Raw genomic sequence first — 140,833 nt, 5'->3', positions numbered from 1 at the left:
GAACAGAGGCAGTCACAACGCACCTGTGTGACATGAATATATCCATGTATCCTTGCAAGTAAGCATTTATTCACATACCCACACACCTGTGTATCTATGTACCCACACAACATGCATCTGCCCACATGTATCCTATGCTATGCATGTACATATCCATACAGTCTATTCACACACAGAAATCCATGCACCACTCACACATGACCTTCTGAAGCATGCATGTATCTATATACATATAACTATGTACCATCCATATACCACACATATAACTATGTACCATCCATATACCACACATATATCCATGTATTCACATACCAGGTGTATTATATGAAAAAGTTTCCATAAGATTATTCTTGGGGGGCCCGGAGAGATAGCACAGCAGTGTTTACCTGGCAAGCAGCCGATCCAGGACCAAAGGTGGTTGGTTCGAATCCTGGTATCCCATATGGTCCCCCGTGCCTGCCAGGGGCTAATTCTGAGCAGACAGCCAGGAGTAACCCCTGAGCACCGCCGGGTGTGGCCCAAAATAACCAAAAAAAAAAAAAAAGATTATTCTTGGAATTGTATATAGAAGTATTTCCTTAGGATTGTTCTGTGACTATTGCCCCACCTAGCCCTTCCAGGTGGGGGTGCTGTGGAGTTGGCAATAAATAGCTTGATGGACAGGGGAGAGGGGGCCTTTGGCGAAAGCTGCAGGATGCAAGAGGATTCTCTCGCTCTCTTTGCCCAATCTTTTACACCCTATCCTTCTTGTCTGTGTGGATTATTATTTGCTGTGAATAAATACTACCAAGGTCTCCCCCCGAAAGGGGACAAGGGGATGGGAAGTAATTTCTCATCGGAAACAGGATTGTGCACAAAAACAAACAAATAAACCAACAGATGAAGGGCTGAGCTTCTCCTGCCAGGGTTGTGTCCCTGCTCTGTCTCATCCCCCAGTGGGCCCACAGGACCTCCGACCTTTCCTGCAAGTGGCAGTCCCTGGACAACCGCTATCTTTCCTGCCTCCCTGACCCCTGCTTCTTCCTTTGAATGTGAAGAGCTTGCGAGGGTCTTTTGGGGCAGGTCAGGCCTGGGACGGGGCCACCAGGGCTGTTGCCAGGCTTAGGGGTCCCCTGAGTGGCCCCCACATTCCCATCGGCAAATCTGTCTGTGGGGGACAGGTTGGCGATTCCCACAACAGTGCTCATCTGGGATAGGCCTCGGTGGCCTGTTTGGAAAAGCTGGCTCCAGAATTGGGGTCATCTTCTTTCACGTGCTTATTTTTTAGGGTCCCTTTGAAGCCTGAGATTACCCCAGCAAGGCTCAGGGGTCATGTAGGCCCCATAGCTTCGGGGTCTGGGGAGACCATCTTGGGGGGCTGTGTGGTTTTGGGGACCACACATCGTTTCAGACCCCTACAGAGAACAAGGAGGCCCCAAAGCATCAGCCAGATCCTGGGCGGAGCAGCAGGGCTCTGTCCTCTGGCCGGGCCCTGAGCGCCTGCCGGATCGATTTGAGGTCGGGAAGACACACAACAGGATAAGCGGATCCACAAGTCGGTCTGGGGTGAAGACACGGCAGAGGATGAGAGAAGGCGGCTCTAGAAATAGCTCTGTCCCTCAGTCCAGCATACTGAGCAGGAGGTGGGGGGAGAATAGGGGTGGAGCAAGAGACGCACCCCCCCCCCATCCATGCAGGCTTCGCCTTTGGGCCTCTGTGGCTTCTTCTGTCCTCTGAGAGTGTCTCTGGGGTGCTCTGGGGCGCTCCGACCTCCTCTGCTCCCTTTTGAGTCTCTTCAGGGCTGTCTGGGTGCAGCTCTAGAACCTGGAAGCTTGTTTGTCTCTCTTCTCTCATCTCTCTGTCTCTCCATCTTTCAGGGAGTTTCTATTGGAGCACGTACTTGGGTTATTTTATGTTGTTCGTTTGTTTTGGAATGAGGCCCAGTGGTGCTCAGGGCAGACTCCTGGCTCTGAGCTTGGGCCTCACTCCTGGCTCTGTGTTTTGGGCCGACTCCTAGCTCTGTGCTTGGGGCTGACTCCCGGCTCTGTGCTCAGGATTTACTCCTGGCTCTGTGCTTGGGGATCACTCCCGGCTCTGCACTCAGGGACCATACCGGGTGCCAGGGATCAAAGCCAGGCTGGGCATGTGCCAGGCACACGCTGTCTTATGGCTTGAGCCCTAGTTCCTAAGTTTTTGCTGCTGAGTTCCTCCTGCCCTCTCTGGTCCGTCTTTGGGGAGCTCTGCTGCTGGCCCAACTTCCCTCTGGCTCCAGAGCTCTCTCCCTCAGAATCCTCCGGAAGAACAGGCCCGACGCGTAGTTGGTCGAGCGCCTATCTGTTCTCTATTTCCGTCACCCTCGTCTCTCTGTCCCCCCACTGCCTTCTCAAAGGGCTGCAGGCATGGCATCTTCTCAGGTTCAGTGGATCATCACGGCACCATCCTCCTCCTCCCCATCCTCACCATCACCTTCTTCACTACCATCCTCATCCACCCATCACCACTACCTTCGTCATTCTCCACCACCATCATCTTCATCAGCATCACGTCAGGGTGTGGCTACCCCAAAAATGACTACCTGGTCCTACGGAAGCAGCAACCAAGACCTAGTTCAGCGCCAGCACCAGCCCTGGTGCGGGTCCTGCATGGGCCTCAGCTGGCCTGGTAAAGGGGTGCATCAGCCGCAGTGGGTCTTCAGGAAGTTGAAGGGGGCAGCTGGAATTCGAACCACCGTCCTTCTGCATGTAAGGCAAATGCCCTATCTCCATGCTATCTCTCTGGCCCTTATCTGATGCTTTGAACTGGAGCAGCACCCCCAGACTTAAGCGTGTGGTCTTCCAGACCCTCCTCACTGCTGGTGCTCACAGTGCAAGGGCTCTCATTGAATGTTGGAACTTGGTTCTGTAAAGTTTAAAAAAAAAAAAACATGCTTATGGGGCCGGGTGGTGGCGCTAAAGGTAAGGTGCCTGCCTTGCCTGCGCTAGCCTTGGACGGACCGCGGTTTAATCCCCCGGTGTCCCATATGGTCCCCTAAGCCAGGAGCAACTTCTGAGCATATAGCCAGGAGTAACCCCTGAGCATTACCGGGTGTGGCTCAAAAACCAAAAAAAAAAAAACCAAAACAAAAACATGCTTATGTGTGCCTGGGCGGGGCAGGGTGGTACTGACCGGAGCGAGGTGGTACAGGCTGGTGTGAGGTGGTGCAGGCTAGAGCAGACCTGGCAGACACCATTTAACTTGGTGCTACTTCCAAACCCACCGGCCACTGCTCTCGCCCCTGTGCCGGGTGGGAGATCAGAAATACTCAGCTCTGGGCCTGGAGAGATAACACAGCGGTGTTTGCCTTGCAAGCAGCCGATCCAGGACCAAAGGTGGTTGGTTCGAATCCCGGTGTCCCATATGGTCCCCCGTGCCTGCCAGGAGCTATTTCTGAGCAGACAGCCAGGAGTAGCCCCTGAGCACCGCCGGGTGTGGCCCAAAAACCAAAAAAAAAAAAAAGAAATACTCAGCTCTAATAACAGAGCGGTAGGTGTTTGCCTTGCACGAGGCCAACACAGGACTGACCTCAGTTTGATTCCCAGCATCCCATATTGTTCCCAGAGCTTGCCAGGAATAATTTCTGAGCACAGAGCCAGGAGTAAGCCCTGAGCACCACCGGGTGAAAACAAAAACAAACAAAAATAAAATAAAAAAATACTCAGCTCTGAGAACAGCCTCCATCTGGCCTCCATGCTCAGGAAGCCTTGAGGCCGCTGGACTATTCCCCACCCCAGCCACAAGCGTGAGTTCAGAGGGACTCACAGGGTTCTAGGAACCCGAGTGTCTGTTACGCTCTGAGGTGCTGAGTTCTAATGGCCAGTCCTGGGGCATCTGTGCTCTCTTCGCAGACCTGTTGCTGGTAGGAACACCGAAAATGCAGCCCCTGTCCTCAGAGCTCCCTGGCAGGAAGTAGCCTCGCTAGGTGGCTCTCGGTGGTGGCCTTTGGCCGGGCAGGTGGTGGCTTGACACGAGCGACTTCGGGGCAGATGTGTAATGAGGTAATCTGCCAACAGACACCTTGTCTCTCCCAGCACTTGGGGCCCCTTGTGGTGCTGAGACTCCCAGATGAACTCAGGAAAGCAGCCCAGAGAACAGAGAAGAAGAGGCAGCTGGCCCTGCACTCCACCCTAAGGTCTTCCCCAAGACGCTGGACCTGGAGCGACAGAATCGCAGGACAGGTGCTGCCTTGTACAGGGCCCGCCCGGGCTCAACCCCTGGCAACCACTATGGTCTCCTGAATACTGCCAGGAGTGCAGAGCCAGGGGTGAGCCCCAAGCCAAGTGTGGCTCCCAAGTCCCCAAATTAATAATAGCAGCAACAACAACAATAACAACAAACATAAAGCCTTGAAGTCTGCATGCAGCTCTGAACTCTGACTGCCCAGGGGGCCTCAGAAGCCCTGGAATTCGGTTTTCATGGACTCCCGCTCACCCTCTTCTTTCTGGCCTTCAGAACCAGCAGGGACACCCCTCAAAGGCAGGGGCACAGCTGCCCCCCTGTGGCAGCTGGTGGATCTGCTGCGTGTGCCTCTGAGTCCAGCCCCCTTCCATGCAGCCCAGGAGTGTCCTGCTCAGGGTGTCCTCCTGCACCCCCTTTTCCCTTCGTGGCTGCTCTGGGTCCTCACTCAGCTGTGCTCTGTGACACACGTGGACTTGGGGTCTGGCCGAGGACTCTTAAAGACACCCCAGCCCGAGTGAGGGGCCTCTCCTCTGCCCACCACATCCCCACTGTCCAGGAACGGGTTGTGGCCAATGACCAAGCAGGACCTCAAGGGACTGTCCCTGCCCCGAGCCTGGACATGGACCCATATGCCCCCTCGTTCAACTCCAGGGTCACCGGCAACCAGATTGGTGAAAATTGGCAAAGGAACCTCCATCATTCGTGGATGGAGGGGACACTGGGCTGACTGCCTATTCCAAAACCTGGGCACCTCGGGTGTGGCTGGACCTGTTTCTGCAAGAGGCATGCGCCTACTTCACCCTGTAGTTTTCCAACAACCCCCATTGCTATGTGGCACCGGGAAGCCTCTGTCCCTCTCTGGGCAGCGGTCACATCCCAGTGGTCACCAGTGTCCAGGCCCTGCACCCCAGCTCCACGTACCCTTTTGAGGATCTAATAAAGCTCTGGAAGTCTGCATTATTGTACGCCCTAGCCACGAGAAGCTTGGAGAGCAACTGCGAGTTTGGGGAAACTGGACGCAGGAGGGCAGGTCTGGTCAGTGGTCAGCGACTTCAGGCGCATTTCCCCGCCATGCCCAGCAGGTGGCGCGCGCCCCCATGTCTGTCCATGCAATGCTGAGGTTGGGGCGTCTCTACCCCTCCAGGGATTTGGGGATTTGTGTTTGTGGGATTTCCCTCCACCCCAAGTTCCAGAGGGAGAACCTGGACTTTTGTTTCTCCCTCTAGATCCGACTCTGGGCCATCTTCCCACGCAGGCGCCTTTTTCTTGGGGACCCAGTTTGGGGATGTTTGGACAGAGTAGAATTAGGATGAGTAAAATGAGGAGGAGGACGAGGGGCCCTCACGGGACTGCTTTATTTATTTATTTATTTATTTATTATTATTATTATTATTATTATTATTATTATTATTATTATTATTATTATTATTATTATTAACTATCATTGTTTGTTTGGGGCTATGTTAGGATATGCGTAGGGGTTCCTCCTGGCTCTGTGCTCAGGAATCACTCCTGGCGGGTTTCCGGAACTCTATGAGATGCCGGGGTTTGAACCTGGGTCAGCCGTGTGCAAGGCAAATGCCCTCCCCGCTGTGCCTGTGCTTTTGCTCCAGTCTCATGTTTTAGTTTTAAAATATTGAATAGATGTAAGAAGGAGAGAAGTCAAATTTCTGAGAGGTGATGGGTGAAGGAAGGAAGGAAGAAAGGAAGGAGGGAAGAAATGAGGAAGGAAAGAGGAAAGAAGGACGGAGGGAAGGAAAGAGGGACGGGGGAAAAGGAGAAAGACACACAAGCACAACAAAGGACAAAAATACAAATTATTTCTCTGTTTCTTCCCAGACCCACATTTCGATCCCCTGTGGTCCTGCTTTCTAGAACATTTTCCCAAGACCTTGGTCCTGACCTGGGTGTTAGTGCTAGTGTGTGTGTGTGTGTGTGTATAGGGCTCTGAAGGCCTGAGGTGCTGCCTCTGTGGGGGACAGCTCTCACCCGGAAAGCCCCCAAACATGACATGTGGAGTCTCTGTGCTTGTGAGGGTCAGTCCCTGAGTGGCTGGGGGGGGCTGGTGCTCGGGGTCCTCCCAACACTCTTCAGTCCACACTCCAGACAGGTCGGGTGCGAGGACTCAGGGGTCCCCCTTAGAGCTGAGACCTGAGACAGCGGGTGAGTTTCAAGCCACAGGCAGTGATAAAGTGGAGTGTCCACCCCGGCTGTCCAGCCCAGGGCCAGCATCTCTGGCTTGGTGGCCAGCCACAGCCCAGGGTCTGGTAGGCAAATGGGCACCAACCCACTGGCCCTGCCACCCTCACACCTCAGGAGCCTCTAAATCAGCCTGAAGGCATCCTTCTCCGCTGCCCTGCCTCCCCCATTAAAAGAATGGGGGACGATGATAAATGCCCCCACGGAACCACCTGCCATGAAGGGGTGTTAAATTACACGCAATTTCCATGTTTTCCCGTTAGGAAATTACGGCGTCAGAGCTTTCAAATTAGCCAAAGATGCTTCTAATTGAATCTATTTCCCGTACAGTCTCCTCTGCAGATGGACCCGTGGACTGTGGGGGTGATGGTGGGGGGATGACGACTCAGGCCCATTCAAAGTGCCAGAGCGATAGATCAGTGGGAAAGGCATTTGCCTTGCACACAGCCGACCTGGGTTCGATACCTGGTATCCCATATGTTCCCCCGAGGCTACCAGGAGTGATTTCTGAGCACAGAGCCAGGAGGAACCCCTGAGCGCTGCTGGATGTGGCTCATAAATCCACAATAATAATAGTAACAAAATAAAACAGGAAGAAGCAGGTAAGGTGGACTTGGAGTTTCTGGCAGGTGTGTTGGCAGAAAATGTGTGTGTGCGCCCAAGGGGTGCCCCTGAGCAGGCAGGGTATGGACTAGGGGTACTTGGGAAGAAGGGATGTAAGGGGCCCCCAGTGCCTGCCCTTCCTTCTTGTGGCATTTGGCCCACATGTGAACAGCCACATCAGGGCAGGGGTGTATTGGGGGACTTGGGGCCCTGGAGCCTTTGTCAGGATCCAGAGACAGAGTGTCCCACTGTAGGAGGGAGGAGATAGTCAACAAGTCCTGAAAATATGGCACAGACACTGGAAAAGACCAGCGTTGGGTCTGGGGGTGAGGGTGGGGCTGAGGTTCAATCTGAGATAGTCACTGAACACAGCAAATCCTCATGGGACTCCAAGCAAGGGCATTGTGGGTGGAGACAGAAGGAACTTGAAGGCTGGCAGGACCTGGAGGCCAAGGAGGGGGTTCGGGCACTTTCATGGCAGGTGAGGGGCAGTGCCCCAGTTCTCAGCTTATTTTTGGGCCACTCCTGGTGGAACTCAGGGGTTATTCCTGGCTTTGTGCTCATCCCTGGCAGGCTCGGTGAACCCTATGGGATGCTGGGATCGAACCTGGGTTGAACTTGTGCAAGGGAAACTCTGTCCGCTGTGCTCTCTCTGCCTGTTGCTCTCCAACTGTGGCCAGGAAATCGTGTGCTCTGTGGGGAAAAGTTTCCGGGGAGAAACAAGGCATAAATGGGCTGCCTGAGGGAGACCCTGGGCTAGTTCCCCCCTGTGGATCCCCCCCACCACCACCATGGAACCATGGTGGGCAGCTCCCCAGCACAGTGCCTCAGAAAATGCTCCATAGGGGCCAGAGCAATAGCACAGCAGAAGGGCATTTGCCTTGCATGCTGCTGATCTGGGTTCTATCCCCAACATCCCACAGGGTCCCCCAAGCCTGCCAGGAGTGGTTTCTGAGCACGGAATAGGAGGAGCCCTTAGGCGACAGGTATGGACCACCCACCCCCCAAAGAAAATGCTCCATAAAATTGGGATGAACAGACTGATGGAAGGGTGGATGGATGGATGAAGGGGCTGGGCAGGATCCCCAACCCCACCTCCCCCCACAAAGAGCGAGTGGCCCTTCCTGCCCCTCTCAGGGGATTCTGGGGGCAGACAGGCCTCCTAAGGTGACCAGATTTCAGGTCACCCTAAGTGAGCCCTAAGTGGGGTCTGAGGAGACAAGATTGGGGGGGGTGGGGCTGAATCAGCTCCAGGCTCAAGGAGAGGACAAAGAGTGACCGGAGGGGCCCTCAGAAGGGCAGCTGCAAAGGTGGGGTGTGGGGCATGACGGGTGGGGGCTCAGCAGGGAGGGACCTCTGCTTGCACCACCCTGAGCTGGAAGAGGCTCAGGGAGGGGAGGGGGCGTTTCTCGGGGGTGGGGGAACCTGTCCTGGGCGGGGCTCTGGCTCCAGCTCCTGCTCTGTTCCGCCCCTTCCCCTTGGGCCCCTGAGTGAAAAGGCCCTTTGTCCGCTGCCTGCTGGGCTTCCTCTGGGCCGGTGAGGTCATCCCAGGGCCAGGCTGACAATGGGGGTGGGGTCTTCTCTGATGGGGGGACAGGAGCCTGCAAGGATGTTTCCGTTGCAAGTGCCCTGGGGGGGTCTCAGCTGATCACAGCTACAGGGGGGCCTTGGGAGCCATCACAGAACCTTCAAACTCCCTCCTCCTCCTCCCTCCCTCCCTTTCCCTTCCCTTCCCTTCCTCCCTCCCTCCCTCCCTCCCTCCCTCCCTCCCTCCCTCCCTCCCTCCCTCCCTCCCTCCCTCCCTCTCTCTCTCTCTCTCTCTCTCTCTCTTTCTTTCTTTCTTTCTTTCTTTCTTTCTTTCTTTCTTTCTTTCTTTCTTTCTTTCTTTCTTTCTTTCTTTCTTTCTTTCTTTCTTTCTTTCTTTCTATTTCCTCCCTCCCTCCTTCCTTCTTTCCCCCTCCCTCCCTCCCTCCCTCCCTCCCTCCTTTCCTTCCTTCCTTCCTTCCTTCCTTCCTTCCTTCCTTCCTTCCTTCCTTCCTTCCTTCCTTCCTTCCTTCCTTCCTTCCTTCCTTCCTTCCTTCCTTCCTTCCTTCCTTCCTTCCTTCCTTCCTTCCTTCCCTGTCCCTGTGCCCAACCAGGACCCAACTGTGATCAACAGATGCTGGTTCCAGGGGCCGGAGAGATAGCATGGAGGTAGGGCGTTTGCCTTTCATGCAGAAGGTCATCGGTTCAAATTCTGGCATCACATATGGTCCCCTATGCCTGCCAGGAGCAATTTTTGAGCCAGGAATAACCCCTGAGCACTGCCGGGTGTGACCCCCCCCAAAAAAACTCTCAAAAAAAAGAACAGATGCTGGTTCCCAGGGAGCCAACACAGGGGTGTGTAGGTGACACACAGACATACACAGGACAGACGGACGAGTGTTGAGTCTGAAGAGAAGAATCTTGTTGGACAGGAGATCGCGTGGATCACAGAGATCAGAGAGAGAGAGAGAGAGAGAGAGAGAGAGAGAGAGAGAGAAAGAGAGAGAGAGAGAGAACAGCACAACAAGGGTGTGTGCATCAGGGCAGGCTTCTTAGAGGTAGCGGCTGGTCATCCAGTCAAGGAAGGCCTCTCACAACGTGGGCTCCTAGCGGGTACATGGCTGTGACATATGGGGGGGGCAGAGACAGTGCTCATGGGTGTGGGATGGAACATAGGCTCACGGGGCAGTGCCCAGCTTGGTTTTCAGGGGGCAGCCTGAAAGCTTACTTGAGTCCAGGGAAGGCTGGGAACAGAGGGACCCCTGGGGTCAGGCTTGGCTGGGAGCAGGGGACCTTCAGTCTGGAAAGGGTGGCCCTCCCACCCTGCCCATCTTCTGCTCCTGGGCCTCCCACGCTGAATTCACCCCCACCATACACACAGGCTGGGCTCTGGCTGTGGGAGGCCTTGGGGGCCCCTGGGGAGGAGAATCAGAGGAGCCTGAGGCTGCATCCGAGCCTCTGTTTGCAAAACAAACACCCACTTCCTGCACCCGCCAGAGCTGTGGGGGGTCCGCTGTGCAGCATCCCTGGGCAGCATGTGGGGGCACTTGGACCTCAAAGGGGCCTGGGCAGGTGCTTGGAAGGATGAGGGACAGGTGAGCGCGGGCCTGCGGGCAGGTGCCTGGTGTCCACAAACTGGCCTCAGGGGCATGTTTCTGCTCCCATGGGCTTGGGACCCAGACACGGGGTGGGAAGGGGGAGTCTGGAGAGGGAGGAGGGGAACAGTGGGATGCCACTGGGTCTGCAAAATTCACTGGAAGGACCCCAGGATCCCGGGCACAGCAGTGGCCCTGCTGGCCTGGCCAAGGGGGTCAGGGAAACTGGGGCCTTCTGGGGAGCCTGGTTGAGAAGGGCAAAAAGTGGGGGACAGGCGGTGGGAGCTACATGTGAGGCTGGAAGTGGGGTGCTGGCCAGGGCAGAGAGGGGCTCCAGAAGGTCCCTGAGTTCAGGTTCATGGAAGCTCAGGGGGGCACGGAGCATGACCATCTCCAAGGGGAGGGCAGAGGTCCCGTGGGAGTGGCTGGATCATGGTGAGACCTGGCCCAGATCCTGTCCCAGCTTGGCCCGGAGTGACCTACAGAGGGAAGCTGCCTATGAGGGTCCCGGTGGTGGGCACAGTGGGTCCAGTGGATCTCTGAGAGCCGAGCTGACTCTCTGCAGCGGCCACTCAGCAGAGCCCAGTAGAGAGGATGGGCTGTGTGCTGGCCGCAGGAAGAGTTCTGTAAGTGAATCGGTGATATTTGTGTGGGTGGGGTGTGAGAGGTGATTGGTGATGTCTGTGCTGGGTGCGAGGGGGTGACTGGTGATTCCCATGGGGAGAACATAGGGAGCACAAGTGGGAAAGTCCAGTCTGCTCCTGCTCGCACTCCCTAGGGTCCAGAGACTGGACTGAATGGGACCTTGGAGACATGGACAGAGGAGGCGGGGATCAGAGACATGCTAGAGCAATTCTGGGCCCTGCTAGCTATCTGTCTGTTGACTGCTGACATCTACTGCCTGGGGTGAAGTCTGGGGGGACCTTTGTCTTCCCTTGGAAGCCTCCCTTCTCTGGGGGTGAAGACTGTGCCCCAGTCTGGAATGGGGGTTGCAGCATGGTTTGCTGGGCTGCAGGGCAAAGCTGGGTGGGTCCTGGTCTCAGGATCTGCCTACTGCTCCTCCTACCTTTCAAGGAGCAGAAACCAAGGCTATGCGTGGGTTTGGGGTCTGTGGCTCGTTCATGCCTCACCCCCCCATCCAGCTGGACTTTGCCTTCTCAGAACCCTGGACAGCTCCAGATGCCCTGTGGGCTCTGCAGGAGAGAACCCCAGTCCAGAGCAACCTGGAGGGGGGAAAAAGGGGCCTGGGAGGGCAGGACCGGGGACGGGAGAGGAAGGACTTGAATCCCACCTGAGCCAGACCTGGGACAGGTCTTAGGGCAGCCTCAGTTTCCTTGTCTGTCTTGTCTGTCAAGTGGGGCTTCCTGCGTGCCCTTTGGAGGGAAGCTCCGCTCTTGCTGAGGACCTACCCAGCAGGCAGGGGTGTGAGGATTTTGGTGGAAAGTTCTGGAAAGATGAACAGCTCAGGCAGAGGTGGAGACCAGGCCACAGGGTGCAGAGCAGGCAGGGAGGTCCCCCCACTGCCCCCTCTCGCCCTCTGGACCCCACTCCTGGGAGGGGTGTCCAGGTATCCTCTGGCCAGTCCCCGTGCAGAAGTCTTAGGCTGCTTCCCGAGTGAACCATCAGGAGAGTCAGAGTCGGAGTCATGGTGGAGAGGCAGGGGAGACCCCAGCCGCAGACCCTGCTTCGGGAGTGGATGCCAGTGGAGTCCTAGGAACTCTGGCTTGCAATGAGGTCTCCTGGGGGAGAGGGGCTGGGGCCCCCTTGGGGTACCTGGGCTGGCAGGACTCGGAGGCAGAAGTGGGAAAGACTGGACCAACTTCTTCCTGTGGTGGCTGGTGGGAGGAGTTCTTGGATACCCCCAGGCACGGACCTCTTTGCCCCTGGAACCTCTGGTTCAGCTGCCGGGGGAAGTCCCTGGCACCTTTCCGTGCCTGGCATGTTGGAGCCAGTGAAGGGCTCCTGGCAGGCCTCAGAGCCAGCCCGAGGGGGGCCTGGTCCCTGGAGCAGGGTGGGGGACACACACAAAGATGCAGGACGGGTCCCGAGGCCAGACCTGCCCACACCCACCCAGGGTCTTGATGGTCAGAGGAAAGCTGGAGATGGTACAAAGGTCCCTCCAAAAGAAGAAACAAACTGCAAAGGGGGGGCAGTCTAGCTGGGGAGCTTGGTCCTTCCTGCAGATGACCACAGTGTTCCCACTGGGGGGCCTGGAGCGATCCCCAGTCCCCCCTGTCATGTCCAGCAGCTCCCAAGGCAGACTAAGGGGCCACAGCCCACGGTGTGTAGGGCTCACCCCTTGCTCTGTGCTCACTCCTGTGATCTTAGGGGCCCATATGTCGGGGATGGAACACGAGACAGCTGACGGCAGGACTGGGTCTGCTGGATCATTGCAGGCAGCTCTCCTCTTCATCTTCCTCCTCTCTCCTTTCCCTCCTTCCTCCTTGCCTTCTCCCCCTCCTCTCCTCGCCCCTGCAGTTGCCCTCTCCCCAGACCTGCCTTTCGGGTGCCATTACGCACCGCAGGTACCTCTTCGTGGTGGGGTGCAGGACACTGTCTCCATCTGCTCAGCGCAGCGGGTCCTTGGGGGGAACGGTGCCAAATGTGGGTGTGTGCAGGAGCCTGACCTTGGGGCTCAGTGCTGAGGGAACACACCCTCATCCAGTCCCTTTAAGGGGTGAGTCCCCGGGACACCCTGCGTCCTGGCCTGACCAGAGCTGGGTGGCTTGTGGCCATAAGAGCCTTCTGGACCTGGCAGTCTGGGGTCACCCGAAAGCTCCCCAGAGGTGGGGAGGTCAGGCTCCAACCAGGGACTTGGAGCTGACCAGCCCTGCAGCAGTACCCGAGGGACCTAGAGATGGGGACACAGCGGGGCCTGGACAGGGCTTTCTGGGGTCCCCCATGAGGTGCGTCCCTGCAGCTCCGACCAGAGCCATAAGAAGAGCCTTCTGGACCTGGCAGTCTGGGGTCACCCGAAAGCTCCCCAGAGGTGGAGAGGTCAGGCTCCAACCAGGGACTTGGAGCTGACCAGCCCTGCAGCAGTACCCCAGGGACCTAGAGATGGGGACACAGCGGGGCCTGGACAGGGCCTTGTGGGGTCCCCCATGAGGTGCGCCCCTGCAGCTCCGACCAGAGCTGGGTGGCTTGTGGCTATAAGAAGAGCCTTCTGGAACTGGCAGTCTGGGGTCACCCGAAAGCTCCCCAGAGGTGTGTGTGTAGGGGGTCAAGCGCCCACCAGGGACTCGGAGCTGCCCACCCCAGGGACCCAGAGCCGGGACGCAGAGGGGCCCGAGCAGGGCTTTGCGGGGAGTCCCCGATGGGGTGCGCCCCTGCAGCTCCGGGGGAAGGAGCGGCGCGCGCGGCCGGCTAGGTGGGCGCGCCCTTCCCCGCGCGCGGCCGGGATTTGGGGGGCGCGGAGGGGCGTGTCGGGGCGGCCTGGGGCCTCGGCCTGGCCGGCCGGCCGCTGCCCGGCTGCGGGGGGCCGCCGATCCCGGGGCGTGCGTGCGGGCGGGATGCGCGCGTGGGGCCCGGGCGTGCGGCGCGGCCTGGCGCGGGCGGGCGGCGGCGGCTCGGCGCTGGGCGCGGGCGCGGGCGGGGGCGCCGGGGAGCCCCCCGCCCCCCGAAGGAGGAGTCTGGCTCCCACTTCTTGCCTCGGACGCGCGGAGAGGCGGCCGCGGCGGGAGGAACCCCCGCCCGGCTCGAGCCGGGCCGCTGCGTCCTCGGGGCCGCGGGAGACGCGCGCGGGGCCAGGTAGGGCCTTGGGGCGCGGGGCGCGGGGCGCGGGGCGCGGGGGCGCGGGACACGCGCGCGGGACCCTCTCGGGGCGCGGGGGGCCGCCCGCAGAGCCGGGCCGGGCCGGGGGCGCCCGCAAAGTTACTTCGGCCGCTCGTGCAGGGCGCCAAAGGTCCGGCCGTGCGCCCCGCGCGCCCTGGGCGCAGCGCGGTGGGCGCGGGGCGCGGGGACCACCGGCCTGGCCGCCGGGTTAAGACCGGGCCAAGGGTCAGCGAAACTTTTCCGCGGCCGGCACAGCGCTGGGGACGCCTCGAGGGGTCGGGTTGGGGGCGCCGGGGCAGGTAGGGTAGGGGCAGAGACCCCCAGGCCGGGGATGTGTGTGCGCCTGGCCTGACGCGGTCCCCGGGGTCCGGACACCCGCGGGGAGTCCCTCCACCCCCCCGACATTGTCCTAAACTTCGTCCGTCCCTCCTGAGGTCCATTCCTCCGTCCCTCCCTCCTGCCCGGCTCATTCTTCACATATTTATGTCTGTCTCCTCATCCAGCCAGGTGGGGCCCAGCCTCGGGGGCAGAATTGCAAGGAATGCCCCGTGCGGAGGGGTCCCCCACCTCTGGATGCTCATTGTGGGGGGTCCACAGGGCCGCTCCTAGAGAGTCCCGGTGAGCAGAGAGATGGCAAGGTCCCGACCTCCTCACCAAATCCAGCCCCTGCTGTCCTAACCCTGCTCTCCTTCCCTCTGCTCCTTCCTCCCAGACCACTCAAGAGCCCGGCCTGGGAGGCCCCTGGGTTGGGACCAGAGTGTCCCCCCACCTCCCTGCCCTTCCCAGCCGTCCCCTCCAACCAGCCCCATTTCCAAGCCCTCTATTGAAAAGCTGAGAGCTTGTTAAGTGGAAGCCAATTATGAAATTAAACCTGGAACAAAAGTGGCCTCCTGAATGCTGAATGGTGGTGGGCCAGGACAAGGGATGGGGGGCAGTGAGGGGCAGATAGTGGGGGACAGTGGGGGAGTCAGGCCCAGGCGGTCACTCTGTGAGTTCCCTGACAGGCCTTTGCCCCCAAAAAAAAAAAAAAATTACTGCCGGAACTTCATGAATAGTGTTTAATGTGGCACCTTGGCAAAAATGCCGTGTGTGTGTGTGTGTGTGTGTGTGTGTGTGTGTGTGTGTGTGTGTGTGAGAGAGAGAGAGAGAGAGAGAGAGAGAGAGAGAGAGAGAGAGAGAGAGAGAGAGAGAGAGAGGAGGAGGAGGGAGAGGCCCCCTCCTCTCTCTGCTCTTGCACCCAGGGTGCATATAAGGAACTGGGGAGTATTTGGCTGGATCAAGCCAGGTTTTGGGGGGCAGCCCTGATTATATGGACAGACGTGGCTACTGAGGGGAGGCGAGTTCAGGGGCCCAGCCAGTGGGAGCCTGGCTTTTCCAGGCCTTTCCCCACACTGACTTCTTGCAAATTGCTTTCCCAAGTGGCAGCCCCACCACACTTGTCAAATCTTGTTTCATTTTTTTCTTTTCTAAATCAAATGGGTTTCGGCTTCTCAAAAATACGGTTCTGTCTGTCGGCTGGAGATCAGTGGCTGGACACCCGTTCTTTGGCCAAGGATGAGTTGGGAGTCCAGGGAGGGAGGTTAGATTGGGGATCCGGGAAAGGGCCCCACTGTAGAACCCCACCCTATAGAAATGGAGAGGTCAGTCCTAGGAATCGAAGGGAGCCACTAGGGTTGGTGTGCGGCTGCCAGATCATGATGTGGGGCCTGGATAGCCTCCCGCATGTGGGCTGCCGCTCCCAGATATAAGTGAATATGGGGCGCTGCTTTTAGATTCATGTACCCCCCCACCCGAGGATAGACAAGTTTAGGTTAAAGATTAGGGTTCTAAGTGGGGGTTCCTTTCTGCCCTTCCAGTTCAGGAAAAACCCTGCTTTTAGAAATGACTCCCTCGCCATCAGATTTTCAGATGATCTGCGACCATCAGACTTCTACTCTAAGGAAAGTGATTTCGGCTCATTTATTCTCCCCCCTCCAGAACTAGCCATTGGGTCCTCTAGTTGGACCCCTGATGTACCATCTCTGGTTTCTGCCCCATTTGAGGCTGGGAATGGGATTGGATGGATGGGAAGCACTTGAGGAGAAAAGCCACTTTCCGGGTGGAGTCTGGGCTCTCAGACGGCAGAAAATCCTTCCTCAAGTGCAGTTGTCTTTTAATATATCCAAAAAAAAAAGAAAAAGAAAAAAGATTTTATTTCACATACATGCAAGCACACACACACACACACACACACACACACACACACACAATCAAGAGCCTGGCTACAGGGGAAGTTTGGCCGTGCCAAGACGTGGCACTGGTGAATCTGGACACAAATCCCTGCCAGCCGGTGACTTCATGTCTTTCAACTTGCAGCACGGTGGCAGCTCTGGGCGGAATTTCTGCCGTATCCCTGAACTGTCTGTCACAGTCTTTCAGGCGACAATGGGATATGACTCCCCCACCCCCACCCACAGCCCCTCCCTCACCAGTAAGGGAAAAGGGGTGTTGGCAAAGCCTCCCCCCACCTCCCCACCCATCCTTCATCGGTGGGCATGCCCGCCCCACCCGTAGTGGGAACCTTTGTCGGCACCTCTGGAGCTAGGGGGCCCCCCACACCCCCTGGCACCATGCTCGGATGGCAGGAACTGTTTTGTAGATGAGGCAGGTGGCAGGTGGTCTGTCTGCTCCCTCCTGTTCATGTGTCTTAGCTGCTTGGACATGCCAGACAATCAGGGGGTGGGAGAGGAGTTTGGGGTTTGGGGAGGGACAGTGAGGTGTGTGTTGATGTGGCTGGGGTGTGCTCTGAGGTCTGTCCCAGGAGCTGGAATGTGCCCCTGGCATAAGACACCAGTTTGATCCCCTGCCCGGATGGCCTTGAATTCATCTCACTTGCGTCTAAAGAAACTGGGAAAGGTAGAGGCCAGAGTGATAGGATCAGGGTGCAGATGTCGCTTGCCTGGGCATCACCTGTAGTTCCTGAGCCCTGCTAGAAGTGAGCTCCAAGCCTAGAGCCAGGGCTGAGCCCTGAGCCCAAGGGAAAGTAGAGAGGAAGAGACTCCATTCATTCACCGTGGGAAGGACAGTGCGATCACCCCTGGGTGGTCATTACCCGGTGGCCAGTCTCCCCCAAAGCAGAGAGTTACTGCCGGGGACCCCATCAAGCCCAGGACCCCACAGTCCCAACCTTCGTTCCTTTCGGCTTCCCCATGGCCCGGACCACAGCCCCCTGCTCATGAACAAGGAACAGCAGGTGGAAATGTGGGGATGCCGGCTTCTCACTCTTTGGGGTATCTCTTTTCTTGCTTTTTCTGGGGCATCCCCTTTGTGGGGAACCAATTTTGAGCCACTGGCGTGTCTTAGCAGGGTCGGCCTGTGCCTGTGAGGTGGCTGGTCCGCTCCGACTGTGACCACAGTGGACACTCTCCTTTCTCCGCCTCCCTGACCGCACCCCTCATTTGGGTCCTTCTGTCTGTCTTTCCATCCCTCCTGGAAGAGGAGCTGGGGAGAACTCTGAGCCTTTCCCGGGCTGCCTTCATCTCTTGAAGCTCCTGTTGCCAAGTCCAGTGGCCCCCCGCGGCCCCTTATGCCTTGTCCCCTTCTCTGGCCTGTCCCCACAGCACCGAAGACAGTACCACAGAGGCTGCCAGAGAAAAGGGGCCACTTTGGCACGCTGCCTCCCCACATCTCACCACCAAGTGCTCAGGGCCTGGCTGTGCTGGCAGAAAACAAACCTCGTGCTCCATCCCTGCCCGAGACTGCCAGCACAAAAAGGGGGTGCAAGGGGGCCTCTTGCTTTTGCAACTTGGCTCTTTAAGGACACCTCGGTTAACGGTTCAGAAGTCCCGGGTTTCCTTCCAGGTTTCTGCCAGCACCCTGGTTCCTGCAGGATTTTTTTTTTTTTTTTATTTTGCACGCGTGCGGGCTAAATAGACTTAAGACAGATCATAAAAACATACAATCAAATGGTAAAGCCCCAGTCTCAGCCTTCAGCCTCGAATCACTGTCGTGCCGATTTGATTATGCGTCAGTGACATCTGTTCCAGAGATTTCCCCGAGAACTGTAAACGCTCGCAAACGCTCTTGGAACGCCTGGGCTCTGAGCCGCCCGCCTCCCGCACCCGTGCTGTGTGCGGGCCCCGGCTCGGTTCCACGCGGTTTAGCCGCTTTGCTGTGTGTCTCTCTGGGCTGCGGTTTGCGGCTTTTCCACAGTCTCTTTCCCTTCCTTTTGTGCACAGTGAAAACGATGGTGGGAGGTTTGAGAGAGATCTGGGGGAGCCTTCCCAATTCAACCCTGCAGCTGCCAGAGCACTTGATTTAAAAAAAAAATAATAATAATAAAAAGAAAAAAAAAACAAACGAGGACATGGGAGTTTGCAGCAGGAAATAATCAGTCCCTTTCCCTGTTATTTATGAGGCTTCCCGTGTGCTCGATGGTGCTAGAAAGCTCCAGGAATTGGAATAATGGATGGAGCTGAGCTTGGGGCTTACCACAAACCTACTTCTCAGCCCCAGCCCGGGCTCTGTGCTCCGGGATCTCACGGCAGCGATGTGGAGCTGAGGGATATTCTGCATCCGAAGGCTTGAGGGTGCCCGTGTCCCTGGGAAGGTTTAAGTGAGTAGCTATTTGTGGGAGATGGGACAGGGGGTCGGCACCGCTCCGAAATGATAATTGGAAAATGAACCGGCAGTGCCCACGGTTGAGGGAGGGTGTGCGGCGTGGAATTAGAAAGTGTAATTTAAAAATCATGTCGTCGTAATTCAAAATGGGCCCCGCTAAAAGGTTTTTAAGTGGTAGCTGACGCTGAAGCAGCCGTGGTGGATTTCTGTGCAAGGAAGAGCCTCGAGTGTGAGTGGTGGGCTCTGGACTTGCTGTGCTGAAGGGGTCTGACCACTGGTGACCAATAATCCCTCAATAACCCTCACAATTCCCTCAATATTATTTTAATATTCCCTCAACATTCCCTCACAATTCCCTCAATAATCCTCAATATTCTTCAATATTTCCTCACAATTTCCTCAATTATCCCGAATATTCCTTCAATAGTCCCTCAATGAACCCTTAATATTTCTTCAATATTCTCCCAACATTCCCTCAGTCTTCCCTCAACATTTCCACAACATTCCCTCATCATTCCCTCTTTCCTCTCTCAGACACGCAGTCTGTGGAGTCTGCGGTGTGAAGCGTCTGTGAGGAGGCGGCGGGACTCGGCGCCAGTCCCTGTTTCTGTCCTCCCGCTTCTGTCCCTCGGTGTTGGCTCCTCTGGGCTCCGTCTGATCGGGCCGGATCAGTGGCATCTTTTCAGGCCTGTGACAAATGGGGTTAGGGGTGGGCCAGGGCACCTGAGCAAAGTGGCGTTCGAGCTCCCAGCTTGTCGAGAACTGCCCCCCAAGGCCCCCACTTCACCCCACCTTGGTCCTCCATCTCAGTGTGATGAGCAAGAGTGAGGGTGCCAGCCTAATGCCATCTCCACACGCTGACCTGGGCTCCCCTTCTCCCTTCATGCTCAGACCAAGCAGCAAACATTCAAGGGAGGAGTGAGGATTCCGGGCATCTTTTGGGGGGCAGTTGCTTACGTGGCCTAAGCGACAGGGCAGGCTCTGGTCAGGGTGTTGACCCTCTAGGACATGTTCAGGGTAGAAACAGGGTGTTGTTGAGGCCAAAGAAGGTGCTGAGTGTCGTGGGTGTGTCTGTGTGGATCTGTCTGTGTGTATGTATGACTGTATCCATGTGTCTGTGTGACTATGTGTGAATGTGCTCATGTGTGTCTGTGTGAATATGTTTGTACATGTCTATGAGCATATCTGTGTCTGTGTGTGTCCTTGTGTCTGTCCCTGTGTGTGTCTTGATGTCTGTCTCCATGTGGGTCTGTATGTCTGTCTCCATGTGGTTCAGTGTGACTTGTGTTTAAGTGTGTCTGTGTCCGTTCCTTTGTGCATCCCGGCCTCGCTGGCTCCCCAGCTCCTGTGCCCAGCTCTGGCTGGTATCTGGCCTGGCTGGTGCTCACCCGAGTGCCATCTCTGTGGTTCCTCCTTGACCAGAGCCTGTGGGTGCATGTGGAAGTCCCTGCTCAAGCCCCAGGTCCTCTCGGGCCGAGACACCCCCTCCACATCACCGGCTCTGAGAGGCCCAGTCTGTCCCTCAGGCTCAGACTCACATCTCTGGGGGTTGCGGTGCCAGGTCGAAGAGGGAAGGCTTTGTCAGGAGACTGAGCCGGGCAGCCCTTTGCAGGTGGGGGGGTCCTGTGGGGGCCTGGGGGACTGGAAACTGCCCGTCCCCAATGTTCTCTCAGAACTGGGCTTAGAGGGTGCTGGGCACAAGGAGCCTGCTGGAGACCCCCCTGACCAGGCCCAGCTCCGGCTGAGGAGGCCCAGAACCTTCCTGAGCCTGGGGGTGCTATTCTGGTTCCACGTGTGTCCCTCAGGACCCCCATCATGGAGGTGGGCTGGGCTGGTTCCAGGATGGGCTCAAAGCCTCCTCCCTCCCTCCCTCCCTCCCTCTTTGCTTGCTTGCTTCCTTCCTTCCTTCCTTCCTTCCTTCCTTCCTTCCTTCCTTCCTTCCTTCCTTCCTTCCTCCCTCCCTCCCTCCCTCCCTCCCTCCCTCCCTCCCTCCCTCCCTCCCTCCCTCCCTCCTTCCTTCCTCCTTCCTTCCTTCCTTCCTTCCTTCCTTCCTTCCTTCCTTCCTTCCTTCCTTCCTTCCTTCCTTCCTTCCTTCCTTCCTTCCTTCCTTCCTTCCTTCCTTCCTTCCTTCCTTCTCTCCCTCCCTCCTTTTCTCCCACCAAACACAGTACCCAGCAGTTGGAGCTTTGGGTAGGGATACCCTAAAGTGTCTGTTTTGAGGGGGGACCCTGACCTTCAGGGACCCCTAATCTGGGGGCAGATGTGCTCATAGAATTGGTTCCTCTCAAGAACAGCCGTTGCCTGAGGGAGGAGCTGGAATTCCTCGTGGTGGAGGTGGGGTTTGAGTGTGAGCTCACTGCACTGTCAGAGGGGTCTGGGGACCTGTGACCTGTTGATTTGGGGCTGGCCGAGATGGGTGCCTGTTCCAGGGTACCGACATAGGTGGGAAAGGTTGGGGACTGTGGGGGCAGACAGGGTAGGGGAGTCAGTGAGGGGGCTGGTTGTGCCTTCCTGACCTCAGATTTCACCGTGATCCTTACACCTAGCTTGGTAGGACCCTCTGTGAAGTCACATGACCTGAGAATCCTAGGCAAATGGAGGCAGTTTCCCAACCCCATCTCCCGATGTGGGATGCTGGGTTGAGCCTGGGACACGGGAGTAGAGAAACCTAAGTGGGTCAGCAGCAGAGGAGCCAGAGATTCCAGGGATTCTTAGGGGGGCATCTCCCTCAGGCCTTGGCATGGTCGAGTCTCACCAAAACTCACCAAGACTCACCAAAACTCACCGAATCTCACCAAGATCATAGTCGGGCAGGTGAGACTTGGTCCCTTCACAGGGCCTTTGGGTGAATCTGGGCCCCCTCACTTAGAGGCCCCACAGGACCTCCCCTTGCAGTGTCTCCCCATCTCCCATGCTGTGTCTGCATACCCCCTGCTCAGAGGGACAGGCCTCGTGGGCCTGCAGTGGGAAGAGGGAGGAGGGAGGAGAGGAAGCGTAGGAGGCCCAGCCTCTGCCCACCCTTGATGCTGGCTGTGGAGACAGGTTAAGGGCTATAGTTTGGGGCTTCCCTGTGCGTGGCTCTCTTCTGGCTGACTTGCGCCTTTATAAATATCAGATGTGTCAGGGGAGGCTCCATGTTCCTGGCTCCCCAGTCTCTCTGCATGTCCCCCAGAACTCCTTCAGGTGAGGTGCCTGTCTGCAGGTCTGCTGAGTCCCCATCCTCCCCCACCCTCCTGAGGCTTCCTGGCTGCGTGTCTGGGCCCTGGGATAGGGCGGCTCTAGGGACCTCCATACTGTGTCCAGCCTAGTCGGCTGTGTGGCAGGGCTGTGGGTGAGGGAGGATGGACTGGGTGATCCCTCCCTCTGCCGGTTCCAGAAAGGCTCTGTGAGATAGTGTTTCTCCCCACCCTCTTCCCTCTCGTTCTTTCTTCTTCCCTTTCTCCTCCACCCACAGTCCATCCACTCTCATCTGTTGGTTACCCACTCTCTTTCCATTTCTCCATCCACCTGTTTATCTACTTTTCCATCCATTCATCCCCTCCCTCCTTCTTCCCCTCCATATAGCTCTTCCTCACTCCTTCATTTATCTCCTGCCCACCGTTCATTCATCCTTCCCTCCTTTCCTTTATCTGTCCTCTTTCCATCCCTCCATCATCCATAAAGCCACCTACTCACCCATCCTTCCACCTATCCATCAACCCATCCATTCATCTGTCCATTCACCCATTTCTATCCATCTGTTCATCCACTCATCCATTTGTCCACCCACCCATTTTCATCCATCTGTCCATCCACCCATAAATCTGTCCATACACCTATACATCCACCCATCCATCAACTCACCTACCCACCATCCACCCATCCAACCACCCACCCACCCACCCACTCACCCACCCACCCATCCATCCACCCATTCACCCATCCATCTGTCCATTCATCCATCCATCCATCCATCCATCCATCCATCCATCCATCCATCCATCAGTCCATCCATCCAGCCTTCCTTCCATGGTGCAGGTCATGTGGATGGAGCCTGTGGCCCATCTGGGACTCAGGTGAGCACTGCCTGGGTTGAAGGATCTGGGGTCTCTTTCTCTCTGTCTTGTGGGAGGTCACAGGGTTGTGGGCTGAGCAGACAGAACAGGGTGAGGGAGGCCCCAGGACATGCCCTGCCTGGACTCTGAGGAATGTCGGGGGGGGGGGGGGAGGTGGCCCTGCACTATCCTTGGTGGCTCAGAGAGTTCTCAGGTCCCCTCCTCCCTGTCTCAACCCAGAGCCCCCTGCCTCTGTCTCTGACCTGCAGCAATCCCCTTCAGGTAGTGGAGAGAAAGGCTTGTCTAGCTTCACAGGGGGGCTGAGCTGTGGGTGGTGCCCATGATGCTCAGCAACGGGGGTCTGTCTGAGCACCCCACAGCACCCCAGGAAGCAGCTTCTCTGGCTTTCTTCCCTCACGGCCAACGCCTTTTCCCTCCAGTCTCAGCTCTCTACACCATCCAGACATGTGGGAGCCCTGGGACAGAAACCTTGAACTCAGCTGGACTCTGGGAACCCCGAGTGTTTGATTGACAACAGCCACACTACAGCCAGGGAGGCAGGACCCCCTCAGTGAGCCCTGATTCAGAGGAAAAGGCTGGGGCTCAGAGAGGCCAGGATGACTGCCTCAGGTCACACAGCAAGTCGATTCAAGTGGTGGGGGCCGCCAGCCCATGTCCAGATCTGTGTGCTTGCATTGTCCTATGGATAAGGCCAGGACACCACTAGATCAGCCCCACAGAGACCCGCCCCTCCAGACCTGCTCAGACCGAGAGAGTTGATGGACTTAGGACTCCAAACAGGTGCTGCCACAGCTGGGCCTCCTTCAGTCCTGACCTGAGTGTCCCTCGTCTCGTCCTGGCCAGCACACAGTCACACCTTATGGCTCTGGACACGGAATCTTCTTGGGGGGAAGGGGGAGGGTTTGAAGAAGGAGAGTTTCGCTAATTTTGGCACCCCCTTCTATACACGATCATTAACGTTTCTTTATTTTTTTTAAAGAATAATTCATTTCTCCTCTGCACGTAATTAAAATGTACTTCCAGTCTCTACGTTTTGTCATTTTCCTAATCTAATTTGTTTTCCCCGACGCGGTCGATCCTGGTGGGTGCAAAGGAAGCAAAAAGAGATTTTTCTCGGTTTAACATGTTTGGGAGCCGACCATATGTCTGTCCGTCCGTTCATCCGGGAAGCATCCGAATCTGTGTCTTTTTCTCCTGGGTGAGCTGCGGAGAATTGCAGAGCGAGTGGCATCGTTGAGGGGGTTTAATGACCGAAAATGGAAACAAAACAAAACAAATCTTCTAGGCATTTGCCATTTACACAGTTTAAAAAATAATCACGTAAGAGAGAGAGAGAGAGAGAGAGAGAGAGAGAGAGAGAGAGAGAGAGAGAGAGAGAGAGAGAGAGAGAGAGAGAGGAGGGCAAAAGAATATGGCACTTTGTCCCATTTGGTGCCCTGCAGTGGGCATAGCCAGGGACAGGCCCAGAACCCAGTGCCACATGGCCTGCCTCACCGAACCTTCAGGGGACCCATTAACCACTCACTACCCCGAGACCAGAAAACAACAGTGCCCACTGGCTGAGTCCTCTCATGGTCCTGCCGTCCTTATGGGCCTCCTCCAGGAAGGGTTTGCCTAAAGTGGCTTCTCCCCCACTTCTACACCCTCCCTCCCTCCTGCCTCCACCGTGGCCACCCTTGAGCTGAGTGGGGTGCAGGGGGGGCCCCAATCCCAGAAAATCCCTTCTCTGGGGCAGCTGAAAGACTTTAAGGCTCAATTGATGTTGGGGAAGGAATGTGGACCAGGCGCCCCTCGCCTGTCCAGACCTGCAGGGATGCAGGGTAGGTGGTGGCGGTAGGTGGTGGTGGTGGGGATTTGGGGGTGGATCTGGGGTGCTCCTGAGCTAGGGGAAAAGCGGTGACTCCTCCTCCTTCCCCAAAGCTCAACCCACTTGGGTCTCTTTCCGACACACTGGCCCTTCTCAAAGGGGCCCCTGGGCAGGCTTGAGGTGCAGAGGGGAGACAGATGAACTCAGTAAGGGCCCAGCACCCTCGTCCTGGCCTCGGCCTCGTATGCCAGCTCGGGCCCCGCTCTCCCTCCTCCCTCTTTGCTTTTCTTCCCAAAGAATATTATTCATCAAACTGCTGAGTTGGAAAGATTTGTAATGAGTTCCTGAGCCGTAGACGACTGTTCCCCCCCCCTCCCGCCCGCAGCCCCCCAACTCCCTCTCCGTCTCCCTCTCCCCAGATCTTCATCTGACTTTAAATAAAGCAAAATCCCAACAGATTAACTGTCGCCCGCTTCTGCTGCTTCCTCTGCAGGCTGTTCCCGGATCTGGCGAGGGGCCGGGCGGCGGGGGATGCCTGGGCGTGTCCCGGGGGTCCATGTGGCACCCTAGGTGGGACCCCGGCGTGCTGAAGGCCGAGGCTCTGGCCCTGCTGCCCGGCGGCCTGGGCATGGCCTTCTCGCAGGCGCACGTCATGGGCGCGCGGCGGCACCATGGCCGGCTGGCACTGGAGGTGGACGAGTACAGCTCCAACCCCACGCAGGCCTTCACCTTCTACAACATCAACCAGGGCCGCTTCCAGCCGCCGCACGTGCAGATGTGAGTGGGTGCCTCTGAGGGTGGGGGCTGCGGGGTGTGGGACGGGTGGGAGGACAGCCGCTGCCCTCTGACTGACTCACAAGTGCCCGGAGTCCCCAGCTCACCAGGCCAGGAGCAGGCTGTTCCAGAACTTTTGGGGGATTCGTCTGTTTGGTTTTGGGGAGGCTGCGACCGATTCACGCTTAACTGATGCTTCCTGAAGCACATGGTGGGAAAGAGAGAGAAGATTCGGCCAAGTCACTGGAGCACAAGCCATTGGAGTCCTCACTGCTGCCGGAGGGAGCACTTACTGTTTTTTGTTTGTTTTCGGGCCATACCTGTTGGTGCTCAGGAGTTACTCCTGGCTCTGGGATCAAGGGTTATTCCTGGCAGGCTCAGGGGACCCTATAGGATGCTGGGGATCGAACCAGGGTTGGCCATGTGCAAGGCAAACATCCTCCCTGCTGTGCTGTCGCTCTGGCTCCTAAATCCAAAGTCTATAGGGCCGGGAGGGTCCAGGGCTGAAGATGTTTCCCTCGTAAGTAACCGACCCTGATTTGCCCACACATATGGGGTCCCTCAGCACCTCAGGGTGTGGCCCCCAAACAAGAACAAAGCAAACAACACCCACAGGTCTGGCAGCTGCAGGCCCCAGCTCCTCTGCTGTGCAGTCTGAGCTGTCCAGCAGTGCCCAGCATGAGTGGGAGCGGACAGCGGGTCCAAGGGTGCTGCTACAGCAGGACTGCTGAGTGCTGGGTGCCCCAGCAGGTGGACAGAGGAGCAATTCCCGACTCTTCCAGGGTACAAGAGGTTCCTGGTGATGGGGAGGTACTGCTGAGGGCTGGAGCACTGGCTCTGCCCCAGCACCATTTGGATCCCCAGGCACCAAGCAAACCCACAAACAAATATAGGAACCCGAATGGCTGGGAAGATCCAAGTTCTAGTCAGGCTGGGCTCGGCTGCTAAGGCCCCCCAGGGTGCAGTGCTTGCTGGGTCAAGTAGGAGGAGCCAGGAACACCAGGTTTTGGCTTCAGGCACTGCTGGGTCTAGGGGAGAGTGGATTTCTCCTTTCAGTCTGTCTGTCTGTCCGTCCATTCATCCATACATCTGTCTGTCTATCTACTCTCTCTCCCTCCATCCTGATCCCCATTCTTGCTCTTTCCTTCGCTCTTCCCACCATCAGTCCCTCTGAGACTGTCCGGCCTGAAATGAGTTTGGGAGCTAAACTATCAGCTCCTCCCTGGCCTCTCCTCTGAGGCTCCCCCTGGCTTCTCCTCTCTGCTCCTCGCCCTTCTGTGGGCCCAGCTGGAACACAGTCTCTCACCTCAGCTCCCAGGCCTTTCTGACCCTCTGCCCTGCCAAGCTGGTCTCTACCCTTAGTTTGGAGTGAAGCCTGACCTCTGCCATCAGTCTGGGCTCAGGCGGGGCAATGGTGGTGCACGAGGAGGGGACTCAGAGCTTCTTGCTGGCTGGATCTATCTTCCCTCCCTCGTGGAGTCCCCAGGGCCTGCCTGGTGTTGGGGACCCACCTGTCCTTATCTCCCACGAGATGATGACGTTTCTCCAGATCTGTGTGCTAGGACCGATGGTGGCTCCAAGGCCCATAGGTGCCCACCTGGAGCTCTGCCACGGCCTTGGAGCTGAACTTGGGGGCAGAGTCAGAACCAGAGCAGGAGCCCAGTCTGACCCCATGCTGGGGCACTGCCCCCCAGGACCCAGTGCTCAGACAGCGGCCCCGGGAAGCTACCTGGTTTTGGGGTGGCTGGAAAGACTCATGACTCTGGAATCTGTAGAGGGGTTATATCTGCTTTCCCCTTTCCTCCTTCCCTTCTTTTTTCCCTTCTTCCCACCTTTCCTTCCTTCCTTCCTTCCCTTTTCCTTCCTTCCTTCCTTCCCTTTTCCTTCCTTCCTTCCTTCCTTCCTTCCTTCCTTCCTTCCTTCCTTCCTTCCTTCCTTCCTTCCTTCCTTCCTTCCTTCCTTCCTTCCTTCCTTCCTTCCATCCTTCCTCTTTCTTCTTCTGAGCCACAAGTGCTCAGCAATGCTCCCTGTCCAGTGCTCCTGAGGGTTCTGGGGACCATGCAGCTCTGGGATGGACCCTGACCCCCACATATGACCCCCTGAGGAACCCCCACATGGCTCCTCCCCGGGAACCATCATTTCTGGCCCCTCGTGCGTAGTTTCGAGTCACCGAGAGAGCCAGTTGGCACGGGCCCCTCACCCTGTTCTCCTCCTTCAGGAGGGTGCGTGGTTCGGAGGGGAAACTGAGGCAGGGACCCCAAACTCAGCTCCTCCCCACCCTGCAGGGTGGACCCGGTGCCTCACGACGCTCCCAAGCCGCCCGGCTACACCCGCTTCGTGTGCGTGTCCGACACCCACTCGCGGACGGACCCCATCCAGATGCCCTACGGAGATGTGCTCATCCATGCCGGGGACTTCACCGAGCTGGGGCTGCCCAGCGAAGTCAAGAAGTTCAACGAGTGGCTAGGTAGGGTGGGACCAGGGGTACGGAGGCCCTGGGGGTGGTTGGTAGGTGTTGGGGTGCTGAGGGGCTTGGAGCTTCGTCCCTCTACCCTCCCTGCTAGCCCCACTCTCTCCTCATTGCACATCATATGCATCCTGTTTTGGGGGGCTGCCCCAAAGGATTTGCTCAGTTGATTTCTGACTGGGTGGAACAAGGTTCTGTGGATGGTGGAAGGAAGGAAGGAAGGAGGAAAGAAGGAAGAAGGATGGAATAGGAAAGGAAGGAAGAAGGAAGGAGGAAAGAAAGCAAAAAGGAAGGAAGGAAGAAGGAAGGAGGAAAGAAAGCAAAAAGGAAGGAAGAAGGAAGGAAGGAAGTACAGAAGGATGGAAGGAAGAGGGCCAGAGCGATAGCACAGCGGTAGCACATTTGCCTTGCACGTTGCTGATCCAGAATGGACCTCAGTTTGATCCCTGGCATCCTATATGGTCTCCCGTGTGTGCCAGGAGCGATTTCTGTGTGCAGATCCAGGGTGACCCCTGAACGCCCCTGGGTGTGGCTCAAAAACTCATCAATAAATAAAGTTTAAAGAAAAAAAGATGTATGGAAGGAAGGAAGAAGGAAGGAGAAAGGGAGGAGGAAGGAAGGTAGGAAGGAAGGAAAGATGGGCCCAGGGGCGTTCCCTTCTCCATAGCTACCCAAAGGTCCCCAGCGAGAGTGCCCGGCGACCTCTGAGGGCTCCAGCCATCACCTGTGCAACATGGGGCGGGTGACAGGGCAGATTTCCCAATTCCAAGATTGTCTCTGTCTTTCTCCACAGTGGGAAGCTTTGCCCCCTCCCCACCTCAAACTCAGGGATGCTCTGGGTCAGGGGCATAGATGGGCTGACTCAGCCTCCGAGTTGGGGTTCTCTGGTGCAGGGACTGGTGGTGCTCCCCACCTCTGGGGTCACAGGGTCACCAAAGACATGGCCCTTGGCTCCTTGTTCTCTGGGACAGAGCTCAATCCCACAGATATGGGCTCTCGGGGGACGACAGGTAGAGGGCACTGGTGAAACATTTGGGGTGGGGTGGGTGGCACCCCCCCTGCTGGACAGAGGGCGCATGTGGACATTTATGAAGGGAAGGAACTAGCTGGGAATTTGCCGGGTTTGGGAGCTCCGAGATGGTGAAGGGGCTAGGGGAGAGGCTGGGTGTGGGGGCGGTTGTCATGGTGCTGGGGGACCATCTCAGGAAAATCTCTCCCATCTCTCTGTGTTGGGGGTGTCTGAGAAACTCCCAGTCAGTGCTCAGGAGCCTGGGCCCTCTCTGGCTAGGCGAGTGCCTCAGTGCTCAGGCTGGGGCATCACCAGGGGCCTGGGGTTGGGGCTGTGATGCTGGATCCCGTCCTTGCTCCCCATCCGTGGCTGTGTGACCTTGGGGGAGGGTTGCCACCTCTCTGAACTGGTTGGGAAGGGCAAGAAGTGAGGTCATCTACTCCGGGACCCAGACATTGGGGACAGTGTCCCATTACAAAGGGCCACACCTAGCTCCTTGCCCTGCAGCCTGTCATCACCCATCCTCCTTCTGTTCCCGACCCTCCGAGCCCCTCAGTGTCCCTCAGTCTCATCCCTCAGGCAGGGCCTCACCCCTGCAGGTGACTAGGCCCCTCCTGTCCCCTGAGACACCTGCTGTAGGGTGCTCCTCTGAGCGTCTGTCCGTCCATCTGTCCGTCTGCCTAGGGCCCATGTGTCCACTCACTGGGTTCTGCGGGTGTCCGCACTACTCAGATGGTCCTGAAGGATCCTCTGTGCCAGGCCTTCCTGGTATGGGGCCAGCTGGGGAAAACAGGGGTGTGGGGGTGTTGGATATGCCCTTAATTTAAGAGATCCCCCCCTTCATGGGGAGGAACAGTGGGAAGTTATATTTAACCTTCAGCTGGCCGCTTGGCAGAAAGCAATATCTGAGACACATGAAAAGGGTCCAAGGATTCGGTGATTCGGAGTGGGGTTTCTCAGGAGGAAAACCCTAGATTAGGATCTGTGTGGCAGGAAAAGAGGAAGGAGGAAAGGAGGCACGGGGTGGGGGGGGGTGAGGGAGGCATCCTGGGAGCTCCTGCCTCGTGGCCCGGTTCAGCCCCCCTGGACATAGGTGGGAGCCTTGAGCTGGGGGCTGAGGCACTGCTCTCCACTCCACCAGGCTGCCTGGCTGCTCCCTGCTCCCACCTGAGGGCCATGTGCACCCCTGTTCACCGAGCACTCTCCTAGGTGCTCTGCCCAAAAAAGCACCCCAAACTCTCTCCGTAGGCCTTGGGGTCTCTGGTCATAGCCTTGTCCTGGCCTCCAGAGGTCAGGGCAGCAGGAGGTGGGTCTGTGGGGGGTGGGGTTGGGCAGTGGGGGGAAGTGGAGGGAGAGGAGGAGGGAGGGGAGTAGGGAGCAGAAGAGAGAGAAGAGGAAGAGATGGAGGAAGAGGAGGAGGAAGAGGAGGAGGAAGAGGAGGAAGGAGAGGAGGAGGAAGACCCCCAGGCCCTGCACCCTTCCTCTGCTTTGCCGATGGCTCCAGCTGCAGGTGTGGGCCTGGCACCCAGGGTCTTTTCCCATGATCATTGGGGCCACACATGCGCCATTTGGGTCTGCGTCTCTTATGTAGAAGCCGCCCCACCAGACACATCAATTTGGGGAGAAAGGGCCCGGAGAGATAGCACAGCGGTGTTTGCCTTGCAAGCAGCCCATCCAGGCCCAAAGTTGGTTGGTTCGAATCCCGGCGTCCCATATGGTCCCCCGTGCCTGCCAGGAGCTATTTCTGAGCAGACAGCCAGGAGTAACCCCTGAGCACCGCTGGGTGTGGCCCAAAAAACAAAAAACAAAACAAAAGTTTGGGGAGAAAGAAAGAAAAGGGCCAAACAGGAAAAGGCCGAGAGCAGTGGAGCTGATGGTGTTTCCATGTCAGCTCGAGACCCCGCTGAGGGCTGAGGATCCACTTACAGAGAAGGTTCTGGAAAGGGAGAGAGAGCCATCGGGTGGGGTGTGTGCATATCTGCATGTTATGCAGGCGTGTTTGTCTGTAGGTCTGTGTGTGTATCCACAGCTGTGTATGTGTGTGACTTTGCATTACATGGCTCTGTGTGTGTGTGTGTGTGTGTGTGCGCGTGTGCACGGCTGTGTGTGTCTATCTGTGCATACGCTTCAAACATGCTTGCAGGGACGTTTATAAGAAGGTCGCCCTGAAAAGATTTTTAACAATGTTTAGACAAAGTGGAAGACACGAATTCTCTGGAAAGTCTCTGCACTCCCTCTACCTCCTTGGTTTCATTTTGGAAATTGGTGGCCCATCTGCATCTTCTCTCTCTCTCTCTCTCTCTCTCTCTCTCTCTCTCTCTCTCTCTCCCCCCCCCCCCTTACCACATCTTCTCATGATGTAAGGATGGAAATAATTTATAGAACCGTGAGACTAGGAGCCAGAGCTCTAGCACAGGGGTAGGGTGTTTGCCTTGCACGCAGCAATCCAGGACTGATGATGGGTTCCCCGTGCCTGCCAGGAGTGATTTCTGAGGGTAGTGCCAGGGTAACTCCCAGGTGCCACTGGCTGTGCCCCCAAAAACCAAAGGAAAAAAAATTAGAACCATGAGACTAGTCAAACAGCATCCTGAGATCCAAGCTCCCATCAAAGGTGGAGCTAGCCAGACAGAAAGGAACAGTCCTGGTGTCTGTACCAGGAGACTGGAGCACTATGCTGGGAGCGTCAGGGCATTGAGACCATGAGCTTCCTGGCAGCCATGATGCAAAGGGCCATGTGGGGGAGTAGCTCGGTTCCTGGGGCTGTGCCCAGGACCATATCTGTCCCCCCCACTCAGTTGTGAGCACTTTGGGGTCCAAACCAGCCACTTCTGTTTGTCTAACAGTGTGTGTGTGTGGGGGGGGGGCAGGCGCTGTCTTTCGGTGACCTACTCAGTGCTGTCTTTCACCCCTGTCACTGTCACTCATTCGACGCCTCTGCCCCCTCACCCCCAATTCTCCTGGAAGGACCGAAATCTCTATTTTCCTTCAGCCGGATTGGAAACCCCACATTCTTCCCAGTTGGGGGGACACCTGAGTGTTTGGTTCTAGCTTGTCTTAGATGAAAGAGCCCCCTGGTCTCTCCTAAGCTCCCTGAAATGTGGGCCCCACCCTGCACCCATCCCTCATACCCCCAGGACCTACTTGAAACCCCACACTTGTTTATTGCCCAATTTGCCTACTGCTTTTGGGCACTGGGCTTGAGGCCACTATGGCCTGGGCAAATTGTACTCACAGCAGAACCTTTCGTTTTTATTTATTTTATGTTATTAGTTTTTGGTTGGGAGCCACACCTGCCGGTGCTCGGGGGACCCTGTGGGGTTCTGGGGATCAAACCCAGGTCTGCTGCGTGCAAGGCCAAGCCAAGGCCCACCCTGCTGTGCTTTGGCTCTGGCCTTGCCTGATTCCCCCCCCCCCCCCAAACTCTTTAGTCCGAAGTTGGACACTCAGCTGCTCCATCCCGGCGTGTTTGTGGACACAGGTATGGCTGTGTCTTCCCGATCAGTTTTTGTGTTTGGGGGATCGAAGCCCCTAAGTGGGGATCTGGGGGTTTGGGGATCAATGCCCAGTGAGTAGCTGAGGTGCCTGGGTTCTTTCTTTCTTTCTTTCTTTCTTTCTTTCTTTCTTTCTTTCTTTCTTTCTTTCTTTCTTTCTTTCTTTCTTTCTTTCTTTCTTTCATCTTTCTCTTTCTTTTTCTTTCTTCTTTCTTTCTTTCTTTCTTCCTTCTTTCTTTCTTCTCTTTTCTTTCATTCTTCTTTTCTTTCTTCTCTTTCCTTTCTTTCTTTCTTTCTTCTTTCTCTCTTTTCTTTCTTTCTCTCTCTCTTTCTTTCTTTCTCTCTCTCTCTCTCTCTCTTTCTCTCTCTCTTTTCTTTCCTCTCTCTCTCTCTCTTTCTTTCTTTCTTTCTTCTCTTTCTTTCATTCTTTCTTTCTTTCTTTCTTTCTTTCTTTTTTTCTTTCTTTCTTTCTCTCTCCTCTCTCGTCTCTCTCTCTCCTCCTCCCTCCCTCCCTCCCCTCCCTCCCCTCCCTCCCTCCCTTCTTTCTTTCTTCTTTCTTTCTTTCTTTCTTTCTTTCTTTCTTTCTTTTCTTTTCTTTCTTTCTTTTTCTTTCTTTTTCTTTCTTTCTCTCTTTATTTTTCTTTCTTTCTTCCTTTTTTCTTTCTTACTCCTTCCTCCCTTCCTACCTTCCTCCCTCCCTTCCTTCCTTCTTCTTTCTTTCTTCTTTCTTTCTTTCTTTCTTTGTCTTTCTTTCTTTCTTTCTTTCTTCTTCTCCTTCTCTTTCCTTCTTTCTTTTCTTCTTCTTCTTCTCTTCCTTCCTTCCTTCCTTTCTCTCTTCTTTCTTCTCTTTCTTTCTTCTCTTTCTTTCTTTCTTCTTTTCTTTTTCTTTCTTTCTTTCTTTCTTTTTCTTTCTTTCTTTCTTTCTTTCTTTCTTTCGTTCTTTCTTTCTTTCTTTCTTACTTTCTCTCTCTCTCTCTCTCTCTCTCTCTTTCTTTCTTTCTTTCTTTCTTTTTTTCTTTCTTTCTTTCTTCTTTCTTTCTTTCATTTTTATCTTTAGGGAATGAGAAAAAAATGAAGATTCTGGTGGGGCAGGGAAAAAGGTTTGGTTTGGTAGGGAGGACACCAGACTGGTGTAGGATGAAGGCCCTACCCCCCTTCCCTTTGCTATGCGCAAATCTCTCCTTTACCTCAGGCCACCCACCAAGGCCTGGGACATGGTTCAGTGACAGGCATCCACTTGCACCCCAGTTCCACCTCTTATTCCCCTGGAAGAAACCCTGAACACAGAGCCTGGAGTCATTCCTGAGCACAGAGTCAGGAGCTACCTGTGACCCCAAACCAACTCAAATGCCCCTAAACCAGCACTGCTCACAGGAATTGAATTTGTAGGGCCCCACGGGCCATGAACAGACATGAAGGCCCAAAGGCTTCAGGTTGGACACCCAGAGCCAGGAGGGGTGCAGACTGCCCATGCACAGGGGAACCCGGGCCCCCAGAAGAGTCCAGATCCCAAAGAGAGGAGTAGGTGTGGCCATGTCGCTGCCCCCCAACTCCTGGCTCTGGGCTGTCCCTCTCCCAGAATCCAGGCTGACACCCCTTTCTTGCTCCCCCAAATGGGCTTCAACTGTGTTGCCCTTTTCTGCCTTTCTTGGGGCTCCTTTATACCCCGCAAGTCTGGAAGGGGTACGGGAACCTCTATTCACCCCTCATATCCCCCCAAGTCTTGTCTTTATTCCGCACTTTGTAACTAGCTACTTAGAAACTCAGCCTCTCATTCTTTGACAGTAGTCACAAAGGGAAGCAGATTTATTTATTTTTAAATTTTTTTGAGAAAAAAATTGAAACAAAATAAACAAAAAAAGGGGGCCATAGGCTTGTTTCTTCAATTTGTCCCTGAAGGAGGATTTCACACCTTTTCCCTGTGCGTAGACAAGGATGCTGGGGAAGGATCCAGAGCTCCTAGAATGGTTGCTGGGAACTAATTTGGGGGGGGGGGGATGACAGCCAAGGTCTTGGGGGCTGAGGAGAAACAGAGCTTTGTCGGTGATGCCCCAAATTTCCAAATAGGCACTGCCTAGAACTCACCGTGTTGGGGCTAAAGTCAGTTTTGGGTTGCTTGACCCAGTGTCTCTGTCCCTGCCCCCTCCATGTCAGACCCCGTTACCCCCTAGCTCAGCTGTGCTCACTGTCCCTGCATGGACTCCCCAAAACTGTTAGTTACTGGTGAGTCAGTGGTTTCTGGCTCCTCCCAGCACCCCAGTTCACTCCTAGCCTCACTATTATTATTATTTTTTTTTTTATTTTGTTTTCGTTTTTGGGCCACATTTGGCTGCACTCAGAGGTTACTCCTGGCTCTGCACTCAGAAATCGATCCTGGCAGGATTGGGGAACTAACCATATGGGCTGCTGGGGATCAAACCCAGGACAACCACATGCAAGGCAAATGCTCTTCCCACTGCGCTTTTGCTCAGGCTCCTGTGTTGACTTTTTTTTTTCTCCTTCTTTCAAGAGAGGGAGAGAAGGAGGAAGGAAGGAACAAAGAAAGGAAGGAAGGAAGGGAGGGAGGGACAGAGGGAGGGAGGGAAGAGAGGAGGAAGGGAAGGAGGGAGGGAGGACTTTTTTTTTAATGTTGGTTTTTCAGGCTGTGCTAAGGTTACTCCTGGCTTCAGTGCTCAGGATGCTCCCAGAGGGGCTCAGTGTGTCAGGTGGGGCTTATGCCTGCAAAGCCCGTATTCGGCTCTTTGCTCTCTTCCTGGCCCATTGTTTGTGGCTCTTCTTTCTGTGTGCTCCTTTCTCATACCCACCTTTTGAGGTCTTCCAGTCCTTATTCCTGGTCTGGGAAAGATTCTCTGGTCTCTAAGGCTCTGGGTGACCCCCAATGCTCCAGTCAGACCCCAGACTGTCTGCATGCGTCTTGGCTAAGCTCCAAGGAGGGCCAGTGAGTGTTTTTTGGGGGAATCTGGTGAGTTCTTTGCCCCCGACTCAGCCCCAACCACGGTGATCTCGGAAAACAGAGTCAAAGCGGGAGGACCAATGGGGCTGTGAGTTCTTCTCGCTGGTGAGTCTCCCAGTCTCTAGACCAGCTACTGTGCTTGAATTTACAAAGAAAACTTGTGGGTTTTGGTGGTGGTGGTGGTTTGGGCCACACCTGCAGTGCTCAGGGTATCCTCTGGGCTCTGCGCTCAGGAGCCACTCCCGGCAGGCTTGGGGGACCCTATGGGATGCCAGGGATCGAACCCGGGCTGTCTGTGTGCGAGGCAAACGCCATCCCTGTTGTGCTGTCCCTCTGCACAGGACACTCATAGGAGTGACTGGGTCAGGGCTGTACTTGGAGCCCTCCCTGCTCTTTCACGAGTTGTTGTGAGATTGTCCCTGCTCCTCCTCCTGTGAGCACTGCCTGCCAGAATTTTGGGCTCTTGTAGCTGGTTCTCTCACTCTTGGGGTGCTCGATGTAGACAAATCTCCCCCAGGTCCCCCCCCCCCACCTTTCTTTGTTTTGCCATTTACAGCTCTGGACTCTCGTTTTAGCTTAAGCTCTACTCTGATGAGTGTGTGTGTGTGTGTGTGTGTGTGTGTGTGTACGCGTGCGTGCGCAAGTGTGTGTGTTTGCACGCATATGTGTTTCCTGTGTCTGTGCATCTGCATACATGTGTGTGAGCACGCACATCTGCATCTGTGAGTGTGGCATTCATGGGAAGGCTTCCTGGAGGAGGTGGCCCTGGGGGTGATTTGAAGTGGAGTTAGTTGGCCCCTAAAAGTGGAGCCTGAAAGAGGCGGGAAGGAGAGGAGGGGAGAGAAGGGGGGGGGTTCCATTTGCTGAGAGCCAGGTGGAGGCTGACCTTCCTGACTTGTCACAGTGCTCTGTGTGGCACTCATCACAGTGCTCCATGTGGTGCCCGCCACAGAGTGCTCTGTGTGGTGCCTGGAGGCAGCTCTCAGATGCCAGCCTGGCTGCTCCTGTTTCTCCAACATTTCCCGGGAGGAACAACAGTTGGGAGTCGAACATTTGGGCTGTCAGGAAGGAACAGAAGAAGGTTCCATTTGCCTTTTAGACGTGGGCACCATCTCGCTGGCACCAACAGACCCTACTGTGCCTGCCTGCGCTGCGCCCACTGGGATGCCCCCTTCCCTCCAGCAGCCGGGGCCGCCATCTCCACGGGGACCCCAAGGGTCCGGTCCTAGAGGCTGCAGAAGGAGGGAGCCCTAGGGCCTGGACCCGCCTGTTCCTGGCTCTGGGATCTGAGCACATAAACCACAGACAGACAGAAAGACAGATATGGACAGGCAGGCAGGCAGGCAGACAGACATGTCGTCTGAAACTTGTTGTCCAGGGCACACAGGCTGCCGGGTAGCAGGAGGTGGCAGAGCATGTGAGGCCCCTGGAAATCACTGTGGGGCCCCCAAGGCTGGAGCCCACCCAGGAGGGAGCACTCAGGCCCTGGAGCGAAAAGACTGGCCAGGTGCCCTTGGTTGTGAGCGGACATTTCCACTTCCTAAAAAGCAGAAAAGTGGGGTTTGCAGCAGAGTGGGAGATGGAATGCATGGAAGGGTTCTTGCGGTCCCGGGGAGGGTTCTGGGAGGTTCCAGGGAGGAGGCTGGAGTCTCAGGCTGGGTCCAACATCTGGTTCTACCCAGCTGCAGGTCTCTTGTCCCACCACACCCCATCCTGGGCCCTCAAGACTGGGCTCTGTGTTTCCAGCTCCAGTCACTGGCCACAGTGGGTTCAAGTCGGGGCTGCCTTGGGGCTGAGCTGCTCTGGGGTGTCCTTGTACTTCTCTGCCATCTCTCAGGAGCCGGGAGTGGCCTTCTCCTGGGGCTGCTTAAAGACACCACAGCCCCCCCCCACCCCACCCCAGCCAGCACTCCCCTCGTTGGCTTCTGAATGAGGTTGCAGCCAGCAGTGCTGGGCAATGATCTGGGGGCGAGGCGGAGGCCAGAATGAATCTCTGACACCCCAGGCTCCCCTGCCTTGTACCGGAGCCCAGGCCCCCCAGATCCCGGGGAGACTAGTTCCCACTTCCGACCTTTTGTCTTCCCCACGCACCTGCTTCCTAAGCCTCAGTTTCCCTGCCCATGTCACGAGATGATCAGGGCCTGGTGCCTGGGGGAGCAGAATGAAGTCTGGGGGATGAGCGAGGGGCTGAGAGACTCCATTGCCTGTCAGATGCCAGAGACTCTCAGCATGCCCAGAGACACCCTGGTGCCCCCTGACCCTACTGCCAGTCCCTCTCTGGAGGCCCCAGCTCCCTTTTGCTTTGGTTTGGGGGCCACACCCGGCAGTACTCAGGGGTCACTCCTGGCTCTGGTTTCAGGAATCACTCCTGGCAGGCTTGGGGACCTTATGGGATGCCGGGGATGGAACTCGGTCCATCCCGAGTCAGCTGCGTATAAGGCAAACACTTTCCCTGCTGTGCTATGGCTCTGGCCCCTCCGTTTTGACCTCGAGGCTCAGGCCTCCGGTGGTGGGTGCTGGGCTGAGCTGGGCTTAGGTGGGCAATGTGGGGAAAGGGGGGATTTGGGGTGGAGCAGTTAGACCCCTCAAGTGACTCATAGCCCCTATCCCCAGGCAGCCTCCCCTACGAGTACAAGATCGTCATCGCGGGCAACCATGAGTTGACCTTCGACCAGGAGTTCATGGCCGACCTCATCAAGCAGGACTTCTACTACTTTCCGTCCGTGTCCAAGCTCAAGCCCGAGAGCTACGAGGACGTCCAGGCGCTGCTGACCAACTGCATCTACCTGCAGGACGCCGAGGTCACCGTGCGTGGCTTCCGAGTGTACGGCTCTCCCTGGTGAGCGTGGCCGGGGTGGCAGGCCCAGGGAGGGTACCCGGGCCACACACACACACACACACACACACACACACACACACACACACACACACACACACACATGCCTGAATATAACATGCTTAGACGTGTGCATGTGTGTGTGATGTGAGACTACATGTATAGATGTGCATCTATGACATACATGGGGCCCACCCTCCCACCCTTCCTCATACACTGGACACCCCGACAGTGGGCTGCAGGGGTTTGGAGGTTCCTGCAGACTCCACAGCTGCCCCTGCATCCCCAAAACCACCCTGTGGGGACTTTCTCATCACCCCAAGTTCCCCACTCCCAACTCCGTGTGGCCTTGGACTCAGCTGGCTTGGGGGGGGGGCAGGTGTGAGTTCCGGAGCACAGGTGCCCCTGCCCTGCCCAGGGGAGGGTCCCCGCCACACCCAGAGCCCAGGACCAGGCCCCACCTGGCCCCCAAAGTTTCCTTCTAGCAAGTTTCGGCTCCTTCTCCGGAACAGCAGAAGTGATCGGAGCAGATGGGCTGGGTGGGCGCCAGCCCCCCCCCCCCCGCCCTCCTTCTTTAAAAATCGAGGCCGTTTGCAGAGAAACGAGAACAAAAACCGCGTCCAAACCCGGAATGAATGCGGGACATATATGGGCTTTTTTTACACTCGGGCTCGCTGACAGCTGAGGCTCCTTCCGCGGATGGCTGGCATCGGGCGCCTTGCCCGGCAGGCACCTGGCGGGTGGTGAAGAGAGCCTTCCAGGGGGGCAGGGACCCCGGCACCCACAGGCGAAGCTCGGTGTTCCCACCTCTGCTGATAGAAACAACAGAAAGTGACGCTGAAGCTATGATTGATTTGGGCCAAAGTGGGTGGTGGGGGTCACCTGGGTGCCAGGATGAGACGTGGCCCTTGGCCTTGGGGACACCTGCTGCCCACCCTGTGAAGGGCCCATGGAATTCTTCAGAGAATGCACAGAAGTGGGCCATGCTGGACCTCTCTGCTGTTTTGGGGCCTCTAGGCGCTTCTCCCCAGAAACACCTGTCCACTTGGAGGTCTTCAGACGCCCCCAATAGCTTCGCTGCCCTGACAGGCTGGTGGTGACTGTGGTGATGGTGGCAAGGCCAAGCCCTGCCCTGCCCACAGCCATCTCCTCTGGGCACTGATTCTGTTCGTTTTTGGTTGTTGGTTTATTTTTGGTTTTTGGGCCACACCCAGCTATGTTCAGGGGTTCCTCCTTGGCTCTGCACTCAGAAATTACTCCTGGTGGTGCTAGGGGGATCCTATGGGATACTGGGGATCGAGTGTGGGTTAGCCGTGTGCAAGGCAAAGGCTCTCCCTGCTGCGCTCTTGTTCCAGACCCTTATCCCCACCCTTGAGTTTTCTCTGAAGCCGAAGGAAAAATCGAGGGAGGGGGCTCCCTCTCTGTGCTTATGCGGTCCCAGGTTCCCTCCTAGACTCCACAGTTCATGCTCAGTGCATGAGACCATACGGGGGTTCTGGAATTGGATTTGGGCGGTAGTCCTGCCCGGCTCTGAACTCCAACACTCCCCTGTGCCCCTCTGAACCCTGGAAATGCTCCAGCCTTGCTCCTTCAGCTCTGCTGGGGCCCCTCAGTGCCGTGGGCATCCCTGGGTGGCAGCTGGATAGGTCGCTGGGACTCACAGGGCTTTCAGGGCCCCCTGGGACAGCCGGTCAGGTCAGTCTGTGGAGTGTGGGGAGGCCCTGGCCCACAGGGGCATGTCTCCAGCCTTCTTCCCTGCAGTCTTCTGGGAGCCCTTTGGGGCTAGAGGCAACCTCCTGCTCCACAGGAGGGGGTCACGGTACCGAGAATTCTCACCCTATGCTGGGCCCAGCACTGCCTATGTCATCTGCTGGACACAGGGTGGTGGGATCCTGTCCCCGAAGTGCGAGGGTAACTGTCCAGTTTTGGCTTTGTGCACCCCGTCTTGTCTGCCCAGAACTTTCATCATCTTGTACAGGTCAGGCAAGGTTGAGAGGACTTGGGGTCCACGAGCCTGGGGAGACCCAGCCTAGTCAGGCCTCCGAGTCACCCTGGCTCCCCTGACTGCCCACAACTGTCCAGACGGTCAGGAGGCAGAACCAGAACTGGCCCTGTGACAGGGAGCCTGGGGCTGGGGGCTGAGGCATGGTCCTACACACACACAGGAACACGTGACCACACACGCAGGCATGAATCCTGTATGCAAACACACTATGTGTGTGGCAGGAGTGGCCATATACATGTAACACAAACATGTAGACACACATAAATACCTGTGTACGCATACCCCACACATGCCTGCCAGCAGGAGGTTAATTCCCGAGAGCATCATCCTGGTGCTTGATCCTGGGGAAAAGATGCAGGACGGGTGCGATGGGGCAGGAGGAGGGGATGGCAAAGGCGTCATGGGCTACGGGGACAGCTCACAATTGAGCCACTTGGGGCTTTGGGCCAGGGTCCTGGGCAAGAGGAAAGTTCAAGTCTGCTCTCTGCTCGCTCTCCCAATCTACCGCTCTCCTGCTACTTCTGTCTCTGGCTCCCTCTTCTTTGCCCACTGGAGCAAATCCCCCTGCAGGAGGGTCAGGGACCAGTTAGGCTCAACCCTACTCCTGATGGGCACAGGGCATCAGGGAAGACTTCCTGTAGGAAACAGCCTTTGGAATCAGGTCGTGGTGTGTAACCAGGCCTGGGCTTTGGGGAGAGGCCAGGAAGGGTCAGAATAGCAAAAGCCAGAGGTGGGGAAGGAAGGGCGGGCGAGGGCTGGACACAAGATGGGCCGGACATGAACCCTGGGCCCAGGTGGATGGAGGCTCCATCATGGATGGAATCTCTTTTGGGTGCTTCCAGAGCTGGGGGGCTTGGGGAGCTACAGAAGGCTGAGGGGCTGGTGTGACAGACTGGGGACCCTCAGCCCGCTCCTCCTCCTGTTCCTCTGTGCTCTCAGACATGTGCTCGCAGCTCTGCCCACACATCCTCACCTCTGGTGGGGGGGGCTCTTCAGCCCAGGCCCCCTAGCCTTCTCCATCCTTGAGACCCAGGAGATGGGGTGCTGGGGTGACCAGGGGTGCTGGGCCCCCCTCTGGAGTGGATGCCAGGTCTGAGTTCCCCTCCCCCGCGTGCTGCAGGGAGCCCAGACTTGGCGCTGCAGGGGGGAGCGTTCCGGGATTGGCCACAGGGTTGAGGGTCATTTGTCTGGGTTAAGTGGCCTTAATTAGATGCCACCGGGGCTTCCCGGAGCGCGTGGAGAAGCTGTTAAGGGGTTAACCTGGGCAAGATTACACGGCGTTCCGCGCTCTGTTAAAGTTTGAATTAATTTTTCCCATGGGTTTGTTCACATTCTAATTTTCGACTAAATGAGACATCTGTTTCGGAAAAGGAGAATTTGCTCTGGTTGCCATAGCAACTGCCATCCGGGAAGGAAATTATTCCGATGGTTCCTTTAGAGCAGGGAGACAGAGTCCAGGAAGGCGCCCCCCCCCCAAACCCCACACCTTAAAATTCCATCCCTTACACCCTGCTATGCTCATGGGCACAGAGATGGAACAGCCCCTGGTTGGAGGTGCATGTCCCTTCACAAACCATCAAGTCTCACTATTCCCCTGTGGACCAGGTTTACGAAGACCCAGAGGGACCCAACTTTTGGGGTGCTAGACCCTGTGAATCCCAGAATATCCTGGGCTTCATCCCACCCCCAAAGGTTCTCTCTACAGAGAGGGACCCATGAGCAGAGGCGCCATTTTGCACCTTTACCTAGAAGGTCCCAGGGTCCCCCAGTCTGGTCTGCTCCTGGCCCCCACCACCTTGGGACCACTGGGCAGCTGTGCCCCAGTCACTGTGGCTCCCAGTGCCAGGGGCCTCCCAGTGGGGCTGAACCCGAGGCCGTTCAAGTACAAGGTGTCCCAGACCTGATCCGGCATCACTTATTTTAATAAAGGCTCGAACCCCATCCTTTCTTTCGGTGGGGTCCCCTGGCTTTCAGGCCTGAACTCTGAACTTTCTTTTTTTTTTTTGTTGTTGTTTTTTTGGGCCACACCTGTTTGATGCTCAGGGGTTACTCCTGGCTAAGCGCTCAGAAATTGCCCCTAGCTTGGGGGAACCATATGGGACACCGGGGGATTGAACCTCGGTCCTTCCTTGGCTAGCGCTTGCAAGGCAGACACCTTACCTCTAGCGCCACCTCGCAGGTCCCAGGCCTGAACTTTCACCCCTTCGCCCCACCCACTCCTTTCCCTGCTGAGGTGGGGCACACTGAAATAGCCTCTGGGTGCCCTGAGCCCTTTCTGAGGATTCCCTGCTGTGCTCCCCCCACCCCGCCAGTCCTAGGGCAGTGGTCAGCAACCTGCGGCTCTCGAGCCACATGTGGCTCTTTCCACTTTTAATTTGCCTCTTCTGTGTGCCGGGGTGGCCGCTCTAGGAGTCAGGACTCTGCTCCTAGCCTGTCAGTGCGCGCCCTGTGTGGCTCTCAAAATAAATTTCAATCGTGGTTTTGGCGAGCTTTGACTCAGTTGAAAAAAAAGGTTGCCGACTACTGTCCTAGGGTGAGGGTGACCCCAGGCTGTGGGGCTGTGACCATTGTGATTGTGAGCGGTTCAGAGCTGGGCAGCCACTGAGTCCTGGGCTCACGTCAGGGGCATGTTTAAGTTGAAATATCTGGCAGATCCGCTATTGTCCCCCAATCTGTCCCCATCTCTCCTTCCTCCTGCCAGAAGTATAGCCCTCTTTCAGGCCAAGGGGCTTCTCTGGTGCCTGGGGTGCCTCAGATGATGGTGGGTGGTGGAAATGGTGATGGTCACATAGTCATGGTGACTGTGGTGACTTTGGTAATTTTGGTTGCGGGAATAACGGTGCCTCTGGTGCCTAAAGGGCTGGGTTCAGAGAATTCTCCCAGGGATTCAGATCAAAGGATTCTGACCCGCCCACTCTGCGAGTGAAGACCCAGAGCGTGTGTGTGTGTGTGTGTGTGTGTGTGTGTGTGTGTGTGTGTGTGTGTGTGTGTGTGTGTGAGACTGTCTGTCTGTCTATCTGCAGTCCCATAACCACAGCTCGACCTAGGTTGGGGAAGGGCTCAGATTCTGGTGGGAGCCTCTGGCCCTTATCTGCCCACCAGGCCTGGTTAAATCTCTGGGCAACTACCCCTTGAGCCCCCCTGAACCCCGCTTCGCCCACAGGCAGCCCTGGTTCTACGGTTGGGGCTTCAACCTCCCGCGTGGCCAAGCTCTGCTGGAGAAATGGGACCTGATCCCCGATGGCGTGGACGTGCTTGTCACCCATGGGCCACCGCTGGGTATGACCAAGGGGGAAGAGAACAGGGTGGATGGAGGGTGTGGCCTGGGTGCAGGCGGGAGTGACCCCCCATTTCCTGAGCACCAGCAGAGGTGGCCACTTGGTTCATGTACATCAGGCACCAATGTAGGTCTTTCCCTGCCCAGGAAGATGCCAAAGTCCCCCCCACCCTCCATCCCTGCAGGCCTGGTCCAGCCTTTGGGCACCACTCTTGCCTGCCTGCCAGTGCTGAGTGCCCTCTCGCCCACAGCTCCTGCAGCCTCTTCCTGGCCACTCAGTGCCGAGTCCTCTGCTGACCCACCTCTGTCCAGGGAAGATACCCCAGTGTCCCAGGAATGCCCCAGCCTTGCAGGGCCCCTACCTTGCCTCTAGCAGCTCATCTGCGGACAGGATCCCCAAGCCCCCTCGTTCTAGAACTCTCCATGCCTCGATCTCTCCTTAGCAGCACGCCTAGTGTCCACTGTGTTCCTGTCCCCTCTCTGACCACCTCCTGAGGTTCTTTGGGGGCTCTGCCAATCGGGGCTAGGCTAGGTGGCTGCCCCCCACCTGCCCGTCTTTCCAGCCCCAGTAAGTGCTGAGCACTGGGCTCTGCCTGAGTTTGGGCTGAGCTCTGCCTGTCCCCGAAAACCTCCTGTCTGTCCCACAGGCTTCCTGGACTGGGTCCCCAAGAAGATGCAGCGGGTGGGGTGTGTGGAGCTGCTGAACACAGTGCAGAGGCGGGTCCAGCCAAGACTGCACGTTTTTGGACACATCCACGAAGGTTAGATGTGGGCTGCGTGTAGGTGGCGGTGGACTTGGGGGCTGCATGCCAGGGCCCACTCAGACCCTCCCACTAGCTCCCCTGACTGCCACACAGCCCCTCCATCTGGAGGGGGACATGAACCGTCCTCCCACTTGGGGGCATCCCAAGTTCCGCCAGGTGCTAGCCCTTCTGTGGTTTGGGTTAGGAATCCTGTTTCCAGCAGAAGCATGAAGGCCCTGTAACCTCCTTTCCCACCCCACATACTCAAGCATGGATGCTTGGCCTTCAGTACTCTGGCAGGGCCATGGCATAGCAGAGTATGGGGAGTTGCCCCCCCCAACCATGTGGTCTCAGCTCCTCTCTGAAGCCCCCTATGAGCCTCAGGCTTGGGGCAGCCACGGGCTAGTCGAGAGCATCTGGTTAGCAGCCTGAGAGTTTGAATCCTTTACCTCAGCCTGGGGGGCAGCATGGGGTCCTGAGCCTTGGTCTGCAGGGCTGGACAGGCAGAGGGGCCCAGAGGATAGGTGCTACCTAATGGATAAGTGTCCCCTCCTGCTGGGAGGTGATTCGGGCTGCAGCATCAGGGGAGGTGGGAAGAGGAGGCTGGGAGGAGAAAGTGGAGGAGACGTGATGAGAGTGATGGTGAAAAAGACGGTTATGATCATGAATTGATGGCAGTGATGGTAGTTGACGGTAGTGATGGTGCAGTTGACGGTGGTGATGGTGCAGTTGACAGTGGTGATGGTGGAGTTGATGGGATAGTTGGTAGCAATGGTGGAGTTGATGATTGTTATGGAATAGTTATTGGTAGTGATGGAGAAGTTGATAGCCATGATGGCGTAGTTGATGGTAATGACAATCTAGTTGATGATAGAGGTGGTTGGAGCAGAATGTAGTGACTGTGCAGATGGTGGTTCTGTCATGGAGTTGCTGTGATTTGGAGGTGACAGTGAGGTGACAGTGAGCTGTGAAGTCGGTGGTGGTGGCAGATGGTGACGATGATGTCATCACGTGCTTCCTGGCTGGGCCCCTAGTGGACAGAGACCCCTCCATGCACCGCAGGCTTGGTGGCACGTGCACAGTCTCTCCCTTCAGGTGGTCAGAGGCTGGCCGTGCCCTCACCGTGCCTCACCCCTGATGGACATGCTTGTTTCGCAGGGTACGGGGTCATGGCTGATGGGACCACCACCTACGTGAATGCCTCCGTGTGCACCGTCAACTACCAGCCTGTGAACCCCCCTATCGTCATCGACCTCCCCACGCCCCGGAACTCCTGACTGTCCCCCACATCTGCTGCCTGCACCTGGCCTGGATCCTGGAGCCCCCTTCCCGCCGGACCCAGCCCCTCCAGCGCCCCCTAATGGCCCGGCTGATGCCTGGGACTGAGGCAACCTCGGGGCTCCCGGTGCGGTGGGGTGTCTCTGTGGCCCTCCGTGGACCCTTCTAGCCCAAGAACTCTGGACACTGGATTGTGCGACTCACCCCTGCCTGAGGGCCTAGTGGGGGCAGGGCTGGGCCCCCATTCCCTGCTCGGGGCTGAGACCCTCCGGCGGGCGGTCAGGGACATCTCAGGAATTCGGGCTGAGCTGCCGGGCCCCTGGTCTCTCTTGGACCCTCGGGGGTCTTTTTGGTGAACTCGGAGGTGACCCGAGTGAGTCACTCATACGGGTCTGGGGTGGGCTGGGGTGTCACGATGAGCCATTTGGGTGCTGGGGCACCTGGGGGTCCCCAGTCACAGGTGCTGCCTTGTTGCATGGGGTCTGGGTGTCTGTGGGTATGAAAATGTCCACACACAGACGCACACAGACACTCACACATCTATACCCATACAGACACTTACACTCAACTCACACAGTCATAAACACCCCCTCACACACACACACTCTCATAGAACCACACACATTTACACACACACATCACTCATACAGGCTTACACATACACCCACACGCGAGCACATTCAGCCACTCCCACCCCTTGTTGTGCTCCCTTCCCCGAGTGAATGTGGGGTCTGTCTGGGTGGGGGTCCCCTTTCACAGTTCCCATTTGTCTGCTGTGCTCAGCCCTCAGCACTCCTGATCTGAGCGACGCAGTCTCGGAGCGCACATGCCAGGAGGAGCCTCCTGCCCCAGAACTCCTCCTCTGTCTGATATCAGAGTCTGGGGGAATCTGGGCTGGATCGGGGAGGGGAGGGGGGCTGGCCAATTTTGCCTTTTCTGCAAACATCAATTCTTGCTGCGTCTGTTTTGGGGTTTAGAAGCATCACATTCTAATCCTATCCATGATGCTGCTGCATTTTGGGGTGCTCCCCTCCAAGGCATGTCTCATATGAGGTGATTGGGGAGTCCCCTTCCTCTGAGACAGGAGGGCAGAGACACGGTGATGGGTATCATGGGGCAGGCCAGGGCGACAGGAAGAGCCTGGGACTGGCTGTCACGCGGCTCCTCAAATCTTGCTATTCTCTTGTGGGCAAGGTGACCCCCTTTCTGTTTTAGGGTCCTGTTCAAATCCCCATGCTCTGGCCCGAGGCCCTGACACCTTCCCTTTCTGCTCAGAGGGACACAACTCTTCTGGGGTCCTGTGGTTCTGGGGGCCAAGGGGGGGAGTTTGGAAACGAGTGCACAGGATGGGTGGGAAGATGGGTGTCCCTGAGTTTCTACATGGACCGAGCTCCATGCTGCTGCAGCATTTTCCTGAGAAATCTGCTCAACATGGCCTGGTTTTGTGTGACAGAGGAGCCATGGCTGTGACCGTGTCATTCAAATCCCCGGGATGGCCCCATCTCAGTCGCTCTGGTGTCACTGGCCGTGGCTGTCAGCTTCTTGTCAAGCATGTCAGACAATAAAGTCTTTGTACAAAGAGACAGGCATATGTGTGTCTCTCAGTCTAGGGAGTTTGGTGGGCATTAGGTGGGGTGAGGGGTGGGGTGGGGTGTGTCTGGGTAGAGCTCCAAGTCCCAGACAGAGTTGTGGGGTCCAAACTTTCTGGTGCATCTGGGGTGGGGAAAGATCTGAGGGTCCTTGTTTTGCTGGGTTCACAGGAAGCTGCCCAACCCCCCTCAGCCCCCAGATAATCTTAGCTCTGGCACTTCCGGGAGGCTCTTGCCAAACTCTATCTGGGCTGCCCAAGAAAGTTCAGTAGCTACAAGGGCCCAGTGTCACAAGTCTCCCCTTCCAAGAGCTGCTGTGTCCCATACCCATCATTGACCTGTTCGTCCCTGTCATGGCCATTCATCACTAGCCTGTCATCCTTCCGCCTACCTCCAGACTTGTCTGTCTTTCCTCTCATGTGCTCACTTTCCATCAGTGAAATTCATCGATATATTGCTCAATCAATCACCCACCCATCCTCTCTACCTGTCCATCAACCTATCCATCCATCCATCCATCCATCCATCCATCCATCCATCCATCCATCCACCCACCCGCCATCCATCCATCCACCTCACATTCACCCACCAACCATTCATCCATCTACACACCCATTCATTCTTCCATCCACCCACTCACTCATCCATCCACCTACTATCCCTCCATCCATCCAACCATCCATCCATCCACCTTACATCCATTCACCCACCAACCAACCAACCATACATACATACATCCACACACCCATTCATTCTTCCATCCACCCACTCACCCATCCATTCACCTACTATCCTTCCATCCACCCTTCCATCCATCCATCCACCTCACATCCACTCACCCACCAACCATCCATCTATCCATCCATCCACACACCCATTCATTCTTCCATCCATCACCCATCCCTCCATCTATCCATCATCCATCCCTCCATCCATTCATGCACACCCCTCAGCAAACTGGGGTACACGAGATACTGTGTCATCCCCTATGTCCAGTTCTTGGGAGTCCAGTACTCTCTGCACGGGAAACCAAGGACTCCCAGAGACAAGAGTGGCCTTGCAGATTTTCAGAGGAGCAGGGCCAAGAGCTAGGGGTCCTTCCTGAGCCTGAGGGGGGTGGGCTGCTGCATGTCCTGAACTGGGAGGTGGTCAGAGAGCTACTGGTCCCCAACTCTCCATGGAAGCCTCTGGCCGCACACTCAAGGCAGTTCTCCAGCCCACCCCTCCCACCCCTCAGAACCTTCCAGACAGAAGGCAGTGGACTCATGATTCACTGTGGGTGAGAAGGGCTGGGGGGACACAGCGTTTGAGGCATCTCAGCCTCCTTGTCTGCCCAAGCCATCCCTACAGACATCCCATTTCTCTGTGGATCCCTTGGCAGTTCTTTCAAAGCCTCACAGAATGTTCCAGGCAAGACTTCCATTTTTATTTGCTCAGATTTCATGGTGAGGGTTGAGTCTGGCCCTGGGCTGTGGGCACCGAGCCTGGCATCCCATCCACTGCACTAGGGCGCAGGACTTGAGTGTGGAGTGGAGATGCAGAGCATTGCAAAGGCCCAGCACAGACTGGGGTTTCCCGCTACTGCAGGAAAGCGCACAGGAAGTCGTTGTAGGGGATGCGGGAGGTGAGCGCCTGGTCGTAGTAGCCCAGCACATGGAACAGCTCCTCGTCCGACAGGTCGATGTTGTACTGACGCAACACCTGCAGGGGGCGCTGTTCTTAGCACACAGTGCTGGCACCAGAAGGTTTTTCTGGGGAAGGCACCTGGGCGCCCCCTCCCAGATTCCCAGATACCAGGGTCTTGGGGCAGGCCGTCGAGAGAGCAGCCTTGATCCTTGGTCCCACCCCCACCCCTCACCCTGCAGAAGTCGCCCACGCTCAGGAAGCCACTGGTGTCTCGGTCGTAACTCTTGAAGGTTCTCCGCATGGGCCGCCAGTAGCGCATGATTCTGGGCTGGATCCGCAGCAGAGCCGAGTAAAAGGACCAAGTCTCGGTGCCAGCTTCTTTCTGGGAGAGCAGACGCCCAGGACCCCGGGCAGGGCATGAGGAGGCTGGGCAGGGCCTGGCCAGGGCCAGGGAGGGGTAGACTGTGGGTAGGCTACCTCCTGCCGTGCAGGGACCTGCAGGCAGCCCCTACATCAAACCAGCATGCAAGGCCTTGCCCATCAGACCATCACACAGCCTTCCCCATCAGACCTGCAGGCCAGCACGCAGGTCCTCAGCATTAGACCACCACTGACCTGCATGCAGCACTCTCCATCACTAGCAGCAAGCCCATAACATCAGACCCACCACTGCCCACTCCATCAGACCGGCCTAGCTCATGACACTGAAACCCTTTGCGGTAGAGAAGAGAATCCAGCTCCCGTGCATTGTTGCTAGAATGAGCAGATAAGTCCCAAGCATGAGCACAACCATGATTTCCTTGAAATGCGGCTCTGTGAGCCTCAGGGCACCCCCAGCACCCCTGGACCTCGGAGGGGAACCAGGGTGCAGTTCTGGGCCTGAGTGCAGAGACTTGCTGGAAGCGGAGCCCGTGGGAACCGCTGGTGGGAAGTCCCTGGCTTGGCTTCCAAGCCCGAGGCCACAAGAGTCTCTAGGCCAGGTCAACATGTAGCCGAGCGGTCACTTTGGTGTCTCTTGGCCACTGGGAGCTGGTGAATGGCACTGTCTGGGCTCAGCAAGACCCATCGAGCACTGGGGGGGGGGGGGAACGCAGGAGACTCCCAGGACACCTTCAGCCTCAGGAGTGCCCTGAGTATTAAAATTTTTTTTTTGTTTGAGTGATTTTTGGGCTATACCTGGGGGTGCTCAGGGACGGACCCTACAGGATGCTGAGGATTAAACCCAGGTCTGTCGCGTGTGAGGCAGGAAGAGCCTTACTTGCCTATCCTATCTCTCTGGCCCCTCAAGTGTTTTTCCACTGTGAGATCTGCACGTTGGGGGGCTCAGACCATGCACGGCAGTTGCTCAGCTCAGACCTGGGGTGCATCGCCAGGGTGCATGTGGGCCTGGACTCGGGTGCCTGACACCCCCATCCCCACCCCGCACATTGATTCTCATCTGCGCGGGAATCCAGAGTCCATGTTACCCGCCTTTGCGAGGTTCACTCTGGGAATGTCCCGAGGCCCTGGGTTTAATCTGTCCCCCATCCCAGTTTCCCAGCCCAGAGCGGCTGGACCGGTCTTGGGTTCTGGCTCCCTAAGAGTCTTGCTGCTGACTCACTCTGCCCATGGGTCTGAGCTTGGGTCCGAGACACAAAGTCTGACCTTGCACAGACCCTCCTGCATCTTGCTTTGGGAAGACTCCGGAGGCCAGCAGCACCAAGGGCAGGCGGGGACGTGGGGGGCCCAGGACAGAGATCCTCTTCAAGATCACATGTGCCCTGCCTGGCTCACACATGCTGACATGCAATCACAGGAAGCTGGGATCTGGGGTCCTCCCCCACACATGCCACAGATCCCGGTAGTGAGATCCTGGAACTCTGTGGGTCAGGTGGGACCCGGCAAGGCCCCGGAACCAACCCCCACCACCCGGGGCGGGCACCACGTACCATCTTGCGCGCATTCTGGATATGGAGTCGTTGCTGCAGGTGTGCACCCTGGGCCCGGAGCAGGAGCACGCAGCTCTGCACGAAGTCCCAGTAGGCGAAGTGGCCGCTGGCCTGCGGGTCGTGCTTGAGGGCCAGGCGCTGGCTCTCCTCCGCGCTCAGGCCCAGCTGGTGCTTCTCAGCGAGGGCTGGGATGGAGAGGCGGGCTCAGGGCCGCTTCCTCCTTCCGGCCGATCGCTCCCATCGTGGCCCAGGCATGCAACATTTGTTCATGCGTTATCATTTGTTCATGTGTTTATCATTCGTTCATACATGCACTCGCTCATTCATAAACTCAAACATCATTTATTCATACTTCATTCATGCATGCATTCACTCATTCAAACATCATTTGTGCATACATTCATACACGCATTCATTCATTCATGCATTATTCATTCATGCAAGCACTTGTTCCATTTGTGTATCATTCATTCATGCATGCATTCATTCATTTGTTCATGCAAGCACTCATTCATACATCATTCATTCACCCATCTGTCCATTCACCATCATTCATTTATGCATGCATTTGTTCATTAATAAATAATTCATTGATCCTGCATGCATTTGTTCATTCATATATCATAAGTATATATCATACATGTATCATTCGTTCATTCACATATCTTTTGTCCCTGTATGTTCATCCATACATCATTCATTCGTTCATTCATTCATTCACTTAGTGATCATGTACATCCCCCACTCATCTGTGCATTTGCCTGCCCACAGCCCTCATCCGCCCATTGTCTCATTCACTCTTTCTCATGTTTGACACCCATTCATTCGCCCTGGAAGCCTTTGGCCTGTTTTGGGCCTGAGTGAAGATCTAGCTACTCAGGCTCACAGCCTGAGGCTGGTCAGACTGAGGACAGATGGGGGAGGTGGGGCCTGGCAGTCACTGCCATGTCGTCATGTTCAGGCTCATTGCCCCATGGACCCTTTGAACCCCCTGCCAAGGGAACCAGCACAGACCCCAGGGTGGTGCCTGTCTGCCCAGCAGCGCAGGTGCAAAAGTGTGCATGAAGGGCGGGTGGGCAGGGCAAGTACATAGGACATGGACCCGCCACACAACCGAGACCAGTACTGTCTCTGCCGCTCTTCAGACTTGGGATGTCTCAAGTTTCCTCCTCCTCACTCTGCTTCTAAAACCCCTGCAGAATTCATCCATTTTGCTGCAAATTTTCATTTCAAGTCCTTTTGAAAAAACTGTAGAATTCCTTAGTGTACAGGCATACACACTCACACACATATACACTCACACAGTCATAGACACACACACATAGAAACACACACTCTCACACATTTATACACAGACACACACACACACACTAAGACAGAGAGATGTGCATTCACAGAGACACACACTCCATCCCGATGTCCTCTGAGTGCCTTGCTTGGATGCTCCCAGCTCTCAGCTCGGTAACTGCCCTTCTTCCTGGGTCAGGCCCCAGGAAGACAGCTCTGATGTTTGGGCTCCTGCCTCACCCATGCTGGCCTGACTTTGACCCTCGACACTCAGGTCCCGCCTCATTTACTGAGCAGTCGAAGAGGCCCCGGACACCGCCAGGTGGCCCTGCTGTTTCTGGGCTGCCGTCAGGCTTGATAGGGCCATGTCCTGTCCTCAGGTGCTAGCACCGAGCCTCCAGCTTGGGGGGCTGAGCATGGGCAGGAAGAGCCCTGGGGGCCCCCAGCTGGTTGGGGGCATGGGGAAAATACTCATTTGGTCAAACTAGCTCTCCCCCTGGGAGCCACGGGATGTCTTTCCATCTCTGAGTTTCTTCTCGATTCCAATTTCTGCCAGTTTTCCTAGCGTGGCTCCTCCGGCCCTTCGAGACATTTATCCCTCGGTCTTGAACCCTCCCTCTGCCGATGGGCCCCTTTCGTGGGCTATTTCTTGCTCGATGCTGATCTCTGCTGCTTGGCTGACCTACCACTTTGCTCTGCTCCTGCACATCTGAGGGGGTCTTGGCACTTTCGGGATTCTCCACGCATGCCTTGAGAGCCAGGAGTGGGAATGGCCCTGTGGTCCCCGCCTGGCTTCCTCCCGAGTCTTTCTGGCATCTCACGATGTTGTCCCTTGTGTGTTTAAGCTACAGTTGTCACTAAGCTCATTTACATTCATTCCAGAGGTTCTCCAGAAAACAGGAAACAATCTCTGGAAAAGATCTATCATTGTGTTAAGAACAGGGGGTAATGGGGGCTGGGGTGGAGGGTGTCATGAGTCAAAGGGCCTGAATCCTTCTCCTGTGAGTAACTAGTAGGGGTTTGAGCAGCAGGAGAGGAGCCCCTGGGATAGCGTGTTGGGGCAGCGCTGTACCCCACTGGCCTCCTCAACAACCCTCTCAGCCTTTCACGTTCACGCTCTGACCTCGGTGGCCCCGGCCTGAGCTGGAGGCCGGCCCTAGTGGGCTGGTGGCAGGTGCGGCAGGAACTGACCCAGGAAATCGGCCTTGGGGATGTGGCCCAGATGCTCGGGGTCCCGGTTCTTGCAGTCCCGCAGGAAGTCCTGCCAGCAGCTTTGCATCCTCTTCCGGAGCTGCTCCTCCAGGGCCTCAGAGTTCTGCACACTCCCAGCCCGTGACATGGGGCTGAGGGGCGTCTGCGGGAGACGTAAGAGTTGCAATGGGCAGCTGGGTGCAGTGACGAGCAGCCCTGGGCCCTTAACTCCGCAGCCCAGTGAGCAACACAACTGCCAGCGCCCACTGGAGCTGAGGGAACCTTGTTTACCTCAGAGGCCCGGCCAGGAAACCCCCACTGGTTTCGGGAAAGAGGACACTGAGGGTCATATACAGAACAGACCGCCCTAGGAGCACTTCTGGGGAAGTTCATGTAGTGAGAAACTAGCATGTGTTCATATGTAGTTCATATGTGTAAGCACATGTAATTATGTGTAAGTGCATTGCATATTCATATGTGTATGCACACATGTGTGGTGGGCACTATGTGAGCCTGTGTGTGGCTTTACATGTGTGTTTCTGTATGAGCAATGCATGTCAGCATGGTCATGCAACAATTTCTTTCCAGAGTGCCCATCCCTCCCCTCCCCCTTTCCCTCCCCCTTTCCCTCCCCCTCCCCCTTCCCTCTCCCTTCCCCTCCCCCTCCCTCTCTCCCTCCCTCTACCTCCCTCCCTCTCCCTCTCTCCCTCCCTCCCTCTCCCTCTCTCCCTCCCTATTCCTCTCTCCCTCCCTCCCTCTCCCTCTCTCCCTCTACCTTCCTCCCTCCCCCTCCCTCCCCCTCTTCCTCCCTCCCTTCCCATCTCCCTCCCTCCCCTTCCCTCCCTCCCCTTCCCTCCCTCTCCCTCCCTCCCCCCTCCCCTCCCCTCCCTCCCCCTCCCTATTCCTCTCTCCCTCCCTCCCCTCCCTCCCCTCCCTCCCCTCCCTCCCTCCCTCCCTTCCCTCCCCTCCCTCCCTTCCCTCCCTCCCTATTCCTCTCTCCCTCCCTCCCCTCCCTCCCTCCCCTCCCTCCCCTCCCTCCCTTCCCTCCCCTCCCTATTCCTCTCTCCCTCCCCCTCCCTCCCTCTCCCTCTCCCTCCCTCCCCCTCTCCCTCCCTCTCCTTCCCTCTCCCTCTCCCCCCTCTTCCTCTCTCTCCCTCTCCCCTTCTCTCCCTTCCCCTCCCTCTCTCTCCCCCCCTTGCCAGAGCACAGGATGGTTCTGAGTTTCTTGGAAACCAGGAAAGGAGGAGCTGGGAGACTTTGGGTGTCCATTGGGCCTGTTTGAGAGTCCCCCAAGCACTGCTGGGCCTAAACTCCAGTTGAGGGGTCTGCAGACTACTGAGACAACTCTCTCGGCTCTGAGCCTGTAACAGGGGGCCTGCACCGTCTCCTCTTGGTGGGGCCCAGAGCCCCCCCCCTGCCCCTTATGACCCCCACTCTCCGGCTCTGCCTCTTGGGGTGCCCTGCCCACCCGGCCCAGGGGCACTCACACTAGGCTGACTCCGTATCCTGGACCTGGCTGGCGTGTCCCGTGGGGGCGACAAGGCGGCTGCCCTGCCCAGGCTGCCTGGGTCACTTCTGCGGCTGCCACCATCATGTGGGGTCGGGGGGCCAGCTCCAGGGGTGTGTGGAGCCTGAGGGGAGTCTCTGGGGGGCTGTGGGGCCTGAGGGAAGTTTCCGGGGGACTGCGGGGCATCGCCAGAACTGAAGCGGCTCAGGAACTCCTGGTAGTTGAGTCGGCCTTGGCTGTCCAGCGGCATCTCCGCCCAGAGCCTGTCAAACTGGTCGTGGACACCATCAACCACTGTGGGTGGGTGAGCGAGACCAGACCAGCTCCCCACGCCACACTCCCGCCCCCGAACCTGAAGACAGGAGGGTTAATAAGGTCTACACGGGGACGCTCCACAGTGATGAGGGCCCCCCAAGTGAATCACTTAAGGCCTGAATGTCTGGGATTGGTCACAAGGATCGAGGCAGACACCTCCCTGCTGTGATGCAGCCTGCCCCATGTTATTTTCCAGAAGATGTGAGGTGAGAAGGAAACTCAGTTCTGGGCTTTCAACCTGCGAGCCCTGACCCGGACTATAGAGTCCAAAGGGGCTCTTAGAAGTGGAGGAGCAGACACAACAAGGGGGCGTCAGTTGGGGGGACAAGCAGAGGGAAGGGAGGGAAGGAGGTGCCTTTAAAGAAACCAGAGAAAAAGCTGCTTCCCAGCAGCAGAGCCCACCAAGGAGTGTGTTGGGTGGTCGTGAAATTGGTCCCTGAGCCGGGCCTCAGAGCCCCAAGGGAAGCGCAGGGACAGGACTGATGGACACAGGCTCTGACCCCTAGGGCAGAGCTAAAGCAGGTCCCAGTGACTTTAAAACAAACTGTTTGGAAAACTTGATTTTTTTTCTTTTGTTTTGTTTTTTTTGCACTACACCCTGTGATGCTCAGAGGTTACTCCTGGCTCTGCACTCAGAAATTGCTCCTGACAGGCTCGGGACCACCATATGGAACACTGGGGAATCAAACCGTGATCAGTCCTAGGTTAGCACATGTAAAGCAGACGCCCTACTGATTGTGTTACCTCTCCAGTCCTCTCTCCCTCCCTCCCTCCCTCCCTCCCTCCCTCCCTCCCTCCCTTCTTTCTTCTTTCTCTCTTTTTCTTTCTTTCTCTCTTTCTTTCTTTCTTTCTTTCTTTCTTTCTTTCTTTCTTTCTTTCTTTCTTCTTTCTTTCTTTCTTTCTTTTTCTTTCTTTCTTCTTCTTTCTTTCTTTTCTCTCTCTCTCTCTCTCTTCTTTCTTTCTTTCTTTCTCTTTTCTTTCTTTCTTTCTTCTTTCTTTCTTTCTTTCTTTCTTTCTTTCTTTCTTTCTTTCTTCTTTCTTCCTTCCTTCCCTCCCTTCCCTCCCTTCCCTCCCTTCCCTCCCTTTCCTTCCTTCCTTCCTTCCTTCCTTCCTTCCTTCCTTCCTTCCTTCCTTCCTTCCTTCCTTCCTTCCTTCCTTCCCTTCCCTTCCTCCCTCCCTCCCTCCCTCCCTCCCTCCCTTCCCTCCCTCCCTCCCTCCCTCCCTCCCTCCTTCCTTCCTTCCTTCCTTCCTTCCTTCCTTCCTTTCTTCCTTCCTTCCTTCCTTCCTTCCTTCCTTTTTTTTTTTTTTTTTTAATTTTTGGGTCACACCCGGCAGTGCTCAGGGGTTACTCCTGGCTCTTTGCTCAGAAATCCCTGGCAGGCTCGGGGGAACCATATGGGATGCCAGGATTCGAACCACTGATCTTCTGCATACAAGGCAAACACCTTACCTTCATGCTATCTCTCCGGCCCCTGGAAAACCTTTTTTAAAGCACAATGTGCTTTATGGCTTTGAGAAGGGGAAAAAGAGAGGGAGAGAGAGCAGGATTCTCGCTGCAAGGGGGAAAGGGGTCTGGGGTGAGGCTCTCACTGCACCCCAAACTAAAGAAAGAAGAGATGGAAGTGAGAGATCGAGTCCAGCCTCTATGAGGGCAAGAGGCGCACTGAGCCCGACCTGTTCTGAACAGAGGCTGCAAAGTGAATCGGGCCAGCTAAGCCTGAGGAAAAGGGGAAGGAGAAAAGAAAGGGCTGTGGGCCAGGCAGAGACGAGAACCAGGAAAGGCAGGGCCGAGCCATAGCACAATGGGAAGGGCATTTGCCCTACACACGGCTGACCGAGGCTTTGTCCCTGGCTTCGCATAGGGTCCCCTAAGCCTGCCAGGAGTGATTCCTGGGTGCAGAGCCAGCAGTTAGCCCTGAGCATTGCAAGGTGTGGCCCTAAAACAAATGAACAAAAAAAGGGGGGGGGGAGGAAGGGCTATTATTACTATTTCATACTAATCCAGTGAAGATTTAAGTAGGTAAGAGAAATAAATTCCTGTTGGCACACACACACCCCACCTCACACTACTAACACAGACACAAAAGAAATAAAGAAGTTTGTAACCAGGAAATGGAAAGGAACCGAAATTCTTTCCACAAAGGGAAACATGTCTGTCAGGGGACCCCTCGACCCTTGACCTCTGCTCCTTAGAAGGAAGAAGGGGATATATTCTCTGAGCACAGATCCCCACCCCAATCTGAAGGTATCACAGACAGTCAGACAGACCAAAGAACGTGCTAGAACCTCCCAGTTCTAGCATGGGGGTATGGCGTGCAGAGCAAAGTGGGTATCCCCAGGTACAGGTGTGGCGGGACTAAGGACAGTGGGGAGTGCCCAGCTGTGGTGGCCAAAGGTGGGTGTCCCTGAGGATCCTGAGGCAGAGGTAGAGTCTCGAGGGCCTTGCTTTCTGCTGCACCGCTACTCCAGGCTCCCGTGTCTCCAGCCCCTCACCCAGGCCCTGTTACCCCACACTCTGCCTCCCAAAGGGGGGGTTAGGCCCAGCACAGTCTCCAAACCTTCTGAAAGGCTCCCTGAGCCCCCCCCCCCCCATCCAATGTTCTGCCGGTCTGGCCACAGATCAACCTTGTGGTTTTATTCTTTAACACCCCCTTCCACACACACACTGTGCTGGTAGGAACAGAGATCAACATGGGTGTGGTCACGACCTGCTGAACCTCCCTGCCTTCCTGGTGCAGGGCCCTGTGGGCTGGGCTACTAATAGGCCCAGTACATAAACATGGCTGTGCATCAGGCCCAGAAGGTTCCAGAAGGCCAGACATGGTACATCTGGTCCAGAAAGTACCAAAAATTTTCAGAAGGCCAAACACAGCATATTCCAACCCAAAGCAAGAAGGCCAGACATAGTGCCTCTGGCCCAGAGGGTCCAGAATGTACCAGAAGGTCAGAATACGGAGCATCTGGTCCAGAAAGTACCAGAAAGTTCAAGACCAGACACAGTTCATTCAGCCCCGAAGATACTAGAAGGTTCCAGAATCCCAGATGTGGCGTATCCAGGTCAGAAGAGCCCATAAAGTACCAGAAAGTCAGACATGGCACAGCCAGCCCAGAAGGTACCAAAAGGTTCCAGAAGGCCAGGCACCGCACATTTGGCTCAGAAGGTACCAGAAGGTTCAGAAGACAGACATGGCACACCCAGCCCAAAAGGACCCAGAAAGTACCAGAAGGTCAGACAGTGCATCCAGCCCAGAAGGTACCAGTAGGCCAGACACAGCGCTTCTGACCCAGAAGGGCCCAGACATGAGTGTGGGGCTCTTTCCTCCTTCCCAGGCTGTGGCAGCAGCTGTGTATTTTCTGCCTTTTCCGAAGGCCCTGTAGGAACCGGGGCTTCTTTGGGGAGGGGCTGAGATGTTTTCTGGGTGGACAATTAAAATCCAATTCCCGTCGCGGAGGCCGCTCAGCCGGCGCGCCGCGCTTCTGCCTATAATTAGCCACATTTTACTCATTTCGATGAAATGGAAGCTCTGTACTAGCAAGCCGTTATTCGTCGGCCCCCTGGAGCCATAAGTGTGACTGTATTAATTTCGGAGCCCCCACCCCCGAGGAGAGGGACTATCGCACAGGAGGTTCGAGCTGCTGCAGGAGGAGCTGGGGGGGGGGGGAGTGGTGAACCTGGGCAGCCAGACCCAGGGCCAAAACTGCTCCTTCTTCCCTCAGCGGACTCAATGGGTCCCTGAGAGCCATAGAAAATGATGGGGGGGGGGGAGCAGCTGGGAGGGGCTTCCCAGCTGGGCGGGGGAAGTGCTGTCTGGTGGGCAGAGCCGCCAGCGTGGGACCCTGCATGGTGGCATCTGCTGTCCCTCCCCCTGAGACTTCCTGAGCCCTCAGAGGGAATTGGTGACTCAGGAAGCAGGGAGCCCCAACCCATGTCTGCAGGGCCTCACACCAGACCTGAGGCCAGCAGCAAGGTCCAGGCGCCAGAGCGACCCTCAGAGGGCCCTGCCCACCCCCCACAACTGCCCTCGCCCGCCCCTCCCCACGCCCACCACTCTGCCTCACCTGCTCGTCAGGCACACCTGCACATGGCGCCTGCACACAGCCCTAAAACTCGTCCTTGGCCACAGTGCAGCTCCTGGAGGTGTCCAAGGTTTTGGAACTCGAGGGCCATGGTGCGGCAGTGTGTGGCCACTGCCTGGTGCAGCCCTCGCCAGCAGGTCCTGGTAGGCGCACTCGGTGGGGCGAAGGGGGTCTGGGGGGCCCTGGCATCTTCTCAGCCCACTTGGTGGCGTCCTGGGGGAGGAACAGTAGTGACGTGACGGCAAGGCCTGGCCGGCTGGCAGGTACCACTGAGAGGCCTGGTTCTGAAGCACAAAGGGAGCAGAAGCGTTTGTTCCCCTGGACAGGCAGGACGAGCCAGGCACCCCTGGTTCTGTCTCCGGCTCACCTGAGACCAACATAAAGGGCAGCCTGGGGAGGCCAGGGCAGCCCTCAACGAAAGACTCTGTGGGGCCTGGAGGCTGGTGTGGCTCCTGGCCAGCACGTCCCTGGCAGCTACTACCTTCAGGCAGCGCTGGGCAACTCTTGAGCTGGCTCTGAAGGCCTGTGGGAAAGCCACACTCCTGGCTAGCCAAAGGCCCTCAGAAGCCACCAGGGGTATCTGCAGGGCCACTGAGACCTTTGCTCCTTTGCGTTGGAACAGACTTGGGGGTCACAGGCAAATCTGGGAACCTGGGATACGCCCCTCTCGCATCCATGCGCCTTCCTCCAGGGCCCTGGCAAGCTCGAGTCACTCCACCCAGCACCTCCACGCCAGGACCCAGGGGAGTGTAACAGCCAGACAAGGCAAAGCCTTCATGTGGAGGCTGTGTGGACGCACAGTGACAACCCAAGGGGATCAAGCCATGTGCTCTCACAAGCACACACACAGTTGTCAGTAGGAAGGTTGTCTCCTGGCAAAGCGTACATGTTTGAATTTAGAGCCCACTGGGGTAGCCAGGAAAGTTCCAGAATCACCTTGTGGTCGTAGATGGGGTTCTTTCCTGTTGGTATGTCCCTCTGTCCAGGAACAGGAGTGACATCTAGTCCCACTCTATCTGGGGGAGGATCTGATTGTCTCCTGAGCCCCCAACTCCCAGGCTACCCCAACCAGTGCCATCAGGGTAGAAGCAGGAGCTGCCATACATGAAGCCTCAAGCGGAAGCAGCCTCACGGAGGAGAGGCCTGGGGTGCTGGCCACCTCCGAACAACAGAGACACCAGGAGGAGGAGGAGAAGCCGTGTGGGAGGGAGGATGGAGGGACCAAGGGGCAGACTCAGTGGCAGAGAGAAGGGGGTGTCCTTGTGACTCGGTCAACTGGGGCGGGGACTCATACAACCACAGAACCACTGACTAATGGGACCACAGAACCGTGCTGCCACGCAATTACAGAACCAAGGACCCAGAGAACCACATGCAGCCATGGAAGCATGTGACCACAACTAACACACAGAACTACGATCTACAGAACAAGAACCCATAGATTTACGCAACCACCCAGAGCTGTGCCTGGTCCCACTGGTGTGCACCCCACTTTATGGCTGGTCAGTGAGGCCCAGAGGGTGGCCAGAACAGGGTGTGGCGAGGCCCTACGGATGGGCTCTGCTGGCTGCAGCCCTGCAGAGAAGCTAGAGTCCTGATGGCTTTGAAGGAGAACCAAGGTCAGGACCCAGCCCTGCCTCAGTGGTCAGGCCACATGGGCTCCTGAGGAAGGCCAGAAGTGCTGCACAGCCTGGAGAGATGCTGCTCTTGTGAAGGGCCTGAGGATAAGGGTGCCACATGATTCCCCCCAGGTTTCTTCCAGGTGCTTGGGGAGACAATCTCCCCATGTTCCCATGACCCTCACGGGAGGGAGAAGAAAGCCTGAAGCACCTGGACCGGTGGGCGGAGGCTCCTTATGAGGCGGAAGAGCCTCGGCGCCCTTCAGAGAACAGTGACTCACTGCCAGGAATTGGAAAATTGCTTCATTTGATCAAATATTTTGATTAGCAAAGAAATTAATTGTACTGTATCTTCATTTGTATTTACAGTGAATAAATGAATGCTAAAAATAACAACAGTAGCAAAACTGCCTGTCAAAAAATGAAATGAGATAAAAATGGATGAAATATGGAGGAAAAAATGGGAAGGAAAGTGTATTGGAGGCCCGGAGAGATAGCACAGCGGCGTTTTCCTTGCAAGCAGCTGATCCAGGACCAAAGGTGGTTGGTTCGAATCCCGGTGTCCCATATGGTCCCCCGTGCCTGCCAGGAGCTGTTTCTGAGCAGACAGCCAGGAGTAAACCCTGAGCACAGCCGGGTGTGGCCAAAAAAAAAAAAAAAAGAAAGAAAAAAGAAAAAAAAAAAAGAAAGAGTATCGGAGCTCCAGGCAGAGCAAGTATCCCCCATTCCACCTGCCCCAAATGGCCCCAGCTCAGGCGCACCCAACAGCTGTGTGTGGAAAGGAGACCCCGATCCCAAGATCCTGGCATGAGACCATCCCTGGTCCTGGGATCCCAGCACCTAGGCTTCCCATTCAGGCAAGGACTCTTGGTAATTGTGGATTCCCAAAATCCACCAAGGAAACCTGCGACTGGTACATTGAGACCTATATTCTGATACTGAGTACCAGTACCCTGCACTTAGCCTCAGTACCAGTGGTCTGGATCCAGGGTTGGTACACTGAGACCTAGTACTCTGATACTGAGTACCAGTACCCTGCACTGAACCCCAGTACCAGTGGTTCTGGGCCCAGGACTGGTAAACTGAAACCCAGTACTCTGGTACTGAGTACCAGTTTCCTGCACTGAGCCTCAGTACCAGTGTTCCTGGACCCGGGACTGGTGGCCATTCCTCGCTGTGCTTCCTCCTCCCTCCCAGAGTCATGGAGTTTCTCCAACTCAGTTCTCCCTCGGCAGGAAACAGAGCAGGTGGCCAAGCCAGGGCTCGGGGCCAGTGTCAGGGTGCAAGCTGTGGCCCACAAGCTGAGATCATAAGTTGCCGCACCCCCACCTCTGGCCACTGCACCCCCCAAACCAGCTGCAGTCCGGAGGGAGGAGGTGCAGACACTAATCACTGAGTCGACCTGGTCTGAGGGGCCGAGAAGGGGCTGGGACCAAGGACCCTGAACCCCCATCGCCAACAGCAATTCTTCAACACAGTCTTTGCTCACCATGATGGACTACAGCCGTCGGGCCGGGCCTCAGTGGGTCTTTCCAGACAGGGAAACTCTGCTGGGTCAGTGCCCAGACCTGCCCTGGCACAGCCTAACTATTCCTCCTCCCTCCCCTTCTCTGTTCTCCTCCCTCTTCCTTTTCTCCTCCTCTTTCCTCTCACCTCTCCCAGCACCCCGAGAATTCACCAGGCCCCAGCACTCCCAGGACACGGCTGTGGCTCTCAAGGGTGGGCAGGGGGCAGTACAGTGACCCTCTGGAGCCTCTGGCCTGGCTCAGCCCCCAGCACGTTCACACCTACAGTGCCCCTCTGCCTCCTCACTCACTAAGACTTAGCCTTGATCTGGGGAGCAAGCACGGGGTGCCCAGGGGAAGGTGCTTGTGATCACCGGAATGGGCACCCTCCTGTGGTGTATCTGCTGCCCCAACTCTCAGATGATGCCTGGTGCCCCATGGGCATCAGCAGGGACATCCACATTGGACTTGGGTGTTCCCCGAGGCCCTCAGCTTTAGGGAGGCAGCTATCTCGGAGAGGCCTGAGGAGCAGGGGATGTTTCATGGCAGGCAGCTCATCTCTGCCAGGGGCTGCTCCTGACTCAGTGCTCAGGGCCCGCTTCTGCATATCAGGCCTGTGGTGTGACCCTTTGCGCTATTTCCAGGCTCCGCTCCTGTTCCTTTGACCAAACGGGTGTCAACATTAGCGTGTGCCCAAGTACCAACATGGCTGCAAGGCTGGTTCCCCGGGGGGGCGCATGCTGGTCACAGCAGGAAATGATGCCTCAGTTCCCAGAATAGCCTTAGGGGCCACTGCTGATCATAGGGGAAATGACACTTCGTTTTCTGGGGCAGCCACTTGGGGAGCTGCTGATCACAGGGGCAGCCAGAAACGATGCCTCAGCTCAGTAGGGCCAGGCCAGCAGCCTGCTGCTCCTTTGTGGTGGTACCCCCAACTGTCTAAGTCATCCCGAGTTCACCCACCGCCTGCCCGGCGCTCCAGGAGGAGAGACGGCTCCTTTGGCACGTAGGTGCAATTTTGGGGACATGTTGAACCACAGACATGACCTCAGGGAATAGCCGTGTTCAGTTCAGTGATTCCTTGCACAGGCCTCTGAGGATCATGGGACCCGCTCGTGACCTGGAGCCGGATCCCATTCACACCAAGTCTGTGGGCGCCAACAGTGACAGATGAATGGAAATGGGGAGTTGTGTGTGACTGGGAGGCCCCTGAAAGCCCCCCAAGACTGGCGCCTCCTGCATCCTCCCCGCTCTCACATTCCCTCCGGGGAGGAAAGTCTCCCTCCAGTCACTTAGCGTCTCCCTAAATGACTTTAAAGACCGAATATTATCACCACAAAAGCGGCGGCTTCTCATTGGCTCTCGGCTGGCTAGAACGGGACGAAATAATTACTCGGCATTGAGCACGGAGGTGTTTTTGTTAAGAAATCCCATTATTTCCACAGACGACTTTGGAGGTGCTTCTGTGTCTTTCAGAAATTCTGTCTGCTCCGAGCGTTATTTTTATATTCACAGCCGGCGAGGCGACGCATTTCCCAGACTAAAAAAACGCCGCACTGGAGGGTTTCTGAACAAGGCGGGTCCGTCCACGGGCAAGCAGTGTGTTTAACCCCAAGCCCTGTCTCCCCCCAGGATGGAAGGAGGGAGGTTTGCTAAACTTTTGGACAAAGTGACCCCTGCTATGGGAGACCCCTAGACTCTGCCTTCAATTCCTTTCCACTGTGGTTGGGCCAGGGAAATAGAACAGCAAGGTGGGTGTTAGCCTTGTATGCTTACGGCCGACTCAGATTCGATCCCCAGCACCCCATATGGTCTCCTGGAGTCAGCCAGGAGTAATTCCTGAGCACCACTGAGAGTGGCCACCAAACAAAACCCACCTTTCTATTCGGAGCCCAGAGCCAGGCTTGTCTCGGTTTTTACAGCTTCATGTTCTTTTCCCTGTAGGACACACACACTTGCACATGCTCACTCACATGCTCTCTTTCACACACTAACACACATATACACACAAGCACACATACACACATGCACCCCCCACACACACACACATAGACAGGGCACTCTGTCAACCCATGCCCCCACATGGGGGGGAATGCTGTGGGGAAACTTCCAAGCAGGGACCACATGCCATTTCCACTCGCCTTTCAGAGTGGCCCGGCCGGAGCCTCTGCTGTCTGGCACCATCCCTGCAGATGGCCTGAGGGGAGAGCAGAAGGTGGCAGGGTGTTTCGGGGGACCTGGCTTGGAGCGGAGCCCAGTAAGTGGAGGAGGAGCCGGAGCAGCGGGCAGTGAAGACAAGGGCCTCGCACTCCCTTCCAGGAATCCGTGTCAGTTGAAACTCCATGACATGGTTGCTAATGGGGCTGGGCTGTTGGCACCAAAACAAACGCAGAATAAACAGGCTCTGCCCAAGGGACGAGGTTGGCTGAACCTTCCTGGGCCATGCCAGTGTCTTTCCAGCAGAGCCCATGTGGCCAGTGGGGCTCCATGGTCACCCCGCCTGCAGTCATCTACAAAGTCTTCATCAGAGGGTCCAGCTGCCTGCCTCCGGCTCCCACTTCTGGTGGCAGACGTGACCTCCATTCCCCTGGACATGCACATGGCTAGACAAGCAGGGTTCCACGTGTCTCTAGGAACAACCTGCAAACTTCCAGGGACTGAGTGATGCTTTGCATGTGGGAGGCCTGGGGCTCCGTCTCCAGTTCCCTCTGGTCTCCTATGTACCACTGGGAGCACTAAGCTGGGAGTAATTCTAAGCACTGCGAGGAGTGAACCAAGACAGAGAAGCACCCCCAAGCCCCAAAAGCTCTTTAGTGGAATAAAAGACACAGAGTGACCCTGAGACATCGCTGCATTAAGACCCAGTTTTCACTTCTAATGAGCCCATTAAAGAGGTGAGCACCTGGCCGAAGTGATGGCACAGTGATAAGGCACTTGCCTTGCACATGGCCGACCTGGGACAGACCTGGGTTCGATCCCCAACATCCCATAGGGTCCCCCAAGCCTGCCAGGAGCTACTTCTGAGCGCAGAACCAGGAATAACCCCTGAGCACCGCCCAGTGTGGTCCCAAAACAAACAAAAAAGAGATAAACACCATTTTATGCAAGGCTTCACTTTCCCAAGACTGATTTTACCTCCATCTTTACAAAGGGACATTTCTTACCTCTTCAAGGAAATCACCGAAGTTCTGAAGAAAATACTTCCAGTTTATACAGGGGCTGAGATGAAGTTTGAGTTTTCTCAGGAAGTAATGGTACTGGTTGTCGGAGAGGTTGAGGCAGTAGTCCTGGAGGACTTTGCCGAAATCAGAGGGACTCACAAACCCAGTGTCCTCGCTGTCCAATGCAAAGAATGCCTGGAAAGACAGACAGACAGACAGACAGACAGAAAAATAGCAGGTGGGGCTGCCGTGCCAATGTTGCAAATGTAATTTTTTCTTTTTTGGGGGGGGCACATCTGGTGACGCTCAGGGGTTGCTCCTGGCTATGCGCTCAGAAGTTGCTCCTGGCTTGGGGGACCATATGGACACCAGGGGATCGAACCATAGTCCGTCCTAGGCTAACGCTGGCAAGGCAGACACCTTACCTCTAGCGCCACCTCGCCGGCCCCGCAAACGTATATTTGAGCTAACTTTGCAGAGAGTACTTGAAATGAGGTTGGCAAGTCTGGGCTAAGTTCTGGGGGACCATCTTAGCACATAAGACTCAGATTTGAGCCCGGAAGGGGCATGAAAAAGATCCAAACCTCTGAACCTTTTCTTAATTCTCACCTCACTCTCCCTAAATCATGCGTTTGTAGGATTGATCTATTTTATGTTTATTGTTAAATGCATCAGCATAGAACTCATCACACTGTTAATTCTTAAAACGTATATATTCGTAAAAAGAGAAAATTGTGCAGTTCTGGGAAATAATCGTAAACCACTTTCCAGTGGCTAACAATTGTGGCATTCCAGGCGTCTAGCTGTAATCAGCTCTGTGTGTGTAGGTGTCACTGCCTCCAGAATTAAAAAAAAAATACTCTCATATGAGGGATATAAAGAAATGTAGTAAGAGAAAGAAACAGGACTGTTACCCCCATCCCCCATTATTCCTGTGAGTAAGACCTGCCTATTTCTGAGAGGGGTCTTTGGGGGGTATCCAGAGGATTACCTCAGGGGCAGGCAGAAGAGTTGGAGGAGAGATTGTGAGAGATTCAGCAAGAGAGAAGCAGAAAAAGAGCTGACAGGATGGAGGGAGAAGAAACATGTTGAATGTAGGGCTAATAACGGAGCTTGCTCGAAAGGTTATGATAGAAGCCACACCTATTGGCTAGGGCCCTGAAGAAAGCTGATGTCTCCTGAAACCTGGTTGCTGCGAGTCTTTTCCTCACCACCACACTAAGACCCGCCGGCTGGAGGGGTTGGAGGCGCATGGCTCGGGCTGGAGGAGAAAGGCCTCACCCTCCATCCATCTCACCATCATCCAGCCCCATCCAGGACTTTTGAATACAATGATGTAGCATTAAATAATTAATTATGGACCTGGATGGAGAAGGATGGAGGGATATTTCTCTGCCATCCCAGGCCACGTGGCTCCGCAATCCCCATTCAGCTGGCGGGTCCCAGGTTTAGGTGAACGGCGGAATCAGACTCATCCAGAGACAGGCATCAGGAAGCATCAGCTTTATTCATGCCCTATCCACCACATGTGTGGCCTATATCATAACCTTTTAAGCATTCAGCCATTCTTAGCTAGCCCTGCATCTTAACTCCTTTCAGCCATCTTCCCTTTGACCTCCATGCTGGCCAAAGACCAAAAGGCCAAGGGCCCCCCTAATCCCCTGGGTCAAAGGCCTTATCTACCTTTTCCAAGACCCCTCCCAGGAATGGGCGGGGTCTTACAGGTAAGGTCAAGTTACCTAGAGGGATGAGGCTTCACAACATAACACCACATGTGGCTTCTATCATAACCTTTCAAGCAAGCTCCATTATTAGCCCTGCATTCAGCATGTTTCTTCTTCATTCTGCCAGCTCTTCTCTTCTTCTTTCTTGCTGAATCTCTCTCAATCTCTCTTCCAAATCCTCTTCCTGCCCCTGAGGTAATCCTCTTGAAACCTCCCAAAGACCCCTCCAAGAAATGAGTAGGTCTTACTACCAGGTAAGGTCACACAGGAAGCATGGGGGATGGGGTAACACGGGACAAGCATTGGAACTGGGGGTTTAGCCCAGAGAACTGAGCTCACATGGAGGGGTGTACTAAGGGGTTCTTGGAACCCTGGTAGAGGGGAGCAAAGGGGGCTCTTGGATTATGGGTGTGGGGACACTGTCTGCATAGGCAGTATAATTAAGGACCAGAGAGATGGTGCAGTGGGTAGGGCCTTGTGTAACGGCAGACCCTGTTTGATCCCTGATGTGAGCATAACTGAGTGGTTCAGAAGTCGGGGGGGGGGGAAATAAAGTATAATTAACATGTTATAAATCCACGTAGTTCAGTCAAGAGTGGAAAACACCCAACCCGACTCTCTGCATTGTGAAGGGAAGAGAGAGGAAGGTGGGGCTCAAGTCCTGGTAACCCACAGTGGACAGACTCGGGGTCCCTCCAGGAATCCCACAGGGGATGGACTCAGGGTCCCTCCCAGGCTGAGCAGAGTCTTCAGGTGGCCCCTGGGAGTAATTGGTGGGAGCCCCCAGAAGCCTTCACAGGCTGTCTCCCTGGGACCGCACCCCCAGGGCTGGTCCTACCCACTGGCTGCTGGGACCCACTGAGTGCCAGTGCGGGGAGAGGGGCGGCAGACGGCGAAGGCCCAGGCGCCGCCTTCCTTCGCCTTCAAACTGGAAAAGCGCAGCTGAGCGCTGAGGGAGCATGTTCCCACCATCTGTCCCCTCAGCAGTGCCTGCACAGGCGCCCGAAGAGGAGCAGTTCTGGGTTTAGGTTCCCAGTGCTGGTTCCCTTGGCTCCTGGGGCTGGAGTGCATGGACCCCAGGGCCCAGGCTGGCCCCTTCCAGCTGCTGTGGGGGGGGGGCATCACCCCAATGAGTGACAGACACACGTGTGACTGGCACAAGCTTGCAAATCTGGTTTGTCTGTGGCCTGTGATCACAGGGTGGCCAGGAGGGGTCCTCAGGCCTTCGCTGAATCCTGACCAAGGGTGTGAAAGTGGGACTTGGAGCTCTTGAAGTTCAAAGCCGTTTTTGGGTCTCAGAAAGCACTAAACTGGGCCAGGTCCTTGGGGGTCATTATGGCATGTAGTGCCGAGCCAGGGATACTGGGGTGGAGGTAATGGGGCCTTGTTTGGAGCATGCCTCCTGGTCATCTGCACGTCATCCTGGTTCTCTGAGGTTCCCAGAGGGCCCAAATGTGGCCAGGACGGGGCACACCAGCCTCTCTAGCACAGACTGACTCACTGGGTTGCTTTGGGTTGTGGGTTTGGTTGGTTTGGGGAGTGCACAGGCCCAGTGTCTGCCCCCCAAACCAAGGCACCTCTCCATCCTGGATGGCCAGAGCACTTGGGGTAAGAAGCAGCAGGGGAAGCGCCTCAGAGTCTGGAGGGCTCTTGGGGGTACAGCCTGCCCAGGGGTCCTCACTTTTCCCCTGCTATCTACCTGCCCTCCCCAAGAGCTGTGATTCCCCACCCTATGGCAGCAACCACTTAACGAGGCTCCAGCTATATTCCAAACTACTGGGAAAATGTCAATGGGCTCCAGGGGTCCTTCTGAGCCCATCCCGGGCCTTTGGTTCCTTCCTACTGCATTTGTGCACAACCCTTCCCAACTCAGCCAGGCCACTTCCTGCCATTCATGGCCATGAATCCCAAGTCTGTCCTCTGCTTTATCCTTCACCCCACATCTGGCCTGGACCCCAGACCCTGCGCCCCGCCTCTGAGAACAGCCCTCGAGTCACTCTGGGAGCTTTGAACCCAACCAAAATGAACACATTTTGTGGTGAGGCAGGAGGAAGACCCACAAACCCAGCTCCATTTCCCTGGAAGTGAGGATCAGGGTAGGGGGGTCTTTCCTACCGTTGCCATGGCCAGGTCAGCGGCAGCCACCACTTGCTGGATGTTCTTGATGATGTTGTCGGGGGCCAGTGTCGCAAAGTCCACCTGCCTGGCCTCGCCCGGCTGTCTCTGCCTGTTGTCCACCTCGTCATCCCCCGGCCCAGCGGGGCCGTCCTGGCTGCCGTCCAGTGCACGCAGAAAGTCGAGGTAATTGACGGTGTTGTGATGCCAGCTGATGCCCCAGCTTGTGCCCAAAGAGAAGGAAGAACGATGAATGTAAAAAGACGATGCCCGGGCTGGAGCACAGTGGGAAGGGTGTTTGCCTTGCACTCAGATGACCCAGGTTTAATTCCCAGCATCCCACGGGGACCCCCAGAGCCTGCCAGGAGTGACTCCTGAGCACAGAGCCAGGAATCTCCCTTAGCACCGCCGATGTGGCTCCAAATTAAAAAGAAGCAAAGCGAAACAGAAACAATGATGCCATCGCCCCCAGGAGAAGCAGTTATACCTGTGGGGGTGAAGCCACAGTGCTGGCCACATAGGTGCTTGGTGCCACCAGCTGAGATGGGGGCACAGACACCAGAGATCCCCAGGAGGAGGACAGAGTGAGGGGCTTCAACAGATGCCCACACCCTCTGTCCCCACTGCAGGGTGAGCGAGACTGCCGAGGCCCAGGGCAGGGACAGGCTCTCTGGCTTTCTCCGCTCAGGCCGATGACCTACGGTCTCGCAAGGATGCTGTGAGGTCAAGTCACCCCAGAATGAGGCCCCCCCCAGTTCTCCAAGAGTACCCTCTGAGCTACTCTGAGCTACGCCGAAAGAGCCCAGGGTCAGAGGTGGGAGCGAAAGAAGTGAGAGGGCGGGGCCGGGCGGTGGCGCTGGAGGTAAGGTGCCTGCCTTGCCTGCGCTAGCCTAGGACGGACCTCGGTTCAATCCCCCGGCATCCCATATGGTCCCCCAAGAAGCCGGGAGCAACTTCTGAGCGCATAGCCAGGAGTAACCCCTGAGCGTCACAGGGTGTGGCCCAAAAACCAAAAAAAAAAAATAAAAATAAATAAAAAAAGAAGTGAGAGGGCTCAGGGAGTACTGGAAGGGGAGGCCCAGCACCTGAGACCCTACCGGCCCCAATGGTTCTTGCAGCAGGAGGAAGAGGAGGACAGGCTGGAAGTCTGGGGGTGGGGCTGGAGAAGTTTCCATCCAGACTCCGAGGCTGTGGGGAGAGGGAGGGCAGGAGCAGCTGGTGCACCCGAGAAGGGAGAAGGGCCGGGAGAAGGAGCAGCAATCAGCCGTGCTTCAGCCCAGCCTCAGTCTGGGGATCCAAAGCAAATGCTAATCTCGCCTTCTTCAGCCAAATCTATTTCGGCTCCGGGAGAATAATCTGCATGTAATTACCAGGAACCTGGCGGGCTCATCATCAAGTCTTTGAGAAGGAATGGTGGCAGCGGCAGCGGAGAAGGGCCGGGGCCTGGCTCCAGGCCCTGGAGGAGTTGGTCACTCACTGAGACGTGACCCAGGCTCCATCCCCGGCCTTTTGCTGTTGTTTACACAAATGTGTGCTTGGAAGAGGCGCCCTTGCCCTCCACGGAATCATTCAGCAGGCCCCGGGGTGGCCTCGCTCTTCCCCAGGTTATTGTCCCAGTGCTTGGATGCTGGTTTGGCTACAAACAGATGTCAGGGCTCTGCTTGAGGAAGGGAGAAGGCACAGCATGGGAGGAAGAAACTCCCCCTTTCCTCCTCCTCACACATGCATGCTCACACACGTGCCCACACACGCACACAGCATACGCACGTGTGTGGACTCACAGATAGACGCCTGTACACCAGGCGCACTCAGACCCATAGGCATAAATATATGCTGGTATAAATACACACTTGTGCGTATTCACATACACACAGGAACACTGACACACAGATACACACAAACACACACCAGCCACACACGCACTGGGCTTCTAAAGGCCTGAACACAGTGCAAAACCATCTTCTGACACCGTCAAAGTCATTTTCTCCCTCAGAAAAGATTTCAAGAGGCAGAGCAGATAGCACAGCAGAGAGGGCGTTTGCCTTGGACACAGACGACCCAGGTTTGATCCCCAGCATCCCAGAGGGTCCCCTGAACCACCAGCAGTGATTCGTGAGCGCAGAACGAGGAGGAACCCCCGAGCCTGGCTGGGTATGGCCCCCCAAACAAATTTAACATTCCAGACCAACATTTTGAGGAATGCACTTCCTGTGTGTCCCTCTCCACTGGAAGTCACTTTCCAAAGTCCCCCCCGCCCCAGTGAAACAAGTCAGGAGATGAAGACACAGAGAGAGACATGGGGGCCGTTGGCACTGTGTGATAGCAGAAGCAAGAGAAGAGAAGGAACACTCGGGCCAAGAGGGCGAGGGTGATGGGGGAGACACTGAGCACCTCTGCCCTGTCAGCAGCGCTGCTCGATCCTTTTGCCCTTCATGTTCTGGACACAGCCTCCAGCCAGCCATCACCCCCCACCCCGCATCAGAAGTGGCAAGAGATGTCCGTGGTGTCAGGTGAACACAGACGGGTGGTCAAGGAGGGACTGCAGAGATAAAAGTGGCTTCTAAACTGCATGAAACACAGTGAAGTGGGGTGTTAAGGGAACAAACAAGCAGTGGAGGAGAAGGCAGAATCTCAGTGTCCACCTGTGGTGAAGGCGAAGCTCCTTCCCCAGAGCAAGTGTGAGGCTGGCGGAGGAGGCAGGGCAAAAGGGGTGGAGGCACAGGGTCCTGGCCCCAGGCCCTGAGTCCTCCAAGGAAATGCCACCAGGGCGGAAACAAGCATTTTTCTGAACCTAGACCCATGGGCCACACCTGCTCCCCAGAGTGGTTAAAACCAGTAGGTCTCCTTATGGGACCTCCATGCACCCTCGGGCCCAGTAAGAACTGGAGTCAGGGCCCCACTTCCATGTGCTTCGGCCCTTGGAATCCCGCCAGACTGCGGAGAGACATGAGGCTGGGCGTCTCCTGGCTCTGGCCAGGTACAGGGATGAGCGGTGTGTTTAACTGTGAGAGGCTCTTCTCCGTGACCAGCTCCCAGGGTGAGGAATCGACCATTCTGGTCCCTGCTGCAGAAGCAGCAGGCGCCCACAATCCCCTCCTGCCTCCTGTCTCAGCAAGGGGAGAAAAGAAAGGGAGAAACCCATTTCCAAAGGCCAAGGCCCAGGGACCCAATTTAGGGAAAGACAAATCTTCACTCTGGGTGCAGCTTCCCAGCACAGCAACCAGATCCAGCAATGCAGCCAGATGCGGTGGCACAGGAGCAGGGTAGAGGGGACTGTTGGAGAAGAGCATCTGGGGGACCCCAAAGGGACAAGAAGGAAGAAAGGACATGGAGGAGGCAGAAGCTTCACCCAGCTCCAACCAGGTTTCTAGAGCAGGCCCCATGGGCCCGAGAGACACAGCCACAGGCAGCCATGGGTTTTGCATGAAGCTGACCCAGGTTTGATCGCCAGGGTCCCTCTCTCCCAGCCTGCCAGGAATGATCCTTGAATCTACAGACCCAGGAGAAAGCCCTGAGAATTGCCAGTTATGGCCCTAAAATTTTAAAAAAGTCATACTCGGGTCCAGAGAGATAGCACAGCGGCGTTTGCCTTGCAAGCAGCCGATCCAGGACCAAAGGTGGTTGGTTGGAATCTCGGTGTCCCACATGGTCCCCCGTGCCTGCCAGGAGCTATTTCTGAGCAGACAGCCAGGAGGAACCCCTGAGCACCGCTGGGTGTGGCCCAAAAACCAAAACCAAAAAAACAAACAAAAGTCATACTCAAGTTATTTTCCCTTCTTGTTTCTACCATCCAATATATTATGTCTGGATTTCAACAACTGACAAAAAAGAGAGAAAATGGGGCCGGGCGGTGGCGCTGGAGGTAAGGTGCCTGCCTTGCCTGCGCTAGCCTAGGATGGACCGTGGTTCGATCCCCTGGCGTCCCATATGGTCCCCCAAGAAGCCAGGAGCAACTTCTGAGTGCATAGCCAGGAGTAACCCCTGAGCGTCACAGGGTGTGGCCCAAAAACCAAAAAAAAAAAAAAAAAAAAGAGAGAGAAAATGCATTCTAAGAAGCAGGAAACAAACAAACAAACTGCTATCTAAAAGAGAGTGCGATCAGACAGAAAATGTCTATTTTAACTGACCAGACAGGGAATTTAAAATAATTAAGATTAGGGGCTAGAGAGATAACACAGTGGTAGGGCATTTGCCTTGCAAGCAGCTGATCCAGGATGGATGGTGGTTCGAATCCCGGCATCCCATATAGTCAGTCCCTTGAGCCTGCCAGGAGCGATTTCTGAGTGCAGAGCCAGGAGTAACCCTCAGCACTGCTGGGTGTGACCCAAAAATCAAAACAATTAAAATTAATATGTAGATAAACGGCTACTGCCTCGCTCCCTGACTGCTTTCCTGCGTTCCTGCATGTAGCATCCAAGACGAGGTCAGTGAACATAATTTCTTCAGGGTCCAGCACAAAGTAAGCTGTCTCTGTCCAATAAGGGTGGAGCCAGAGGAGCATGGCAGCAGAGTGACTGTGTGCATCTTCTAGCACATGAACCCCACCACAACACATAGTAAAAACCACACTACAAGCGTGCCAGTGGGGAAACAATGCAGGACAACACAATACAAAGAGAATGAAGATGGCAGCTCTGATGACCTGAAAAGTACCAATCACCTGATTAGCCCCTCAAATAGGAGGTATAGAGTAGAAATATGGAGGATGCTCAGAGAACTCAAGGAAAGCATAAATCAAGCTGAACAGACCACAAAGATGAAAATCAGAAAACTCCAAGCTGAAGTAACAGGACTGAAAAACTCAGTAGATGAGGTGAAGGCCTCAATGGAAAGCCTCTCCAACAGAGTGGCAGTGGCTGAGGACAGAAGAGCTGGGGGATGAGATGCAGAACAACTCCATTCAGCAGAAGATATTGGAAAGAAACCTTAAAGCAAATGATTAGACAATGGAAAAAAATCCTCAAAGAATGTGAACAGATGAAAATAGAAGTCTTTGGGCCCGGAGAGATAGCACAGCGGTGTTTGCCTTGCAAGCAGCTGATCCAGGACCAAAGGTGGTTGGTTCGAATCCCGGTGTCCCATATGGTCCCCCGTGCCTGCCAGGAGCTATTTCTGAGCAGACAGCCAGGAGTAACCCCTGAGCACCGCCGGATGTGGCCCCCAAAAAAAAAAATAGAAGTCTTTGATAAAAACAGAAACAACATAAGAATCATCGGAGTCCCAGAGACTCAGGAAGAAGATCCCTAGGAAGAATCAATAATCAAAGACATCGTTACAGAGAAACTCCCAGAACTAAAGACTGCATGCAACCAAATCCTGCATGCCCAAAGAGTACCAGTTAAGAGAGACCCGAAGAAAAGCACCCCAAGACACATCCTAGTTACAATGAAGAATCCCACAGATAGGGATAGAATACTGAAAGCAGCAAGATCAAAAAGGGAAATTATATTCCAAGGAGCATCCTTAAGATTTATAGCAGACCTGTCACAAGAAACTCTCAAAGCCAGAAGGCAGTGGAAGGATATAGGGACAAAACTCAATGAAATGAATGCTTCGCCTAGAATACTGCACCCAGCCAGATTCACTTTCAGGTTTGAAGGAAGTATACATAGCTTCATGAATAAACAGCAACTCAAAAACTTTTACAGACTCAAAACCAACCTTAAAAGAAAAACGGAAAGGTCTAATTGAAGACAAGACAGGCCTAAAGACACACCAAACTTCTACAAAAAGATGACATAAATCCCATGACAATTATCTCTTTCAAAGTCAATGGGCCAAATGTACCAGTTAAGAGACACAGAGTGGCAAAATGGATCAAAAAGCTTGTTGGGTTACACCTTATTTTACCCAAAACAAAGATCATCCCTGGTTTCTTTGTATGTTTGTTTACAACTTGGACTTCGAAACAGAAATAGTCTTACTTGTAAACCTGGGTGGGTTGCCCCACCCCGGGGTGGTCCCTGTACTCAATAAAAGCAGTAGTTCTGGCAGGCAGCTGTTTCCATAGTAGGGAGAAGATTGCTAGATTACTTGTTTCACCCTCAGCCTGGTTTGTATTATTTCTTGTGTGACCCTGATTCAGACTCGTTTGCATGGGGTGATTTTACAAAAGCTGAATCCAACATTCTGCTACCTACAAAAAAACTACAAAAAACACATCTGAATAGTCAGAACAAACACAGACTCAAAATCAAAATTGCAAGCACGCACCAGGAAGTAGGTGCCTACATAAATAGCTTAATGACACAGCTTATAAAATGAGAAAACGATCAACAAAAAGAACCCAAAAGAAGTAGGCAGAAGGAAATAACAAAGCTTAGAGCAGAAATTAATGAAGTGAAAACCTAAAAAACAAACCGAAAGATGAACAAAAGCAACAGTTGGTTCTCTGAAAAAATAAACAAGATTGATAAATCAAGAGCAAAATTCACAAAGAAAGGGAGAGATAGAAACTTAATAAACGAATTAGAAAGGAAAAGGAAGAGATCACTACAGAAAATGGAGATCCAAAGGGTAATCAGAGACTATTTTGAGAAACTCTATACCATGAACATGAGATCCTGGAAGAAATCTGGAAGAAATGGGGGGAGAAAAGAAAAATAAAAGAGGGGCCGGCGAGGTGGCACTAGAGGTAAGGATCTGCCTTGCGAGCGCTAGCCAAGGAAAGATCTCAACCTCGGTTTGATTCCTCAGCATCCCATATGGAACCCCAAGCCAGGGGCAATTTCTGAGAGCTTAGCCAGGAGTAACCTCTGAGCATCAAATGGGTGTGCCCCGAAAAACCAAAAAAAAAAAAAAAAAAAGAAGAAGAAGAAGAAGAAGAAAAAGAAAAGACATTATTGTAACAATGCCGAGAGACAATAGAGATGAGGGCCAGAAGGACTGGCTCATGATATGAAGCTTACCACAAAGAGTGTTGAATGCAGTTAGAAAAATGACAACATTAAGAACTACCATGATAATGTTGATGAGTGAGAGAAGTAGAATGGCTGCCTTGAAGACAGGCAGGGGGTTAGAAGAAAGAGGAGGGCATTCGTGGTGGAAATTTGCACTCTGAAGGGGTGGTGGTGGTGTTCTTTCTATGACATGTTTGTAATCATGGTCCTTAAATAAAGATATTAAAAATAAATATTAGACTTGAAAAAAGATTAATATTAAAGGGCTCTTATGGAAAAATGGAGATAACACACAAGTACAGACAAGGCGACCAGACCTGGGGAGTGCTCTGAAGGAAGGGAAAGGGGTGTCATGTTTAAAACAGCAATAGCAATGAGACAGAAATGAAGGATCCCTCGGCCAGTCTCAGCAGACACTGACCAGCCCCAAGGAAAATCTTGAAAGAGTCAGCCAGCTGGACCCGTCTTCATACAAGTGTCAGCTGGTCTCACTTTTAACAGAAGCATGTTTTGGAGGAAAGTGTCTAGGTTTGAAAGAAAATGTCTAGCTAATGAAAGAAAAAAAAAAAACCCATGAAAACAGTAAGGAGAGACTTTTCTGGGAAAGATTAAAAAAAAAAGCCCCGGGGCCGGGCGGTGGCGCTGGAGGTAAGGTGCCTGCGCTAGCCTAGGACGGACCACGGTTCGATCCCCCGGCGTCCCATATGGTCCCCCAAGAAGCCAGGAGCAACTTCTGAGCGCATAGCCAGGAGTAACCCCTGAGCATCACAGGGTGTGGCCCAAAAATATAAAAAAAAAGAAAAAAAAAAAGCCCCAATTACTGCTAATATGTTGGGTGGGGGAGGGAGAGAGAGTGTATCTATGAAACAAAAACAGGGAGCTATAGAAAATGAACATTCCAAACCACAAACAAAAATTATCCAGTTAACATCAATGATGAATATGAGAGCAGAAATAAAGATAGTAAAAAGATTTGGGTCAAAACTCAGGGCAATCTCCCAGAATGTGGAGCAAAGATTAAAAAAATAGAAAAAAAATGGAAAGTTAGTTTTAAAAATGGGTGAGGCCACCAGGACTGTTTGAAACTCCAGGTTCAACACAGATGTTCTTGCACTGTCCCCAAAGAACAGGAGAGTCAGTGTCAAACCACGGATATTTATTTCCTTATTTGCTATCTGCTTTCCGACCCAGATTCTAAAAATGTGTACACCAGAAAATAGACTGAGACGGGCAATCTCGAAAAGTGAAAGCCCCAAGTATGTTTCACGCGATTAGGTTCCCTGTAGGAAATCTGTGTCCAAAAGTCGAGACTTGGTCCTTGAACATTTTAACTCACGTCCAGGCCATGGATTTTCTGAGAATCAGCACCACGGGGCCTGACTGACACTGACCCATAGCAGTTTGGTGTGGAAGCAGGAGAGCAGCCAGGAACAGGGGTGGACAGAGATCAGAGAGATCAGAGAAATCAGACGCGCTGTTGGGGGCTACCACTGTGGCTGTCATAGTAGGAAGGACCCTACAGCATCCGTGAAACATGGGAAAAAATGAAAACCCAGAACAGGAAACTGCAAGGGAACAGCCAGTCTAGGAGGTTCAACAGTGAATAATAGACAACAGTCCTTTCAGGGAGCCAAGAGCAGGTGGGGAAGCCTTTGGGTACAAGAGTCAAGAGTACTTCTGAGACTTGGGATTTGGAGTCCTGCTGGGCCGACATCTGGGCACAGAAGAGGCGAGCCCTGAGAAAAGCACATTAAAAACTCGGTTCACCAAAACAAACCAAGGCAACTGCCAGCTCCAGGCAACACAAAATGTTGTGCCGGGAAGGGAAAAGGCTCTGCTGTTCTTGGGAGCCCGTGTCAGGAACCCTAACACCAAAGTCCCCTAAAAGATGGCTGCAGCATGGGGCTCCTGGATCCCCTGGCCGAGGGATGGGTGGGATGTGATGGGAGAAAGTTCTATAGTTTCCTGCCTCAGTGTCTGTGCTTGCTTTCCTGTGAGGTGCAGGAACGCTCCCTGGAGACAGAGCCCACAGGTTCGGGGCTTGGGGAGGGCAACTGGGCTTGCCATAAAAATCCTCCTGGCATTGCCAGGAGAGTCATGGGGCCTTTCTGCTTGCTCTTTGGCAAGTAGCCTGCTTCATGATTTGAAGGCATGTTCTATTTGAGGGTGAATGTGATCTTTTTTTTTTTTTTTTTTTTTTTTTGGTTTTTGGGCCACACCCGGCGGTGCTCAGGGGTCACTCCTGGCTATCTGCTCAGAAATCGCTCCTGGCAGGCACAGGGGACCATATGGGACACCGGGATTCGAACCAACCACCTTTGGTCCTGGATCGGCTGCTTGCAAGGCAAACGCCGCTGTGCTATCTCTCCGAACCTGAATGTGATCTTAATGCAGCCTGTGGCGCAGGTGAAGTCACTGCCAGGGGATGTGGGGGCAGAGAGAGGAGTGGAAACAGGGCCCACTGTTCGGGGGACTTTAGGGGGGTGGAGTCAGGGACACCTGTTGAGGAGGTGGGTGAGCTCTTCCTCCTTCAGGTAACAGCCGCCTTCCTGCAGGAGCTTCTGCAGCTTGCACAGGGACACAAAACCGCCCGTCTTGGATCTGTCCAGCTTGCTGAACGCTTTGCAGATTTCTCGATGATGCTCCTTGAGCTTATCCCTGAAAGGAAGGCACATCTCAGAGACACCGCAGGCTCCAGCCAAGCAAGCAAACCATGGTGCTAAAGCCCGGGTTTCCAATCATGCTAATAATGGGGAGCCTTGACAGCCTGGGGGAGGGGAGCGAGCGCAGGAACACCAGGAGGAAGGTTCTGTGCAGGCTGGGGTAGGGGGGAGCACTGATGGGAAAGGTAGCCTGAAAAAAAAAAAAAGACGAGGAGCCATCATCATCATTTTATTGCGATCATCATTAGCGCTAGCACAAATGCATTAAAGAAATGACAGGCTGCTTTTGTTTCTCCTTTCCTGCGGGCGCTCCCTTCAAAACGGAGCAGGGATGTGACAGAAGGTGATGTTGGGTACCACACACATTCCCTCTTCCAGGGGGCTCACTCAGCCTCACACATGGCCGGCTGCCCTCACTGGGGGAGACCTGGAAGGCATCAGATCCCCAAAGGGTGGGCTAGTGGATGGGTAGCAGGTGCCCTGGATTGGGGGTGCCCAGTGTAGCAGCGGTGAGGACTCATGGATCCTGGGAGGGATCCTCGAGTGGGCTTGGAGCAGCCAGTGCCAAGGCCCTGGGGTGGGTGGGAGGAAGGGTAAGAGAGCAGGGGTTGAATGGGGAGCACTGCAGAATGAAACAAGGTCCCCGGTGAGCACTGCTAAGGACACAGAGTCCTGCGTCTCCCCCCCACTCCAAGTCCTGCCCCATTGGAATCCCAGGGGCCCAGGCCTTGCCTCCCTGGGCATCCCTGGAGCCTGAACCTCTCTCCCTTGCCATGCCCCCTATTGTCCACCCCTCCAATCCTTGGCTCCAACTATTGTTGACCTCATATGCATAGCCCTGCCCCTCATACCACTGACCCCACCCTCATTCCCTGGACACCCCCCCCTCCAATCCTTGTCTATTGTTGACCCCTCCCTAATATGCCTAGCCCTGACCCTCCTACCACTGGCCCTGCCCTTGCCCCACCCTCCTTCCCTGGACCCGCCCCTTGTTGCACTGCCCCTCCAATCCTTGGTCCTGCCTCTCCTTGGCCCCACCCTCCTGTAACCCCTTCCCCAACTTCCCCCTATCTTACCTGATGAAAGGGGTCTGTGGTTGCTAATAAAGGGGTTGCCTCAAGGGTATAAGAGAGATTGAGCAAGAAGCCTCAGCAGAAAGCAGCATGGAGAGATGGCAAAGACAGAATAGATGCAGGGCAGCCAATGGAGGCTGTTTAAAAGGTTAGCTTAGAAACCATACATAGGGGCCGGTGAGGTGGCGCTAGCGCTAGTCAAGGAAGGACCGTGGTTCTATTCCCCGGTGTCCCATATGGTTCCCCCAAGCCAGGGGTAATTTCTGAGCACTTAGCCAGGAGTAACCCCTGAGCATCAAAGGGGTGTGGCCCAAAAAAACAAAAAAAACAAACAAAAAAAGAAGCCATACCTAGTGGTTAGAGCCTTATAATAAAGCTTCATGTCTCCTGACTTAACTGACTACTTGTGAATCATTTCCTCGCTGTTATCCTGAACCCTCAGACCAACCAGGCCAAAGGAAGTGCAGATGCTTAGGAATTTAATTAATACTTCACCCCCTCCTGCCCTCACCCTCCAGGCTCAGGCTCGGCCTTGGCCACGCGCTGTTGCAGCTCTTTGCTCTCCTCCTCCATCTGCCGGGGCTTCGTGAAGTGGCCCATGAAGTTGAAGTAGTCCTGGGCATAGGGTCGGTGCACATCGGCGGAGTAGGCGATGCCCAGCTTTTGCAAGAAATCCTGGTACGTGATGTAGCCTCTGCCCTGCGTGTCATAGCTGGAAAGCCGGAGCCGGGCATGCCCATCAGCGGCCCCTCTGCGCCCTGCAAAGTCCCTGGGTCCGAGCGCCTCTCCTGGGCCAGCCCGGGCAGCTCTCAACCTGGCAGCTCAACTTGGCAGGGTACTAGACACCCCGCTCCCACTAGTGCCCTCCAAGAAGGCATCTCAGCAGCCCTGCATTTTCGGGCCATTGTGCTCGAACTCTGAGGGACATTCAAACCCCCCCTTTGCCATCCTGCAGGGTCTCAGAGGTTGCTTGCCAAGGGTTTTGCTTGGGATTGAGAGAAAAGCCTGAAAAATGCAGATTCAGCCCTAAATCCAGAATACCCGCCAGCCACTCGCTGTTTCTCCTTGAAGAGGAGAAGAGGCGGCTAGAGCAAGACCAGGGGTATAGCGAGGTGAGGAGGGAGATAAGGAGCGGCAGGTGTCTCTGCACCCTCTGTGTGATAGAGTTCCTGAATCACAGTTCAAAGGGGCAGAATACAGAGGTTTCATCTCTCCAACTATTCATATAGAACAGTCTGACTCCAATTGGAAATTTTTTTCCAATTAAAAATTTTAATGCAAATCGCCAATTCTACTAAAAGAAAAAGGGTTTTTTTTTTTAATGGAAAGATCTTGGTCTCCATCTAATCAATAAAAATCACAGTTATGGATGGGATGAACTCAGCGGCAGGGCCCTGGGTGTGGCTTTAAACAGTCTGCAGGCATAGTACCCCTGTCTCACCTGTCTGAGCTGTGTCTGCCTGCCTGTGTCTACCTGTACCTGCCTGTATCTGCTTGTGTCTGGCTATGTCTGGGCCACATCTGCCTGTGTCTACCTGTTTCTTCATGTCTTCCTATGTCTGGGCTGTGTCCCTCCACATACCTCGTCCAGAGCTTCTCAAACTCCCGGGGTGTGAGGGGCACAGAGAAGCCATAGAGTGCGTTCTTGATGTCCCGTCTCCGGATGATGCCCTCACCCTTCGTGTTTGTCTCGGTGAAGTTCTGCGAAGGCACATGGGACACTAAGGGGCACTAAGGGGCACTGAGAAGTACCAGGAGCAGCCCCATGGCATGGGAGGCTCATTGGTCTGTGCCCCAACAGTGAAAATATGCCCTTCTCCCCCATCATCTGAGCCTCCACACTGAAAGTCTCACTGTGGGGGACAGGCTGGGTGGGGTGAGGCTACTTCGGCAGATTTAGGTGGAAGTGGGGGTCAGGAGGGCACTGAAACCACAGCTAGTAGGACGAGGTGGTGGGCAGGAGTGACTTGGGGAAACGAACAATGCCTAGGGGTTTGTCAGGCCTGGGAAGGCTTGGTCTGGGGCCAAAGGCAGCACTATGATTCCAGAATTGGACTTCAAAAGCTTCCAACTATGAGCGCAGCCCAGCCAGGAAACACGGCATCACATCCTTGGGTCCTGCTACGTCCCCAGAGGGGAACCCCAGCTCTGGGCCTCTGTGAGTCCCTTGGCACAGACCCCTCTGTGGCTGAGTCCACTGCTCTCTACTCCAGAACCAGGTGCCAGGACAGAATGGAGGGACTCACCTGCCTCAGTGGCTGTGTCTGCAAGCCACTACCCCTTCTCCTAGGTCTCTCACATCCTTCCTCCTTCTGCAGCCAAAGCCAGCCTGGTGCCTGGGTCTCTGCAGCTCCAATGGGGGCACCTCTCTCCCTGCAGGACCCTGGATGGGGTCTCCTGTTGTCTTTCAGGGCCCCAGTGACTCTTTCTTACCTTAGACAAGTCTGACCATCTGGTTTTCGCCTTGGTGACCAGATACTGATGAGCCTGCTCAGAAGCCAGGTCTGAGTCCACAGCCTTCTGCTTCTGCCTGAAAGGGACAAAACAGGACAGATGATGGGGCTGAAGTGTTAGACGTGACACGCCACACCCCCGCCCCAGGGCCCCTTTTCCTCTGTCTGCGGAGGGTCATTGCCACAGTTGTACTCTGCTTCACAAGTTCCTGTTTGTCCTCAAACACTGTTGGCCTTCGCTGGCCTCACAAGAGTCTTTTTCACTGGGGCTTTGACATGGGGTGGAGGGAGGGCACAGAGGAATGTCGCCCTGGCCTAGCCATGGAGGGCTGCAGTGCAAATGGAGACAGAAGGAATTTGGAATATCTGGAGTCTTCCCTTTGCGGCCCCCTTTGGCACCCAGGAACCCGAGTGCATTTCTGAAACCAAGTCGACCCGCTGTTCACCCCGCCTTGCCTCCAGCAGAGTCCTGTGTGACTCTGTGTGACTCCAGGCTCAGGGCTTAGCGGGGAAGGAGTGGGGCTTCCTAGGACTTGCTCCCCGAGGGACCCTGGAAAATCAGCCAGTGTGGGAAGATGACCAGTATAGCCCTCTCCTGGGGACCCTTTGCTTCTGCTTCCACCAATGCAGGAGAAGCAGGAGAAGGCAGAGTCGCAGTGGGAAGGACACGGTCTGTACACTGAGCCTCGACAACCAACCATGCAGCAGTACCCAGAGAGTAACGAGGGCGGGATACTGCCATAGAAGCTCTGTGCCAGCTCCTGGCACAAAGGCAGGCAGCCCTCCCAACCCTCAGGAAACAGCATCCTGGAAGCCTGAATTTGCACAGCGAGGAGGCGACTGCGGCCAGACCAGCCTGTCTTCCTCTGTGGGCCTCCGACAGGGCTCAGTGCTGGCCTGTTCCCTCCCCAACTGGGAGAAGAGCACAAGAAGTTCTGCTCGGGAGCCCAGCCCACCTCTGGCCTCTGCTCCAACCTCCAAGGCAGGATTATCGTGGCAGGGGGTGTGTGGGTGGATGGGTCTCAGCATGGATGCAGAACCAGACCAGAGAGGGTATCAATGCACCACTGTGCTAATTGTCACAGAAGTGGCCAAGGCCACAAGACTCAACCCACCAAGCCACGACAGGGCATCAGATCACCATGGGCATCATGGTCCATGAGAAGGACCATCAGGCATTAGGTTACAGTGTGCATCAAGAAACCTGATTCCTGAGGGCAGGAGAGATAACAGCAGTAGGGTGTTTGCCTTGCATGCGGCAGACCCAGGAGGGACCAGGGTTGATTCCCGGCATCCCATATGGATCCCTAGCCTGGAAGGGGCAATTTCTGAGTGCAGAGCCCGAGTAACCCCCTGAGCTCCACTAGGTGTGGCCCCAAACCCAATCATTTCAATCAATCAATTTAAAAAAAAATAAACTCGATTCCTGCTGGACCTTAGACTTTAGTGTTGTCTAGAGAGGCCTCTCTGGGGCGCAGTGTCTGAATGTCATATGGGGGAGCCCCTATCCCCCAGAGACGTGGAAAGGAGGGGGGTGGAGAAGCACGATGGGGAGAAGGGGCAAGAGGAGATCCACTTTCTTTGTCTCTTGGCAGAGGGGCAGAGCCAGGGACCCCACAGGCTTTTTAAGTCCCCCTGCCCTTACTCGGTGCCTGAAGGGCCTTCTGCAGGGTTCACCCCCAGACTCGCCCCCTCTCTGCTTCTCCCAGAATGCTGCTCTAAATGTCACCGGGGTCAGAGCAAGCATGTGCCTACCACCTGCACCCCTTCTCTCTCTGCACCCCTAAATGTGCTTGCTGGATCAAACAGTGCCCCCATTTGGCCCCCCACCCTCACCTGCTCTTCTGTTCCATCTCCCTCCAACTGCCACCAAACCCCCACAGAACCCTGGAACCCCGGGGTTGGAGAGCAGTCCTAGCCTCAGTGCCCATCACTCATGGAAGGGTCTGGGAGGGTCTGGGAGGGTCTGGAGGGCCTGGAAGGGTCTGGTAGGCCGGAGCCATGGGCTGCATTTTCCCGGCTGTGGTGCCCAAGACAACAGGGCCCCACTCATGCTCCTGCTGCTCCCAGCATGCTGGAGTGCTCCCTTTCTCACTCCCTTGCTCTAGTAACTGGTGTTCTCACCACCAGCTCACCTCCTAATGGACCCTGTTCCAATGCCAGCTGCCTTCAGGGCCTGCACGACCATGACCCCACGCTCCCTGGCCCATAGGCAGGGTTCATCCCTCGAAGCCACAAAGTCACAAGATCAGAGGTGAGTTGCTGGTGCCCCCTCTGGAGCCAACCCAGTAGATCCTGAGTCAGTGTGGCCCCTTGCTCACCCATGCCCATCATGGCCTCATGGGTTCCTACTCTGGGCTGCCCTGCCTGGCACAGAGACGCAGGGAGTGAGGGAGAGGGGAGGGTAGAGAGGAAAAAGAGAGGGAAAGGGAGCTCTGTGCAGGGGAAAGGCGAGAGGAGAGGCACCTGAAGCCCCAGGCAGTGCCCCTTCTCCCCAACATACACGCGTGTGAAACAACCTGCCCAGGCATCGGGAAAGCTCTGAGAACATGACTGTCTAACAGACGAGGCCAGCACTGCTGCCTTGGGCTGGCACCTTTGCCAAGGAGACTGCCGTGGAAACACAGAGGTGGTAGGGAGGCTCATTGGAGAGGCCTAGACTAACCGCCTGCTACAACCAACAAGAATTAGCTAGTCAACATGCTCAGATGGCTCCAGCAGGGTCAGAGTGGCAGCATACATCAGCGAAAGGTCTAGGGTCCGAGCCCAAATCACTCAACATGCAGAGACCTGGGACGCCCTAAAGACCTGACAGGGTGCGGCCGAACAGCTCCAGGACGAGTGGCTGGCGGAAAAGATCCTGTTTCGAAGCAGCTATTTTCTGAGAAGTAGGAGTGAACAGCCTGAAGTGAAGGAGCAGACAGAAGCCCTGGGCACGGAAATAGATGCATTTCCAAAAGGGAGAGTAGAGGAAAGACCCAAGTAGAAACTTTAGAACTGAAAGAATAGTCACAAACATGAAAAAACATTTTTTTCCCTGGATTCTCTCCAGGGACGACAATCTGCCAGAGTGAAGGCAGCGAGAGAAATGAGTCAGTGAACGGAGAAATAGAGGCGTTGAAGCAAATCAAACGGCAGAGGAACACAGGGGAGGGGGAGGAGAGGAAAGAACGAAGCCCGAGGCCAGGGATTCAAAATCCAAATGTCTTCAGAGTTGCATTTCATCAAGGAACTAAAATGGAGAGAGAAATTGGTTGGTACAGAAAAGAACGACGACGACGGGGGCTGGGGTCATGGGACAGTTCGGACAGTGTTGGACGTACACGGCCAACCCGGTTGGATTCCTGGCACCCCAAAGAGTCCCTCAAGCCTGCCAGGAGTGATCCCTGAGCACAGAGCCAAGCCCTGAAGACAGCTGGATGTGGCAAAACAAATAAACAACAACAACAACAACAACAACAAAAACACACTTGAGGATAGTATAGCTGTAAACAGTCCTAATTTGATGCAAATGCTAAAGTCAGAGGTTTAGAGAACTACCAGCAAGATAAACTCAGAGGAAGCCACACATATGCACATCCCATTCCAAGGAGCAGAGCAAAGAGAAGGACTTGAGCAGGGCCAGAGCAATGTGGTTATTTGCCCATACCTCCTCACCAAGCTGTGCAGGGCCAGGCACCTTAGGGCCAGCACTCAAGGTCCTGAAACAAAAAACGCTGCTGCCAATCCAGACTCCCATACCCTGCGGAGATAGTGAATGGGCAACTATAGTCCCACAAAGGAAAACAAAGGCCTGTTGGAAAGGATGGTGCAGAGGTAGTTACTACTTTGAATTGTCAGGAAAAAAAAAAGTGAAGGCTACAAGCAGAGTAACTAACTCGAAGACATTGTCTTCCATGTTTCAAGCTTCCAAATGCAGGCGACATTCACTGGGAGGACTGGAGGGAGGGAAAAAAAAATACGTGTGAAACTATAGCAGGAGATTTCAACACTTCTCTCTGCGTTACTGGTAAAAACAAGTTTATATCAAATAAACCGAAGGGAAGACTGACACAGCATCCCTTTACTGGACCCTGGTTCTAGATTGCTCTACTCAGCGACAACCACATACATAATGCCTTTCCAGAATCTCTGTAATATTCACTGAAATGGAACATTTTTAGGGATGCAAATTAAACCTTACATAGCTATGAGAATTAAAATCACACAAAGTATATTTTTCTAGCAACACACCGACTAGACAGCACCAACAGAAAAATAGTTAGAAGCGATAAAAGATGAAAGTAGCTTGAAATTTAAAAAATAATCTTTCTAAATCATCCAGGGACCCAAGAGAAAGTCTCGGGGTGGGGGAGGGGGAGTTAGAAAACATTTTGAAAGGAATGAAAATAAAAAAAACTATAATTGTCGATCCAAATTTGGGGGGTGCAACTAAGCCAGGACCCACAAAAGACAAGCAGAGCCATCAAAAGCTTATATTAGAAAAGAAAGAACTTAAATTTCCAAAATCTAGTTGCTAACTTCAGGAGATAAAGAGCAAGCCATACCCCAAGCCAGAGGGGAAGAGACAATAATATGCTAAAGAGAGAAACAGCAATGAGACCGGAAAAAAAAAAAAGCTGGCTCTTTGGAAACATTCAACAAACGGATGACAAATCTTTCACTAAAATTATTCAGAAAAAAAATAAAAATAAAAAGGAAGAAAAGATTTCAACTCCCAGTATCAGAAATGAAAGATGGGCCATTACGAAGGATGCACAGAAATGAGAAGAAAATAGACAAACTATTTGTTGCCATGAAGTCTCCGACCTGGATGAAATGGGCCAATTTCTTAAAAGACCAGAACTAAAACTGACCCAAGAAGAGACAGATCAAGAAGAGTTGTCCTTAGGGCCGGAGAGATAGCATGGAGGTAAGGCGTTTGCCTTACCTGAGCCTGCCAGGAGCAATTTCTGATCGTAGAGTCAGAAGTAACCCCTGAGCACTACCAGGAGTGACCCAAAAACAAAACAAAACTAAACAAAAAGAGAAGAGTTGTCCAGTTTCCATCTGGATTTATAGTCAAAATCCCCCCAATTAGGGAAAGCATAAGGTCGTCTGATGATGTTGATGGTGAAATCCGAGTCATCTTGAAGGAAGAAATACTGACCATTTACGGGATATATGGAATAGAGACAGAGCTCTTCTCAACAACTACGTTTCACGTTAAATATTATCTTTGTGAGACCAAACTTGCTCGACCTGCACAGGTCCCCGGGCGCCCGAACCCTTTCCCACATCCTGGGCACAAGGCATCTTGATTTCGTCATCTTGATTTTAATAACCAAATCCACCATTTAAATAAAATAGTAGATGATTTCTCATCCTTCCCAATTATTTTTTTTTAGTGAGACTAATATATAAGCAAACACCCGAGGCTTTCTTGATGCTGAAACGTTTCCAAGGAATGGTTTGCTTCCACTTTCTCGATGCCTCATGTCCAATTTCACGGGGCACCTTCCTCATCCCTGTCCCACTGTTTCGGCCCAAATGAAGGAAATGTCCTCAGGACAATGGGAAATGACATTTTTCACTGAGCCAGACCTTTGCTGGGCATATTCGGGTCATGGTGCCCATGGACAGTTGGTTCCCAACTCTGCCCATAGGCCACACTGAGGACCTTCACCTGTCTCCTCTGGTGAACACGCACCAATGGTGTGTCTGTGTCATTGGGAGTTGGGGGTCCATAGGCAATGTGGGGTGTGCAAAAGGGGCACGTGGAGGGGATGAACTGGTGCTGGGGAGGAGGCCCTGGGGCTGAGCACTGGAGAGTGACCACTGAGTCCATGACTGAACAGCCTATCTCTCCCCTCGCCATTGCGCCAAGGTTCCTCAGTTTTCCTGTGGAGGGTGCACTTGCTGAAGGGGTGGGGAGGAGAATGAGCTCCCACAGAAGGACTCCTGGCTTCAAGTCTCCCGAGGCTGCCTGTATTCCCCAGACAGATCCCCAAACTGCCACTAAATCCGGCCATTAACTAGGGTAGTGCCCTAGGGTGGCCAGACAGAGCAGGGATCTTCAGAGGTATGGACATAAATCATTGCGAGGGGTGTGGGCCTCAGGGGCCCACCTCTCCTGGGCCCCACCACTGCTAGGGCCTCACCTCTCCTCTGAAGCAGTGCGGCATCCCTTCTAGAACATTCCCTCCTGCAAGCCAGTCAACAAGGACCTTCTAGGCCAAGTGCCCAGTGGTGCCATGGCCGGAACCCACTTCCCTTCTCCTGTGGATCCCCACCCACGCCTGCACGGCCTTCATGCCCAGATCTCCTCACCCCGTACTCACCAAGCTCAAATGTGTGAGGCTGAAGTTGCTGCTCCATCTTTATCCTCCCTGTTTGCCCCTAGGTCAATGCATCCTCTCCCCTGATGCTCTGAACCCAACACCCCACTTTCCTGAGCCTCTGCCCTCTGGACAGTGTTGTCCAGCCCCCTCCCATTTGCCTGCCTGCCTGCCTGCCTGCAGACATTCGGCAGAGCTTGATGGACAATGAGTCCAACCAGCAGCCAAGTCCCTGCAGGGGAACCTTGGCACTCAGGGATCGAGGTGACCCCCATCCTGCACGCTGTTTCCGGAAGGTTGTATGTCTGGTTCTCCCTGATATGATTAGGCCAGTGCTGGAGAGGGATGACCTCATAGCCAGCTAGGCAAGCGCACCTAGGAAGGATCCACGCAGGGTGAGTGTCAGGACAGACCACAGGAAACACGAATCCACTCAGGGCATCCTGGACCCGTGCGGGCGGGAAGGCCCTGGAGACCGTCACTGTCTTTCCAGCCTCTCTACAGCTCCAAGGCCCCACGGGGGAGCCTGGCCCTGGGGAAGGTCCTGGGGATGGCCCTGGGGGAGGCCCAATGCTCACCGCAGCATCCTCTGCGGTGCCGTGTCCACACTGGCCGGCCGCTCGAACAGGCTTCGAAATTCACGGAAGTTGAGTGTGTGGCCAGCTCCGATGCCCAGTAGCCCGAGGAAGCGTTCGAACTCAGGCTGTGTGAGGCTGAGCATCAGACACAGTAGCAGCCGGCGCAGGTCATTCATGTCCATGAGCCCGTCCATGTCCGCATCCATCCTGAAGAAGGCGGCATAGGGGTCCTGCAGGGGTGGGAGGTGCAGGGCTCAGCAGGGCCGCACCCCAGGCCCCATGAGGGAGAGGCCATTTGGGGGCTGTCTAGGGCCTTCTGCGCTTGCTCCTCCCGAAAAATCTCAGAGCCCATGTACACCAGTCAGGGTCGGGGACCCAAAGGACAGCGAGTGACCTGGGAGTCTTTGGGGTAACTGAGGCTGGGGCTCTGCCTAGATCCTTACCTTCTGGAACCCAGGCTGGGGGAAGACACCTCCCAGGGCCCCCGGGAACCTCACTTATTGACCGTCTGTCAAGTTGGGGGTCAGAAAAGCCTGTTTGGGTGTGTGTGGGGTGGAACATTTAGAGTCTGTCAGAAGGATGCCTTGTTCCATGCGAGTCCTGGGGTACCATCTGGGTCTCCTGGTCCTTTCTGCTGCTGCTTCCGGCACCCGCACCCATGGGACACTCCAACCCACCCATCCCACCCCAGCCTATGGGCTGAACATGCCAGGGCCCCAGAGTCTTCCAATGATGAGGAGCAGCTTCCCATTCAGGTCAGGGGGCCACCACATCAAAGCCATTCCCACTACTATTTTCTGGGCTACTGGACCCCTGATGGGGGACACTGTGTGAGAACATGACATCTGGGTGTCTGTGGGCAGACACTCACTGTCTTTCACTCACTTTCTCACTTTTCCATCTGCAGCCCCCCAGCCTCTCTATGCCCTTCACTGGGCAGGTTCCCCCTTACCAGTGCCTGCAGCCCCCCAACTCATGTCCACCCAGGGCCTCCGTGGAGCCAGCTTGGTGCCCGCTCCCAGGACGGCTGTGGGCGAGGACTGCCAGGACCACCTCCCTCCGAGGCCCACTCCAACCCATCCTGCGCCCGCTGCCCAGCCTGCCTCACCCCGTAGAAGTGTCGTAGCTGCTGCGGGAAGAGCCTCAGACAGTCCTCTGCGCTGAGGTTGGGTTTGTCTGTGTCCTCCAGTAGCTGGAACCCCTCTTGGGCAGGTATGTGGTAACCACATGGCCGGCCACCTGCATCAGGTCAGGGGGTGCTAGACATAGCTTTTGGTTTAGAGTGCTCCCTGCCCCAGCCCCACCTGCCTCAAGTTCCCTTCCCAGCATCCAGGAACCTGGGCTGCACCCAGTTCACCTCACCCAGTCAGTCCCCTGCCCTTCCCACTGTGCTCTGGGGCTCCCGCTGGGCCTGGGATGAGGGGAATCAACCCATTTGGGGTGTGGAACTGCGTCTACCTTGGAATTCGGGCACGGACTGCAGGACACTCTTCCCCTGCGGCCTGGGGACTGGCTGGGAGTACGGTGGGTCCCCAGGGGCCTGGCGAGGAGGCAGGGTCACATGTGTGCCAGGCTTCCCCCACCCAGCTCTGCAGTGCCTCCCCCCATTGTGACTCGCCCCATGGGGGGGCTGCACCCCAGGACCAGGTTTATGCTGATGTGCGGCACCAGTGGGGAAATGGGCGAGGGACCCAGCCTAATTCGGGCAGACACGGCCCTTGGGGCATGGCTGCAGCCACTTCTCAGCACTGCATGCCTGCCAGTTGCCACAGAGCCAATCAGACCTGGAGGAGCATGAGCACACGCATGTAGGGGTGTGTGTGTGTGTGTGTGTGTGTGTGTCTGTGTCTGTGTGTGTGTGTATTCCCAACAACATCCAGGAGCGGCTTTAGCTGGATGGTCCTAGGCTGTGAGCAGGATGCTCTACCCAGACTCTTCCCACTGGTCACAAAGCCGTATGTGAGTATGTGTGAATGTGTGTAAGTATGTGTGTGTGGGTGTGTGTGTGTGGAGATTGGTCTGGGACAGGGAACCCCACAGTGCTGCAGAAAGGCGAGTGTGAGAAGGGGGAGCTGTGAGTAGAGTCTTGGGCCCTACACTGGGGTCACATCTGGGCTCTGAGCCAACCGGGAGGGAGGGAGGTGGGTGCCATCTGCTCTCGTGCCTGCCTCACGGGGTGACACTGTCCTAGGCCATCATCCTCCTTCTCATCACCATCAACACCACTATTAACACCTCCACCACCATCTCATCCCCAGCACCAGTATCTGATGAGGCCTCACCAGAGCACACCTCCAGAGAGGTGGAAGGGAGGCCTCCTCCCCTACTGTCCTCTCCCTTAGCTCCCCCTCCCCTTTTACCTCATTCCCATCCCCCCCAACCTCTGCTCCACCCACCTCCACCCCACCTCTGCTGGTCCTGGCTGTTCTGTGGGGGTTGAGGTTGACACTTTGGGCCTACTACCTGGCCTGTCCGAAGACAAGGAAGGGACCACACCTTTCTGGCCTGGCAGCCTGTGTCTGACCCCAGACTATCCCGCTGGCTGTCCATCCCTGCTTGTGTGCTCGTGCACCTCTGCAGATGGTGGTGGTGGGGCATGGGGCCACGCACAGGCCACGGAGCAGCAGCAGCAGCCTCCGTGGGAGACAGGGCGGGCGTCTCAGAAAAATAACCTGATATTTTGCAAACAGTCGCCCATGAATGATTCCTCCTAGCTCCCTCCTGCTCAGCCCTTCCCTGAGATGGTGTGATGTGGGTAGTCAGGAACTGTGGGTGAATGTTCCATAGCCCCAGGCGAAGACAATCCAGGCAGCCTGTCTAGTGCTTTCCAACGGGCAGTGCCAGTTGTGCGGCCGGCGCCCAGCTCCAGCCTACTCTCGGTAAACCTGGCTTGGGCATCCCTGAAGGTGGAGCGAATCCCGGCTCATAGAGATGCCCACCCAAGTTCCTGGCTGTCTTTGCCAGGCCCAGGGAGTGAGTAGCACCCCGGACCCCAGTTCCTGTCCCTCAACCCCAGGAGGACCTGTGGCAGGGAAGAGTCACGGGAGTGTTGGTTGCATAAACAAGACATTTTAATACAAATGTAGTGCGAGTCCAATTACGGTTCTAATAAGGCATTTGGGGGATAATTGGATAAAGTTTAAATGGAAAATTATAAACTGGCTGAGAATAGCTATGTAAACATTAAAAAATGAGAAAAAGATCTGTTTTACTAAATTAAAAAAAAAACATATTGCAGGCACACAGAAATAGATGTGGACCCTGGAATAATGAGAATTTCCTGAGACAAAGGCAATAGTTGGACTCAGTGGGAAGAGACAGAAGAGCCCCGCCTAGATCAAATGGAAAATGAATTTCATGTGGGTTCTGTAGCACAGTGAGAATTGTTTGATTTTTATATGAACTCACTTCTTTAGAAAAAAAACAGCCAGGGGCCGGCGAGGTGGCGTAAGGTGTCTGCCTTGCAAGCGCTAGGCAAGGAGGGACCGCAGTTCGATCCCCCCGGCGTCCCATAGGGTCCCCCCAAGCCCGGCAATTTCTGAGCGCTTAGCCAGGAGTAACCCCTGAGCATCAAACGGGTGTGTCTCGAAAAACCAAAAAATAAAAAAAAAATAAAAAAACAACCAGAGGCCAGAGTAAGATAACAGTGGGGAGATCATCTGTCTTGCATGTGGTGGACCTGGGTTCGATCCCCAGCATCCCATAGAGTCCCCCAAGCCTGCCAGGAATGATTTCTGAGCACAGAGATGGGAGGAACCTGGTGCAACGCTGGGTGTGTGACCAAATACAAACACACAAAACCCAACTATTTACGGAAGAGAAGAGGTGGAGGCCGTGGGGGGTGAGGATACCCACCGGCCCAGCCTCCCTCGGCCTGCAGATGGGATGAAGGTGGGGGGAGTGCCAGTGCCAACCCCGCTGTGGGCACAGAGCAAAAGGCCAGGCAGTGGTGGTTGTGAAGCCAGGCCAGGCCCAAAAAGAAAAAGGCACTCGCTCTGGTTCCACTGAGCCTGGCTCGATCCCCTGTGCCTCATGTTGGGTCCCAAAGCAGTGTAGGGGTTACTCCTGAGCACGAAGCCAGAGAAGGTACCTGAGCACTGCTGGATGTTGACCCCTTCCCCCAGCCAAAAACATCAGTAAGGGGGGAAACAGTCTTCCCCATCTCTCCTCACCAAAACAAACCAGAATCACCACATTGTCAGGCCGCCCAGCACAGAAAAGCTCAGCCTGCAGCTAATGGGGGGAGAGGAAGTCTCTGTTCCCGGCAGGACCCACTCCAGGAAACGTGAACAGCTATAGTGCCTTTGTTCTTCCTTCAAGCATGTGTTAAAGTAAAAGTATGTATATTATCCTAAATCAAGTAACTCCACTCCCAGGAATTTTGCTCCTCGGGAATATGAGCATCGGCAGGTGGGGAAATATGCAATTGTTTTGAGACGGACTGCGGGGGACACAGGGGAGAGAGAGAGAGAGAGAGAGAGAGAGAGAGAGAGAGACAGAGACAGAGACAGAGAGACAGAGACAGAGACAGAGAGAGACAGAGAGACAGAGAGAGACAGAGAGAGACAGAGAGACAGAGAGAGACAGAGACAGAGATAGAGAGAGTCAGAGACAGAGAGAGAGACAGAGAGAGAGACAGAGAGAGAGACAGAGAGAGACAGAGACAGAGAGAGACAGAGAGAGAGACAGAGACAGAGAGAGAGACAGAGACAGAGAGAGACAGAGAGACAGAGACAGAGAGAGACAGAGACAGTAACTCCCATCAGAGATAGAGATAGAGATAGAGAGAGCTATCTCATAGAACTGAGTGGCCACCAAATCACACCAGGGTCCAGCCTGAATCACAGCAAGCCCTGACTCCAGCCACCCACCCAGCATTAGATCCAGCCTGTGTGACTCCCTGGACTGTGCTTCAGCCCACCTGCCCAGACTGCAGCCAGCCCGTCTCATTCCCAGACAGCATCAAACCACCCATCTCTCTCACGGGCAGAGTCATCCTGTCATTGGCACTGTCTCATCTGAGTCATTCGCACCCACCAGAAATGTGGGACCCTGCTGAACCCATCTGCCTTCTCCCTCCCTCAGGTCTGGGGAGAACAGAGATGCCAAGCGAGCGACTGTGGCCATGTGACCCTCTGGCCACCCCCTCCTCCCTGAAATGAGGGGCAGCGGCACCTGTACGGGGCAGGCACCAGCTGGACAGTTGCTGCGAACAGCTTCATTCTTCCCAGAGACAGTCCTCAGCTTCCTGCAGAAACCGGCCTGAGCCCAGCCTAGTTGAAGTGAAGTGCTCCCTCCAGATGAGTGAGGGATGCAGGCATCCCCGAGATGAGTTCCAGGAAGGGGAAGGGACCAGCACCTCTCGCTTCCCAGAAGCACCTGCTGCTGAGGTTTCGGACCACCCTGGCCCAAGCCTGAGTGCTTTTCTTCCTGCTGTGGATGTCTGTGGGGTGCCTGGCTTTGCTCAGGGCTCTCTCTGGCCATCTGCGGTGCAGGGACCCGTGGGCTGGCCACGCCTTACCCATCGTACAAGCTCCCTAGCTCCCTCCTCCTCGTTCCTGTTCCTGGAGAGCAAATCACACACAGTTCTCCCAGCATTGGGGCCCCCTAAAGGGCACCCCCCAACCAAAGTGCACTAGCGCTTCCTTCTCAGAGCTTAAATGCCTCAAATCCAGCCACATCCACACCAAAGTCAAAGAAGGAGACAAAGGAGTGGGGGACGCAAGTGCTTCCTTATTCTCTGTCTCTGCCGAGGTTGGGCATCCTGCACGCTGCTCTGCCCAGGATTCGAGCACAGAAAGCAGCCCTGAGCCCTGAAAGCAGTCCTGCCCCACGCACCTTCCCGGGGCTGTGCGCGCCCATCCTACTGCTGGGATCTTGAGGAGAGCCCAGAGACAGCTTTCGGGTGGGGTCCTGAGAGCAGGCTGTTGTCTTCGAAGCCGTCCCATCCTTGGCCGGGGGCCTGTCCTTCTTTGGGGGTGAGGTTCTGAAACCACAAGCAGGTTCTCCAGAAGGCCAGCCGTCGTGACAACTGGACATGCTCCTGAGCTGCCCTGGCTTCACAGCAGTCATTGCAGGGAGGCCGTGGGCTGGTCGCTCCTCCCCACCCTGCACTGAGGTTCCCACCTGGACACCAAGTGGGGTGAGAGTGGGACGAAATCCAGGAAGAGCAGGAACCCCCTGACCATGATGCCTGTTGGTCAGAGGGACACAAAGCGCTCCTGGACACATGGGCCAGTGGTCATGAGGGGTGGATGGCGTGCATACATGTTGGGGGCCCGGGTGAGAACCTATTAGGCTGCTCACGCCAATTAAAAGCCCCGTTGCCTTGGTGGCTTCCAGCCTTTGGCAGGGGGCAGGCATAGCCCATCACAAACTCTCCAACCTTTCTGTAAAATGCCATCTTTGCCCACTCGCGAAGCAGCTCATGGCAGAAATGCCGAAACTCCAGTTCCATTAGCCCCACCCCCGAAACGCCCCGGCTTCCCTAACTAGGGAGCATCTGCTGGGCCAGTCAAGTACGCTATGCCTGGCTCTCTCCTCCCTGTCCCCGTGAGTTTATTTGAAGCTATGAATGGGTGCGTTAAAATCCCATTTTTCCACTGGCCCAAACTTAGACTCTTCCAGATGAAGAAGGGTGAGGCCGTCCATCAGTCTGCCTTGGAACGGACAGATTAAGGACAGTGGACAGTGACTTTCTCTTTGGAGATCACTTTTACCATCTCTACCTTTCATTGCAGAAAATAATCATTCATGGGTTTAAGGGCAGGATTGGTGGGAAAGACTCAACTATGACCAGTTGAAGTTGCTGGGAAAGGACAGATATGGAGGTGACGGGGGGTGGGGGGGAAATAGCCTCAAACTTCTCCCCACTTTCAGTCCTTATTTCTGAAGCCACAGACCAAGACAGTCACTGCAAAGGCCCTGCCTGGTCCCAGGCTCCGACAACGAGGCCCTGAGCTGTGAGTTGAAGCATTCGAGGACAGGGCACAGGACGCTGATCCCTGTGGCCTGAGCCTCCTTCCTCCTGGGACCTCCCTCACCTGCCAGGGTGATCGGCGGCTGCTGGGGATCCCAGTGGGCCCACGTGTGCCAGGAACTTCTTGTACAGGATCTTCCCCGAGGGCCTGTCCAGGAACTTGCCTCGGAGCCTGCATGTTGGAAAGAGCCAGAACAGCCTCAGAAGGGCAGAGATGGGCCGGGCCTAGCAGGCCCTGTTGGTTTATTCCAGAGAAGCTACATCTCAAATCCATGACGCTGGGGGGTGCTGGTGTGCAGCTGCCATCCTGTCCCCCCCACCGAGATGCAAATGCACTCAGACCTGGGCAGGGAGAACTATGGCCAGGGCCTCTGATCCCACCACAGCCTCCCAGGCTCACCTGATGAGGTGACTGGTCGTTAGGAACGGGCAGAAGGTGATCAAGACAGACTTGAAATCGGGACCACTGATGAGCCCCGTGTCCCCTGGGTCCCGGGACTGCAGCATGTCGTGACACAGTCCGAAGTTCCTGGCGAGCTCGGCACGAATCCGTTCCTCCACCTGCCATGCAGGGTTTGTGTGGGGTGCGCTTTCCAGGCTGCCCGAGGCCTTGGGGGCACACCCATTGTGCAGAGGGCTAGGGTGTTCTACTCACGGCTTCCCCGTTGTCCATGGCAGATGGGCTAGAAGACGGTGTTTGCTTTGCCTGACAGAAAAGACATACAGGTTCACTGCAGGAGGGTCCACAGGGATTGGGGACGAAGTAAGAGTACAGCAGGGGGGGACTTTCGCCTTGTACGTGGTGGATCCCAGGTTTGATCACCGGCATTCCATAGGGTTCCCTGAGCACCAGGAGTGATTCCTGAGTGTAGAGCTAGGAGGAGGAACTCCTGAGCGCTTCTGGGTATGGCCCAAAAACCAAAAGAAAAGTTGCGAAGTTCCTGGAATTATGCCCAGGATTGGCATACTTATGGCCAGGAGGCAGAATCAATCTTCAAACCCCATCTGGATACGGATGTGGGGCATGGGAGGTGGCTCGCTTGTGCTTATTTCTGAATCACAAACATGAAAAAAGGTCCACCCAGTGACTAGAGCCACATAGGGGTGAGGCGGGTCCCCCAGTGCAGATGGGAGGACAGGCTGCTGGCGTGTTGGCAATTCAGGAGTTGAGGGAGCCCGAAGTGAATGGCGCCAGGTACCAGTGGCAACACAGTGTCTGTGGGACAGATGGACATGGGACTGAGGCCAGGGACAAACCTGAGATAGGGCCGCATAGGAGGAATCCCTGAGCACTGCTCGGTGTGGCCAGGCTCATTCCCACCCACATCCCCCAGGTAACATCTTTTGTGGGGGGACACCCAGTTTGCCCACCTCTCAGGGGGACTCAGGAGGACCTTACCTCAGTGCTCTCCTCCAGAGCTCCGAAATCACACCTGCATCTGGGACCCAGATCATGCAGTGGCTCCTCCCGTTACCTGCTCACTGCGTCTGGCCAGGGACTGAGGGAGTGAGTGAGGGGGGGGGGGGACCACGCTGCATCTTTGGGGGGTGTCATTTATGATGAGTTTGGCCGATTGGATTTGAGTGAACATAAGTGATGCCCCATTAGACGCTAGACTTGGGGTCCCAGAAAGGTCTAAGAACAGAGTCTGGGCTGTTCACAGACCTAGTGAGAAAGAGGCCGATTTGGGGGGCCCAGGCTGACCCCCTTCCCAGGGAAGGGCTGAATGTTCCTGGCATAGCTGCCTGGGCACACGGGGACCTAACTTCCCAGCAATTCAATTATGACAGGACCATCCCAAGTCTGCCTCGGCCATCACCTAAGAGCACAATTACTTAGCGAGAAAAATTCTGTCGGCTGCATCCAACCACCGTCATCCACCATATGACTGAGCGGGACACAAGGCCCTTTCCTGGATGATTAAAGAACTGAACACCCATAAGCAAATTAGATACCGAAATTGAGAGCTGCCGTTTACTGGAAAAGTGTGGAAATAAAGACTCCCGCCTTGAGAGAAAAGGAGTGAGACCAGAGCACTTATGTCAGCCTGATGGGGGCCCAAAACCCACGTGCTCAGGAGCTGCTTTCAGGGACATTGAGTGATTTCAAGTTATATGCTGCTTATTTTGCTTCTGTTTGTGTTTTTAGTTTCTTTCTTTTCTTTTTTTGAGTGATAGTTTTTTTAAGTCCTAATGGGCCCTACCAAGGGTAACCCTATTTTTTCTGATTTCCAAAGAAAGTTTCACCTTGTGTCCCACCACCAACTTCACATTCCAGAACATTTTGCTCCTCCCAAAAGACACAACAAATGAGCAAGTCTTTTTCTAATGAGCCCAGCACCCATTTCTGCTTTTTCCATGTCCAGAGCTTTGTTCTCCTTTCATTTAAGTCCGGGATGGTTCTTACCTTCTTAGAAATGCTGTGTGAATGAACCTGCCCTGTGGGTCTCACCTGCAGCTGATTCCTGGTGTGTGTGTGTGTGTGTGTGTGTGTGTGTGTGTGTGTGTCTATGTGCACATTTCCCAGGTTTTCAAGCTCACACTGTCAGTGAAGGAAAAACAGCCGCACTTTCTTTTTTTGGGTCTGAAAGTCTCTGTCTTGTCCTTTGCATTCTTGACTACAGGACCTGGAATTTAGGGCCACACCAAAGACGAGGCAGAAGGTGTGTGGTCCCCAATCTTGGCAAGAGAGCATCCATCTCCTGCCACTAACTGCTCCTTGCTCTGGGTTTCTCTAATCGGTTGCAGAGTTTCTTCTCTTCTCGCTACAAAGCTAGAAAGCTGTTACCACGAATGAGGTGGGATTTTTTCATGATTCTTCAATCTTTTTAGACAATGCGAAGTTTTGCCCTGGATTCTGCAGAACTGGGTGTGACTACCATTGCCTTTCTCGAATCTGCATTCAGCTCTGGGAATTAGTGTGGGAGAACACACTGGCAAGTCGCAGTCCGTCCTGCAGACATGGCCGACTTGGTTCCTTAATACTGGCTGGGCACTTGTATGACTGTTTTCATGGCAGATATGGGACTGTGGGACCCCAGTCTTATGTGATTCAGGTTCTGAGTGGAGGAGTTGGGAATGCCCTTCTGCACCCCTAGAACCTGTGACAAACTGCACTATCGTCACAGGACATCTTTTTCACTCTCAATGGAAAGGATTAAGATGTTTTTATTGGACCTATTTCTAGCTACTCAGGATATTTGCTTAAGAAATGTCAAAAAATGGGGCCGGGCGGTGGCGCTAAAGGTAAGGTGCCTGCCTTGCCTGCGCTAGCCTTGGACAGACCGCAGTTCGATTCCCCCGGTGTCCCATATGGTCCCCCAAGCCAGGAGCAACTTCTGAGTACATAGCCAGGAGTAACCCCTGAGCGTTACCGGGTGTGGCCCAAAAACCAAAAAAAAAAAAAAAAAATGTCAAAAAAGACTATTTGTTAGGGTTTTTTTCTTTGGGGGGGGGTGGGGGAACACACTCATGGTGTTCAGGGATTACTCCTGCCAGAATTGGAACCCAGGTCAGACACGTGCAAGACAAGAGCTATACCTATTGTCCCCTCACTTTGGTTCCAGAAATGAGATGTTTAAATTGACTTTTCTAGTTGCGCATTGCAGTTGGTACAGATATGATCAGTTTTTTTTTTTTTTTTTGGTTTTTGGGCCACACCCTGTGACGCTCAGGGGTTACTCCTGGCTATGCGCTCAGAAGTTGCTCCTGGCTTCTTAGGGGACCATATGGGACACCGGGGGATCGAACCGTGGTCCGTCCTAGGCTAGCGCAGGCAAGGCAGGCACCTTACCTCCAGCGCCACCGCCCGGCCCCATGATCAGTTTTTTAATATGAACGTCGCCTTCAACGATTTCCTACCTTCTATTCCCATTTCGAATATTTCTGAAAGATTCCTTTGTCCTTTCTCTTTATAAAGTCATGGGGTGGTGGTAATAAACAAAACAAAACACCAGCAGGAGTAAAAATGGATGAGCAGTGAGGGTGTGCTGGACATGGAGGGCCACACTTCCCTGAAATGTGGGTGATCAGATGTTGGGGTACAGGGATGGCAGCCAGGAAAGCTCTTTGGGATTCAGAGCTGCTCCAAGGCCTCCTCCTTCTCACCCTCCCAGCCCTGCCTCCCTCAGCCCCTCCACCTTCCTCTCTAGGGCAGGAAAGTGCACCTGGGGGAGGCTGTCCTTGAGCGGGACGTACCCCCTGCCCTGCTGTACCCCCTGCCCAGGTCCCCTGGGGAATCATGACTGCTGGGAGATGCGCCTTTGCCTCGGCCCAGCACACAGAGCTTAGGACCTTGTGCTCACTGCAGCCCCCCAGGCTGGACCTGGGGGGGGGGCTTAGCGTTCCCATCTGTGGTGTCTGAGGTCTCTGGTGGAGCACCAAATGCGCGAAGACCCACATCCCCAAGAAGGAAGGAGGCTCTCACTGTTTTCGGGAGATCCTGGCTCCCCCTTTCTGCCTAGCAGCACTGTGGTGGGGGTGGACACTGGACACAGCACCCCACTGTCCTGAGGCACAGGCCTGGACACTGTTCTAGGGCAGAGCCAACCCCAGGCACTCTAGGGCGTCTCCAACATTACCGAGTGTATCACTAGTGGAGGGCCCTGGTGGTCCATAGAAACCAGAATCCTCAGATGCGTGAGTGGGTCCAGTGGGGGTCCCATGAGTGGGTTGGGGACCAGTGGGGTCCCATGAGTGAATGGGGAGGTGGGGAGCACTCACCGTGTGGACGCTGAGCTGGACCGTCCTCAGGGGCGGGCCATCTGGGGCTGGAGCACTGGTACAAGAGCCAGAGCAGCTGCAGGAGAGGAAGAGAAGGGGCTGGCAAGGCTGTTCCCTACACAAAGGTTCCATTCCTAGATAGTCCCTGGTGGTGTGTGATATGACGCCCGTCAAGAAAGTGGCTGGGACCCAACGTGCTCAGCATCCCTCATGCCTGACTGCCAGGTGACACAGGGACGAACCGAGCCCCCATCACACACTGGCCCCATGTGAATCAGAACACCTGCCCCTGAGAAGGAAGGGTGCCCCACCTTTACCCCCACCCTTCCTGCTGAGCATGGACTTGGGCTGCCCGGGGCAGAGACTTGGCAGGCAAGCCAGGTCCCAGGGTCCCTGCCCAGCTGAAGTATGATAGTCCAGGTCAATCCTTGGTCCAATGGTAACGGTGACAGTCCCCTCGGTGGTGCCTAGACTGGCAGTAGACTAGACTATGTCTCCGTGCAAAAGCCCAGGCCTGGCCGTATCTCAAAGCACCACATGGACTTGGGCAAGTGCTCGGCCCTCTCCTGTGGCAGACGCCCCGCACGAATCCCAGAAGATTGTGAGGACAGGCCCTTCCCCAAAGAGCAGCAATGCTCTCCCACCAGCTTTGGGGGATCTGTTGGGAGCACACCCAGCAGTGCTCAGGACTGACTCCTGGCTCTGTGCTCAGGGCTCACTCTGAGTGTCCCCCCCACTGTACTATCTCTCCGGTCCTAGACATGTGTCTAATTGTCTCCTGCCTGCCCTGCACTGTGCTGTCGAAAGCGAATCTGAGAGTCGCTGTGTCCTGCTTCAAACCCCGCTTCAAAAAGCTACGCATAGTAAAACGTGCTCATTGTAGCCATGAATCCAGACATCAGCTCTGACAAAAAAAAAATCAGCTCAAATTATTTGATATATTTTTGTTTTGCAGGTTAAAGTGTTTTTAAATAAAGATACTGTTTACAGTCACGCGGGAGGGGGGCGCGAAAATGTTTTCTTCTTCCTGGGGGGGCATAACAGAAAATAATTGAGAAGTACTGACTTAGACAGACACGAGCCGGCACCCAGAGGGGATCAGGCACTGAGAGCAGGGGCCCCACTCCATGTCTATGTTCTGTTCTACCTTCACCGCTCTCTGGGCCCACTGACCCCCAGGGGGGGGTTCTGCTCCTTCAGGGGAGGTGGGCACTACCACTGTGATGCCACCTGAACTGCAGAATTTCAGGCAGGCTGGCATGACTGAAGTATATGGGGGGGCCAGCATCCAAAAGTAGGGTGCCAGGGCGGTCAGTTCTGGCCAGTAGCCAGTAGGGACCAATTTGCTCATCTAAGGAAACTCTGACATTCCCTGAGCTTTTCCATCAGTGTGTGTGTGGCTCGAGTTTCACTCCTTTTGTTTGTTTTCAACGTACCTATTGTTGGGGGCCAGGGGGGCTGTCTTGTTGACCTTCAAGCAATGGGAGTTGCTGAACGAGGATATCACTTGCTGCCAGTTGACTTTTGTGGTGGTTTTCAGTCCAAATCTGGATTAAAAAAACAAAAACAGCATCAAAAATCTTATTTTTCCTAGAATGCTGCATAGCTTACCTGCTTTTTGGTTACACGGAAAACATCTACTCATCAACACATCTTTACTTCCATCCTGAGCAAAGGAAACTGTGAAGTTTAAATAGTACCAAAGGCCTGTCCTGAGGCAGCATAGAACACGCCGCCCCTGGCAGTCCTCAAACCCTGGTCCCATAGAGCTATTTGGGCAGTGGTAGGAAAGCCGTCCTCATGGGCTGGACCCTGGAACTGTGAGCGACTGTAGGGAGAATAGGCCTGGGCACTGTAGCATCAATGGGACCAGATTAAGGCTGGCTTGCATGTCATTGCTCCCAGGTGGTCCCCACTCGGTGTCGCTCTGATCCCAACTCTGGAAGAAGAGATCATAAGTAAACCCTCTTCCAACAACCACCAGTTCTTTCCAAAAATGACACAGGACCAGGGAAAGACTCCACACAACTTTAGAGTGACCCTGGGCACCCCGGTCCAGCAGAACGTAGCAAACCCCTAAGCCCCAAAACGAGACGCCCTCTGACCCTCACTTGGTACCTTTTGGGGGAGACCCACATATAAAACCTCAAAGATGGTTTTCACTAAGTTTGCGGAAACAAAGTGGAACAGCAGAGAAAGGATGATGAATTGTGGCCAAGCAGGATTCAATCCCAGAAGGCGAGATTGGGTTAACATTTGAAAATTAATCAATGCTACTCACTGGGGTAAAAAATATATATATACTTTTTAATCAGAAAATAGCCAAAGGACATGAACAAAAATTCTATATTAATAAAACTATGAAGAAAAAGTACATGTTCATCAAAATAGAAGCTGAGAAGGCCATCTGACAACATTCAGGATACCTGACCCCAAAATAAAGCCAAACCTAACTTAAGCCTTTCAAGAGTGAGGGCAGCTAGGGGTAGGGGGTGTCTGTGTGTGTGGGCAAGCACACAGGCTGCCCACAGTGACCAGGCAGAGCTGCTGGGCACAGACATGGCTCTTCGCAGTCAGGCTCAACATCGTCCTCTGACTTCCAGAGGGAGCTGGTGTGGTTATATTGTCCTGCACAAACACCGTTTCCCAGTAGATATTTGAGGTCACTTGTGGAAACTTCAAAGCTAAAGTCATAGAGATATGACGACCACTGTCACCTCTGCCCAGGCACCCCTGATAGCCACAGGCAGTGTGCCCCAGGTTCTAAGGTGGGAAGCCCAGAGTCGTGGTCACCCTGCCTTTCCCACCCCAAGAACACACAGAGACATGGGGACTTTTCAGAGTTCAAGATTTGCTTCAGTGTCTCTGACATGTTCACCAGGGGAGGCAGAACCGACACTGGGGTCAAGTCACCACCCTGATGCCTTCTGTCCACTCTCTCTCTCCCACCAAGCATAACCCACTGATCCCATCCCCAAGGGCTGAGCACCTTCCGTAATCCCAGTTTTCCCTTAACACTGGGGGCACCAACCACCCCACAGAGCACTCTTGTATCAACAGCTGTATCAACAGCTTCTGTGGCCAAGGTCTCCAGAGAGAATCCTGCCCTCTCCTCTCAGAGGATGGCAGGGTCAGGGGTCCCTGTGGCTGATCAACCTACAGGAATAGGAGAGAAGCAGCTCATGAAAGGCACAAGGAGCCAGGCACCCTCCCGGACAGTGATGATGGGAACCACATGGAGCAAACATGGGAACGGCATAGGGAAAGGGAGAGAGGGATGGAGAAGTGGAGGGATGTATGGGGGGCAGATGAACAGTAGGATAAATGAAAGATTGATGAATGGTGGATGAATGGATAAATGAAAAAATGGGTGGGTAGATGAATAAAAGAATGTATGGGTGGGTAGGTGGATGGATGGGGGAGTGGATGGATGGATGGAAGGATGGATGGGTGTATGGATAAAAAGATGGGTAGCTGGATGGATAGAAGGATGAATGGTGTATAGAAGGATGGAAGGATGATGGATGGATAGATGAATGGAAGAATGAATAGATGAAAGGATGAGGTGGATGGAAAAGTGGATGAGTGGATGGATGGGAGGATGGGTGAGTGAATGGATGGGTGGATGAATGATAGATGGAGAAATAAATGGAATGGTGGATGGATGGATGGATGGATGGATGGGTAGGTGGCTGAATGGGAAGATAGATGGGTGGATGGATAGAAAGATGGATAGGTGGATGAGTAGATGATTGAACAATGAGTGGATTGATAGAAAGATGAGTGAACTGATGGAAGGACACTATATAGACCAGGATGTGGGAACATACAATGGGAGTCAGAAGAAAGAACCCCAGCTGACAAAACAGTGTAGAAATGTGTGAGAGAGGAGAGATAGGCGAGTCAGAGGGACTCACCTCACACAGTGCGACAGAGCACCCTGAGGCTGGGGGCAAGGAGGGAGCACTGAGAAAGGGGAGCTCAGAATGAGCCCACCTGGACAAACAGCACTTTCCTGAGGGCCCCACTCGTGTGGGATGGGCTCACGTCTTTATTCTGTCCTCAGAGAATAAGGAAACGTGCCACACGGAAGGGGAGTTTTTATCAAGCCTGAGCCAGAATGATGAATGTATTGGTTTTTTAGCACAAAGAAGACAATTCCAAAGGAAGAAGATGAATGTATTTGATTACATTAAAATATAAACTTGGAAACTGTGCATCACGGCGCTGAAAGGGAGCCGGCAGCTGGGAAAGCAGACACCCCCCCCCCGCGCCCCCCAGTGATTTAATCCTAAAATATTTGGAACAAAAAGGTGATAAAAAGACTCAGGATATGGGGTGGGCCTCGGAGGAGAGAAAAATGAGGCCCGGGAAGCAGCCCCCAGTCAGATGTGAGCTCGTCCCTCTCTGGGCCCCTGACCAGCATCTCACAGCTGGTCACGGTCACTGCAGGCGCTGGGCAAGGCAGGACATTGAGGGAGATGAAGAAGATACTGGGGACAGAGCATGCCAAGACCTGATCCCAGGGGCCTTGAGCTCGGCCTTGTGCAGGGCTCTCCTCCCAAGAAGACAAAGCCTGCATTGCACGGTGAGCACCCAGCTAGATAGGTCTCAAGGCACCGCCAGAGGCCTGCCCATGACCCTGAGGCCCTCCTCAGGCCCTCACTTCCCTTGTCTCCTCTCCTCTCTTGCCACCTGAGTTCCAGCAGCCACCAGGCCTCAGAACACAGCAGAGGGGGCAGCTAATCAGACAGCTTTGGAGTGCACAGGGCCCTATCATGACCCCCTGTGTCCCCACCACCTCTGGTCTCTCTACCCTTCAGCCTCGCCTTTCCAGGACCATCTGGAACTGTCTGAGGCCCTGTCTGGCTTCACACTTCTGAGCCTTGACTGCTTTCCACAGCTTTGCTTCCTCACTGTGGCTGGGTTCAAGCCTCCGCTTGATAGATTCACCTTCCTCCTACCCCCTACCCCCATGAGAGCCTGACAGCCCATGCTGTGGCCCATGCTGAGGCAGGAGGGGAAGCCAGGCTGAGATTTGAGTGAGGGGGGCCTGGTCCACTGATTGGGGACCCCACACAGACACCTACTCCACTGGCCCCTGGTGGCATTCCCGGCCCCTGCATCCAGGGATCTGCATCCTGTCTCCCCAGGCAAAGGCTCTCAGGTTCACTGGAGCAAAAAGTCAGGAGCATTTTAGACTCATCCCAGCCTGAGATGTCGACAGTCTGGTTGACAGGCGCCTTTCCTGGGCTCTGTCTGGCCTAGGGTTGCAGGCAGAAGGGGCTGGGCTATGAGGGGACAGACACCCTGGTGCGTCTCAGGGCCGCAGCAGAGGGTCCTACAGGTAGAGGGCCCCACCTCCACCTCGCAGAGAATCGTGCCCTGCCTACCTGCCTCATTCCCAGGACATCACAACTGACTCGGGGGTGTGGGGGCCCTGACACTTCCAGAAAATGTGTGGGAAGGCAAGTTTTTTTTGTTTTTTGTTTTTGTTTTGTTTTGCAAAAACCAGAGGCAGGATGGACATCGGGGCTGTGTGGGATCCGAACTCTCTGGGAGCAGCCGTGGGCATGTGGGTGCCTGAGTGCCGAGGCTGTGCCGAGGACGAGCTCATTAGGCTCTTTGCTTTTCACAGGGTTTGAAATCCCCCAAGTCCCGAGCATTGATAAAAAATAAATGATGTTCTTCCTTCGTCTCACAGCTGACGTTTGGGGGGAGCGGGAGTGGGGACTGTCAAGGAAGAACAGGACCCCTACCTTTTCATTAACTGGATGAAAACTCTCCTGGGCATTGGGTACACGAAGGTGTCGAGGACAATCTTGAGGTAATTCAAAGACACGCAGCCACCACTGGCAGGGTCCCCCGCACTCAGGGCCTTCTCCACCTTTGCTCGGGACTTTGAAAACTACGACCAAGGAAAAGGAGAGAAAGAAAGCAACTTCGTGGCTTCCCTCCCGCATCCCTGCACGCTTTCTCTTCAGCACATCAAAGGGGAGCACTGAGCTGCCCATGTGTTATTGATGAACTCGCTCCGAAATGGGGTCCCCCGACCCAGCGACAAGACTGACAAGGCAGACAAGCTTCCCGGGGATAAAACGGCCCGATCAGAGCACTGCCTCCGGATCCCGGGCTAAAAATACGCGGTGGGCCTGCCAGTTTGATGCACGGCTCTTAATATCCTCCCAGCCACCCCGACTGCGTGCCCGAGCGATGCCGCTCCTGATTAAGACGAGTCAATCAAACAAACAAACAGGAAAGGGGGGGAGGAAGAGAAAGAGAAGCTGCCGGCTTTTTATTAAAAAATGCAAGGGGCTCCTGGAGGGAGGGAAATGATTAACACGGGACCACGGCTATGTGATGCCCAGTGAGCATTTCCCTACTTCTGCTCTTTTTCTTTTCTTTTTCTTTTTAAACAGGGAATTTGCAAAGCAGTAAAGTGAATGAGTCTTGCTTCGAAGACGTGCAATACTCCATAAAGGAGGTTAACCGCTGGTTTTTATAGGATTCATAAAAAAAAAATGCATGCAGATAGATCAGCTTTGTTTCCAAGATCTTCCCGCGGACTGCGAGTGAGTCGTGACAATATTCCGCAGTATTTCCCACCCTCACGGGAATGAGGGACAAACAAGCAAATGCCAAAAAGCTTTGGTCGGTGAAAAAGGAGAAACAGCTTCTGAGACGTGACATGCTTGTGCAGGGTCTGTCCACTGGGGATGAGGAGAACCTGGAGGGAACCCAGACCTACGAGGCTCTTAAGGGGACTCGGGACGCTGGAGAGAGTCACAGGGCCCAGAGGTCACATCAGGTGTGTGAAAGTCACCCAAACTGTGACCCGACTGCCCCCTTCTCTTTCAGGGTGCAATTTCTGGAGGAGCTACAAGGCACAGGTGGAACCCTTGATTTTTTTTTAATCTGTGTTATCATCTGACCCTAAGTAGCCAATGATATGTAGGTTTCTGTCTGCTTCCAGAAGGTGCTCCTAACATTACCTTGAGCTTTGAGGAAAAGAGCCAAGAGTGAAGCCATCTTGGTCACATGTCTGGGACCCAGAGGAGCTCTCGGGACCCTCCTCTTCACCATTTGGAGAAATGAGTGGCTCTGAGACAAAATGCAGCGACTCAGCCAAGTATGCGAGGCAGAGCACTGGGGCTGCCTCACTGGTCAAAGGTGTTTTTAACCTTTTGGGTTTGTTTTGTTTTCTTTCGGGTTATTGTGCTGTACCTGGCGATGCTCAGGACTTACTCCTGGCTCTGTTATCAGAGGTGACTCCCGGCAGGCTCGGGGGAACCGCCATGGAATGCTGGAGATAGAACCAGGTTGGCTACGTGCAAAGCCAGAGCCCTCTCTGCTGTGTTCTCACCCTGCCCATGTCCTCAGTTTTTTTTTGTTTATTGTTTTTTTTTTTGTTTTTTGGTTTTTCGGGCCATACCCGTTTGATGCTCAGGAGTTACTCCTGGCTAAGCGCTCAGAAATCGCCGCTGGCTTGGGGTGCCATGTGGGACGCTGGGGGATCAAACCGAGGTCCTTCCTTGGCTAGTGCTTGCAAGGCAGACACCTTACCTCTAGCACCACCTCACCGGCCCCCACCATGTCCTCAGTTTTTAAGTGAGTCCCAACTGCTAGCAGATCCCAGAAAATCATAGAGCTCATGGGAGGGAGCCTTATGGACATGAGCTTTCCTCACTTCCCCACACTAGGGGACAGGCACTGACTGGTCACTGTAGACGGTGCTCAGTCACCGTGACCCCCTGACGGGTGAATGGAAGGCCCCCTTGGTGTTTTGTTTCCTAAATGGTCCCCTGGTCACTAAAGTATTGAGGTTCCCTTGCTGGTCTCTCTTCTGTGATGTCACATGACCCAGAAGGGCCAGACTCGGGAGCAGGTCTTGCCCTGAACACAAGGGTTTGGGAGGCCCACCAGGCAGAGTGTGGGTCACTGGCAATGCCTGGACAGAGGCATCACTGGACACAGGGCCTGAACCCCATTGGGGCTTGTGCAACACAATGTGCCCCACCAACAAAGCACCCCCCCCAAAGGTGCCAACTGTCAAAGACGGTGAAACAGAAGGTAAGAACTCAGAGATCTGGAAACTCAGATCTCGGGTCCTCTGCCTCAGCCGAGAGATGGGAGGGCGCACAGGGAGGCAGCTCCATATTCACAGCAGACTTTCTGAGCAAAGGGCCCTGTGGAAGCAGCTGGACATGCCGGCTGAGGAGCAAACTCCACGACTCAGCAAGGAGTCCCTGTCCTAGGGACATGCAGGAGACAGGCTGCATGTGACCCCCCAGGAGTGTCCTGAAGATCAAACAGAAGCAAGGCGGGCAGTGTGTTTCTGTGTGTGTGTCTCTGTATGCATGTGTGTTGTATATGTGTCCATGTTTCTTTGTGTGTGTTTGTGTGAGAATATATGTGTGTCTGTATATGTGTGTATTTTTTGTGTGTCTCTGTACCTTTGTGTGCGGTGTATTATCTGTGTATATGCATGTGTGTTTGTATCTATGTGCATCTGTTTGTGTGTCTGTGTGTCTCTATGTGTACCTATGTGTCTATCTGTGTTTGTGTCTCTGTGTGTTTGCATATGTGTGTTTGTGTCTCTGTCTATGTCTGTGTCTTTGTATATCTGTAAGTTGCTTGCCTGGCACACACCAACCCAGGTTCCATCCCAGGCACCACACACAGTGCCCCAAGCCCTGCCAGGAGTGATCCCTGAGTGCAGAGCCAGGAATCATCTCTGAGAACAACCGGTGTGCCCCCCCACAAAAAAACCTTGAAGACAAGATGATAAATCCATAAAAAAATGATGGTTCAGAGCTAAGAAAACAATATTATCACATAAACCAACAACTGAAAAAAAGCACCATAAAAGACATAAGGATGACAGAAAAAGTAATAATAAATAAAACGAAGAGCACCTCCAGGGAAGGCAGAGGATGAAAACGAAAGATAAATCCACTGAGGACAGCTTGAGAAGAGACAAAGATCGCCTGACACAGGCAGACAGGAAGATCAGTGGAGGAAGGAATGAAGGGAGGAAGGAGGAATAGCAGAGGGAAGGAGGAGGAAAGAAAGAAGAGAAATGAGGGAGGAAGGAGGGAAGAAGGAAGGAGTGAGGAGAGAGGAGGAGGCAGAGGAAAAATTATACTGAGATGAAGGAAGATGCATAGCAACATGCTGTGTTCCAGGGAACTCTGACAAAAACATTTCGTGCCAAGAGAACTCAGTTTTGATTTTTCCATTTCAAGAAAAATACTTTAGGCATCCATGGAGGAAAATGGGTGAACCAAAAGGGGGTGGGGAATCAACTGATTTTTGAACTTCTTCCCAAGAGTCTCAGAATCACAGGGTGAGTTTAGAGATGGAGGATATGAATATTGAGATGAATGTCTGTATGTATGCATAGATGGGGGAGTGGACAAATAGATTGATAATGGACAGATGGACAGATAGGTTATGCAGGTGATAGACAAATGTGTATAGTGGCTATTTGGATGATAGAACGGGGGATGGAAGGAATATCTGAATGATGAACAGGTTCTATGACAGCAATATTTAGGAGGAAATGGTGTGATAGGAGAAAATGCCCAGAGAGGCTGTTATCCCACACAAAGGCAAGAGGCAGGAAGGGCCCGGTAGGTGACATGAAAAACTGAGTTCTCACAGACCTTTAAGGAAATTACTTGATAGTGAAATTCGGTCAACCAAAGAAGAGATCAAAATACAGAACCCTCTGGGGCCAGAGCGATTGCACAGAGGGCATTTGCCTTGCATGTAGGTGACCCAGCTTCAATCCAGGCACCCACAGGGTCCCCCAAGCCCACCAGTAGTGATTCCTGAGTGTGGAGTCAGGAGTAACCTGAGCACCACTGACTATGGCTCCAAACCAAGCATCATCATCATCATTAAAAACATAAAGAACTAGGGCTGGAGAGATAGCATGGAGGTAAGGCGTTTGCCTTTCATGCAGGAGGTCATCGGTTCGAATCCCGGCATCCCATATGGTCCCCCGTGCCTGCCAGGAGCAATTTCTGAGCCTGGAGCCAGGAATAACCCCTGAGCACTGCCGGGTGTGACCCAAAAACCACACACACACAAAAAAAAAACTTTGGAGGCCAGAGAGGTGGCGCAAGGGGTAAGGCATCTGCCTTGCCCGCGCCTCCTAGGATGGATGGGTTTGATCCCACAGCGTCCCATATGGTCCCCCAAGTCGAGCGATTTCTGAGTGCAGGAAGGAAGGAAGGAAGGAAGGAAGGAAGGAAGGAAGGAAGGAAGGAAGGAAGGAAGGAAGGAAGGAAGGAAGGAAGGAAGGAAGGAAGGAAGGAAGGAAGGAAGGAAGGAATGGTAGGAAGGAAGGAAAAATAAGAAAGAAGGAAAAAAGAAACAAAGAAACAAAGAAACAAAGAAAGAAACAAAGAAAGAAAGAAAGAAAGAAAGAAAGAAAGAAAGAAAGAAAGAAAGAAAGAAAGAAAGAAAGAAGGTAGGAAGGATGAAAAAGAAAAAAGGAAGGAAGAAAAATAAGAAAGAAGGAAAAAAGAAACAAAGAAAGAAAGAGAAAGAAGGTAGGAAGGATGAAAAAGAAAGAAAAAAGGAAGGAAGGAAGGAATGAAAGAAAATAAGAAAGAAGGAAAAAGGAAACAAAGAAAGAAAGAAGAAAGAAAGAAAGAAAGAAAGAAAGAAAGAAAGAAAGAAAGAAAGAAAGAAAGAAAGAAAGAAAGAAAGAAAGAAAGAAAGAGAGAGAGAGAGAGAGAAAGAAGGTAGGAAGGATGAAAAAGAAAGAAGGAAGGAAGGAAGGAAGGAAGGAAGGAAGGAAGGAAGGAAGGAAGGAAGGAAGGAAGGAAGGAAGGAAGGAAGGAAGGAAGGAAGAGAAAGAAAGGACTTTGGGCAGCCTTCGAGTAAAGGACATACGTCACATCCATGCCAAAACAGCCAGGAAATCAGAGTTCACAGAACAGAATGTTCTGAGCCAGCCCAGACTGTGGCTGGGCCTTCACAGGCACCATAACTTCTCCAACTCCCACTGGCTGTCTGGGGTCATTCGTGGGTCCCCAGCTTCCTGGTCCTGGGACTCGGCAAGACAAGAGATCCTTGCCCTAGGACCTGGGTGGGTCAGAGACCAAAAGCATGAGTACTGGGATGCCTGCACAGACTTAAGCATGAACGCTGAGATGTGCGGCCCAGCGCCCACCTCACAAGAACAGCTTAGAGAGGGCGGCACTTCCCCATGTCTTCTGGAGGGTTCCAGAACTATCCGAACTGTGTCTTCTCTCTCCACTTTCTCTCCCATGATCTCCAGTTCCGAGTCCGCCCATCCACCCTCCGTCCTTCTGGAGAGGGAAGAGTTTGCATCAGGCTCAGCAAACGCGGCTCTGGAGTCTTTATGGGTGGTGAAAGTTGCATCATTCTTCACTTTCTCCATTGTACTTTTCAGAATTGCTTTCATCTTAGGCAGTGGTCATGGATTCTACACTTGGGTAACTTTGCTGTTGTTGTTGGTTTATATAAATTACTTTATTTAAAGATCATATACTATTGTATATGTAAATATTTTATGGGATTATTGCTGATTTGCAACAATATACCACATAGTTGGTCTAGTCGATCATAATATATTTTTCCAGGTATGTAAGTGGGAGTGAAATTATTAAAAAAGAAAAGAGAAAACTAAAATAAAGTAAAACAGAACAGCAATGGAAAATTCATGGATGTTATTGTATCTCACAGTGCGGTCATTAAGTCATGAAGTCATGAGATCAGAAGGTTAAGTAAGCTCTTGTTGCTAGTTCCTATGGGGATGACAGTATTTAAAAAATTGGACTTGTCACATAGCCATGCAGTGGCCACAAAGACCAGGATTCCAAGCACTACTGCTGATACTGTGGCTTTTGTGGGGCATGTTTTCGGCTGCCAGGACTTCTGGAAGTTTGACAAGGCAGAGAAGGGTGCCCGCACTCACTCCCAAAGTGGCCCGGTGATGTCAGCCAAATATTGGCAGACCTGGGGTTTTAGTCAGATTGGTGTCTCTGCAGAATGCCATGGGTAAGTGGTGAAGCACAGCCACTGGTGAAGTGGCAGTTGTGCGCGGTAGGCTCAGCTGGCAGGTCCGCTGGGTTTGGCTGGCATGGCTTTGGTAGGGTGGGGATTGGCCCATCCTGTCTTCCCAAGTTCGCCAGCCTTCAGCTGCATGGCCAGGATACCCATGACTTTTCATGGTTTGTTAGACATCTCTTTTGAGAAAGGAGTGAGTCTATGGAACTGGCCAGGTGAAGACTTGGTGACTACATTTCTGCGCCCGTGCTAGTCACTTTTTTTTTGGGGGGGGGCTACACCCGGCGATGCCCAGGGGTTACTCCTGGCTCTGCACTCAGAAATCGCTCCTGGCTTGGGGGACCATATGGGACGCCAGGGGATCGAACCGCAGTCCATCCTGGGTCAGCCATGTGCAAGGCAAATGCCCTGCCACTGAGCCATCACTCTGGCCCCATTGGTCATGTTTTAATGAAAACAGTTTGCACGCAGGAGCAACCTAGTGTAGAATCAAATAATTAAGAATGGGGCTGGATGGCGATGGATTTCTCTCTTTGCCATCCCAGGCCACATGGCTTTGCAACCCCATCCAGCCGGCGGGTCCCAGGCCCAGGTGAAGTGGTAATGAAGACTCACTCACAGGCAGGCTTCAGGAAGCATCAGCTTTATTCATTCCCTATTCACCACATGTGTGTGGCCTATCTCATAACCTTTCAAGCATTCAGCCATTCTAGGCTATCCCTGCCTCTTAACCCTTTCAGCCATCTTCCCTTTGGCCTCCATCCTGGTCCAAGACCAGAAACAGAGACCCCAAAGCCAGCGAGCTCAGCAGGGCCAAAAGGCCAACTCCCCTTGGTTCAAGGCTTATCTAACTTTTCCAAGACCCCTCCCAGGAATGGGCCGGGTCTTGCAGGTAAGGTCACACCTAATATCCAGTTCCCAAGACCCCTCCCAGAAATGGGTGGGTCTTAGGTATCTACACCCAAATTCTGGATCTCAGCTAGGTACACCAACACCTAGGGCAACCAGTTGAACAAGAAAGGCTGGGTGGGCCTGTCTCCAGCAGCACCAGCTCCTGCTAGTTCTATTCTCCTGTCATCTCCTGCTTCTGACAGTGCCACGAGAATGCTGCGCCTCTCCGCATCAACGATGGCACTTGGGTGGTCCCTAATTTTTCCAGGCCTGGCACTCATTGACACCAAAGCTTCTCCACTTCCACGAAGTCGAATCTTCCCATCCTTTTCAGGTTTGGAGAATTGGCTTTCTGCTGAAAAAGCCGTCTAAATTTCACGCCTAAAATGTATCACCCGCATCCTTTCCAAACGTTAAGCAATGACACGTGTAAAATATCTCACGGTGTGAAGAGAGGAAGGGGAGAGCTGTCTTTCTCCCAGATGGCTGCGAGAAAATCGTCCCCGCAGTGTGATGATTCATCCACCCCACACCCATGGGCCTTGACCCGCATGCCTGGTGTCCCAGGCTCGATGCCCAGAGTAAGATGCTCCAGAGCCTGTCATTGTTCTAGGCCACGTGGGAAGGCCATCGCTGAACCAGGGCCATAAGGTCTTCAGGGTGACATCTTTAGAAACTGTTTCACGTGGGGTCCAAGAGTTCTCCATCGAAGCCTTTCCAAAGAAACAGAAGTGAACCAAACTACACCCACAGAAGGCGAGGCAAGACCGAGAAAGACCCTTGGTTCCACAGCTGCCCTCTGTTCTCGAGAGATTTCTCCTGAGATGTGCACTGTGTGGGTGGGTGGGTGGGTGGGGGAGCATCGCAGCTTCAGAGGGGTTCTACTTAGCAGCACATGGAGTAGGCGGCAGGGTTTGGGAAGATGCAAAGACAGTGTCAGAAATGGCTTCAGGGCTGATAGTACAGTGGGCAGGACACTTACCTTACATACGGCCAACCCGGGTTTGAGCCCCAATATCCCATATGGTTTCCCGAGTCTGCCAAGAGCAATCCCTGAGCACAAAAGTGGGAGTGAACCCTGCACATAGTTCGGTATGCACCGTCCATAGAATGAACAAATAAAATAAGTACGCGGCTGGAGCAATAGCACAGCGAGAGAAGGTGTTTGCTTTGCACGTGGCTGACGGGGGTTCAATCCCCAGCATCCCATAGGGTTTCCCCGAGCATCATCAGGAGTGATCCCTGAGGGCAGAACCAGGAGTAAGCCCTGAGCACCACCGGGTGTGGCCCAGAAAAATGAACAAAACCAAAAACAAACAAACAAAAATATAAGTACTGATTTTTAAAAGAATATGTGGAAAATTGGGGTACTGTAAATCTCTCCTTTCCAATCCCACTTTACATGGCCCTGACACACACACACACACACACACACACACACACACACACACACACACACACACACACACACACACCTCTTGGCAAAAGATCTTCTCGACTTCTTCCAGGGAGCAGTTTCTGCAGGCTTCTCCCGACGCTGCAGGCTCAGAGACCTCGTTCTTTGTGGAATATTCGATTGGCTGATTCTCCAGCGAAGAGTCTACGAGGGCAGAATCGCCGTCTTTGACTCTAGTTGCTCAAGTGCATTTAAATATTGTGTTTCCTTTTCATTATATAGAAACGGAGACTTGAACAAACCCAGAACATATGTTACTGAAATAAGTGGCCATCCATTTTCGGGGGGAGGAAAATGAAATGAATCTACCTGTTCCCTTGTTCAGGGGTAAACCTGAGAGTGAAAAGCATGCTAAGAAGAACAATAAAACCATAAAAGTAGTGGAGGAAAATTAGAATAAGCGCTCTGTGATATGTGATCTCTGCCTGAGAAGCCTTTTCAAAGAAACACATTAGCACCAGAAATCACTTAATAATGGACAGGTCTGACAACATCAATATTTAATTTCTGTTTGGTTTGGAAAACACAAGTAACAATGAAAGGGGGAAAAATCATGGGGAAAAAAACTATTGTTAATATACATGAGAAATGCAAGTTAATTTCCATAATATATGGTAGCTCTCACAAAACAATAAGATAACTATAAATGCCTAGGGAACAACGGGCCAAGGTTATAAACAGGCGATTCATACCAAAAATAAAAAAGAAAAAAGAAGGCAAATAAAACCCCACAAATGGATGGAAAAAAACCCGCTCAAATTCGTTGCTCATTGGCAATTTTTAAAGTGTAATTAAAGCCAATTAACATTGTCTCCACTTGTCAAACAGGCGCGGATGGACGGGAATAAAGAAATCCATTCTAGCCTGTTTAGAGAGAGTTTGGCACTAGAGGCTTCTGGACGCTTCTTCCAGATACTGGAGCTGAACAGCAGAACGGGTGGGGGCTGACAAAGAGAGGGGGAGGGGGTTTTGGGCACAGCATATGCTGGGGGTGGGAGTACGGGCTCCTGGAAATACGCATCAAGGTTGGCAGATTCCAGGGGTCTCGGTCCACAAGGACCCACACCATGGCACATTCCCCAGAAAATGGAAGGTTTGAGTTCAGCCGTGGATGTTTCTTCTGTGTATCCCCTGCTCTGAGGGAAGGGGACAGGCACTTGGAGCACTGTGCTCACCACCATTGGTCCCCGCTGTCCGCCTATTTGTGTGTAAGCCAGGAGGTGACTCGAGGAGTGTGTGAGGGCCCACGACTGGTCAGGGGCATCGGAGGCGAGTCCTCGGTTCCCTGTTCTCTGGTCTCTTCATTTTCTTTTCATTTCATTTTTTTTTTATTCTCCCAACAAGCCTTGATTACTTTGATCGCCAAAGAAGATAAAATAAATCTGCAATAGGGCCATTTTCTGTCTCTCTCTCTCCAAGTCGACGGCAAAGCATCACAAATGGTTCCCCAGATTGATTTCCTAAAATGTCTGCAAATAAGCCTGACTCGGGGGAAGCGCGTTTACAGCCACTCGGCTGAAGCGAGGGCGCTGCCAGTCGGCATGATTCTGCATCGGGCCTTGAATTCAACAGAAAACTCGGGACAGGAAGAAAAGGAGCATTTCTGGGCAGTCTGGTGAGTGCCCTTCGACGTGGCTGACTAAACAAGAGGCAGGTCCTCAGGGAGTTGGCCTCCCCCAGGCAGTGAGCACAGGAAACCGGGGTGTCAGGGCCCTGGGTGGTGGGCAGCACAGAGGACATAGAACCTGGCCCTGGGCCAGAGGCTCAAGGTGGGGTGTGGGGTTGTGACTGGTTCTCTGTTTGCCTGCACTGGATCCCACTGACCCTAATTTGGGGCACAGTCCTGGCCTGGGCAGGGAGCCCTGCCCCCAGAGTGCCAGAGCAGAGAGAAAAACTGGGGCATTGCTCCTGAGAACAGGCACTCGGGAGGTGAACTTTGACAGAGTCTAGATTCAGAATGGAAGAAAAATGACCCAATACTGGGCTAGAGCGAGAGAACAGTGGGAAATTCATTTGCCTTACACATAGCTGACCAGGATTTGATCTCCGGCATCCCATAGGGTCCCCTGAACCCTGACAGGAGTGATTCCTGAGTGCCATGGGTATGGCCCCAAACAAAACCAAAACATAGGAAAGTAAAGCCTTTCACAGTCAATAGTCATAGACTGGGGGTCAGAGAAATGGCACAGCAGAAGGACGTTTGCCTTGTACACGGCTGAACCAGGATAGACTTTGGTTCAATCCCCGGCATCCCATAGGGTCCCACTAACTAGGAGTATATAGCCAGGAGTAACCCGAGCGTCACTGGATGTGCCCCCCCAAAAAAAGTCATAGACTAATATGCCCATCATTGTCAATGTGAACGAATTCTGCAGCCATGGGAGAAGCAAGCAGCCCCCCCCCAGCTGCCCCTCAGAGACAAGGCAGCGTTTCTCCTCCATCATTCCCTCATGGCTCACGCCCAGGGGGCCACTGTATTCCTAGAAATCTGCGCTGGGGCCTGCTTCCAGCTTCCCTGAAGGTGCACAGTAAGAGCAAAGGCCTGGCTCTGTTCTCAGCCACATATGCTGCTCTGGACGGGACACGGGCCTTGGTTGGGGGACCCAGAGAGGCGAGTGTTTCCTCGGGACGGATACACAGACACACAGCTCACCTGAGTCTCCGAAATTGTACCTGAGATTCAAGCCATTATTGATGCTCAGATGCCTGAGAAATGCGCCGTAGTCCACCGTGGGGCCCTTGTCGATCTGGTAGAATTTGGCAAACCTAAAACAGAAACAGCCTCTAGTGATCTGAAACTGGGACACTGTGTCAACGACAGCACGGGTGCGACACCAAAGCACACCAGGGCTGGGAAATTTTCTTTTTTTCTTTTTTTTTTTTTGTTTTTGGTTTTTGAGCCACACCCGGCGTTGCTCATGGGTTACTCCTGGCTGTATGCTCAGAAATAGCTCCTGGCAGGCACGGGGGACCCTATGGGACACTGGGATTCGAACCAACCACCTTTGGTCCTGGATCGGCTGCTTGCAAGGCAAACGCTGCTGTGCTATCTCTCCGGGCCCGGAAATTTTCAAGCAACCTGGACTAAGAAAGCAAATCTTGGGAGGCCAGAGAGATAGCACAGTGGCAGGGTATTTGCCTTGCACGTAGCCAACTCAGGATGGATGGTGGTTCGAATCCCAGCATCCCATCTGGTCCCTGAGCCAGCCAGGAGCGATTTCTGAGCACAGAGTCAGGAGTAACCCTGAGCACCACTGAGTATGACTAAAAAAAACTATAAATAAATAAATAAATAAATAAATAAATAAATAAATAAATAAAGCAAAGCTTGGTGTTTTTAAAGGTTTTGCAGGATTTTAAAAGGCTGGAGATACAGGACAGGACGACAGGCAAAATACTTGCTCAGTCAATGGTAACCTGGGTTCAATCCCAGCACCCTCTAGCCTCTCTGAACAATGCCAGGTTAGGGCAGTGCCACAAGTAAGCCCTGAGCACTGCCAGGTGAAGCCTCTCAAATAGAAAGAAATAAAACCAATCAACTATCACCTGCTATCACTGCAGATCCCTACATGATGGGACCCAGGTCTTCAGGACTGGGCCAGCGTAGCACCCAACACAGCAAGGGCCCTGGTAACCTGCCACCGCCAATGTCCTCTCCCCACCACAGGAATCACGTGGGGGTGAGACCGCCTGGGCCCTCCCCGACACCCCCAGGCAGTGGGCAAAGCAGAGCCAGTGCCTGGACTGACGGGAGCTGATCCAGCCTGAGCCAGCAAAGAACCACAGCCTGAGAAGCCCCCAAGGCTCTGGGAAACCTGGCCTGGCTTCTGCCCAAGCTGAGTGCTGCCTGGGGGGATCGGAGGCCCTGTGAGGTGTCAACATTCTTTCAGGGCTCTTAATGAGGAGAACCTAGTTTTTCTTGCCTGTCTCTCTGGAAAAGGAAACCTGACCCCCACTGAACCCCCACCTAACCCCTAAAATCATTGAGATTTGCTCGGGTCCTTCTGTCTTGCCCTCCTGCTCTTTCTCCCTCCCCTCCCCCCTCCCTTTCCCTCTCTCTCTCTCTTGCTCTCTTTAAGTTAAGATAAATAGGACTTGTTTTTTTTTTTACTTTTATAAATGGATTTTCTATTATTCAAATCTGCCACTTGACAAATGGCTTTCTAGATAATTTCTGCATTATTACATTTATAAAAAAAAAGTGACAGTTTTTAAATGTTTGGTTATATTGTCTCCATATGTGTTGGTTTCCATAATTATCTCATTTTTTGTGCCACTTTCTAAAAATTTAGTAATTGTCACTTAAAGCGGTTGTTATTTTTGTTTTCCAAATGGAACAGAGAAATGCCACATTCTGGCCACAGACACCTTTGTCTCGCTCTAACATGTCCTTAATCTCATTCCAAAGAAAACTGCCTTTTCGATCTGAGCAAGGCCATCAGTGAGCCCGAGGCCCTCAGTGGAGCCCCTTGTAGGGGCTGGGAGTCTGTCACCTCCCTCCCTCAGGGCCACCTGCCCAGGGGAAATTCTGCAGCTTGTGGCTTGGCCAGACTGTCAGCAACAGTTGCCACTAGCTTGTCTGCAGTGTGAAAATCCAGCCCCATCCCTGCGTGACATCACAGAGAACAGACAGACAGACAGAGTCTGTTTGTGTGAACACTCCCCAGATCCAATGTCCCCCCAAATAAAGCTCAGTGCTGCACAAAGAAGGAAAACCCCAAGAATCGGAACCAGGGGCTTAGAGACAGTTCAGGGGGTTAAATGAAGCATTTGCCTTGCACATAGCTGACCCTGTCACTGCATATGGTCCCCCTAAACACTGCTAGTAGACATCCCTGAGCACAGAGTCAGGAGTAAGCACTGTCGGGTGTGGCTAAAAACAAAACAAAGGAAAAGAGGGGCCGGTGAGGTGGTGCTAGAGGTAAGGTGTTTGCCTTGCAAGTGCTAGCCAAGGAAGGACCCCAGTTCGATCCCCCGGCATCCCATATGGTCCCCCCAAGCCAGGGGCAATTTCTAAGCACTTAGCCAGGAGTAACCCCTGAGCGTCAAACGGGTGTGGCCGAAAAACCAAAAAAAAAAAAAAAACCACAAAGGCAAAGAAAATCAAGTGCTATCCTCTCGCCTGAAGCCCTGGTTGGGGGAGGGCAGCGCCCTGGTGGGACACCCCCCCACTTCTCCACTTGAAAACCCAGGTAGGTCCCTCCCTCTACATAGAGCCCCAAGGCTGCGAGGAAATGAGAAGCTGGCACAGAAAAGGCTCAGAAATAGGACCCCCCACTTCCTCCACTTGAAAGCCCAGATAGGCCCCTTCCTCCCACAGAGCCCAAAGGCTGCAAGGAAAGGCTCAGAAATGTTCTTCCTGCTCCAAGAGTAACTGGAAGGGAAATCGAGGCAGCTACTCCAGCCTCCGGCAGAGCCCTGCTCTTCCAAGAGACGCATTAAGGCCCGACTTTGCCTTGGCCTGAAGGGAATCTAAACCCAGAGAGAAGCTTCAGAGCCTTCCTGCGAATATTACACTGCTGATTTGGAAAACAACACCAAAAAAAAAAAATCCCACAAAATCTGGAGTTCTTTATTATTCAGTCCTTAGGAGCTGGGGAAACAGTAAGTTATTTTTTTTATAGATTTCCTGGGTTGGGGACTGCAGCGCCAAACGCACGGTTTATTGTCAAATAAAACACTTTTGTTTCCTTGATGCCTGTTTTAGATGAGGGTTGTTTCTGTTCCATAATTGCGTGCGCAAAATTATTTAATTTGTTTTGTTTGGATCCTATCCTGGCCATTTTCCCAGCCGGAAGGATGTCAACTGCAGACAACGATTCTGTCCTTTATGTGCGCTGAGGTGATAGTGAAGCGGGGAGGGGCGGCGATACTCCAGGCAGGGACTTCGGCCTGGACCCTGGCAGCATCAGGCTTGGGAGGAGACCACCAGCGGGAAGGAGCAAGGAAGGGAGTGGGGACAGCCTGAATTCAACCAAATTCGAGCCCACTTTCCAGTACCTTAGTTCCCAGACAAGCAGCCACAGCGGCCAGAGCCCAGGCTGATAGGGAGTGATGCCTGGGAAGGAGGTGAGGCGAGGCAGGGCCGGGTGGGCAGGGCAGGGCTGCCCACCACTGCCTAGGTGCTGGGAACCGGTGGCCCGCTTTTGCCAACCTCCTTGAGCAGCCCAGGGAAATGATGCTTCTAGGCTGGCATTAGGACAGAAAGCCCAGAGAACATAAAGCTTGCCGGTGAGGAAAACAGGGTACATAAAGTGTTCTGGTCCAGGTTCCCATTGGGTGGACGGACGGACAGAACGCCGCTAACCAGAGGAGTTTTTTAGGCAGAGAGAGTGCCCTGGGACTAGGACTTTGCCCACCCAGAGGGTGTCCAGTCTGCAGGCACTAAAGGGACTAGGAATAGGCTGAGGGATCCGAGAAGCTCATGGGCCTGCCAGGCCTCTCAGCACACAGAAGGGTGTCCCCTCCAACCCCGCCTCACTCACTTCTTGTACTCGTCCTCCTCCATGTGCAGGCAGAAAGTTTGCACCACGCGCCTCATCTCCTCGGGGGGCACCTGCCCTGTCTTGTTCACGTCGATGAGCTGGAAGGCTTTGGAGATGGTGCTGAGGTTTCTGAGAATCTGTGCGACAAAATGGCATTTAGGACAGGGTCACAGAGACACCCCGCGTGGCCCGCCCTGCTTCTCGGGAACAACATGTTTGTTCCCCACCATTGCCAAGCCATTTCCCTGCAAATGGATTTGCTGTGAGAGAAAAGCCCTTCAGGCGGGAGCTCTCGGGGAGCTGTTTCCTCTCAGCATCCTCCAGAAGAAAAGCCTCCTGGAAAATGGTTCCTGAAGAGCAGAGCCTTGACGAAGCCCGCCTGACTGGGGGCTTTTGACTTTCCGTGCCCGTGTGCGGCTCTACAAGCCGCTGAGGCAAGTGACCGTGTTTCAACCTGCCGACCAGTCACCCAGAGAGCCCCCACCCCAGACCCAGCAAGGGCAGCGTTGCCAGGGGGTGGAGGGCTGCCAGGAGACAGAGCAGCAGAGAGACAAGACTGTGCATAGTCCCATGGCCCGCAGAACATACAAGGGCCAGAGGGATGAGGTGGAGCCGGGCAGCGGGCACCTCCGGGCTGGGTTTCTGAGAGGCTGGGTGGTGGCAAGAGGGGACACCAGGGCCCAGGGAGAAGTGTGTGGTGCCGGGCCCGGTCAGGAAGGGGGAGCCCTGAAGACATAAGAACCGAGGCAAGAAATACGTCTTGGTGTGTGTGTGTTCGTGTCTGTGTGTGCCTGTTTGCATGTATGCGCCTGACTGCCGGTCCCTGAGCACACAGGTCTGTCCTCAGACCCCGGAGCAGCCTTCCTAGGCACCGGCCTGGCCTCACTGTCCACACCACCCTCTAGGCTGAGGCAGTCAGTCCTTCCAAATAGATATGGGCGCAGGGCCAGAGTGATAGCACAGCAGTAGGGTGTTTGAGTTGCAAATGACCTGGGATGGACCCTGGGTTCGATCCCCCCCCCCCCCCCGGCATACCATATGGTCCCCTAAGCCTGTCAGGAACGATTTCTGAGTGCAGAGTCAGGAGTAATCCCTGAGCGCTGCCAGGTGTGGCCCAAAAACCAAAAACCAAAAGCCAAACAAATATATGTGGAGGCCACGCCCCAAGCCCCGCAGACACTCCACAGGCACTGGGGGAAAAGTCCAGGCCCCACCTACCCGCAGGCTGGAGAACTGCCCAACCCTGCCTGGCCTCTCCTCCTGGCTCAGCACACACTTGCCGGTGGGAGCTGTTGGCCTATTGGAGTGGTAGCATCCGAGTGCCGGCCACAGTGCCCAGCCTGTCCCCTGTATGCCCCATGATGAGCTCAGCGCACCCTGCTTCTCACACAGAGCACCACTGAAACCACCTTTCCTCCAAACTGGGAAGAGGACCAGGCTCCGACCCGGCGGCTAGCCACGGAGGTCAGCTGTCCGCACCCCTCTGAAGGGCCCAGGGCATGTGGATGGGCAGTAACAAGAGTGACACGTCCGCGCCCCCATGCACCCCCCATGCACGAAGCAGTCTGGCAGAGGTGCAGCCCGCCGAGGTACGTCTCCAAGTTGCTCCTCGTTCGTCAGACCCAAGCTTGGCAGGAGCCAAAGGGAGCTGCAGATGGCGCGGTTTATCCAAGGCGGCAGTGCGGGCGGTGTGGCTGGTGCACCCCCACTCCCGCAAGAAGAGAGGAGGAGGGAGAGGGAAAGACAGAGACATGGACCTGGGGGCTAGGCCGTAGCCCACCCCGAGAAAGGGGCCAAGAGAAGACGAGGGGACAGTTGCTTTCCTGCAAGAACAGCTCAACCGGCCACTGGGGTCTGAGGACACACTGGCCTCTGTTCCCGACTGCCCGAAGCCAAGTGGCTCTGGGCTGCCTGCTTACCTAATCCAACCCGATACAGTCATGCACACGTATGCTCAGATCACACATATGCGTGCTCACACACACTCTCACACATACATGCATGTTCTCACACATGTGGCAAACACCCACGAGCATGCACACACATATTTGTGTGCACATGAGAGCCCTGTCATAGCTGTCACAGCTGCGAAGAATGAGCCCTGCCTGCAGGAAGCCCCAGTAGAACTGAATCCCACTTCCTCCCTCCACTCCAGCCAGGAGGCCTCCCAGCCCAGCTCTGAGCCTCTGCCAGTCTCCCCTGTCGTCTGAACTTCCTTTGCTGCACCATAAACCATGAGAGTGGGGTAGGGGCCCTGGTGTCTTTGGGGGATACAAACTAGGCACCTTCCCCTGGGCATCTTCCCAGCCTCAAGGCCCTTGGGCTTCCTACCCTCTTGGGGCTCCCCCAACCCAGCCTTGCTCACTCCCTTCAATCTCCATAACATCTTCCTGCCCGAAACTGGTCCCCAAACTCCCACAGCAGGAGGGCTGCTCCCCTCGCCCAGTTCTGTGGGTTCCCAAGGCCTCAGGCCATCCCTCCAGTCCCCACCAGTCAGGCAGAGTGGTGCTGGCATAAGGCTGGGGGACAGGAAGGCCTTGCGCCCTCTGCCCAGCCTGCCTTCCCACAAGAGGGTACTCCTGTGATGCTCATGTGGGCACCTCAGGACTCAGCCGCCTGTACTGCAGAGGGGCTGCCCACTCCTGCCAGCCGAGTGGCTATGAAGGGCAGAAGGGCTGGAAGGACAAAAGACACGTGGTGACATGAGAGTGACCCAGTCCCTGTCACAGACCACCCGGCTCCCAGCTTCTCTGGATCTCAGGTCTCTGCCCATCTCCCATAGGGCCCAGAAGCCCTGGGTGCTTGGGTATGGGGCAGCAGCCAGCACGTGATGAGCAAAAAGCAGCACGGGAGGGCCCAGTCCATAGAATGAGTCGGGGATGGGCCAGGTCTGCTCTGTGGGGCCATTTCATAAGGTGAAAGGACCACCTCTCTCACCCCACTTCCAGGACCTGGGTCCCCTCTCTCCCCAGGGCCCTAGTCTCAGGCCCCAGACTCAGGAGTTTGGGGGCAGCCCCTCAGGGTGCTCAAGCCTAGGCCCAGAGGGCCAGTCTGCAGTGTGCAGGGCTGTGAGCAGAGAGGAGACAGGAAGGGCTGCAAAGGCAGGACCTGGGTCCAGAGGGGCCAGGAATGACCCCACTTCACAGCAGAGTGAGGACAGAGTGGTAAGGAAAGAAAGGAGCAGGCCCTAGGTGGAGCAGAATCAGGGAGAGGCACAAAAGTGTAGGTCTGTGCACAGATTAAGGGATCCACATAAGAATAGTGGGGAGCAGGGCCAGAAGAGCCCCCCAGGGGACTGGGCACTTCCCTTTCTCCTCTGCACCCTGCAGTGGTCCCACACAGGTTTGAGATGAGATGGCAGGATCCAGGCACCCCACAATGACATGACATCCCCATAACTAACGTGTGCTCCTCTATGTGAATTTCCCAGAAGGAAATCCTCCTCAAAGCCCAAAACCCCAGCACAAACCCCAGACACAGCTCTGCAGGGCCCTTCCTGGAGGAGAAGCCTCTTCCGGCCAGAGCAGAAGGGGGTTCAGAGGAACCCCAAATTCTCAGAGCCCCTCAGTGAGTCTGTCAAATCAGCTCCTATTGGCATCCTGTGGCCCCATCACCCGGAACTTCCTCTCCTCATCTCCATGGCCAGAAGGAGACCAAAAAGAGGGTCCCCGCGCCGTGGACTGAGCCCCGAGGGGGGTGCCCGGCTGGCAGAAGGGACGGGCGGGAGCCACTGCTGCCTGTCTAGCACCTCGCTGGCACGGTGAGACCGCTCAGCTCAGCCCGCCGACGATTCCGCCATCAACACGTCAGCGCGCGCTTGCCTTATTATTCCACTTTGGGCGAGTTCGTATAAAATCTTTAATTAAAGTTTTTTTCTTTGAAATTGTCATTATCCACCCAGAAGAAAGAGAGGGGGGCGGGGGCGCCACACAGCTGTGCGGAAAGGCAGCTCTATTCGGGGCTAAATGAACTGGAACGAGGTAGCCTGACGGTTGTGTGCTGGTTCTGGCTCCGCGCTCTCAATGGCACCATCTCACTTGTCACTTTCTATCGGTCCCATCTGTCTCCCCTCTGCGAGGACCGGCTCCCCACCGCGAGCATTTCCTATTTACCAGCTGGTAGCAGGAGCCAACCAGATAGGAAAAAATTAGACTACATTCAGCACCTCGTAAACACAAACTTTCAATTTGGGGACATGTGGGAGAGCCCCCTGCCATCCCTCACTTCTAACAAAGGCTTGGCCTGGGAGCCCTGGGCTGGTGGAAGTGGGCGGGGGGCTCCTCGCCTTCCCACTAAGCCAAGAACCAGGCATCATAGAAGCCTGCCCCTACCACAGATGGAGCTCGCTGACACCCCAAGAAATCTGAGATCTACGGGCAACCAGAAAGCGAGCACTAAGCCTTCGTTTCCTGCCTCAGCGTGCCGTCCCACTGCCAGGTGAGACTTTTTCCCCTTTTTCGCCACCATTTCCCTTTTGCGCCTTAGACACTTGGATTAAGAAACTCTTGAGACGGTTGGTTTGGGCCCAGCTCTGAAAGGGCCAGAGCTGGAAGACGGAAGGAACGCTTCCACCCTGCTATGGCGCAGCAAACCGAGTGGGCAGTTCCGAGGACTGGTCCATGCATAGCGCCGCCCTGCTGGGCACCCCACCCACCCCAAATGTGGCCCCTTCAGCACACAGATGCTACCCACTCCGGGGCTGGGGCTTACCCAAATTTGGGATCCCTCCAGCTCTGATATAGAGACACAATGAACCCAGATTCTGCAGAGATCACCCCCCAAATACATCTACACCCTCCCCCATCAGTGGGCACCGAACCTACCACATGTCCTTCCCCACACACACACACACCGTGGGGCATCCTCCCCACCCAGTCCAGCCCAGGTGCTATCCCAGGACCCTCTCCTCTTGGCCCTCCTACACACACACACACACACACACACACACACACACACACACACACACACACACACGAAATTCTGGCTGCCAGAGAGTCTCTGACCTCACTCTGGCCTCACTGACATAGATGAAGGGGCAGCCAGGACCCAAGGCCATGTGGCAGGACTCACAGACACTGACAGGGACTCTGACTGCTACTGACAGACACTGAGAATCACACTTAGACTATTCAGACACTGATACTGACAGTGACAGCCGCCAGTATTGACGCCGACACTGACAGATACTCGGACTAGCCACACACTGAGACGGACACAGACACTGATACTGACTGTGACAGATGTCAATATTGACACTGACACAGACATATGCTGACAGAAACACTAATGCTGACATCTGACACTGACACTGACATTGACACAGACACTAATCCAGAGACGGACACAGACACTGACACGGACAAGACTTTGACAGGACACTGAGATTGGCACTGATCCTGGCAGCCGCTGATACAGTACTTTGACAGGAGACTGACCTTAGCACTGAAGCCGGGGCCACCCCGAGTCAAGATGGGTCTGACAGTGGCAGGGGAGGTAAAAGCTATGGAATGTCCCCAACTGCTGTTCAAAATACGTGTGGGCAACGTGCTCGGGGTGGAGGGCCAGAGGTGCCCACATGGCAACAGGAAATGCAGTTCCAGGCAGACCCTGTGGTGGAGGAGGGGGGTCCTGCCGGATCTCAGGACTGGCTGGCAGGCGGCACAGGGCAGGAAACGGGGAAGCCAGCGCTTGGCCCTGCCTGCATGGCCTGTGAAGAGTGGGTGTTCTTCCTCAGGGGGAGGGTTCATGGGGCAGAAGTGCGGGGCAGGCACTGGTCACGGCTGGCTCAGGGGACAGAGGCCAGTATGTGCCCTGAAAGACGAGGGTGATGCAGAGTTGCAGGCATCAGCTGCCACCCCACAGTGCTCGACACTTTGCTCACCCAGAACCTTCTTCAGATGCCTGGTCCCTGAGTCACTCCATAACCCAGGAGAGCCTGGTCTGTGAGGGATGCTCTCCCACACTGTACCCTTTGAACTGTCACCCCAGTCCAGTTGCAGGAGTTACTGGACAAAAACAGAAAGAGGGGGCCAGAGCAATAGCACAGCGATAAAGCGTTTGCCTTGCTCGAGGCCAACCCAGGACGAACCGTGTTTCGATTCCCAGCATCCCATATGATCCCCTGAGCCTGCCAGGAGTAATTTCTGAGTGCAGATCCAGGAGTAATCTCTGAGCACCCTCAAAAATACCACACCAAAAAACTCAAAAAGATTCGGCTAGTGTGCCAGGAGGCCTTCGTGACTCGCGGCATGGCGGGCCATGGTCAAGCCCGTGCAGACTTTTCCCTCAACAGCGATGACACAAAGGACCCACTCCTCCCTCTCCATGGAGTGCACAGATTAATCACTGCCCCAGCTTCTGAGCGACAGGCCTTTCTGCAGGAAGAAAGGGGCCTCGAGACAATCTGTCCTCAAGGCTCAGCAATGTCGGTTGTCTTCAGGGAGAGAAGTCAAGTTCATATACCTGTTACGCCCACCCGAGGGCAGACGGGAAGCAACCAGAGCTGACCCCAGGCTGTGGTAAGGGTTCCAGTACACCCAGGGGGTCTCCCACTGCCCATCCAGCCCAGGGAGGCTGCCCAGAGGAGTTGTCTCCTGTGCTCTGGCTCACTCCTGTAATGAATCCTCTCTTGGGGAAACAAGGCTTTTATTCCTGAAGCTGCTCGAGACCAGGAAGGCGGCCTAGTGTCCTCTCGTCTGTACCACACCCGTCACTGTCCTTCTTCCCACATAGACCTGGGGCCGTCCCGGGATGCAGTTCACACCACGAGGAAGGAAGCACCACCAAGTGGCAGCTATGTGCAGGGGCAGCGCTGATTCCCCACAGGGAATAATAGCACATTTGCTGTCCTGCCCCCCCCACGGGTACCCCAGAATGGAGGCAAGCCTGTGCACAGCCCGTCAGGCTTCGGGCCGGCTGCATCTGACCCCACACAAGTCTCACGTCCTGGGAGTTAGAAGGGGGGTGCTCCAGAGGCACTGCCGGGACACAGCAGATGCCCCAGGAAGCACCATGTTAGATTGGACCCATGGACCCATGTGCTTGTATGTACATGCATGAAGATGTGTACATGTGCATGTGGGCATGCCTATGTGTCTGCATACATGTGTGCGTGTGTGTGTGTGACTGCATGCGCCCACATATAAGAGGACAGGTGAGGGACATGGGGCTCTCAGCTTCCTGGCTGGAGCCCCGGGAGGAAGCTCAGTCCAGCTTTGGGGAGACCCTCCTCCCTGCCCCCATAGCAGACGCTCCAGGCCGAGCCAGTTAGGCAGAGTCCGCGAAGAGGCGAAGACTCTGGTGTCCAAGCTGGAAAGGCGGGGCAGGGACGGGATTTCTGCTGACGGGACATGAGAAAAAAAAGTGCAGCTGATATGGAGGGCCCCAGAAATAGCCCTGTCCGAGACAGCACCCTGGGTCCCACCCACTGCCAAAAGAGGGGCTCCCTGGGAGGGACTTCCAGAGGGCAGGGAACCAGGGCGGCTTTCGTGGCAGAAGTCTGAAACTGCACTGTCCTCCCCACCATGTCCCTGCTCATACATATTGTTCAAACCCAGTTAAACATAGTCACGTCAGGCCCGGAGAGATAGCACAGCGGCATTTGCCTTGCAAACAGCTGATCCAGGACCAAAGGTGGTTGGTTCAAATCCTGGTGTCCCATATGGTCCCCCGTGCCTGCCAGGAGCTATTTCTGAGCAGACAGCCAGGAGTAACCCCTGAGCACCACCGGGTGTGGCCCAAAAACAAAAAACAAACAAACAAAAAATAGTCACGTCAAAGATGTACAAGGAGTAAATACCTGGATTTCTGACGGGCCAAGAGCAAAGGGCTCGGCTGCAGAAGCAGTGAAGAGGGTGTGACCATGTAGACGGGGACCTCAAACTACGGCCTGCTCAGGCTGGCGGATGTTTTTGCCGCCTGTGCTGCCTGTCCTGTTTAGCCCCCAGCTCATCCTGGCCTGCGCACCTGTGGGATGTGCTCCGCCCTCTCTGACCCCCCTCCTCCTCTCTGTCTCTCTGATTCCTCCTGTCAGGCTTGGATAGGGGTCCTCAAACTATGGCTTGTCCAGGGGCCACTATTGTTCATAATTTGTTTATTTTTTTAAACTATGGTCCAGTCCCCCAATGGTCTGAGAAACAGTGAACTGATTCCCTGTTTAAAAAGTTTGAGGACCTCTGATGTAGACAGAGGTGAGATGCATTTTCAGAAACACAAGATGTGAGAGACAGACAGAGAGGTGTGGGGGGGAGAGCACATTAGAATGAGCCTGGGGTCCAGAGAAGCGCCCCTGAGAACTTGGACAAACACTTGAGGATTTCTGGCTGGTCCAGACTTAACTGTATAAAAATTTCAGCACAGTTCACAAAGGAAAGCAAATGTCAGATTTGTTGACTTGAGTACATAGGAATGGCTGTCCAGGGACTGAGCTTTGCATGAAGGCGTGGAGCTTCAGGGCAGAGTGAGAGCACTGTGGGGAGGGTGTCTGCCTTGCTCGCAGTTGACCTGGGTTCGATCCCCGGCATTTCATAGAGTCCCTCGGGCCCTGCAAGGAAAGAGCCCTGAGCACAGAACTGGGAGTAAGCCCTGAGCTTATGAAGTGTGACCTTAAACCTTCTAAAAACAATACGGCTTTTGCCACAATGTATGGCCACCGAGTGCGCCAGGCCTCACAGGGGTGCCTGAGAGCTGGGCCCTCGATCTTTCTATGCCAGCACAGCCAAGGCTAGCATCCTGGCTCTGGGGGCGCTGCTCACCAGGAAACCATCACCAGGTGGGCAGAGACCCACAAAGCAACTGGCTGGCTCACCTCCGAGCCCAGACCGCAGTGTCCACCGAGAGACACACCCTGCCAGGCGACGGATGTCAGCACCCCAGGCCCAGGCTGTGTGTGGGGTGTGGAGGGGTACAGGGGGTGTTAGAGCGTCTCCCTTACCTTTTCCCCTACTTGACTCTCCAGTTGCTTTAAAGTTCGACAGTCCTTTGCCTTGGTCCCATCGCCGCTGGAGAAGGAAAGTGAAAGCCTGGCATGAGTGAACCTCGAGGGACCAGCATCCGCCCTAGGGTTCAACGTCGGGGGTTCAGCGTCAGCTCCTCCCCCAGCGGGCAGTGCTTGGCCAGTGGCTCAGCCGCTCCTGGCTTGACTTTTGGGTGCATGGACTGAATTAGACCCACACTCGTTCCTGCGGGCACTGCGCAGAGAGCTGGAGTGCTCCTAGTACGGCTTCCTCGCTTCCTGTGTTGCCCTGTGTTGCCCTGACCCGCAACTGCCTTCCAGCCCTTTGCTCCTGGCCTTCGCCCAGCCAGAGTTCAAGGTGTCTGGAAGCAGCTCAGCTTGGGGCCCGTGTCTGGCCCTGTCCTGGCTCTGTGCCCCGGAATGCAGAGCTCAGGCCAAGGACATCTAGAGGAATGACTGACGTGTCGGTAATCAGTGCTTGTTTTCTGTGAGATATTTGGGCATGTTTAGCATAGGTCCTTTGGTGTTTTTTTCTCAATAAATAAATTCTTTAACTGAATCACTGAGAGATACATAGTTACAAAGTTGTTTATGATTGAGTTTCAGTTGTAGTGTCCAGCACCCTCTCTCCCTCCCTCTCTCCCTCTTTCCCTCCCTCTGTCTCTCTCTCCTCCTCCTCCTCATTCTCCCTCCAACACCTTCCACTAATTCTCTCTCTCCCTCCTTCCCGTCGTCCCTCTCTCTCTCCTCTCCCTCTCTCCTCTCTCTCTCTTCTCTCTCTCTCTCTCTCTCTCTCTCTCTCTCTCTCTCTCTCTCTCTCTCTCTCTCTCTCTCTCTCCCTCTGTCCCTACCTCCCCATCCCTTTCTCTTTGTGACAAGCTTCCTCCCCTGGACTGGTCCCCCCAGCCCCATTTGGATTTTTTTGGATGTCCATTCAATACCCTTCCAGAGCTGGTTGAGATACAACCTATGTCTTCAGTGATTGTCTGTCTGGGGCACACTCACCCGTACTTTTGAGAACAGTGTCCTCCTGGAGCAAATGCCCAAAGGGAGGCGGTGCAGAGAACAGAACAAGAGGCTCCCCTGCCCACCCCTGCCCATGACCACATACACACACTCAGGGTCTAAGTTCTGTCACTGCCACGCACTCTAAGGACAGTTTGTAGTGGCTGCTGAGAAAATGGTGCTTGTTCTTGCAGGGTCTGTAATCGGGGTGTCATTTTTTCACAGAAACAGGATTTTCTATCCTGACTCATACACTCACATCACAGATGTTCCATCTCATAGATACATTCAAGTACATACGCTGGCTCTTGCCGGAGAAGCAGCAGGCAGGCCCACACTCACGCTAACACGAGGAGACCCATGAGGAGCATGCCCTGAGATCTCTTCCTGCAGTTTTCCCTTCCCCGTGCCCCGGCATGATCACGTCCAAACAAAAGGCTTTTCAACTGCGCAGAAACAGAGATGGTTCCATACAACGGTCTAACTTCCTTGGTTTAACTTCAAAACACAAATCCAGGAGCTGGAGAGATACAGCGGTAGTTTGCCTTGCATGCAACCAACCCGGAAGGGACCTGGTTCTATTCTCGGCATCCCATATGGTACCCCAGGCTGCTAGGGGCAATTTCTGAGTGCAGACCCAGGAGTAACTCCTGAGCACACTGGATGTAGCCCAAAATCCAGTCAATCAATCAATAAATAAAGTTTAAAAAATTCCATCTGCCCCAAGCTGGATTCCCTGGTGTGAGCCTGACCCGTCTAGTTTTCATCTGAGCGTCTCTGTGTTTACTCAGTCTTTCTCTCCTCCTGAAGCACAGCTCAGAGAGACACTGGAATGTTCTCGAAACCCATTTTCAAATGGGGGCTGATTGCAGCACCCAGTCTGGTAACACACACACACACACACACACACACACACACACACACACACACACATACACACACACACATCCTGCAGCTGCCATTAACGCAGGTGATGGGGACAGACTTGGGGTGCCGAGTCTATCCCTGACTGCCACACACTCACCTTTTGAGGACATTTTTATTGAGGTCGAGTCCACCAAACCTGGACAGGAATTCAGGGTATGAAACAGTCTTGGAGTTGATGCGGGGAAGCTACATGCAAAGAAAAGAACTAGGGGTTAGAAAGAGCTGGGATTTCGGGGACTGAGATCCAGGTTGCCCGGGGGTCCCTTAACAAGAGAAGTCTTTCCTGAGAAAGGGCCTAGATCAGGATGTCTGAGAGGACCCCTGTCCTCAGCAAACTGTGCACCAGCGGCAGGAATGCAGAAGACCCATCTGTGCTCAGACAAAAGTCAGAGAGGCAGGGCCCGATGTGGCACAGTCAGGAGGTGCTGGCCTTGCATGTGGCTGATCTGGGTTCGATCCGGCGTCTCAGAGGACTCCACCATAACAGTCAGGAGTGGTCTTTCACACTCAAATTCATGCTCACACATACACTCATGCACTCACACACACCCTCATATACGTACACACACATAACAGGTGATCACAGGAGACACTGCTGAGTTTACTGTTTGTCACAGATGAGTCTGGGTGATGTGTACTTGGGGAATTGTGACTTGTAACCTTACAGGGAGGCCCACACCTGGCAGTGCTCAGGGGTTACTCCTGGCTGTGCTCAGGAATCACTGTGCTCAGGGGATCTTAAGGGATGCTGAGGATCACCAGGTTGGCTGTGGACAAGGGCAGTGCTCTCCCCCTAGTCCTATTTCTTTTTCATTTGAGGCTACTTCCCGGAATGCCCAGAACACCAACTGGTGCTGGGGCCAGAGCCCAGCCTTCTTGTCTGCAAACATGCTCCCTGCCCATCTCCCTAACCCTTGCGTCCCCTTAGCAAATTCTGAAATGACATCGAAGTGGAAGTCCAACACTTTCCCTGAGGTGCTGGGAGACCCTCGTGGGCCAGAGGATGTGGAGCCTCGGGCAGGCCGGGATTGCTCCCGCTGTTGGATCCCAGCCCGGTCCCCAGAGTTCAGAGCCATGATGAGAATAATTTCCCCACCAAAGCACCATAGAAGTAAAATCCAAATAAATCTAAGTATATAACATGCGTAGATATATTTTATTAAGTTTCATGAAAACAGTCCAGTGTGCTACACAGACAGCCACACCCCCTGGTTCTGCCTACTCCCATATGATATTTACAGACCCTCACATTTCTTCTTGTTACTCAGATCTGTATGGGGCATGGGAGATAGCTAAGGGGCCAGGGTGGGGCCAGAGAGATAGCCCAGCGGCAAGGCGTTTGCCTTGCACACCGCCACCACACCACAGATAGTGATTCAAATCCCGGCATCCCATAGGGTCCCCTGTGCCTGCCAGGAGCGATTTCTGAGTGCAAAGCCAGGAGTAACCCCTGAGCACCATCAGGTGTGACCCAAAGCAAACAAGCAAAAGAGGCCAGGGGCATGCGTGGTATGCATAGGCTCTAGGTCTAGCTCTGACTCCGGCTGCCACCTGTGTGAGCCTAGAAGGTTGCCCTAAGTGATGAAGGCAGACACAAGGACGCTACAGTGACCCTGGACAGTGCCAGCAGGCCGGGCCACTGCAGGAGCCCTGACAGGGCCATCAGGCCAGGAGGGGGAGATGGTGCCAGGTTCCAGGGATTTCTGTAGAGCTGGAATTACAAGGAGGGAGCCCCTCTCGGGCAGGAACAGTGAAGACCACAGACTTCATGGCACACCCAGCACCCACATCCACGCATCCACACACGTGTACATATGTGTAGACCCATAACACCTGGCACGTTTTCTTCCTCCATTCTTCACAGGCCAGTTCATGCACTAACACTCGGCTGTTTGCCCACAGAGACTCGTGCCCCGAATCCCTGGCCCCCACATGCGCCTACCTGCGCCAGCACGTCCTGGCACTGCTCCCTGGTGAGCGGCAGCAGGAAGGTGCTGATGACCCTCTGCAGCTCAGCCGTGGACACCGTCCCACTCCGGGCCGGGTCGAGCAGCTGGAAGGCCCGGCCCAGTTCGTCTGCCTTGTGTCGGATCTTCTGGAGCAGAATCCGCTTTATGTCCAGGAAGGACAGAGTTGGGTCTGCGATGGTTGTGGCTGTGAGGAGACACAGTGGCTGCTGCACACATCCAGTGTGTATATTTATGCATTGTATGTATGTACACTTGCATGTGTGTGCATGAGGACATTGTGTGGCCTCACATTGCCCACAGAGAGACCCTCTTCTGGTGCCCCTCCTCATCCCTCACAGGACCCCCACAGTCCGGGCTCAGAAGCCCAGCCATGGTGAAGGAGCTGTGACAATTGCTGAAACACAGCCCTAGGCAGGAGGGCAGCCCTAGCCCAGTCCCCCTCTGCTGCTTAGAACACGTCACTTGGGCCGGGTAGGTGGCACTGGAGGTAAGGTGTCTGCCTTGCAAGCGCTAGCCAAGGAAGGACCGCGGTTCGATCCCCCGGCGTCCCATATGGTCCCCCCAAGCCAGGGGCGATTTCTGAGTGCATAGCCAGGAGTAACCCCTGAGCGTCAAACGGGTGTGGCCCAAAAACCAAAAAAAAAAAAAAAAAAAAAAAAAAAGAACACGTCACTTTGGGGCGAGCAACTGAATGAACCCTCCCACCCTGTGGAAAATGGGGCCCACTGCAGACCAGCTTCAGAGCCATCTCCCCCCCCCTCACCAGAAGCAGATCTGAGCATGCCTCGGGGCGCACCATGCTGGGAAAAGCGAGCACGTGCTCCTGTAGGCTGGCATCTCGAGCGAGGGAACCAGAGCGACTGGCCAGGCAGGGCTGCAATTCCTTGCACTAAATCCCTGGACACAAGGGAAAATAGGGGTGTTGCCATCAGACGTGCATGGCTAAGGCAGGGGAGCGGGAGAGAGGGAGTGGCTGAGGGTCAGGTGGCCTGGGGAGCCTCTGAGAGCCCCAGACCTGATTGGGGGGCCAGTTCCAGGGTCAGGTGTGGAGCCCGACCCCCTGCACGGCACTTAGAGTTGGGGTCCACATCACTGACAGAAGTGAGCCCCGGCTACTGCAAGGTGGTGGCAGGGCGAGTGCACAGAGCACAGGTGGGCATCATAGGGAGCAACAAGGCTGAGCCGGACAGCCAGTGCAGAGACGGGGACCAGCTCTGAGAGTCTTCGGGAGGGAAGGTGAGCCTGTGGCAGGACCAACGACTACAGGGCATGTTGGAGCCAGAAAAAGAGAAAAAGCATCTGAGCTGGGGGTGTCAGCGAATGGACACTGGCATAGATGGGACCCTGCACTGCAAGGCCCCTAGGGAGGGAGGAGGGGGTCCAGCACATTCCTGCCACTTTCTGGAACTGAGCCCCCACGCCCACCTGCTCCATGACAGAGCTCACCCTGCTGTCTCCTGGGGCTGCAAAAACTGGTTCCTCCCTCAATCCATCAATCCATCAATCCATATCCTGACAATGACCCTGCAGCTGGGTCTAGCCTTGAGCTTCATGGTACCGCACAGGAGGGAGATAATGGCCCCCAAACACACCAAACACATTGCCTGCTGCAGCTTGATGACAGGAGAGCCAAGAGAACCAATTTGCCCATGATGGCATGGAAAACAATCAGAGTCACAGACAAGCCCTTCCTATCTATAGGGGAGCCCCCATACCCTCGCCTGATGCTTGGGGTTCCCTCAGCCCCCCTGACTTCTTCTTCCTGGTTGCAGGACCACAGATGCTTAGGAGATGCCACAGCCAATGCATATCCAAGGGCCCATTGCGGAGAGTCTGGGACAAGGCCTAATTTGGGGTGCAGAAACCCGGTGATGCCCCACTTAGCCAGATGGAGTCCACCCAGATGGGCCTCGGGTCCCTCTGCTTCACAGTTCCAGGCCAAAGAGTCCCTGGAAGATACCCCAGGGTCCCAGGAGAGGTTGGCTACCACATAGCAGAGCCTGCGGCAAGAATAGCGACTTTGTTGGTCCAGACACTCACAGTTTTATTCCTTGTTTTTCGTTTCAGGGGCTGCACCCCACCATGCTCGGAGACCCCACTAGCAGGTACACAGAACCATATGTGGCGCGAAGGCTCAGGTCTGGGTCAGCTGCTGACTAAGATGCCTTGAGCTGAGTCATTTCTGTCCCAGGAGGAACGAGGCCAGAACCCAGAACCCAGAACTGAGCCAGAGGAGAGTACTGGGGCTGAGGACTTGCCCAGCCTGCAAGGGCCACACTCCCCAGAGTTGCCACAGGGCCCCTTCTGGGGAGCGTCAGCCTGTGCTCCCCAGAGCCACGGTCATTTCTGGGGGTCTTGGGGGCTGTATCCCTTTGACTCGCACACCCACATGGCCAGAAAGCACAGCCCCAGCAAGCATGGTGAGCACCACCACAGGCCCTGAGAGCCTCTGGGAGCATCGCCAAGCCCTGGAAGCACTGTGCGGGCGTCACTACAATCCTTGGGGTGTACTCCGTGAGCACTGCCGTGGCCCTTGAGAGCATTGTGCAAGCCCCACCACAGTCCTTGGGAGCATTCTGTGAGCACCACCAAGTCCTCCGAGCACCGTGTGTACACCAGCACAGTCCTTGGGAGCACCGCAACAGCCCTTCCCAGCATTCTGGGAGGACCAGCACAGACCCTGGAAACACCCTCTGGGCCCCGGGAGCATTACAGAAGGAGCGCCACCACCACCCTAGAAGAACCGTGGGAGCACTACCACAGTCCAGAGAGCATTTTGTGAGCAGCAAGGTTGTCAAGTGGAATTCGTGGAACATGAGGCCAAGTGTGACCAACCCCCTGCCTCCACCCCAGCCGGCTCTGTGGGGCCCAAAAATCAAAACCAAAGAAAGGAACCAGAGTCTTTGAGACAGGCCCAGGCCCAGCAGACGAGGCGGCAACTGCCAGACAGCTGCTCCCACTCCTCAGGGGCATCACCTGCTGGAGGACCCCCCCCCCCCCCACACACACACACGCACGCACACACACACAGACTGGGGTGCTGAACACGCCTATTTATACAGCCATAGAGCCTGGCCGGCCTGGTTTCCGTCTCGACTGACCACTGCTGCTCCCTACAGGAGCGCAGGGGCCCTGCAGCCCATCGTTGAGCTCAGAAGCCCTTGCTGGCTCCCGGGTCCCTCCGCCTTTGCCCGCAATCCTTATGGCCCAGCCGGAGGGCCGCATGTCCCGCGCCTGGTGCCTGCTGGTCACTCACCAGGCCTCAGCAGGGTGGGCTCTGACGCTGTCGGCAGCTCCTGTGTTGCGCTGCTCCATTGTCTTTGCCTTCTAGGAGTTGGAATTCTGCAAGGCAAGAGGCTCTGGGCTGAGAAAGAGCCAAGGGGTCCACCCGATGTCCCGACACCGCATCCCGTGGGTCTCCAGAGCCAGAGGCCCGTGTCCAAACTGCGCCCAAAGACAAATCCTCAGAGACTTCACTCGTGTTAGGTTTGTGGGCTTGAGCCACGTTAGATAATCACGTCATCAGCGGGGTTCTACCCCATGTCTCACACACTCACACATACACACACATACACGCATTCACGCACACATATACACAAATCATACTCACATACACGCATTTGTATTCACTCACACGTACATACAGTTGTGCTCATATACACACACATACTTGCTGCTGCTCCTCCCTATTTTGCACACATCCACTAGAAAGGCCTTTTTTGCTTTCTAAAATTTGAAGCCACACCTGGCAATGCTCAGATCTGATTCTTGGCTCTGTACTCAGAGGTCACTCCAGGTGGGCTCAGGGCCCCATATGTGGATTGAATTGGGTCAGCTGAGTGCTAGGCCAGCGCTCTCCCTGCTATGTTCTTGTTCCAGGGACAATCTCTTTTACCTGCCACTCTCAGGTTACTTTCTTTCAATAAAACTTCAACATTCCCCTGGAGAGCTCAGGGGCTGCAGGAAGCCTGGGCTGAACCTCCCAGCATCACAGGGTCCCTCATGCATAGCTGAGAGCAAACCCCTGAGCACTGACCCAGGATAGCCAGCTGTGTTCCCCCAAAAAACATATTAATCAAAACCCAGCTTTTCCCAACTGCTCATTGAATCCAGACCTAAGTGCTCCTTTGGGAGCCAGAAGTGTTCTGCCCTGGGCAAGGTCAGGAGCCGCCATTTTTCTTTTCTTTTCTTCTTCTTTTTTTTTTCACCACACCCCAAAATGCTTAGGGGTTACTCCTGACTCTCTGCTCAGGAATCACTCCTGTGGGTGCTCAGGCAACCCTATGGAATGCCAAGGATCAAACCTGGGTCTGCTGTGTGCCGTGCCAGACAAGCGCCCTCCCCACTGTGCTATTGCTCCCGCCTGTGGACCATCTTTCTATCTAGCACCTTTGTTACTTTTTGGTTTTGGTTTTAGCTTTGGGGGCACAATTAGCAGTGCTCAGAGGTTCCTCTTGGCTCTGCGCTCAGAAATCGCTCCTGACAGGCTCGGGGGACCATATGGGATGGTGCAGATCAAACCCGGGTCTGTCCCGGGATGGCCACATGCAAGGCAAATGCTCTACTGCTGTGCTATCTCTGCAGCGCATCTATCCAGCACCTTTGTGCTACCTGGAACCATTGAGGCCACTGTTACTCCTGATCTTGGGTCCCTCAGTTATGACATCGGCCCTGCTGGGTCAGGAGGGCCAGCAAACTGTCCCCGAGATCTGGAAGCCGAACAGGGAGGGCTGTGTCAAGTGATCTTTCCTCCCGGTTGCCTGGCTGCCTCTCTGTAGGCTCTCCCAGTAAGGATGGTTCCTAGGCATGTGGGCACCATCACCGCGGTCCCTGGCAGCCGGAGAAATGAGCGAGGTGACCCGCGTGCCAGTGCCTGGCCCAGCCGCTGAAGGCGCATCCATCCCCGACGCCAGCCAGACAGCACGAGGAGGCGGCTTCACCCAGTGATTTGTTTATTTGCCAGATTGGGACTGATGTCCAGTTTTGAACAGATGCTATTTATATCAGAATCACAACAAAAGTGCCATCCATCTGCCTTGGCACCCAGGAAACATAATTCAACACAAGAGGGAGAAAGAAGAAGAAAAAAACCCTTGTGTGCAGCCAAACAGAAATGGTCTCAGTGAGGCTGCTGGAGCCAGGATCTGGGGGAGAAAGCAGCACTCGGCTGCCATGGAAGGGCCTGTGCTGATACAACACCGGGCAAATCACCTTATGGCCTCTGGCACCAGAGGGGTGGAGAGAGGATCTAGCCTGCTGGAGTTTCAACACCAGAGAGTGCCCCAGGGGACCTTACCAGCCTGCCCAGTATGTGGGATAGAGGGTTTTTGCACGCGGACTGATAGTCCATCAGGCTCTGTTGGCTCTGGGGCAAATTGGCCTGTTCCTTATTCTCCTCCTGGCCCAGTTTGTGCATCTACATCGGGAAGCTACATGCTCTTGGGCCTGGGGAGAGAGGACAGAGCTCGGGGGAACTATTGTAGGCTCCCCATCCCAGTTCCATCGCCAACACCGCAGGCCTGTTGAGGCCTGCAGGCCCTGGACATCACAAGATGTGCTCTGGTGGCTCCTCATCAGCCCCTCTTCCCCAAGTCCACACACCCCACCCTCCAGCCTACTTGGCTGAGAATCACTGGGAATCACTGGGAAAGGCATATTTTTGGCCATATTTTTGGCCATACCCAGTGACTCTCAGGGATTACTCCTGGCTCTGAGCTCAGAAATCACTCCTGGAGGGCTTGGGGGATCCTATAGGATACCACGAATCCAACCCAGGTTGACCACTTGCTAAGCAAGTGCCCTCCACACTGTGCTATTGCTCTAGCCCCAGAAAGTAAAAAAAAATTTTTTGTCTTTTTTTGGGCCACACCCGTTTGATGCTCAGGAGTTAGTCCTGGCTATGAGCTCAGAAATTGCCCCTGGCTTGGGGGGGGGGGGACCATATGGGATGCCGTGGGATGGAACTGCGGTCCATCCTAGGCTAGTGCTTGCAAGGCAGACGCCTTACCTCTAGTGCCACATCTCCGGCCCTGAAAGTAAATGTTTTTAAAGCAAAAATTAGGGGGAAAAGCTTATGGGGCTTCTCCTGGCATTGTGCAAGCCTGGATGAAGGGCATGAGAACTATGCCCAGCAGAGCTGGGAGGCACAGTGCTGCCATCAAACCACCAGCCTCACCCAAATATCCTTGAGGCCCATTTCAGGCCTAAAGCAAGTCTTAACCCAGAATCGGGGACAAAGTCCCAGCAGGAGGCCCTATCGCCCTTCAGTTGTCTGAGTTGATGCAATGTGAAAGAGGAAACTTTCAGAGTGAGGAGTCGTAGCTGGCTTCATGGAAGGCAGTGAACACATAGGGTTCGATGCCAGCCCCTGCCATCGCCCCTAAAGGACTAAAGACACTGGTCTGAGTGCCCAGTCCTGGAGGCTGCCAGCCTGACTGCTTCTGGTCCCAAGAGAGGACAGAAGCACAGAGTGGTCTGCCCAGGGCAAGATGCAGTGAGCAGAGGGCAAGGGGGGGAATGTGTGTCTTGAGTCTTATGGGATGACCAAGTCAGCGCCCAAGTCCCCCGCAGGAAATAGGGAGGCACTGGTC

At 54.5% G+C, this 140,833-nt stretch overlaps 2 protein-coding genes across 2 annotated transcripts; one reads left to right on the top strand and one right to left on the bottom strand.

Moving 5' to 3' along the window:
* Positions 1-24,823: 24,823 nt before the first annotated feature.
* On the top strand, positions 24,824-45,512 carry MPPED1 (metallophosphoesterase domain containing 1). The gene is made up of 6 exons (XM_049771715.1): positions 24,824-25,127; positions 27,410-27,591; positions 37,658-37,883; positions 43,049-43,164; positions 43,810-43,923; positions 45,064-45,512. The coding sequence occupies exons 1-6, from the start codon at positions 24,907-24,909 to the stop codon at positions 45,180-45,182; spliced, it is 978 nt and encodes a 325-aa protein (XP_049627672.1). The 5' UTR covers positions 24,824-24,906; the 3' UTR covers positions 45,183-45,512.
* Positions 45,513-48,318: 2,806 nt separating this feature from the next.
* On the bottom strand, positions 48,319-134,615 carry EFCAB6 (EF-hand calcium binding domain 6). The gene is given in 33 exon segments (XM_049771521.1): positions 48,319-48,473; positions 48,631-48,780; positions 50,327-50,511; positions 52,805-52,967; positions 54,292-54,605; positions 58,699-58,732; positions 58,734-58,772; positions 58,774-58,875; positions 58,878-58,916; positions 64,992-65,183; positions 68,828-69,050; positions 78,226-78,394; positions 79,990-80,174; positions 81,045-81,163; positions 81,896-81,992; positions 88,811-89,040; positions 89,919-90,049; positions 90,269-90,350; positions 94,649-94,936; positions 95,713-95,770; positions 95,854-95,961; positions 96,190-96,350; positions 96,445-96,495; positions 100,512-100,587; positions 101,948-102,058; positions 106,271-106,419; positions 114,923-115,047; positions 117,557-117,669; positions 121,389-121,525; positions 130,321-130,387; positions 132,371-132,459; positions 134,216-134,427; positions 134,591-134,615. Coding segments are annotated over 33 exon segments (4,347 nt in total). The 3' UTR covers positions 48,319-48,350.
* Between the last annotated feature and the right edge of the window lie 6,218 nt (positions 134,616-140,833).

The sequence above is a fragment of the Suncus etruscus genome, chromosome 4, assembly GCF_024139225.1.
Source record: "Suncus etruscus isolate mSunEtr1 chromosome 4, mSunEtr1.pri.cur, whole genome shotgun sequence".
Classification (NCBI taxonomy): domain Eukaryota; kingdom Metazoa; phylum Chordata; class Mammalia; order Eulipotyphla; family Soricidae; genus Suncus; species Suncus etruscus.
The sequence above is the reverse complement of the archived record's forward strand: the minus strand, read 5'-3'. Positions and strand labels throughout refer to the sequence as shown.

Bases quoted from the DNA above. Each gene is read 5' to 3' on its own strand.
- MPPED1 (XM_049771715.1), top strand. From the start codon at position 24,907: ATGTGGCACCCTAGGTGGGACCCCGGCGTGCTGAAGGCCGAGGCTCTG. The intron at 25,128-27,409 runs GTGAGTGGGTGC...CCCACCCTGCAG, and splicing joins CAGCCGCCGCACGTGCAGAT to GGTGGACCCGGTGCCTCACG. The intron at 27,592-37,657 runs GTAGGGTGGGAC...CCCTATCCCCAG, and splicing joins GAAGTTCAACGAGTGGCTAG to GCAGCCTCCCCTACGAGTAC.